General features: G+C 46.6%; 4 protein-coding genes and 1 pseudogene across 4 annotated transcripts in view; 2 read left to right on the top strand and 3 right to left on the bottom strand.

Moving 5' to 3' along the window:
- Nucleotides 1-2863: 2863 nt before the first annotated feature.
- LOC144159803 (uncharacterized) lies at nt 2864-3715 on the bottom strand. The gene has a single exon (XM_077691486.1). The coding sequence runs from the start codon at nt 3713-3715 to the stop codon at nt 2864-2866; it is 852 nt and encodes a 283-aa protein (XP_077547612.1).
- A 916-nt stretch (nt 3716-4631) lies between these two features.
- Nucleotides 4632-5220, bottom strand: LOC144159802 (uncharacterized; annotated as a pseudogene).
- A 25312-nt stretch (nt 5221-30532) lies between these two features.
- Nucleotides 30533-51151, bottom strand: LOC144158407 (inosine triphosphate pyrophosphatase). Its single transcript, XM_077689279.1, has 3 exons — nt 50940-51151; nt 47223-47435; nt 30533-31092 (listed from the first exon to the last, which is right to left on the bottom strand). The coding sequence occupies exons 1-3, from the start codon at nt 51024-51026 to the stop codon at nt 30826-30828; spliced, it is 567 nt and encodes a 188-aa protein (XP_077545405.1). The 5' UTR covers nt 51027-51151; the 3' UTR covers nt 30533-30825.
- A 45-nt stretch (nt 51152-51196) lies between these two features.
- LOC144158406 (N-fatty-acyl-amino acid synthase/hydrolase PM20D1-like) lies at nt 51197-99687 on the top strand. Its single transcript, XM_077689278.1, has 11 exons — nt 51197-51602; nt 53079-53214; nt 58970-59202; nt 65459-65682; nt 69276-69395; nt 75681-75756; nt 81190-81251; nt 85774-85852; nt 88733-88804; nt 93264-93432; nt 96689-99687. The coding sequence occupies exons 1-11, from the start codon at nt 51414-51416 to the stop codon at nt 96913-96915; spliced, it is 1587 nt and encodes a 528-aa protein (XP_077545404.1). The 5' UTR covers nt 51197-51413; the 3' UTR covers nt 96916-99687.
- A 15671-nt stretch (nt 99688-115358) lies between these two features.
- Nucleotides 115359-119161, top strand: part of LOC144159801 (uncharacterized) — a 27864-nt gene continuing 24061 nt past the window's right edge. Inside the window, exon 1 of the mRNA XM_077691484.1 lies at nt 115359-115462. Coding sequence (XP_077547610.1) covers nt 115420-115462 — 43 coding nt within the window. The 5' untranslated portion in view covers nt 115359-115419. The remainder of the gene's footprint in view (nt 115463-119161) is intronic.

Here is a 119161-nt window from a genome sequence, read left to right as displayed (position 1 = left end):
GAACAACTCTTCGCTGTTGCCGGTTATGTTTTCAGACACGATCAACAGTGACGAGCGCTCGCGCAGAGATGTGGGCAAGAAAAACTTGTACAGTGCATTTGTTTCTCTCGCAGGTGAACCATTCGCAAAGGTTGCGGGACCAGCCTCTGCATGTGTGGATTTTGTGCCAGAAAAGCAGGGTCATGCTCACTGCTCATTGCACCTGTATGGCAGGAGCAGGTGACGCCTGTTCTCATGTTGGAGCCTGCCTGCATGCAGTTGAAACAGGTGGGAAGATGAAAAACGCTACAAGCTGCACCTCAAAAACGAACATCTGGCTTCCTGCGTACGTGGAGAAGGTGGAGTTCAAGAGGCTAAAGAACATCGACTTCACTGCGTCGAGAGGGAAGAAGCGAAAACTGGACGACATCATTAACAGAAGCAGTTCAGCAGTGAACGAATCAAAAAAACGAATGGACATCCCACCAGCAACCCAAGATGAGCTTGGCGACCTGTACAGAGCATTTCAGAGCACAGGTGTCACACCTGCAGTATTTTCTATGCTTCCAGAGTATTGCGAAAGCTTTCAGGAGCCTGTAAAAACTCAGCCTGCCTACTTGAGGAAGCTGTATCTCGAAGAGAACTTGGAAGACAACCTCGACGCGCTTTTGAAGAAGGCTGACGACTTTCTTGCCACTTTTTCCATCAGGGACGACACAGTGAAGACAGTTGAGGCTGCAACAAGGCAACAAAGTAACTCGCCAGACTGGTTCCTTTACCGTGCTGGCAGAGTGACTGCGTCAGTGATTAAAAGTGTGTGCCACAAGAGTGTGCAGAGTCCTAGCTTATCACTGGTAAAATCGATTTGCTACCCTGAAAAAAATTCCCTCAGAGTTCCTGCCGTCATGTGGGGCTTAAAACATGAGCAAGATGCTTTCGAGGCTTACAAAGCCAAATAAGCTACAAAGAACCAGAACTTTGAGTGCCACAAGTCTGGACTCCACCTGAGTGCTGCTTTCCCGTTCATCGGTGCAACACTGGATGCCATCACCTCGTGCAGCTGCTGCGTGAGAGGTGTTGTGGAATTTAAGTGCCCATTTTTGCTAAGAGATGCTCAAGATATCACCACCAGCATTTCATGTCTGAGTACACTGGCGGAAAACTTCAGCTTTTGGACAATCATGCGTACTACTACCAAATTCAGACTCAGATGACGGTGTGCCATGTTGACTTTTGCGACTTTGTGGTGTGGGGACCAAATGTGCTGCACATCGAGAGAGTGAGACGCAATGATCAGTTTTGCAGAAACATTTTTTCTTCCGCAAGACAGTTTTTCCGGAACGTCATTCTGCCCGAGTTGCTCAGCCGATACTACACGAGGCAAGACAAGTCGTGAAGAACAGCCAGCAGACACAGTAGAGTACTGCTTCTGTCGTGGACCGGACACAGGCAAGATGGTAGCTTGCGACAACGAGGCGTGCAGCTGCAAGTGGTTTCATTTCTCCTGTGTAGGACTGAAACGGGCACCAAAAGAGAGGAAATGGTTTTGTCCCGAGTGCAAATAAGACAAGGACTAATGTCAGGCTTCCACAGTTTATTTCACCACAGCTGTGCCTGCCAGTGTGAAGCAACAGACTACCTTGATGAAATGTGCTAAAAGAGCACGCTAATGTTTCTTGTAACGGGAATTTAGAACGAGCTTGCAGTCTTAAAATAAAGGACCACGTGGAGCGACAGCGACAATTGTCGCTCAAGTGTAACTGAATGGATTCGGTGGGCTAATACGAGCGACGAGCTGTTGCCGACACCCCTTCATACACTGACTTCTTTATTAAGCCCTCAGTGTCATGTTTCTTTCAAAACGAACACTCTGCACATGACCACCAGACAACATTGAACACACGTAGCATCAGAATACAAAAATGTGTTGAAACTGCATTTTACAATAATTGTATTACTGCCAACCTACAAACAACACCGAAGTAATGAATCTCAAGAAGTCACATCACGTGCAGTGGCAAGGGCAGTTGCACAAATTTGTAAATTAAAAGAGTTGTAAATGTAATGCACGACACACAGAATATGGTACGCCTGAAGCACAGCAGCGCATAAGATCTAAACAAAAAGGTAAATGGTCACCTTGCCACTTTAGAGTTTAGAGTCGGCAAAAGAGCATTCTGCCGAGAATGCTGCTCTACACATTTCGAACAAAACAAACAGCAGAAACAGAACTAAAAAATTCGAGCGTAACCACAGTGTCACTGTAGAAATTCCAGTTTGTGTTGTAGTGTCACAACAAAGTAGTGCAATAATAATATACAGACGAGGTTTCTACAGCTGAAAACTAACTAGTGTCCAACTAATTTTCAAACGCACAATCACGTGGGATATATCTTCCTTTCTTTGACATGAACCATAACTTTGCTGCTGTTTGAAATCATAGTCGGTACAACATGTTTCATTGCATTCAAATTATAAGTGAAATAACTGGAGTAAAAAAAGTTTCCATTGATTATGAAGTCTAACGAGCCGACGCTACGCAGGCGATCAGGCACACCATACTGGAGATCTCCGGATTAATTTTGACCACCTGGGGATCTTTAACGTGCGCCGAAATCTCGTACACACGGACGTTTTCGCTTAAAAAGAATGTTTCCAATCACAGCTGACGATATAATGTCATTCGTCAACGGAAAGCACTTGCTCAATTAGCAGACTGTTTTAGTGGTACTACTATTGAAGGGCAGAGATTAGAAAGGGCACAGCAAACAGTAACAATTTTGTCAAGTGGAGTCAAATTATCTCCAGGTCGGCAAACCACATAGTCGATGGGCAGCGTGGCCTTCAGGATTACATACTTATTTCTGATCAGCCCTATCACCCTCTAGACATGAATCCTGACATTGGTTAGTTTCCTGGTGCTTAGCACGTCTGCTGCCGACAGTTGCTTCTTGCCCTTGGTGAACGCTGGCACGTGAAGTCTCGCACAGTAGAAGCCCACACTTTCAGACACATTGAACCCTCGGTCTGCAAGAACTGCGTCACCCGGAAGTAAGTCGTCCAAAAGACCGCAGTCCTCTGTTATGTGTCTATCGCTAGCACGCCCTCCCCAGCCTTCAGAGATGAAGTTAACAATGCCTTGAGGTGCAATGCCAATCAAATAGTTTGCCGTATTGCTGCCTTTGTACTGAGACCATGTCTCACTTTGGGGCAAATATGATGAAGGCCTTTCTATCTTTATCTCAAAGCAGTCAATGATGACTGCAACATTTTCCCCAAAAGAATCGTAGAAGGCTTGAGGCATTGTGCATTGCAAAACACTTCTAGGCGGCCACAATATCTGAGACTTAAGGCGGCAGTAGGCAGCATGCAGCCATTTGTCGAATATGCGCGACACTGTGGCCTCTGACACGTTAAACCTAAAAGCAAGGTCAATGATGTGCAAATGTAGCTTTAACTTCATCAAGAAAAGCAGGAACTCCTGAAACTTCAGCAAGCTGTTGTTAGCGTTATGCGACACAAACCCCGCTACAACGTTGAACAGTGCGTAAAGGATCTGAAAATTCACCATGCCGGTGTAGTACACAACTTTGGTGTCGCTACATTTCAGGGCTTCTTCAGTCAGCTCCAGCAGCTTGTTTTCATTTCGCGCAGCGTAGAGGCGCTCGTTTAGGGATAAGCACTCCATCTCCAAGGCTTCAATGTCACTCATTGTCAGGTCTGTCTGGACTGCCATCCCTGGAACAAAATTAAGTTGTTGCATGGATGATCAAGCCGCGCGAAAAATTCACTTGAGATGCGGAGAGGAGTTATTGGTGACGGGACTGGCAAATAAGCATGCGGAGATTCAACATCTGAGGTACTGCGCCGGATAAAAAAAAAAACTTTCTCTCCACCTTTGACACGCTCGGTTTCAAACCACGACGACGAAAGTAGAGAACACAGGACTAGCGCTAGTCCTGTGTTATCTAATTTTGTCCCGTTTTTATCGCGCTACTTAACCATGTTTCACAGTTCGAACCAACAAGCCCACATTTACGTGTTGACGAAAAAAAATCACGCCATATCCACGGAATGAATGATGATAAGTGGGGCGAAGCTCGAGAGGGGGAGATCATCGGTAACCGTAACTCTCCCGTGAAAGTTCGCCCATTACATCATTAAGAAAGACGTAAGACTGTGTACGTACATTGTACAAATCAACTTTTATTTTCGGAGTCAATGCTCCCACGCCCAGACCTGGTGAAAGACCCCGCGCCATCGAGGACTACCTCGCACCTCCACCACAATTTGTCACGTAGGATGGGACACAACGGTAAAGAAAGAACTTTTATTTAGGGCGAACTTGTACCCGAACAAGACGAGAGGAAACGAGCAAAGGTTTTTGCGTCTCGTTCGATCTCCGAGAACGACTGCCTGCGTTCGTGGCGTGATCTCTTGCGTGATCTCCCCCTCGCAGTGCACGTGCGCTCGCGCCTCCGTTGGCGAACACAGACAAGCTCGCGCTCCCGGTGCCGAGTTTGCGCTGCCGGTTGCAGCCGGTTCTTGCGCGTGCAACGCGGCCCACTTTGCGACATCTCCGAAAGCATGCGGCGGTCACGTACCACGAGACACAAGGGATGGACAGACCCATGGCTTTAGGAGCTTCGCCCCTAAAAACGCTCACCTGTTTCGTCACTGTTCTCTACCCCGACTCTGTCTTCCGCTGGCGCCGGCGACGACGAAGAAAGGCAGCTGCGTCCGGATGCGTCGTCTGTGTTGTTGCCATTGCCTCGGCTCTACGCTCGGCGTCAGCTGCACGGGCCTGGTTCCGTCGTCTTTTTGCGCGAGCGTGGCGTTCGGGATCTCCCTGTTTCGCGCTGTAGCCGAGTAACAGCGTCGGGGCCCAGTCGGGGTCCGCCTCCTCCAACAGCTGTGACGGTCTGCCTACGGACGCAAGGGCATGTTTAAAAACAAGATTCTCCGTAGTGCTTCCAAGTCTCACAGATAAGTAATTATCGCGCACACGCCGATGACTTACCTTTTACAAAGTGTGCGCCAAAACACGTATGCCAGTCCTCTTGGTGTTGAGATCGGCGCGGTTTATCCACGCCAGCCACAGACTGCGTCATTTCACACATAGCTCTTTCGTGCGGTCGCCCTGATGCTCGATTACCTTCGGAAGGCCAAAAAAGTTTTTGTTGGTTGATTTGGTACAACATGTACGGTTCGAGCGTAGTTAACAATTGCACAGATCACCATTGCGACGCGCTGGCAGTGAACGCACGATCGCTACGGCTGACTGCACCACTGCACCGGCATGGCGGAATGGTATCCCAGGGTTCCTCGCCGTGACGTCAGTGCAAGCCATGTATATTATTTTGCAAGTGGTTTGGCTAGGAAATTTATGGGAATGAAGCACCGCTTCATCATCCATTGAAATCACATACTTAGAATTCTTGCTTCTGTCTATTCCACTATTCTTTCAAAACAATGATGTCATCAGCTTTTTTTATGGTAAGAACAGCGCAGTTAAAGACAGGACGCAAAGTAAGAAAGGCGCAGGACTAGCGCTGGGCCCTTTTCCTTTGTTCCTTTGCGTCCCGTCTCTAACTGCGCTGTTTTTACCATGTTTCACTTCTCCAACGAACTAACCTATATTGAAGCATTGATCAGCTCTTTCTTTTTTCCCCGCCGAAAGGTCAGCTTATTTCCATCGCATTGTGTCCTGTGCTTTCAATCACTGGTTTTGGCACTCATGAGCAAGTGTGATTATGAAGTATGTATCTGTCACGTACCAGTCACACACTCGCAAAGGGTCACACAACTCGCAAAGATGCAAAACGTTTGTATTTATGCGGCAAAGTGCTGATTTTTTATGTTTTTAACGGTTATAGCAACAGCTGCCTCGACCAACCCGGTGCCACCCATAACATACATTATATTACAAATAAATATTATTGAATTTTCTTTGCCTGCAGCATATACGTTGTAAACGAAGCCCTCTGTGGGTGTTCTTTTTTTGTCTATATCACCTTCAGAGCATGGTGACAATGGCGCCACAAAACACACCCACTATATCTTCGAAACGTAGCAAGTAGCTCAGGGCATTGTTCGTTGAATGTGCACATTCCCCACGTGACATCTGCCCCTTCCGTGAAAGCTTTGTGTCGATGCTCACAAAAGCACAGGGAACTCTACAGTGCGCTCATGTGTTCGTTCGAGAGGCATATCTGCGGTGCGAACGATAAAAGTAAGGCGACAAGCCGACAATAATTTTTTTTTTGTTTAAAGGTTCAACGCGCCGAAGCAACATCGGGGCTATGAGGGCGTATGATTAATCTTGACCGCCTTGGAATCTCTAAAAAGTGCTGAAATCTCATCAACGCCTCCATACAACAGTAAACGGCGCGGTTGACCAGCAAGTAACCTACGTTCTAGCTTGACCAGGTGCAAAGGGCCCGCTCAGCCAGCCGCAGCCAGGGGATCCCGGACTAGGGATCCCTCCACCGGGCGGGGTCCCTAAAAACTTCACCTGTTGTCGTCAATAAAGATTTCATTCATTCATTCATTCATTCATTCACTCATTCATTCATTCATTCATTCATTCATTCATTCATTCATTCATTCATCAGTTGAGCATTTTTTTCGTTTCGCCTCCATCTCAGAAGTGGCCATCACCGCTGCCAGGAGTCGAACCTGTGTCCTTGAGCTCAGCAGCACAGTGCTTTAGCCATTGAGCCACAGTGGAGGGTGTCATAAGGACATTCCCAACATTGGGAAGGGGGGTGGGGGGGGCGTGGCGGGTCGAGCCGAAACCATCCACAAAGACTTCGTAGGCTACTTTGGTAACGTGCCCTAGGATTTTGTTAGGTCCAAAGTTTCAGCTCGAAACATGGACGTCGGCCGGATTTTGTCTTGAGGGAGGCAAACTGGTTTCACCGTGGTAGGATTTGGGGAGGGGGGAGGGGGGGTAAATATTAAGCGACATTCCACGACATCAAGATATTATGTAGAAAAGAAGAACGCCATTTCTTCTTCTGTTTTAAGGATTGCAAGTTGCAGTGTTTATTAACGCGCATACATCGCGAGAAACTGCTCCGTTGCATAAGGGTGACATCCGTTGCATAACGGTGGAGCTGGTTTCCTAAACAGTTGTCTTGCGCCGACGAAATGTGGTGTAAAGTTCCACGATGTTGCTAAGCAAGATTACGGATTATTTCTGTATGCTTTTGGCCGCTCCATTGTTACACTCACTCATTCGTAAAAGCACTACGCGGTGTACAAGGGCCAGCATCGTAAAGTAATTGTCTATGTGAACGTTCTTTGCCCCTCCTTTTTTTATTCTTTCATTCTTTAACAATGCAACGAAAGCATACCGCGCCCAGACAGACGGCTTTTAAACATCGTCAATCGAAGCCACGTTGTCAGACGCGTAATCGCACTAAACAAACGCTTGACCGATACTACGTGCTATCGTGGGGAATATGGTGGCCCTTTGGAGAGCTCGACTGATAGTGAGATTGATCCCTTCAGCGAATACACATCTATCGGGTATCCATTCAAGTCCGGCTTTCCAAAGTTCAGCTTCACAGTTGAAGTTATCGAAATGGCGGTATTTGTTGACTGTCTCGAATAGGTTCGCCCTGGAATCATGCTGGTTGTCTCAGTGTCATTGGGTGATGCAATAAAAGTAAAGCTAATGGAGGAGGTGAAGGAGGGGGTCTCCAATTTCTTAAAGACGGTAGTCTTTCTTGGGCTAGTTAAATCCAGAAATTTTGGCCTGTCTGTCTGTTTGTAACTCGATTCAGCCACCCGGTCAAAGTAAAATTGATATTGCGCAATAGTCTTATATACTCACAGCCACATGTAAACGTTTAAGCCCGGTTTATATGTACATACTTGTCAACTTTGTTGAACAAGAACAAGACATTACACAAATATAAGACAGGAAATTAGTACACAAGGGATATTTACAGTTTTCCTTTATTAAAAAATGTATGGATGCTTGGTTTTTTGATAGAAAATGATATTCTACATCTACTGCAGAAAACCGCCGCCTCCTGGCGACATATGAAAAATCACGCGGTAACAGCAACGAAAGGTTGCACTAGCTAGGTACCACGTTCTGCTTGGAACGCACGTGGAGCACGGCCACGCGGCTCTATAAACCTTCTAGTCGGCCGCCTTCATTCACGCGCGTCTCCGCCGTACTGCAGCGCTGGCATCGAGGAACCCGGCCTGTAGCAGTGGAACGCGGTAAATTCAAATCGCCTTGCGCAAACCTTTAGTGTGTTTACCTTGGGATGAGCGCGACGGTACAGGAACAGCATGAGAGGTGAGCGGGAAAGCAAAGGGGGGCATTTTATGGGAAATGTATACAAGGACTATCGTCTTTTGACGACATTTGCAACGAAAGGAGCAGATACGCGGCCAATTTTTTTCCTTTGATGATGGCAGAGAGTACGAGGGATGAAGATGCTACGGTTTTTACGGGGTTACAGAGTGTTTAACGCGCCGACGCAACGCAGGCGATGAGGGGCGCCGTAGTGGAGGGCTCCGGGTTAATGTTGACCACCTGGGGATGTTTAACGTGCGCCGAAATCCCGAACACACGGGCGTTTTTGCTTTTCGCCTCCATCAGAAAAGCGGCCGCCGCGGCCGGGAATCGAATCCGCGACCTCGTGCTCAGTAGCGCAACGCCTTAGCCACTGAGCCACCACGGCGGGTATGTTTAGCCAGTGCATATGTGGCGTTGTCGCGAGTTGTAGCGAGTTGTAGCGACCGCAGTCTGCTGGTAGCGGGGCGGTCGCCGTCTCTCCGTCGAGCCAGGACTAGGGGAGAGCTTAGAGCAAACTCAACGGGTTTATTTACATTTTTACAGTGAGTTGTCGAGATGAAGACAGAAGACAGATCCTGGCGGGCCGCAGCTCGCCCTTTTTGTTGACCCCCGATCCCTAGTTCCCTAGGTTAGGGATCCCCATACAAAACAATGCGGACCAATGGTGATGTGTACGTTCCTCGCTGTGAAGCACCGCCCTCGGGTAGGGACACGCCTTTCAGGTATGTCGGCAGATGCACAGCACACGCACACATACACACCCTTGCCACTCGTCAGGAGCCAGGAGTAGAGGGGAAGAACGGAAGACGCGCGGGCGCCGCGTATCCTTTTGGTGTCTGCCGCGCGCTGCGTTCCCAGGGAGCCTAACAGCACAGATTAACAAGGTTCGGGGAATCACTCCGGGAAGGGTTAATGGCTTGACCATTGCCACTGCCTTCTTCGCTATGCTGCCGCCGCCACTGGGTCCCATTGTCCGGTCGTCGCCGTCTGAGCTTTCACGCGCACACGCGTTCAGTTGCTCAGGCCGGGGGAAGACCGGCGGGTCCCTAATCCCTTTTGGGGCAACAACACTCAACGCCGCTCAAAAGCCGCTGTCAATCAGTGGCCGCCGCGGCATCGTGTCGGCCTCCTTTTGTTTCCGTCGACAAGCGGTGGGGTGGTCGACCGGCGGGCGACTGACCCGCGCAAACATGGCGCCAGTGAGTCATAACAGCTCCTCCGCCGACGGGAAGATCTCGGACGTCGTGTAGTATCAGCTGCTCGACGGGAGAGATCACAGTATCAGCATTCTTCCAGCACCATTGAAACCACAGAGACCAACCTCCCCGAACCAGCCAGCGCCGGCAATGAGTTTTCGGCAACCAGGCTGCTCTTTCAAAGGTGCTACAGTGCACCTACGCTTTTTTTTTACATATGGCAACCACACTAATACTCTTGCTCACAGCTAAAAACTTAGACTGAATTACTTAAAACACTACTCAAAATCACTACAGAAAAACGTTCCTCAACTGAAAACAATAGAGAGCAAAAGCGAAAAAGCTAAAAGGCTCTGCTTAATGTGTCAACATTGGCGTTGGCGGAACCCTTCTTATACTTCACAGTGAAGTTAAGCTCCTGAAGCGCAAGGCTCCAGCGTAGTAGTCGCGGATTCTTTCCCGACATTTGCGACAGCCACGAAAGTGGGCAGTGGTCAGTGACGAAGACAAAAGAAGTTCCGTAAAGGTAGCAGGCCAATTTTTGGGTGGCCCACACAATGCAGGCACATTCTTTTTCTGACGCACTGTAGGCCTCCTCGCGAACTGAGAGTTTCCTGCTGGCGTACAGCACTGGGTGCTCGTTCCCGTTCTCATCCTCCTGGCAGAGTATTACTCCTAAGCCTCTGTTGCTGGCATCGCACTGCACAATAAAGGGACGATCATAGTTCGGTGCATGCAGTACGGGTGAGCTAACAAGAGCCGCTTTGAGGCCTTGGAATGCACACTCCATTTCCGGGCTCCAAACTACCTTTTCTGGGGCCTTCTTGCGCAGTGCATCCGTTAACGGAGCGGCTACTTCCGAGTACTGAGGAATGTAGCGCTGATAATACCCCGTCAGTCCCAAAAAGGAGCAGATAGCAGTCTTGATTTCTGGCTGCGGGAATTCGCTAACCGCCTCTACTTTCAACTCGTCAGGTCGCCTCCTGCCCTGCCCTACCACGTGCCCTAGGTACCGTACTTCAGCGCGAGCTAGCTGGCACTTAGCCGGCTTCGCTGTCAGTCCAGCGTGCGTCAAACGTCTAAGGACATCGTTAAGATGGCACAGGTGGTCTTCCCATGTATTTGAGTAAATAGCAATGTCGTCTAAGTAGGGAACAGCGTATTCTTCAGCCCCCTGCAGAACTCGGTTCATCAGCCTTATCCCGCACTTCTCCAGGAAGCCCGCAGTCAGAACGCTGCTGAACACTGAACCCTGGTAGCACTGTATCTCCTTAGGTAAGGCCACTCTAGAAAAAATAGACAGTAGTGCGTTGACTACTTCTACCGAGCTCTGCTCCTTCATTGGGATCGCCTCTGTAAATTTGGCTGGTGGACAAACAGCGGTAAGCCAATACCGGTAGCCTGATTTTGTCGCTGGGAGTGGTCCCACAACGTCTATTACCAGCCGGCGAAAGGGCCCTGAAATGAGCGGAAGGAGCTCAAGTGGCGCCTTTCCCTTCTCGTGCGGTTTTCCCACTCTCTGACAGGTTTCACACGCTCTTACGTGGTTCTCAACCTCGGTGAAGCATCCTGGCCAATAAAACTCCGTTAGGAGCCTATCTTTGCTCTTCCGAGCTCCTAAATGCCCCAACCGACAAACTCCGTGACAGAGATCAACAATGTAATGCCGATACTTAGTCGGAACTACAATCTGGTCAAACGTGCGACCTTTTGCATCCTGGTAGTGGCGGTACAAGATGCCGTTTTTGACGGGAAAACTGACATTCTTCCTCGCCACCCCTTCCCTGACGGTGTTCCAAATCTCCTTAAGGCTGGGATCGCTTTTCTGCTGCTCGATGAGCTCGTCTCTTGTCACTTTCTCCCGTACATTGTCTAGTGATTTGGATACAGGCAACACGAGCAGCCCCTCTTCCGATTCCCCTTCAGCTATATCAGCGCTAGTCTCCTCCTCTGACCCCTCTCTCTTTTTTTCAGTAGGCGACGGGATAGTAGACTCCGCTGTGCTGACTCCAGCTGGTGTTGCTGTACTACCTGTGAAACTCGGTTCTTTCCGCTCTAGTTCGGCTGCTGGCGTGCGTGCTTTAGCTCTAGTCAAGGCTTGGACTGTTCCCTCCTGAAAACTTTTCCCTTGTTCTCTAAGCAGACGGTCGGTCTGATTCGAGAACAAGTACGAGTACTGCGAGGGCAGCTTGTCTGACACCGCCGCTTCCGTCTCTACTTCTCCGAACAGCCCAGTGATGACTACTCGAGCTACCGGGAGACAAATGCTTCCCTCTTGCAAAACCGGTTTAATCCATGCGCACTTGCCGTTGTAATCTGCTTGTGCCACATAGTCCGGGTGCACCAGATCAATGGTTGCCCCACTGTCTCGTAAGACTCGGCTTGGCTTTCCGTTCACTGTTAGGTTAAAAAGGTATGGACTAAGTAGCTCCTGGATAGTAGCAGAGTCACAAGTATACGAAAGGGCTGGCCTGGGCCTACGACAGCCTATGGCAATGTGACCGACCTCCTTGCATTTGTAGCAGGTAGGTGGTTGCCTAGCGTCAAACGGACTCTTTTTGGGAGAACTCTCCGAAGCCTTTCCCTCCTGTTTGTTTTGTGATCCTTGACTACTTGCAGCGAAGTCCGCCTTTTTCTGTGCCGTCATACCTGCGCCAGCCCCCTGCTTTCCCGTCCAAGGTTTTCCTCTATCTCCCGCTTTTGCTGGAGGAACCTCGTCCCTTTCTCCCCGGCGTGACGCGTACTCATCAGCCAAGTCGGCAGCTGCCTGCACTGTTACTACTCCGGCCCTGTCTTGGATCCAGAGCTTCATTGCCTCGGAAAGCTTAGAAAAGAACTGTTCGAGAGCCACTACTTCATGAGCCTTTTCGAAGTTCCCAAAAGCGCTGGCTCCCTTCATCCATTCTACCAAGTTTACCTTCAACTCATAGGCAAACTCAGAATACGTGCTGCCCTGCTTCTTTGTCAGATTGCGAAACCGCTGCCGGAACGCATCTGACGAAAGTCGGAACCTCTTTAGAAGGCTATCCTTCACTTTGTCGTAATTGTCCGCATCCTCCACCGGAAGCCGCGCGATCACATCCGCTGCTTCACATGGCAGCAAACTTAACAAATTTCGAGCCCATGTGCTACGGCCAAGCTTCGCTTTTTCACAGGTTCTCTCGAAGTTCACAAGAAAGAGGCCCACATCTTGCCCTACTTTGAAGGGTTGCATTAGCTTAGATAAATCACAAAGATTTTGTCTTCCTGCTACCTCTACTCCTTGAACCTCAGCCATCTTCCTCACTTCCACTTCCAGGCGCAGCTGTTCTACTTCCAGTTCTTTTTGCTTTAGCTGGCACTCCTGTTGCTTTAGCTGGCACTCCTGTTGCTCCCGCTTTTGCTCGCGCTCCCGTTCCTGTTGCTTTTGAATCTCATTCCATGTTTCTGTAATATCTTCACTGGTGAGATTCAAGCCCTCGATAGCGCGAACAATTTCGTCCTTCTTCATGCCCGAATCAACTTCTGCTCCCAGCTCCTCCCCCAGAATCAGCAGCTGATTCTTCAGCAAACGCTTCCAATCCATGACAGAGAACTAGTGTGGTGCGGCTCACTCTCTACCCAGAAGTTCCGGAAACAACTGCTTCTGTGGTAGCCTCTACCAGCGAAAAGATTGCACTTCTATCTTATCAGCCTGGCAACCAAAAAACCCAAAGCCAGCACTCACCAGTTCACAGCTGTCAGTCTCTGTGATCTCGGCGTGTTGACAATTCTCCGTCCTCCAGGCTCAGATCCCACCGCTTGCCATCCAGTTGTCGCGAGTTGTAGCGAGTTGTAGCGACCGCAGTCTGCTGGTAGTGGGGCCGGTCGCCGTCTCTCCGTCGAGCCAGGACTAGGGGAGAGCTTAGAGCAAACTCAACGGGTTTATTTACATTTTTACAGTGAGTTGTCGAGATGAAGACAGAAGACAGATCCTGGCGGGCCGCAGCTCGCCCTTTTTGTTGACCCCCGATCCCTAGTTCCCTAGGTTAGGGATCCCCATACAAAACAATGCGGACCAATGGTGATGTGTACGTTCCTCGCTGTGAAGCACCGCCCTCGGGTAGGGACACGCCTTTCAGGTATGTCGGCAGATGCACAGCCCACGCACACACACACACCCTTGCCACTCGTCAGGAGCCAGGAGTAGAGGGGAAGAACGGAAGACGCGCGGGCGCCGCGTATCCTTTTGGTGTCTGCCGCGCGCTGCGTTCCCAGGGAGCCTAACAGCACAGATTAACAAGGTTCGGGGAATCACTCCGGGAAGGGTTAATGGCTTGACCATTGCCACTGCCTTCTTCGCTATGCTGCCGCCGCCACTGGGTCCCATTGTCCGGTCGTCGCCGTCTGGGCTTTCACGCGCACACGCGTTCAGTTGCTCAGGCCGGGGGAAGACCGGCTGCTCCTTAATCCCTTTTGGGGTAACAACACTCAACGCCGCTCAAAAGCCGCTGTCAATCAGTGGCCGCCGCGGCATCGTGTCGGCCTCCTTTCGTTTCCGTCGACAAGCGGTGGGGTGGTCGACCGGCGGGCGACTGACCCGCGCAAACATGGCGCCAGTGAGTCATAACAGCGTACAATGATTCGTTGCCCACTGCCTTCTGGGCCAATTAAACTGCCCTGCTACATCCTCGTTCTCTGAATATAGGTTCCTAAATAATCCATCCGCTTTTATCCTGTGCTCGCTTATTTTTCCCACCATGAGACGCGTGTGCTGCTGCTCATTCAGGCTCTCCATTTGTTTAATTAAAATTTGTTTAATCTACTTTGTCGCTAATTGCGCAGAACAGAACAATTTAAGGTGGTGCATGCTGCATTTTTCCACTGGTACATTCTTCATTTGTAAACCACCTATAGCTACCTGGTGTAAGCCTGGCGGGTCCATCTATTACACAAGATGAGGACTAAAAAAGCAGCTTTCGCTTAAGCAAACCGAAGTATGCTCTAGCGAGTAAAGGGTCGCACACTACAAGCACACTAAATAATTTATCTAATCAGCATTTATATCGCAGGCTAAAAGGCCAACTTCATGGACCATGTCAAAGCCGGGCACACGCAGAAAAAGGGCGTTTGTCCTAAAAGAATAAGAAAAAAGAAACAAAAAAAAACAATGAATTGGGAATGAATCAGTTTCGATTAGTCTTTTGCCCAAAAACTGCGTGCACCTAGTAGTTTTGAATGGCAAAGACCGCAGCCCCGCTACAGGGTGTGGTGAAGTTTACCTGCTAGGGATGATCCGAAGGCAAAGCGGTGTCGAATAACGGGTATTTCAATTGTGCCGGCTGCTCAGGTGCGGTGATGTGGTACAAAATCTCGAGATTCGCGATCATCGCCACCTCGGAGAGCTTTCTATTTTTTATCAAACAAGGCACACCAATAAAATCAGCATCGTGTTTTCCGTTAAGTAAGCGTGTGATGCCCATGTCAGCTTTGACCGCGCATGTCTGAAACAGCTAAACGATGCTCGCGGACGCAACTTAACCTGGAAGGTGCCCTAACCGGAATTTTCTCTCTTTTTTAAAGACGATAGTCTTTCTTGGGCTACTTGAACGGGAAAATTTTGGTCTGCCTCTCTGTATGTTCTTCTGTATGTCTGTCACTCGATTCATCCAGCCGGCCAAAGCAACACGGGTGCTGCGCAAGTCTTATATACTCACCGACAAATCTAAACGTCTAAGTCCGGTGTTAATGTTCATACTTGTCAACATTGTTGAACAAGACAAGAACAATTTTCCGGCACGTGCAATCCAGTATCATCTAACGTTGATGCGTATAACGGTGCCATACCGACGTAATATAAATAGCGATGTGCAAGTTCATACGGATGCGCAACAAACATTTAAACTCTCCTGTGAAGCCACATTTCACTTTCGTGTTTTACCGATTCCTATGAAAGATGCACGAACCACATGTTGAAATAATATTTTTGCTGCACGAACGTTTTCTATGATCAATTCTATGCGTTGTTTTTCGTAGCAATGGTGATTTGTAGCGTCTAGGTCGCTTTAGGTTCGGTGCGCAGTCTGTGCCATGTTTAATCAGCGTTCTCGATCGCGCGAAGGGACATCACACATGTCACGTCGGTGGCGCTGTCCTGCCAAGCCTTTGGAAAAAATACGTGAATGGGACCGGAGGGGAAACGAAGCTTCCTGGTGCGGCTAGAGAACGCCACACGATCTTGGCGCAGGTTAAGCTAGCGGCGTAAGTTTCGGGTGATGAAACTGCGCAGCCACCGCGATCGGCAATGCGCTGCGCATGCAGACAAAACATGGCAGGCTACTTAGTGAATGTGGCCACTATCACCATCAGCTCCTTCGCCGTCGCAGCCGCCAAGCTTGGTAGTCCGTGTTAGTTTTCCTAGTTACACTATGTGGTCATTCGCCCGTGAATGCCGTCACGGTTGTTTCATCTCCTGAATGTATTCCTGCTCTGTACCACCCGTCACTTCTCCTCGATCGCCTTGAAAAATCGTAGATATCCTCCTTTGTAGCTTCATCCGTTCTTTCCTGCCTTCCGGGGTGTTTTGACGCCTTTGGTCCTTTTTGTGATTTACTGCTCTATTCTACTTTTTTTCGCTTTGTACGTCCCATTCTCCAGTAAAACGTTATTTCTCTCTCTGTCTCTCTCTCTTATGATTACGAATCGTGCATTTGCGAGACTGTAGCATATAAGATTAATGGCTCTAAAAGCAATATTTGGCCCATCAATTTCAGCAATATGGTACTGGTAAAGATTAGTAACTATTACTATTCCGGAATAGTTAAACTGCCGATGCAAATTACGAAAAGAAACTCGGGCGTTGATGTACTATGGGCTGGACAACATTCGGCAAGCACTCCAAGGTAATGAACGGACGTTTACTCCTGTAAATATCACTCTTACGTTTCATCGAAGGGTATTAAGACGGATTACTAACTCGCCCAATCCTGCACTTTGCGTAATGAACGGAAGGCTAACTTTGCCGCTAAAGAGGAAGATTTAAAAGCCGTGTGTTTTCTCGGCGACGACTTAATAAACCTGGGGGTCTTACTGAGGCAGGAGGAATAGCAGGAGAGGGAAATACTTTTATTTACAATTCTGAACGGTCCAGGGGGCCCAGGGGAGTGGTTTCTTCGTCACTCCGTGCCGCCTGTGCACTGGCCATTAGCTGAAGCTGGGTAGGCAGAGAGGGGCTGGATAGCAAGATCTCCCACTGCTCTAGTTGGGTAGTTGACGGAAATAGAGTAGGGTGCTCAGGGCACACTCCTGCTCCGATTATGTGGCGGAATGTAACTACTTCTGAGCAAAATTTATATTCAGAGTCGTAGCGATTTTGGTACATTTAGTGAAGACGCGTCTAGAGTGGGAAGGTGTCGGATTGTATTAGCCGTAAAGTAATTTGTCGTTCCCTGGATGGTCAGAGTGGGGCGGGGGTAGGGTCTGCCTCTGAAGGCGATAATGCTGGGTTATGAATGTCAAGAGCTGGTGACTGTCCTCGCGCAGCTCCGTAGCCTGTGGGGTAAAGGCGCCGGCTTCTTGGTGGGCGTATTCGTTGCCCTCCATGGACGCGTGAGCGGGCGTCCAGATGAGCTGGATGGAACCGGTAGAGGAGCGGTTCTTTAGCACACGCAGTGCAGCTCGGGGCACCCACACAGACTGGTGATTCCGGTAGGCTTGTTGGGAATTGGTGACAACCTTCCGAAACCCTGGTTGAGTGAAAGCCAAAGCGATTTCCAGCACATGACGCAAGGGGACTGGAACCGGCTGGAGGCTATTAACAGGGCCGCCATGCGCACTATTAGTGGACTCCCCCGACTAACACCAATTCCACAGCTCCAAGCAGAAGCCCAGTTAAACGGGGCGCCGTCAAAACAGCACACGACGAAAGGGCACGCGACAGAAGAGCCCCGAAATAACAGCACGGCGTCAAAAGGGCACGCGACAAAACAGCACGCGACAAAACAGCACGGCGTCAAAAGCGCACGTGACGGAAGAGCACATTGACAAAACAGCACAGCGTCAAAACAGCACAGCGACAGAAGGGCACGATTTTATGGAACGCTTAACTGGGCAATTGGTTAGATTTTAAAGCGTATACAAACATTATAGAGGGTGGAAGATTCTCAGTACGAGTTTCTCTTCACGTTCCGCTACTATTTCTCGAATAATATGTTCCGGATTTAATTTTTACACTATGTAGGATGTTTGAAATGAAAGCGGCAAAAGCCAGGGCTGTCATTTGGTAAAACTATTCAGACACCGAGAGAAAACAAACTTGTGTAGAACAAAAAAATTCAAAAAGGAAAGACGAAAGGTTGGGCTATATGAAACTCAAAATGGCTTTTGTTTCCTTTGCAACATCAAGGTTTATAGAAACGATCTGCTACACTAATCGTTTTTTAAGTAGCCCGTCAATTTTTTGGGGTAATAACAGAGTATAAAATAATAAAAATAATAATAATAACAAGGTATTGCCTTGAGACCCCCTTACAAAACTTTTTGAAAGTCTCTGCGTATCGCAGTTATTTCGATTCTATTCAAATATTTTCCAGCCTTGCAGTTCCGATTGAATGAAGAGGTGCCACAATATGTGGAAGCTCTCTTCCACCTTATGCGACTCGGCGTTGCCTACAAATTTTTTCTTGTTTTAAAAATGGCGCAGCTTGCACTGCAAGGAAAAAAGCAGAGCTGGCGGTCCGCTCCCTTCGTCGGAGACCAGGCTATTGAATCTCACATTTATTTCCAAACTTGCCGCTGAAAGGTCTCCAAGACTGCCAGGCCCGGATCGCTTCGTCTGCAGGCTTCCACATCTTTCCCAAAGTGGGCCGCCCACGCTAGAACTGGCGGCCGAGTCTAGAGTCAACAACCGCGCTACGAACCCAAAGGAAATGCAGTGCTCCCGGAATGCGATGCTCAATCAGTATCCATAACGCGAGGATCCCAGGTTCGATGCCGACCGCGGGGGCAGAGCCCCTTAGGGGCTGGAGATGTTGGCGTCTCCTGTCATCGTCTTCGTCGTCGACTTCGTCGACGTAATCGTCGTTTTACGTAGTCATGGTGCTCAAACACAGGAAAAGTCGTTTACGCCTCGCGCTAGAACGTAACGCGTAATAAAAAAACCGGGACACTCGTTTACCCCTCGCGCTGGAGCGCTTCGTAACGATTACTAAAAAAACACCGGGACACTAGTTTACGCCCCACGCAAGTGAGCTTTGTTCTTCAAAGACGAGAGACTTGTACAGCAAAGCTGTATTCCTCTACCCCCAGTGGTTTCATCTCCGTGGGCAAAAACGCCAAGTCGCGAAGAATACACTTATACACTGCATGCGTTGCCCCACCTCAGTTTTCACGTTAGTGGAGATGGCCCATGATTTTTTTCTTTCCAATTATTGTTATTGTGTTGTTCACTGCCGCCGCTTCAACCGTGCCACCCTCAGTCCTTTGGGGTGGCACAGTGTTAGGTTTCCGGTTTCATGGCGTTTCTGGTTTGTGGTTTCATGCCCTCCCGAACTACGGTTATTTCTCAGTCGTCGAGGCTTTTTGGTGAGACTGACGGACAAAGCTGGGCCTAACCAGTTCTTCTGTTAAAATGACTGTGAAAATTCACCATCCCGCGCATGCGGAGACCACAAGGAAGATGATTCCAGCGTGTTATTTTAGACGGCGCAATATATTCCAGGCTAAAATGTTAACTGTGGCACAAACAATAGCAGTAGCTAACCATATTATGGTGGGTCCAAAAACTATTAGGTATATGGCCTGACGCTGAACGTCAAAGTAAGGTTGTCCGTGCTTTCAATGCATTCTTTAACTAAACAGGTATCCCTTCCAACTAATGACGGATAGTTTAAGCCTTTCACCGCGAATTCGTGAATACGAACCCAGAAGGACCAACTAAACCTCGGGAACCTTGTGGACGTTTTCGTGTACTTGGGATTTCTTTAATTGGGCCTATGGCCTTTCGTTCAGCGAAATGGAGTAGCCGGGTTTTACTGGCTTCCAACCCTCCCTCTGAATAAACCAGGTAACCCTGCTACCTACATATTTTCTAAGAGACCTAGATGGGTACTTAGGGCAAAAAGCTTTAAACATAGCTTTACTGGGACCAAGGATTCAATACATGGCATGGCTTACACTGCATAAACCTACAGTGTCGAAATATTTACAATATAAACAATACGATGTTCCCTGGAATGTGTACCTTGTAAAAAATTGAAAAATTGAAATTCGCTAGATACCAAGATAAGAAGTTATAGCAACCAACACACAAAGTTTGAACATAATAGTGAACAGTGTTTGCGAAAGAAGAAAAATTCCCGTATCACCCCCGCTGTAGGTATCCATGTAGGTATCCATAGGTATCACACTGTAGGTATCCATGCCGCTCATTTATTTCTTTCCAAACAAATTTATAACTAGGAAGGTCTTAGCTCTTTGGGCTTCTGCGGGATAGTTGGATGCACTTTTTTTAACATGGCAAAAATGTACGCCTTGTTTCAGTTGCAGTCTTTGTTACATTTAAAATATCTATAAGATGCACACTTTTTATATGGTTAAGTAATTTTTGCAAGTTTGTTCTTTCTATTCTTGGGCGTTGAAAACTTTATTGGACCAACTTCCTGCAGTCACGCTGTTATAAAGATGAAATGTGTCAGCTTGTTTTGCCTTAGTCTGCGCGTATGCTTTCGTTGTACAGTCCAGTCCACTTATAATAATATCCAAGTAAATATAAAGACGGAACAGATTTAAAAACATTTTATTCGCCTGCCAGCAAGGTAGTACTACTACTAATTTGAGGAGAAGCCACAAACGGTCACTTTTGTTTGCCGCGTGTGAAACTAGCGCAAATGCTTTCCAAGAGCATATAGGTGCTTCACCTGGCTGAGGTAAATGTCCTTGGCGGAAACAAAGTCCCCGAGGGACTGTGTCACGCATTGGGCCTCCTACGAAGACACTACCTGTGTAGGCTGCGCAACCGCGTCATTAGAGTCGTCACTGCTGCATTCTTGGTTCAGAATATAACCGGATTCAATCGTTATATCCGATATCGTGGCACTCTAGCATTGCAATAAGCGTTTTTTCACAATAGAAAGAATACAAAAGTTGACGGGGCCATAGCTGTTCATTGCTATATCCGATATATTGTTATAAACGGTATCGTTGTAAGTGGACTCGACTGTACCTGCGAAAGTCTCCCTAGGCTTTTATGCCAGGAATGCCGCAGATGAGATGGGGGGAGGGGAGTGCAGTTGGCGGCCGAAGAGCCCGAGAGAAATAATTGAGACGCTATTGTATAGGACACTTTAGACTCGCCAACTTCACGTGCGTGCCTTGGCTCGCGGGGGAAAGGTCGACGAAACCAAATTCCAAGGAAGTAGTTCCGGGCGCCCCGCGGGCCACTGACGGTCGTCATCTTTTGGAGGGGAAAAACCTGATAGGGCGGGAAAACGGGAGTGTAGACAAAGACGTTCACCAGAAAGGCCGGCCGGCTTGAGCCGATAGCTGGCGGGTTGCCATAGAGTAGTTATCGCCTTGCAATATAAAGTTGTAATAAACGAGTGATGGCACAAGCAATCATGATATAATGAGCCGGAGAGTTCAATCTCGTCTGTATCGTCGGTGCAGCCGCAACGAGTCCCAGTGACCCCTCGGGGGTCACGGAATCCGCACAAAAAAAGAACGTGAACGATATGACGCGAGTAAATCAACACAGCCGCTGCTTGAGCTGGCGAACATTGGTATGTCGTGCCCGCTAATTAAAGGGATGAAAATGACTGGAAAAACAAGCAAGAAGGGGGCCCTCCAGCCAGTACCCGGACATTTCGGTGTAGGACATGTCGGTGCAGGACGTTTCGGTGCGGGCATTTCGGTGCACGGACATTGCAGTGGGTGGACCACGAAACATCCCGAACGCCCTTTGCCAGGCTAAGAATCCCCCTCTGAAAATAACCGCGCTATTTGCACTCGTGTTCACCATCCCTCCTCTCAAATAGACACATCCCCCTTTGCCCCCGTCCGTGTAACCTCGACTGCGTCCTCTCCTCAGTGAAAACAAGGAGGGGGGGGGGGGGGGGGGTCGGGTTTTGTTGCACCCAAGAGGAACAAGGGGCAGTACCATCCCTGCGCGGAACTATACAATGGCCTCCCCCCACCCTCCGGCACAACAGCAACAAAGGGATATTACAGGGCGTGCGCGGGGACGTACAATGCGTGCACGTGCTTTCAAAAAGGTCGGTTCTTCCTCAACGACAATATCGCAGTCTTGTCTGGTCTCCGAGGTTTTCCTTGCCACAGCAACTATGCTAACAGCAACTAAGTCCAGGCACGACCAGACTACGCCCCCTTCCTGCTCAGGAATATAGTTTTTGAGTGCTGCCGTGTTCCAGGAAAGCGCACCTGTCGCGAGGAGCCGCCGCGAGGAAGAGAGGTTGGTGGCAGGCAGGGTTCCGAGACGTGGGCATGCCTGATTACGACTAGCTCGCGCACCATCGGCTGGGCCGCTGGTCCAGCGTGGTTATCAGACATTCAGCACCATAGAAAATTTCTTCTAAAGAGGGCCACGAGGGCCAGCTCAAACAAAACAAGTATTGTACCGAAGCGAACCACCTACACTCCCCCCCGCCCTCTCCTTCCTGTTTGATATCACTTTCTAAGGGGCGTCCCAAAAAGGCAAGTCTGGCGGCGTGGTGCATCAACTTGCATCAATCGTTGGCTTTTCATTGAACCATGACAAATGACTGTCTTTGGTTCTCGCACTTTCTGGGATAGCAAAGCCATCAGAAAGACGAGCGAAAACATGTTTTCGTATTTGCGCAAATAAACTGCATATATTTGTGCTCAAATGCAATTACGAACAATAAAGTTTGTTGTTGATGGTGGGTGACCAGTTTCGATGAGCTCGCCTGCTGCCCTTAGCAATTGTTACGCTCCCGCAACACGCCGGCAAAATTAACAAATCATGTTAGCAGCAGTCTTCTAAACCTTGCAGCAAGATATGAGGAAAATTACTAGCAACATTGCATATTTTTATAGAAAAACAAAAGTATCTAAGCTGGAATAGGCAGAATCTGAGCTAGTTGGATCATAATTGATTAAATACTGGTCAGCCTAAATTTAACTGGGGATCTAATCAATCTAAGCTGCAAGCTGCCAAATTATCAAGGTCCAAAATCTTTATGATCGTCGCTTCGCTTGCTCTGAACTGCAGGTATCCAAGCCTTTCAGATGGAGAGCGCCGTAACGAAGCTTAGCTAACGAAATATACTATTCATCGTGTAAAATTCTTCTTTGAAATAGCGATAAATCGGCGAGCGTGATGCACTAGTACAGCTCTGACTGATACAGTTGACTAGTACAGTTGACTAGTACAGTTGACTGATATTAAGCAGTACCGGCCCATGGGCCGGTACTGCTGAAGTATAGAAAATGTGAGTATAGAAAATGTGAGTGCACTCACATTTTCTATACTTCACATAACCTAAATAATACTGCCACTTTAAATAGGCTCCCCGCACAGGCTCAAGTGGGACTCGCTTCACAAGCTTTAACAGAAGAACAATGCCAAGGAAGCACGGGAGAACTCACACTTATGACGACAAATTTATATGCAACATTTAACTCAAATAAATTCAGCCTTAGCAAGTATATTATACAGGGTGATCAAAGTTAAGTCGAAAGGTTTTTTTTTTAATTAGGCGTTTATATTACTTGAAGACAACCTCTACAGTGAGGTTATGCGTCCAGAGGGACACAGAATGAGGTGCTAAATATTGATGTCGGTGGCTTAATTAACTAAAATTGAATAATTAACTTTTTTTGTGGCTGCAGTAAGCAGGCATGTTTGTATTGAGAAGTTACAAGTAGTTTCATTTGGCAGAATTCTTCTAGCGCATCCGTACTCCGAGATATCGAACTGCGAAGTTTAATTACCGTTCGCATGATTACGCATGCCAGACAGTGAAGACCGGTGCAAAGCTCCTCCCCTTTGTTCTGTGTTTCGATAGCAGTTCAAAGTACTGCAGATTGCGATAACGCCAGCCAAGACTGAAAGGCTGCCAGTTATCACTTTTTTCTTATGCCTCCTCCTCGTTATCGAACTAAACACCGTACACAGCAGGCGCGTCACAAAAGGGAGGAGCTTTGCGCTGTTCTTCACTGTCTTGCATGCGTAATAATGCGAACGACAAATAAACTTCACGACTTCACGTTGGACATCTCAGAGCACGAATGAGCTAAAAGAATTCTGGCAAATAGAACTGCGTGGAAACACGATTGCCACTAAATGTTCAATACAAACATGCCTGCTTACTGCAGCCGCTAAAAAGGTAATTAATCAATTTAGGTTAATTAAGCAACGGGCATCTATAGTTACCACCTCACTGTGTGTCCCCCTTGGCGCATAACCTCACTGCAGCGGTGGTCTTCGCGTACATCTAAGCGTCTAATTTTAAAAATAAATGTCGACCTAACTTTGATCACCCTGTATATAGACAGATGCAAAATACATTGTGCACAAATACAGACATATATATATAAATACGTTGACCTCCTCCCTCCTTCTCATAGAGGCGCTCATGCATAGGTGCAGTAGTGGTGGGGCCATTTTTTCCTACTTTGAAGTTGGGACCATTTGTTCCTGGACTATTTGTTCCGGGACCATTAGTTCCGGGGTCATTTGTTCCGGGGCCATTTTTTCTGCGACAGGGCGTGGTGTAGCACCGGTGAACGTATGGTGCGAGAAAACCAACACGGCCGCTGTTTGAGCCGACGCGCGTGCCCCTATCATAACCGTGAATTCAAGTGTTGGAAAAAAAAAAAAAACAAATTGATGAACGCGTGCCTCAAACGACCGCGTAATTCGCGGGGCGAGTGGCAGAGGGCAGCAATCGTTGGATGACAGAGACTAGAGCAGTGCCGGGGCCAGAATTTCTAGGCCCGGCCCGGCCTCGCCTGGTAGAGACATGGCCAAAGCCAGGCCCGAGCCCGACAAAACATTAAGATAATAGCCCGAGCCCGGCCCGACACCGACAGCATTTAATAAAAGAAACCCGAGCCCCCGCAATGTTTTTTAAGCTAAGCCCGCGTCCGCCAGACTCCAAACATGAGCCCTCAAAGTTTGGTCTTTTTAGCCTAAAATAAGCATAGAGGGAGTATATTGAATTTACACTTGTTCAATACTTAGACCTATATCTGTACAACATAAATATCCTGACCCCAAAAAAGGTATCTTTAAAGTTTTGGCAAAACAGGTGCTGCAGCTGCGACAGTCTTCAAACTTAAAGCACAATGAGGATCGCTTTGATGATGCTGAGAAAAGTGGATATTTTTTATGCATTTCTTGGACAGATATTCCACGTTTCGTTATTTCATTCAATTCGTTTCCCAAAGAACTATCTTTCCTACTTGTTTTTGACGCTAGCACACTCTGCCGAGAGGTAGTTTATAACTTGTACTTCTCTCAATTTAATTTGCCAAGGTTCATTGTCGGTTTGCACCAGGTGTCTATCCAAGTAGACTTAAGTTCTTCCATGATCGCAAAGTTTCCTACTGAAAAAGTCGCTTTATGGGCAAAAAGGTATGTGTATAAAAAGCTGTAAGAAAGACCCAAGGGTACGTTAGATAATTTTTGGTGGTATGGTCTGCACAAAGTGCAATGTCCAGGTCACATTTATTCTTTTTTTAGTTTGAAAAACAGAGGAAAGAGACAATTATGTACTCTACTACCAGAGTGCTCTCGTTTTCTGACCCGTTCTCCCCACTATGCTGAAGAAGTCCATACGTTTTCTTTTGTAGCCTTGACGGCTTTCTAAGTGCAATGCGTCATTGTTATTTTTTTAGCGTCACCACAGTGACAGAATGACAGCACTTCGCTTTTTTTTATTTTCATTTCACCCAAGCGATAATGAGCCGAATTTTTGTTGTCAACATTCTAAATTTGCGGACACGACTGCCGGGATTGAGGGTCTGCCCGGGCCGGCTCGGCCCGAAAAGTGTTTTCGTTCAAGTCCAAGCCCCGTCCGGGCCCGAAAAAATGCGTGCTACCCGACCCGAGCACGGCCCACGGGTAGGGCCGAGCCGGGCTCGTCCTTTTGGACCGTCCCGGGCCCGAGCTGTGCCCTAACTAGAGCACTACCCGGTCCGCCACTTCTAGGCCCGGCCCGAACCTGCCCGATAGAGACACGGCCCGGGCCTGGGCCCGGCCCGGGCCTGGCAAACTTCTGAAATGTGGGCCCGAGCGAGACCCGAGCCCGGCAAAATTTGATAAAATAAGCCCGAGCCCGCAAGAATTGTTAAATGCCCTCCCTAGTCCGACAGGCTATGAACATGAACTAGAAGAAGTTTGCTGTTAGCTTAAAAAGCGTAAGCACAAAGCGAACACGACTAATTTGGATTTAAATTTCCATTGAACTTGGACCTAACTTTGTACAACTTCAGTATCCTCACTTAGAAACTGTTCTTTCAGTAGTCGTGAACTCCATTTGCCACTTCGTTTGCCAGTTCTCGAAATCAAGACACACCGAGGATACTTTGCAAGTGGATAATTTTTTGTAATATTGCAATTCTTCAGCAGATACTGCAGCTTTCGCTGTTCCATTACTTGCCGAAATTTGAGCAGATGATGCGTCCGGTTTCACCACTTCATTTTAGTATTTTCCTCTAGTTACGTTAGCAGCAATATTTTATCGGCGCTTCTGTTCATTTTTGCCCCTTTTCATGGATTTGAAAAAATTCTTCCCAGAAGAAATCATGGGCTCTGCTTCAAAAATTGGTCCTTCAAACTCTGCATATAGTCCAAAGTCCACGTCACGTTTGTTCTGTTTTTGTTTGTTTGAAAGGAAAAGGGAAAAGACAATTATGTTGTCCTGTGTGACTAGAGTGCCATCGTTTTCTGGCCCACTCTCTCCCACTATGCTGATGGGTCCCAGGTACTTTTTTTTATTATGTAAAAGCTTCCTAACCGCAATTATCTTTTATCATATCTGTTAACAGCACCGTAATGAATTTACACTTCACTTCCTTTTGTTCTCATTTAACCTGAAAGATCAACAAAAATCTTTTTGTTGTCAACAATTTATACATACCCAGCTTTCTCGCTCAAAATTACAACCTCTCGGGAACCTAGAAAAACCACTTTAGGAAAATGATATTTGGCATAAAGCTAGAAGTCAACGTGAGGATTAAAACGCTAAAAGAACATTTCAGGTTTCTGAATATTTTTTTGTGTAATTCGCTGTCAAATCTAACTCCCCATGCATTTCTATGGGATAGTTCCCATGGCTCAGGAACCCAGCCGCGCAACGTGCGCGACTTGAAACTGTGCACAAAGCAAGTATTCACCTCAAATATTAGCTGTGCAAAAGAACATTTTGATTTCGCTAAAAAATTGCAGAGTAATCATTGTTGAAAGGACTGCCATGAGCAGGAAAGCTGCACATGATTTGTGGCACAGGATTGCCGGACCTCGAATGGCACGGCCCGAAAATTTTGGTTCAAGCCCGAGCCCGGCCCGGGCCCGAGAAAATGCGTGCTACCCGGCCCGAGCCCGCCCCGCCAGTGCACTTCGTCAGACTACATAGCTACGCCACCGCATACAACTGTTTCAGGGCTGTGCCCTTGCGGTGTGCTGTTTTGTCGTGTGCTGTTTTGTCGCCGTGCTATTCTGTCGCGTGCGCTTTTGTCGCTGTGCTGTTTTGTCGCTGTGCTTTTTTGACGTGTGCGTTTTTGACGCTGTGCCCTTCTGACGCTGTGCTGTTCTGTCGCGTGCTGTTTTGTCGCGTGCCCTTTTGACGCCGTGCTGTTATGACGGTGCTCTTCTGTCGCGTGCCCTTTCGTCGCGTGCTGTTCTGTCGGTATACCCAGTTAAACACGCTTGATGAACTCATTCATGAGCGTCGTTCCGCACGCCTGCTGAAACGTGGACTGGTTCCAGAGGCAGCAGCTTTCGCCGCGTACATGGGCCAGTCGCCGAATACGATGCCAGCCTTTTCCGCCGCAAGGCCGCCCTGGCTGTTCCATCAAATGACGGACAACAAGCCTCTGACAAGGCTACACGCCCGTACCTCGGGCCTTCACCAGCCTCCAGATGCCGTCCTTCATGTCCCTGACTGGGCGCCTGAGACGCAACCGCTGGTTGTCCAGGCTTTTGTGGACGCCGGGGCATACGACTGCTTCGTCACCACGGCCTTGACGTGTCCCTCCTACCCTGCCCTAAATCAAAGCTGCGCGTTCGAGTCACTCCGCGCCGAGGGTACCTTGTGACCCCGGCGGAAGGTCTCTCTAGTTGCCTGGGGTAATTACCGCATTACAACATGCACAGACCGGGTGCGTCCTGGTCGGTGGGGTTACCCTCAACGCGGCGTCATTCCTAAGGCGAGAAATGAATAGAGTAAAACCCGCCGCGGCGCTTAGCGAAGTTGCACCTGCCAAGGTACGCAGTGAGGTTCGATTTCGTAACAGGTCTACAGTGCTACCAGTATATACGATGGATATATGTGACGAGGGACTGATGACAAAGGCCGAAATTCCTACGGCGCTGAGCATATTTTCGGCGCGCGTTGTAGGAAATACTTATAGAGGCCGCCCGAGGGTCGATGGCCAGCGCTCGGAGTTGCTATGGGTCGGTTGGTTTTTATTAGTTATTTACTCGTCCTTTGAGGAATATCTTGAAGCTTGAGTTAAAGTTAGCTCTAGAGTGTGGATAAAATATACGTTTCTGTATAAACCTTTGGTTGATCGTGTGTGTTAGTAGCTCCTCCTCACACTCTTTTGGGACAGGTCCATGATGACGTCGTTTTAATGTAATAAAACTTAAGTGCGTGGTGTTTTGGGGGTGGATCTAAAGAAGCTAGAGACGAGAGTCAGTCGACCGAACAAGAGCAAACGAGGGCAGACGTTTTCATAAGCGACGTGTTTGTTAATTTGTTGTTAATTTAACTGGTTTGTTCATCTAAAAGATTTGTTTGTTAATTTGTTAATTGGTAATTTGTTTGTTAGGCTTTGTTAATTTAAAAGATTAAAAGATTTGTTAATTGGTACGACTTGAATTGTAACCAAATTTCGTCGTCTCTAGATTCCAAAAGTGAAGCCCAGGTTTGAAAAGCAGTCAAGGACTCTGGATGTACTGAGCACGCTATCGCAGCGGCTGTGAACAAACGGAAATAAATGAAAAAACAATACGAAAATGTTTTTATAACGTTTCATAAACTGGGTACGTTATTCCGGGGACGGGCTAAATAGGAAAATACGAAACAGGAAGGTTCTTTCGCCCCGGGTTGAAATGGGAAGGAAGAAACGGGAAGGTCGAAATGGGAGCGGGTTCAAACGGGAACGGGCGAAGTGGGAAAGGGCGAAACGGGAAGGTCGTTTTGCGACGGGTTGAAACGGGACGGAACAAGCGGGAAGGGTGAAATAGGAATGGGTTCAAACGGGAACCTCCCCGTGAATGAGCGGCCGACAGTCAGTTGCGCGCAGGCAGAGGTGACGTCACGCGGATGTGGCGGCGGCGTTGGCTGTAGTGGCGCCGCCTTTTTGCCGCTGTTACGCGTACCGGAAGAGTTGCGCGTCTGATTGCCACATGCCGCGGGTTCCAGTTAGACAGGAAAGCCCGCTTTCAGTGCTGCGCACAAGACCCCGTATTTAGTTAGTTCTGCTCCACTGAGCATCGGCGGTTGCGGAAGCGGCGACAGCGGCGAACGCTCAGCTGATAAGCTGCCGACTATCGGGCGCCAGTTTTAGATGCGGAGCATCTTATGTTCGGGGCTGTATCCCTCCCTTCCTTGTCGTCCGCCGTCCGCACTCTACTGCGCATGCGCGTCTCTTCAGCCCCGTCAGCGTTTGGGCTGACGTCAGTGCAGTCCACTATACAAATAGGCGGCACCCGGTTTCGATCCCACGACTCTGGCCGCAACGGGAGGTACGTGGCGCTCTTCCCACTGCGCTACGAACCGAGACGGGAGCATGGGCTACGAACGCGCCTTATGTCCTTCACTCATTCAAACTACGTCAAGAAGCTACCGATACAACGAAGGCACGCGAAGCTGAACGTCAAAGGAAACGACGGACTGAAAACTAATGGGAGCTTGAGTCGACCCCATGGCTGCTTCGCATACTATTCAGGGTTCCCCTACGGGAAGACGGTGTAATTTTTTGTGCGTGCCGCCCCTCGATGCTGCCACCAATAAACCTTTCGTTACTTTTGTCTCGCTACTGAACTCAATTCCTGTGTGCGCGCGCTGCCGCATGTACATGGCGCCTTTCCCTGCTTATTTTACGATTATTCCTGTATGTATAAGTGAAGTGTCGAAATTCATGCACACTCAACGGCAACACTTTATCTAGTGTTTTGCGTATACCACCGACCTTTGTATAATTATCCATACCAATTTCAAGTCGCACTACTGTACTGCCCGAACATTTTGCCTACTCACTTTTAGCGACGGAATAGCACAACATAACTGGCAATCCCCTGCCGCCAGCGCCACAACAAGAACTACTGGTATAAAAGGTTGGCCTGGTTCCTTACGTAGCTGAACTGAGCTCTCAAGTGGCTTTATCCACGGCCGCTGGATGAAAGGCGCGCGTGCGCTCTCATCCAGCGGCCGTGCTTTATCACTGGCATGTCCCGCTGACGAGGCTTCCAGGAGGCCTGGCCCTACTGCAAGCGGCTACTCTGGACTCACCTTGGTGCTTTCGAGGTCCAGTTGATGATGCATGTCCTCCTTCTACAGCCCCAGCCCGACATGCCCCCACCATATGCCTGTCGGAACCTTACAATTAGTGGAGCAGCAAACACCATGGCACCTTTAAAACACAGGCCTTCATCCAGACAGACCACGCGAACTCGAGCGTTGGGTAATGGGACAGTGGCGATTATGCATTTGCATAACTGCACCAAAGGGCTGTGACACACTAAGTCTAAGCACACTTTGCACCCCAGTGCAATAAATTCCATACAAATGGAGTATGAAATCTTTATTTCACTAGTATATGCGTGTTACTATTAATTTAGGCGACAGTTTCTCCATCACCATGCGAGAGCTTCAGCTAGTGTTAGTCCCAATCGCACTGCACTCTTGGAACACAAATGCTGGGCACCACCTCAGCGTCTTGTGGAAAACAGAGTCAGGTTGGACAACAGAAATTCATTACGAATAACTTCAAACCACAAGAACGATATACAACATCAAGATAGAGGGCGCAACAACTGGGCTTACACACAACGAAGCACAGTCACTCTGCCTTCCCTCTTCGCCTCGTGCGCCTTACTCTCGGCGTACAGCCAGTGATAATCAACAATCCGCACTGACAGATGAACATGGCTAAAGGTGAACCCAGCTAGTGACCTCCAGCTAGGAGGAAGCTCCGGAAGGCCTCGACAGCTCGGTACCGGTGCGAAATAGTGTTCTTCTCCTCGGCGCCCATTTCAGCATACGTCCGGTCGTAACCCTCGGGTTGGAAGCACGAATCCCAGCCGAAGTTGTTGCTGCCTCGAGGTGCCACGATGGTTCCACGGGTGCGGCCGTGGAATAGTTTCACGTCGTGACCCGGACCCGAACTGTACGCCAGCGTGCACAGGGCCTCGGCACGCTTGTCCTCGAAGCCCTGTTCGACAAAAGGGAAGAGGCCATGGAAGCAGTGTGAGGGCGGCTAGTTGGTACTTGACATGATGGGTACAATGCAAATAGGCCAGGACAAACATACAGAACATACCACACAGTGCAGACTAACGGTTTGTATTTCCATGAGCATATATACTAATGTATTATTGACACGTGGAAACAAACAGAAAAAACACATTTACGGTAACACGCAAGCAGCTTCCAGCCGGTCAATACCCATCAAGAAATGATTCCTTTACGAGATTAAGAGATCTGAGGTGCTCGGCAAAAACCAGGACCTTCTTACTGAAATAATAGAAGTACCGGAAATCGTGCGGATGGCTTATGTGTGCGTAAGTGTTGCCTCGCTCTCTTTATCTTATAAAGAATGTCATTTCTTGATGGGGCTCGCCGGCTGGAAGCTGCGGGCGCGTTACGGCGTTACGTTGAATGTGATATTTCTGTTCGTTTTGAAGGGGCAGTAATAAATTTGCGCATAAAAAAAATGAACTCAGTTTGGTATTCTTCGCTTTGCTGTGTCTTCTATCGGTTCAGACAATACTTTTCGCGCATTTTACCCATCACGAGGAGGCCAGCCAGCTCTGAACAACTGTGCCCTGCTTGTAGGCCTCCTGCACCGGAGTTTGGCGGACATGCAGCGCCCTCACGTGACCTGCTGCCGTGGGTAGAACAAGAGTTTGCATTAAAGAGCAAACAGGCGGTCGAATTTCATTGATTTATAATGTAGTTAAGAGAGCTTTATCGGTGTAACAATGGTTAAAGTATCACGCCAATTGGCTACACTTATCAAAGCACAAAAGCTCCGGGTTGCTTTTTGCTCGACTAAACGGCACAACGAGCTCCCACGAGCACTGTTGACGTGCGGTTCCGTGGTGGAATGTACATTCGCTCGGTACTTTCAAACCGCTCCTTCTCCATGGAACCCTGCTGTCATCACTCGAGATAGCCGAAAACAGGTGCTTCGGAGGCGTACGATATAACAAGCAGAACTTAATAATACAGAAGCAGCCTAATCGTGGCACAGCTGGCGTTTCTAACCGCATTCGCAAGGAGACCTGAACTATACCGTAATTTTGTGCACTCAGGTCGTAGCTTTAGACGCTGTATTTTTGCTGAGAACACCGTCGTCCAAGTTCAATTTCAGAGACAGTAGAATGCGTGGCGCGCTGTCAGAAGAGCCAAACGGGTCAAATCTCTACTTCGGCATTCGCTTTTACAGCATCAGCTTTTTAAATGCGCACGAACTGCTTTGCGCAGAGCCGCACTCATTAGAGTACTAATCTGCCTCCTTTCTTATAGCAGCCCTCAGAGCCACGCGGTCATGTAAGCCGTAGAAGGGGAAACTTGAGGACTTATATGGATCACTGGATCATCAGCCGTGAAATTTATTCTTTAGAACGATGCATGCCAACTGAAAATCACTGTATACATAAGGCATCAGTGGCTTCAAAACTAAAACAACTATTTCCATCAAACTGTATTTCCATATATGGCCACCGGTGCACCTGCGAGCGAAGGAGCTCAGCAGCTCAACCGCTGCAAAACAATTTGCGCGCGAAATCATATTTCTTTACTTCCAAATGGAGTGCCCAAGTTTACTTTTATTCTGGTGCCAGGCTGGACCCCGTGCCACAAGAATATCGAAAGATCCGCGCTCATGAACATTAACGCGGGGGCATGTGCTACCCAAGGCTACAGTGTACTAGAAGAGAGAGGTGTGTCATTCAGGGCCGATTAGGGGGGGCCCCTTTTGCGATGAAAATTTCTGCTGAGGAACTCCTGTTGTAAGCAGCGCCCCTGGCGGCCGCTGCTTACCAGTTGGTTTCAGCACTTTTGTTTGTTGAATTAATCCTTATCTATCAACCTATATATTTCATTCCTTTGTTTTATGATATAAAGTTTTATAAAAACCGCAAAATAACTGTTTTGTTTTATTTGAACACTTATAGGTGGCGCTGGCTACAATACGAGTTCTCTGGAGAACGCCTGCGCTCTATACAATTTTTTCATCGCAAAAGGGACCCGCGCTCTGCATTGGTTTTCCCCTCCAGATGACACACCTTACCTCCTAGTTCACTGTACCAAGGCCTCCTCTATGCCCCCGCCTGCAGACAGCGCATGAGGCCTGTAGGGGTGACTCCGTCGTTCAAATCAAATGCGGTGATGATGCAAGCCAGACAACGTCAACCCACTCATTAAAAAATGATGTGATAAAAAGGCGGTTACCCGACCTTTCGGTTCACCCTGCCTAAACGTTGAACAAAAGCCTTCAAAAATAACGCTCAAGACGGTTATGAAGAACCTAATAAGGCGACCAAGGTTTTCAGCATCATTATTGAAAGCCACGTCCGCCCTTAACAGTGCACCAGCTGCTCGATTTTAATCAAATTTGAAATGAAGATTTACATGGATACAGCCTCGTGCATTTTTCGTGTGCGCGAGCAAAAACACCTTGTAGCAAACCCAACTTAACTGCAAATGACCACCAGAAAACGGCTGTAGCTCTTGTTTTATCCAAACGTTACCACCAAAAAGAAGACAACAGGCCGTAATCAGACATTTATACTAGTGACAAAATTCCCGCCTTCTGCAATACATGGGCTTCTACAGTAAAAGAACCAACAGCCCGATGTGTGTCTCATAGGCTAAACCTCCGGTCCTTCCAAACTTCATTAAATCCCGAAGCCATGGTCACTACCATTATCAAATGATGAGAAAAACAAACACAAGTACATTCTCTAAATGTGCGTGACGCGTATTTCATACAGCTCTGCTGGTAGTTACCTTCACCGACTCAAATTACTTCTAACTTTTTTTGAGAAATTTTCCTCACTTGGAAATAGTTGGCAATCTTTAAAGAGGCCCTAAACAGGCTTCCGAAGTTAGCCATTTCAATCGCGCAATCGATAGAGGACCCCTTCACGACAATGTATACCGAAAATTACACCTCTGCGTAAAGCAGGGGCCGCACAAACATGCGAAAAAAGATCTTCCTTTATTTTATTTTCTACCTAGTCTCGTAGGCAAAATGGAGAAATAGGGACCACATAAATACAGCCATTAGTCTTCGCGGGCAACCGTTCATCAAGTGGAGTAACTGTAGCAGAGTGCGTGCCGCGTGCACAAATTCGGAATAAATATTCGTCTCCGCCAATCTATAAAGAGTAAAGAGAAGCCGAAACGCAACATTTAGCCTCGTTGCTGCGTCGTTCATCCCCTGTAATGGCGCCGTCGTTGCCATTTCGCGCATATGTCTGTGGACAGTTTTAGATTTCCAAACACAAGTCATTGCAGTCAGTGGGTCTTTTACATGGTGCCACGGGAGATGCTAATTATAAGAAAAGCGCCTAAGGTTAATCAGGCGGCGGGTAATGGCGAGGAGCGGCAAAGTGCGGCGCACAAATGCTTCTCCGTGAGGTTATGTTAGTACGCTCTGTTGCATAGGATTCCGAGAGGTAATAACGGCCAACGAAAGATTTCAAGCGCGTCAACTATAAGACAAATATTAGTGAAAATAGAAAACGTTGATCCATAAGCGTAATGAATTTGTACTATATGTTTAACAGGCGAGGAAAACGCACTAGTTGCTGATGATAACAACCGCAAGTTAAAAATGGTCGCTACAGCTAAGCGTGTTGAAGTTAGCTTTTACCCTCGGTACATAATTGCCTTGTGCACCAAAGCTATGATAATGGTGCAACTGCTGTAAGACCCGGCTGCATCTCCCAGTCCCGATCGTCCCCTGCAGTCCCCTGCACCTCGATCACAGCAGCCGGCTGATACTCCGCGCGGCGCAACAAGTGCCTTTCTGCGAGTATTTCGAAGGTGACACGATGGCGCTTTTGTGATTTCTTGCACTTCGTATACTTTTAAATTCCTGCAGTGGCTGCGAAAAATCTAGGTGAGAAAAAGAGGACGACGCTACGCATTCAAGTGCAATCTCGTTTCAAACGCGCACGAGTTCGTTCACATCAGGGTCCGTCGCTTCGGCAAAGTAATACACTACATGAGCTATTGCCGTTCTTAACTTGTACCCAAGTAGAGCAGTGCGAACTTGAGTTTAGCCTAAGCAACACCGAATTTGGCTTCGCCTAAACTATAGTGTGTTTCCCTATTCTGACACTCACGCAGACGACCGCTTTCCCATTCGATACCCAGCGCACTTCACGTATGTAGCGAACACTAGGAATATACTTAATTTGCGCTAATTTGTGCGAGAACAAATGAGTCGTTCGATTACCCAGCCACCCGTCTCAACTAGGCGACGAGTTGATGGTTCTTTACGAGAAAAAACTATGGTTTTGAAGCTCTACTTACATATAGAATCAAATTGAGCAATAGTCCCTAACGCAAGCAAAGCGCAAAGCTCAAATCGCGGTCACGATCGCTTTCAAGGGTAGAAATTCAGACACCATGCATGGTTGCAATGAATCGTCGCCTCGTGCACAGAACTGCACACTCTACACTTCACCGCACATTTTCTAACAAAACTCTTGTCTGGCAGAAGTGGCCTAGTGGTAACGTACTGTTGCGCAAGTCAGCTCTTTGATCCCTGCTGGTGCTGTCTTTTTTTCTGCGAATCCCTTCCAGCAGTTTGCCAAGTGTCCAGTTGCCCTAGGTTACCAGTTTCCCTAGTGCGAGATGGCCTACACTCTTTAAAAAAAGGTCGGGGCATTCACTAATGGAATATTGACAAGGTATACTTGTCCCAGTATACTCTAGGTACTTAGTAACTGGACGGTAGTAAATGTAGCACTAGACAGTAAGCACCACTAACCCCACTATTAAGTCCTAGCGATAACACTCTTCTGAGCTACATGCGTTTACTAACTGGTCATGCATAACCTAGTAAGCACGATCTTAATCTAGTGGATACTACTTCCTATACTCAGTTAATTTGCTAACCATGCAGTTGTTAGTGGCAGAGCCTGCCTACCGTATCGCGGGCAGTAAGGTTCGTAAGGAGTTAGTAAAGACGACCGTTACTACCCTTTCACGACCTTTTTTATTAAGAGTGTATGACGACTTGCCGTATGTGACGAATTCACCTATGACGAGTTGGCTGTGACGGAGTTCTCCTAGACCCATGATGCACGAAGCCGTGAACAGTATGGCGCCGCTATTGGTCGGCTGCTGTAGACAATCGGCGTTTCCGGCTCTGGGGGAAACGCGAGTGCACGTTTCAGCGCGGTTCCGGAGAGCGGAACTCCAACATGGCGTATCTTTGAAGGAACGAATGTCGATCGTCGCCATCTGTCACACAAGCTTAGCTGAGTTTGTAGATATAGCGCATCGTTTACAAGGTATGAATAACGCTGCAAGACACGTAGAGTCTCTGCCGACGAAACCACCGCTACAAGCGCGACCGTGCCAAGCACCTGCCCGCACAGTCGACAAGGAGTCCACTGTGCACGCTGTATGCACGATTGGGCGTACACCGCAGCAGCTAAAACTTGTCACCGCCCGCCAAAGCAGAATTACTGCCGAAAAATCGGTTTATAAATGCGCGAATGGGGGTGATAGTGCGGTGAAAGATAGCGCTGGTGATCATCGTCAAAGTGGTGACTGGACAGCTGCAGCGACGCTAAGCCTTTTTTGCTTCAGGGCTGCGCCCCGCGAGAGCGCCGCATGCGGAAACGCTAACGGGCTGGTAGTCGTCGGTGGAAATCTTCAATTACTGTCGTGAGAGAGCGTCTTGTGTTTGGAAGCCCCCTATCTGGCCTTCAAACGCTCGTTTCCCCTATTGGCGGCGAGATGTTCGAGTGGCGCCCCCTGGCTCTGACGTCGGCTTAGGCCATGGAGGAAAGAATAGGAAAGGGTCTCTTCGGCGCTCCACGCGTGCCCTTCTTCCTCCGCGTGGAACTGACCTTCCTGGCGGCTTAACCCACCGTGAGGAGGTCACGCTCCGGAGAATTCGCCTGGGCGTTGCACTCACGACTGCTGTTCGTGCAACATGGACTTCTGGCCTTGCGGTTACCTATGCGACCTGCCCCTACTGCCATGTTTCCGCTTCGGAGGCGACATTAGCCCACCTCCTGGGGACGTGTCCAGGACTCCAACGAGCCCGAATCCCGCACATGGCAGCCCCAGGACACCGACCAGGCCGCCCGCCCGATATTCATCGGTGGACGCATGGTCCTCTTTACAGGCAGCTCTTGGACTTTCTCGCTGAAACTGGCCTATACGGCATTCTGTAGTCCATGCAGCCGCTTGCCTCCCGCCACTTTCGGTTTTTTTTTTTTTCCATTCCTCTGATGCCCTGGGGCAAAATGGCGCAATAAAAAAAAAAAGACTCGCGCCGATGTCGTCTGCTAGACTGCTACACTCCGCTTGTGGGGGGAAGCAGTGCCCGTGCAAGAAAATGCCTGTTTGATGCTGCAGTGCATCAAAAAGCGTATTTCTGTTAATTAAGTTATTTTTGCCAGCTTCTGACACATCTCGTGAATAATATCAAGCTGTATCCCGCAGAGGTTTACAACACACGAGGAGAGAGAGAACAACTTTCTTCACAGCATCGGTCAGAATATCGAGTGTAACTCGTCCTTTCTGGCTTATTCGCTAGGTGCAGCGCTCAGAGCTCCTCGATAAGTATTCAACATGCGTAGGCTTTCTTCCCTACCGGACCCAGGCTGGGCTCGCAGGCCTATTGGTATGGGCACACTGCCTTCTGCGGCCCTTGCAGGCTTGGGTCTCCCAGAATATGTATGCTAATAAAGTATTATTATTAATTTTGAGATATGCTTATATGAAGACTCAGCAGTCCAATGCTACGTACCAAGCAGTGGGCCCCTACACTAGCATCGCACCCCAGGAAATAAAGCGGATGTCTCCTATTTGTTTTGTTGTTGTTGACTTGTTCCAGACGAATATTCGTCTGGTACAAAAAAAAAACGTTTTTTTTTTCTGTGTCCAACGCATTAATTTCTCTGCACAGTCACAAACGTCTTATTATTAGGTTTGGGGATGTTTGGGAGGCTCACAAAGATAATGTGGATATTTTCTTCAGGCTGTATGGCATACATTCCCTTCTTCACAAATTGGCTTTCGTTATGGCTGCGTTAAGAAGCTGCACATCCGCTTTCGTTAAGAAGCTGCACATCCGCCGAGTGCGTTGTTTATTCACATGAAATTTCAATGAGATGGCTTGTGCTACGCCACTGTGATCGCGCCCCCAGACAACATTGTCCAGAGAACCCGAAGGCGGCTTTTGGGCTCTGAATGTCTATCGTAACCATAGTTATAACGAACTGGCTCTCAACCCAAACAATTATGACATGATTACGGTGTTGAAAGCTTGATATACTTGCTAGTGAACGCAGTTTACTGCGTTCACTAGCCAGTATATCAAGTATACGTGCATATACTACAAAAATCGAAACCGATGAATATTCCCAAGCAGCTCTTTATTGTTTTCCAACCCTTCCAGGCGTAAAGAACCAATCCTGGACTACTCAGAACAGCGTTCTATGAATTGAAGAAAATTACTCTTACACTCTTGTCGTGGACTGAGGACCCGGTCCACTAATCAGCCCGATTTTACTGTTAAATTAGGTTTTCTCATCCTCCTCATCCTTCTCCTCTTGAGTGCATTTTCCCTACAACGCATATCTGAATATTTGGAAGATATGGCTGTGGGAAATGTACCAAAATATCCCTACAGGTCTGGACAACCAGTGTTACTGTATCTTTACCGTAGACGTAACCTCCATACTGGTTAGAAGTCTGGTATAATCCAGCACGCGCCTATACACACAGTGGGTTATTTGGAATTCAATCTACAGTTTTTGCAACCCATAGTGCAAGTCGGCATACTTTCACGCGATGACAACGTAAAGCGATACAATACAACATTTTCGAACGTTCGGCAAGGTTGCAAAAACTGTTTTACCTTGCATATGATTACCGGGAATCGTAATGCCTTCTGCGAAAGCCAACAGCCCCGAAGGCCTGGAATTCGTTTTGGTCTTGTATTTCCGCTGTTGTCGGTTACTAGCAGCTGGCTGTTCCCTTCGTTTGAAAGATTGCTTAATACAGAAGCTGACGCCTAGCTCCGGCTCTTCGCGCTCCGCACAGGACCGGCTTCGCAAGGAATAGGGCAATGTTTCTTCCAGCAATGTTTCTTCCGTAGCAGTATCCAAAACTCTACTCTAACTCGCGCCTTGAGCTAGTGTATGCAATTTTAAGTCTAATATGATAATAAACAGTTGCGCACACGAAAAATCTGGTGCGGACAAGCATCAGACGTCAACCGAGCGCGAAGAAACAGCGGGGAGAGCGAGCCCGAGTGAAGCAGACGACAAATGCAAGAATCCCTAAGCCGACGTCACGGAGGCGCGCTTTGCAGCGCCGCCCGTGGTCGCGCTCACTGCCAATTCTAAAACTGGCGTACAGACGCGTGCACGGCTGACGCGAGGAGCACGGTGCACGGCAATTGAGCGGGACGACCGCCGACCGGCTCCACTCAGCAGTGGTAGGCGGTGTATGCGCGTGCTGCTATAAAAAAAAAGCGTGACGCACCGCCGAGTGGAGCCAATGGCTGCGCACATCTCTTACCCACACGGGCCTTGTCCTGTTTCTCTAGGTGGCCTTGCCCATGGTCGGTGACGTCATAGCTTCCACAGTGCTTTGGAGGCGCAATGAGAGGGCGAAAGCTCCATGCCTTATTGCCGGGCCTTTTAGGGGCGAAGCTCCTAAAGCCATGGGTCTGTCCATCCCTTGTGTCTCGTGGTACGTGACCGCCGCATGCTTTCGGAGATGTCGCAAAGTGGGCCGCGTTGCACGCGCAAGAACCGGCTGCAACCGGCAGCGCGAACTCGGCACCGGGAGCGCGAGCTTGTCTGTGTTCGCCAACGGAGGCGCGAGCGCACGTGCACTGCGAGGGGGAGATCACGCCACGAACGCAGGCAGTAGTTCTCGGAGATCGAACGAGACGCAAGGACCTTTGCTCGTTTCCTCTCGTCTTGTTCGGGCACAAGTTCGCCCTAAATAAAAGTTCTTTCTTTACCGTTGTGTCCCATCCTACGTGACAAATTGTGGTGAAGGTGCGGGGTAGTCCTCTGGGAGCATTGACTCCGAAAATAAAGTTGATTTGTACAATGTACGCACAGAGTCTTACGTCTTTCTTAATGATGCAATGGGCGAACTTTCACGGGAGAGTTACGGTTACCGATGATCTCCCCCTCTCGAGCTTCGCCCCACTTATCATCATTCATTCCGTGGATATGGCGTGATTTTTTAATGAATGATAACTCAGCTAATACTCAACGCTTCTTAACCACTTTTCTGTAGGACGTTCCTTAGATAGTACTCCGGCGATTGCACTCGTAAAATCGCAACTCTGGAAACCTGTTTAGAACCCCTTTGAGGCACGTTTCTTGCAAAGTTCCTACTCTAAAGACACATGCGTGCATAGTGGGAGCTTTGAAAAATATTATTTAGACACACACACACACAGACACACACAAATCACGCTTTTTTGTGTGTTCTTACGAAATTCCTGGTCTTACAGGAATATTCTGTACCTTTTTTCTGCGCAGGAATTGTCTGTTCTTACGGTTATATATATATATATATATATATATATATATATATATATATATATATATATATATATATATATATATATATATATATAGCGAATCAGAAAATGGAAAATGAGGGGCTCCGTGAAATAAGACAGAAAATAAGGGTTGGCAGTCAAGAAAACCTCGGACAGCAAAGGGGAGGTTGTGGTGGGTCATGAAAGAGATGAATTTTTTGAGTCGAAAAGAAACTGGTGAAAAAATTCCCGCCGGGTGGGATCCGAACCCACGACCTCCAGAATACCGGTCTGGTGCGATAACCACTACGCTACCGGCGTGACTCTTTCCCCACAAGTTTCTCGGGTATTTATGTTAGATATTTTTTGTTTCCTGCACTTGGGGGTGGTAGCCAGCGCCACTAGGACTACTCGGGGTGAAGGGGACCTTCTTTTTAAACCCCGGGCCGTGACTCGAGTGTCTACGACATGTCGAGAGTGGTCGCCCAGCGTTGAACCCTCTTAAGCTCCTTCGGCACCAAGACTGCCAGAACAGAGGCCCTCGCTAAGCATGTAGCGAATCAGAAAATGGAAAATGAGGGGCTCTGTGAAATAAGACAGAAAATAAGGGTTGGCAGTCAAGAAAACCTCGGAAAGCAAAGGGGAGGTTGTGGTGGGTCATATAAAGAGATGAAGAATTTTTTTAGTCGAAAAGAAAGTGGTGAAAAAATGCCCGCCAGGTGGGATCCGAGCCCACGACCTCTAGAATACCGGTCTGGTGCGATAACCACTACGCTACCGGCGGGGCTGTTTCCCCAGCACTTTCTCGGGTATTTATGTTAAGGTATTTTTGTTTCCTGCACTTGGGGGTGGTAGCCAGCGCCACTCGGACTACTCGGGGTGAAGGGGACCTTCTTTTTAAACCCCGGGCCGTGACTCGTCATTCTCTTTCTATGACCCACCACAACCTCCCCTTTGCTTTCCGAGGTTTTCTTGACTGCCAACCCTTATTTTCTCTCTCTCTCTCTCTCTCTCTCTCTCTCTCTCTCTCTCTCTCTATATATATATATATATATATATATATATATATATATATATATATATATATATATATATATATATATATATATATATATATATATATATATATATATATATATATATATATATATATATATATATATATATATATATATATATATATATATATATATATATATATATATATATAAGGTTAGTAGAGACAGAGACAAAAAGACGTAGAAAATAAAAATAAGTTTACTGACGTTTCAGGAAGAGGACTCCCTTTCTTCGGAGTACAGACGTAGAAAATAAAAATAAGTTTACTGACGTTTCAGGGAGAGGACTCCCTTTCTTCAGAATTTTCTACGTCTTTCTCGTTTGTCTCTGTCTCTACTAACCTTATTTTTTTCGCGCTCTGTGTGAGTTTTTATCTTTTCAGACTATATATATATATATATATATATATATATATATATATATATATATATATATATATATATATATATATATATACACAAAAATTGTTTCGACCACGGTAAAAAAAGACAACAGATTTAATAACGTTTCGGCCGAGGGACCGGCCTTCGTCAGATACCCATATACATATCAGATACATACACACACACACACATATATATATATATATATATATATATATATATATATATATATATATATATATATATATATATACATACATATATATATATATATACACACACACGCACACAAAACTCCTCTGCCCTCAGAGACGTGAGTGTATTATCACAGTGATACACTACGACTGCAGTTAGCTGAAGTGATGCAGATTTAAGAATGTCGTTCCTATTTTGTGTTTCACGTTTGTTAAAGGTATGCATTGGTGGTGTTAATGATAGGAAAAGGCCCCTGGAGGCGATCCCAGCCTTTAGTATATTTTGAGTGTAGGCACATGTAGCGCATGGCACACCCGCTTATCAATAGTTTTCCTTAGCTTAAAAAAATTAGGCGTCACGAGCTGATCACGCGTGTTATCTGAAGGAGAGGTGGTTGTAGCATTTGCGTGGCCAGGATGTCGATTCATGCAAATACGACGAGCAGAGTCACAATGTGTTTGGAGATCATACCTTTCGCCGGAAGGGGTGGCAGGATTTTTCTCATTTTCTAAATTGGATTCGAAGTCTTTCGCGATTGGCTGGGGGGGCAGGTGATTGTGAGCTCGTTGAGGTTCGTGTGTTGGTTCCGATTTCCTGGGCTAGGGCTTGATCCCTAGTAGGCTTTCCGACTGGGGTGCGTTTGTGGCTGAGAACCTGGGGTCCGGGTTAGGGGATGCTCAGGTGTGCTGTTTGCTCCGGCAATTGGTTTGGATGTTCGCGGTGCACTAGGTGTTTGGGCTTTTTTGGTGGTAGTCCCAGAAGGAACGCTCCGAGGTGTTTTCCATAGGTTTGTGCGTGGAGTCTGAAGACTCTGCGTCACTGTTTTGGGGGGGTCACTGTTGTCTGTGCACTCCTGGTCGTAAGCGTTCGGTGGGCGTTCGGACGAGCAACCGGGCTGAGCGTCCTTTCTTTACTGTTGCCGGAGTGAAGGTTAAAGCTGAACGCCTGTGCGAAGGAAGGCGTCACTGGCTGCAGCTGGCTGATTGCACTGGGGCATGTGCGGTATGTGCACCTATGTGTTGGCTGATCGTGTAAGGGACGTTCGGACGTGGTGTGTGAGAAAATGATGGCGTAGCCGGCAGTAGGCGGCTGGTGGCACGGGGGAGAGCATAGTCGCTCAAATCCCCGTATGGGGTTTCTGGGTTCGCAACAGTAGGTTGTACATGTTCCAGGAGAGCAATGATACTCCCGCGAAATTTGCGTGCAACCCATCGGTCGCCAGCACCATCCGCGGGCAGGAGTGCTGCATAGAGTAGTACAGGAAGGTAGGCCAGATATCTGGTTGCACAGATCCACGAGCCGGCAGTTTAATATTCGAGCCTCTTTATTCATCATTCCTACTTTTCTCAAGTTGGGCTGGCGTAGTCGCTTGTTAGGGCCCCGGGGCAGCACAAAAGACATGAAGATGGTGGCAATGTCCGATCTCTCGGCCTTGATGTGGTGAAAAAGTGCACGGCACCTTTCTGTTGCGATCTCAGCGCTCGTCCTCGTGATGTCGTTGGTACCCATGGGAAGGATGAGAGAGACACCTCTCGCGGCACCAAGCCCAGCAGTCCCCTGATGTCGTCTATTCGGGCACCAGGTTGCGAGATAAATGCTGGGGAGACCGGGCTTGAAGGGTCGAAATGAGTGTGAAGATGTGTCGTCTGTGAATCACCCACAACGGAACAGGTGGGCACATTCTGGGTAGGGGATGGGTGGGTGATGGGTGCATGCTTGGTCTTGAGAAAGGTTGGCATCTGACCAAAACATCGACAAAAAAAAGCTTTGTTAGAAGCATATACCCCTTGTCGTGGAGCGGCCAGCTCTCGTGGCAGATGAGCTGCCAGGGAACCGAGTCGCGAGACCCAGATTGAATCCCTTTAATGGCGATGACTAAATGGTTTTCGATGACCATGATAGTGTGCGCGTGTGGCGGTATGTGCCAGGAGCTTCATCTTCCAGAATTTGCAACACTTCTTTTACTATACATTCTATATATATATATATATATATATATATATATATATATATATATATATATATATATATATAAAGACAGAAATAAGGGTTGGCAGTCAAGCAAACCTCGGAATGCAAAGGGGAGGATGTGGTAGGTAATTGAAACAGATAAACAATTTGGAAAGAAAGAAAGAAAGTGGAGAAAAAATGGCCGCCAGGTGGGACCCAAACCCACGACCTCCAGAATACCGGTCTGGTGCGATAACCACTACACTACCGGCGGGGCTATATTTCCCCTCCACTTTCTGGGTATTTATGTTAGGTATTTTTGTTTCCTGCGCTTGGGGGTGGTAGCCAGCGCCACTCTGACTACTCGGGGTGAAGGGGACCTTCTTTTTAACCGCCTGGTCGTGACTCGAGTGTCTACGACATGTCGAGAGTGGTCTACCAGCGTTGAACCCTCGCCGGTAGCGTAGTGGTTATCGCACCAGACCGGTATTCTGGAGGTCGTGGGTTCAGATCCCACCTGGGATTTTTTCTCCACTTTCTTTCTTTCTTTCCAAATTCTTTATCTATTTCAATTACCTACCACATCCTCCCCTTTGCATTCCGAGGTTTTCTTGACTGCCAACCCTTATTTTTGTCTTACTTTCAACGAGCCCCTCATTTCCTACTCTGATTCGCTACACGCATGAGGGCCTCGGTTCTGGCAGTCTTGGTGCCATAGGGAGCTTAAGAGGGTTCAACGCTGGTAGACCACTCTTGACATGTCGTAGACACTCGAGTCACGTCCCGGGGGTTAAAAAGAAGATCCCCTTCACCCCGAGTAGTCAGAGTGGCGCTGGCTACCCCCCCCCCCCAAGCGCAGGAAACAAAAATACCTAACATAAATACCGAGAAAGTGGAGGGGAATATAGCCCCGCCGGTAGCGTAGTGGTTATCGCACCAAACCGGTATTCTGGAGGTCGTGGGTTCGGATCCCACCTGGCGGACATTTTTTCTCCACTTTCTTTCCAAATTCTTTATCTGTTTCAACTACCTACCACATCCTCCCCTTTGCATTCCGAGATTTTCTTGACTGCGAACCCTTATTTCTGTCTTACTTTCAACGAGCCCCTCATTTCCTATATTATATATATATATAATCAAGACGGAGTTGAGCAAAAGGCAAGATAAAACTCGGAAGTGAAAAATATACAACTTTGCAGTTAACACTTTTACTAGGAATTAATCCTATAGCGTCGGCAGTGAAACTGCCTTTATCAGGGGTTAAGTATGCGGTAGTTCCAAAGCTCTCATACGTGCCTAAAGTGGCATGCATACAAGGGCAGCTCTTTCCCACACCATCACAAAAATGCGCATTGTGGTATACTCGGGAACAAGTTAATAAGAATGGCAATAGCTCATGTACGGTATCACTCCACCAAAGCGACGGAACCGAATGTCAACAGGCGCACATGTTTTGAAAGGAGATTGCTATGAATGCGCGATATCGTCTGCCTTTTCTCACATAGTTTGTTTGTGGTTGCTGCGGTAGTTTATAAGCAAATTAGGTGCAAGAAATCAGGGAAACGGCTGGTTCCATGATCAAAATATTCCCAGTAACACACTACTTGCACCGCGCAAAGTAACATCTGGCTGCGGTGATGATGCACAGCGGCAACTTCCGTTGCCATTCTTAACTTGTACCGGAGTATAGGAACAAGAAAGTAAATGCTCACACAAAGAAGTAACACATATTTAGAGGAGAGTTAAAAGGAAACTGACTTTTAGGGCCACGGTGGGAGGCAAGCTTTTAGTCAGAACTCGCTGAAATCCCTTTTATGAAACACTGATGGATAAATAGCGCACCCCAGTGGGCCAAATAGTGCGGCAGACTGCTAGCTGGACGTCACCATATGGGCCAAACGTGTGTAGTAGTTTATTAACCGGATTTTTTTCCCAGCAAAGTAGAATCTGATGCCCTCAAGTAGTATTCTGCCCCAAACAAAAACTCACCACTTATATTTGGCATTAGTTTAAGTTTTCTTCCAACTGCCACCAGCAAGGGGCCACCCTACCAAGAGTTCCCACTGTGTTACAAGCAATGCTGCTGACGGCGCCATCGTATAGGCTTGGAAGACAACACGGCCGTAAAATCAGACCGATTCCCACTAAGCCTATATCGAGTAGCCTAGGTGTTTCTGAATCTAGCATGCTCTGGCTTCACCATTCCGGCTGACATTACGTCGTGGCAACGACACCGCCGCGCAATGTATAACCTGTATAACTCTGCAATATTATACCCCTGCTACACTATTGTCCGAATGTCATTTGAACCAAATGTCATTTGACTCAAATGCGACGTTGTGCTGCTCCAGTGGGTTTGGAAATGCCATTCGGCTAAAATGACATTGGAGTCAAATGTGCACCTAGAGAGCCATTTGAGGCTCTCAAATGCCATTTCTAGCACTCTCACGCACAGCGCTCCAAGTCAGCAAAACAAATACATTACTGGCGTACATAAAACAAACAAAATATTCTTAATTGTGGGACTTTGTTTACTTCTCATTCGCTTAAATCATGATATCAAGATGTAATAGTTCCATACTCTCAGCACTAGTGCGAGCAAGCAACAAACCAGTGGCCAGACAGCACAAAGCAGCACAAAAAACCACGATTGCAATTCAGAATTCAGCAAAAACCGTGCTAATGCTTGCGTTATTTACAATTCGGTACCATTTTCATGCCAAAGACTGCTGCTAAATTTGATTGTTGCACTATTGTGTAAAACAGAACTTGACAGCAGCAGCGCCATGCAGCACGGTGGACAATTGTTAAAGCTTTCAAATGCTATCTAAATTGTAGTGGAGCCCAACAGATTATGAATGGCATTCAAAGTTCCCATTTGAGTCAAATGACATTTGCTTCAAATGACATTCAAACCCTAGTGTAGCCAGGGTATAAAACTCAAAACTGAAACCCATTTAATGCAAAATCCAACAGCGGAAGACCCACCGTGAGCATTCTGTGCAGCCCGTCTGAGCCGATGTTGTGGAGGAACCACTTGACATATGGCCCAGGCAGACCACCCAAGGCATCGAATCCCAGCGATGTGTCTTCAATGAGCACGGCTCCGCCAACCTGCTGTGATGCGGCCTCGCACTTGGCTCGACAAATGGCGTCGCTGTCGCCCTGGAGTTCAGGCACGTCCACGGCATGGTTCTCCAACTGCGTTTTGCGAACAGAACACCTCTTCGGTTACCAAAGAAGAACAAACTGGTCTTTAGGGGCCTCAACTGACAAATTGGTTTGCAAGCGTTTCTAGTACCAGCGGTCCCAGAAAAACAAATTTGTGAAGCATCCGATTCCAGAGTGCTTCGAATGAAGTTGATAGGGGAGATCTTCCCACAGCGTCGTGGCATGCTCTCAGCCGGTCGGACAAAATTGGCCCTTCCAGGAAAGAGAGGTGGCGGGTTGATGGTGCAGTCTGGGAATATTCACGTCATAAGAGATTCTTAGCGTGTCTGATTGATTGTGGGATGGAGTGCATATAGCATAAAAATGAGTCTGCCTGTGTTTGCACTGTTCTGGCAGCGGATTCTCTTTGTAGCAGGTACATGTGCAGCTCCGTAGTTCTTCAGCGATTACTCCGTAGTTCTTCAGCGAAATGTAAAGTTATTTTGCACAGCTAACATTGGGGGAGAAAACTTGCTTTGTGCGCAGTTTCAAGTCTCGCACATTGCGCGACTAGGAGCCATGTAAACTGTCCCATAGAAATGCATGGGGAGTAAGATTTGACACAGAATTACACACAAAATATTCAGAATCCTGGAATGTTCTTTTAGTATTTTGATGTACACGTTGACACCTTGCTTTATGCCAAATATCACTTTCATGAAGTGGTTTTGCTAGGTTCCTGAGAGGTCGGAAGTTTGAGCGAGAAGGCTGGGTATGTATCGCAAAACGGTGCCCTTGTTGGATGTTGGTTGTCATAAGCGTGTTCCTCTTTCTTAGTGGTGGTGCAGTGCTCTTGTCACCTGGGGTCGTAGTCATCTGGCAACTCAGCGGGCAAGAATGCCTCGTGTATTCGAGCATCAAGCTGGCATGTTTCCTTGCTCATTCCCATTGGCACCTTGCGACCCCTCAGGTTTGACACTCAGGCTTGGGTGGGCATCTGCTTAGTTGAGTTTATGTAATGCTGCTGCCAATGTGTCACGCTTGTATAGTACATTATAAGTAGTGCTGCTTGGCTGTCTGCACATAGTTATGGTCAAGTGGAAGTGTTCTATTACAGCTTTAACGATCGCTTTTATTTTTGCACAGTTAGCGTAGAAACTCAATTGTGTTACAAAGTTGTGTTTAGTGGGTTAATTGCTGCCCTCACCGCCGTACCACTGATGCAGCTGAAATCGATACATGACGGGTCATATTCTGGGATCTCAATATGGTGCCCTTAGGAATTTCTGCATCCTCCATTTGACTGGCGGTTTGGGGTGTGGATGGCACGCTGCCTCACCTCAACTTGATGGATTTTTCAGTGCAGTTTACACGATAGGCACGGCTGCTGTTTTTTTATTGTTGTTGTTTTTGTTTTTTTTTTACAGTGGCTTCGTCATCTCTAGGGGGCTGTTCTGTACTAAATAGTGTGGCCACGGAGCAAGGATATATAGGAGGCGAAACGGCCCATCGCGATAAGCGCGGGCGAGCGACCCGATAATGTCACAACGAAAACCAAGGCGGACTGCAAAGCTTCGTCGTTGCGACGATGAAGAGAGGGTAGCGGCACCTATTCAACGAAATGATAGCGGCCGCACTTCTTTCCGTGGCTGTACAGTGCAATGCCGAAAGCGGCAGCCCCACAGTTTTAGCACCTGCGGCAGATGCCACTAGCTTAACGTATGACGAGCGCTTGTGACATTACCTGGCCGCGTTAGGAAGCTTGTTTCTCCTCTTATATTGTTCTTGCTCCGTGGGTGTGGGCAAAAAAAAAAAAAAAAAAAAAAACCTAAGTTTTGTGTTCTTGTTCTATCGTTCGACACAGTTTGAATAAAACATCACTCTCTCGTTATTGCACAAAAGTTGGCCGGCAGTATCAGGTGGCAGACACATTCTAGTGCTCGTAGGCATGGACCCAAATTCGCTTGTGTCAGATGACCGTTGTATCTGCTTTAGTTGTAGGCTGTGCCCTGTCTACATTTCTTGTTTATTTTCTTGTCCCCTGTTAACAGTGTCACTTTCTGCCTTGAGTAACTTCTTTAAAATAACATTTATACCACATGTGGCGCTGTACCGACGTTCCGCGTCTCACATCCCAGCCAAATGGAAGTCCTGTGGGTATTCACAAGAAGTTGAGTGGTAGCAATTTCCTTTTTACGTAGATAGTAATGGTCACTGCTGCCAACTGCAATAAACTTCAAAAACTTATAGCACGTTACGTGATGATTGTATCACATGAAGAGGGGCTGCTGCTGAAAATATACATATTGATCATCTCCCTCTCTAAAGTTGTGAGGTTAACTTGCCAAAAAATTCCCGATATGTGAGGCACAAAAAAACTGTATTAGTACTTTATTTAACAGCGCTTCCACTGGCATCACGAGGCGTGAATTCCTTTAAGTGGCCTAAAAATAGCACTTTTGTATTCTTTTTATCGCTTAAATCGACAATTACGGGTCTATTACCATAAAATAGCACTTCAAAGACACAAGCACACGTGACACGATAAATAACTTAGCACAATCTATTGCAACCATGAGTTTTGGTTTAGATCGTGCCAGGCCGGGGGCAATTGAATTCTGTAGTATTCCACTGGCCCACGGGCATGCGTACGTAGGTCAGATGGGACGGTGTTTCAATGTATCCTTCGTAGAACTCGATACCATATGTTACAAGAGCCAACCTTCGCACTCACTGCAAGAAATGTGGCTGTCACCCATGTTCAATTTAGTAGAGACCTTCCCCATCAATCTATAATGTAAGAGTTGCGTCAGCAAGGCCCCTGCCGCTAAAGCATGAAATGGAGCGTGCGTTCAACGTTCGCATAACATATGGTTTGTGGTTTTTGCGTAAATTTTGTGTGTTTCAGTAAATCTCACACCTCAGAGCAAGCGCTTGTTCGTGTTCCTTCTTTGTGTTCTCTCTTACTGAGCGCTTCTCGTTTTCTAGTACGTGCCAACTAGCCCAACTTTCGGTGTTGCTTCACAACCAAAGCCAACTACTTTCGGTCGCACTGACCACTTGCGTAGTGATTTGGTTCGCTTATTATACACAAAAAACAAAACTACCGATAAAATTTTAGTCCGAAACAAGATGCAACACTGACATGATGCAACACTATTTAGGCCATTGCGCCGAGAAATACGTTTAAAGAATCAGGTCTCGCTAAAATGACAAACACACTGCCTTCCGGTCAAGCCCCGCCGCAATTCGCGAGCAGACGACAAAACGCACACCACACACGCCAATTGTCCACAGCGCCCCCCGCTCCCTTCATAAAAAAACTGCCATGTTGCACAACGGAAAACTCGTTGACAGCAGACCGGCAAATTCGTTTACAAACAACATTTCTACTTACTGAGATGATTATCTGATTATCCCTTCAGTCTCCTATCATGCACGCAGGTAAAGAAATGCTCAAAGTTGACTCCAGTGAATGGGGCGGAGCAGAACATTCATGCCGGCACGTGAACCGTGAAAACATGCGTGAACGGGGCGGACGAAAAGGACACTTACTTCGAATCCAGGTATCTTGCCCAAAATCGCCACTACCTCTCGGAGTTTGTTGCTGTTTCCCGTTACAAAAACCACACGAGTTACCATGTTCGCGGTCACTGACTCACTAACAGCCGTAGTACGTGTTGTTTTGCACTGAGGCCCGCACAGACAGCACAGACTTCACACTGATGTTTTTTTGTGTTTTTGTGACAGGCGGCGGCCCCTGACGGAAAACCTGGAAACGACAAAAGTTGCGTCATGGTTGCGTCAAGGCGCGAGTTCGACTGAAAAAAATTGCTCCAGCCGGAGCTTCCGATGACTGAGAATCAGCTGTTATCAGCTGTTTCTGCTCCCCTCATAATGTGGTTCCGGGAGCAGTGTCGACGAGCGCGCTACTCCTAGGCGACGCGCAAGGTCATCAAGTTTCGGAGGGAATGACTGGAGTCGTTGCTGCGCTTTTCCGTCAACTCCCGGGACACCTATCGGACCACTATGGCGAGTCTCAAAGATCCTACGCGCAGCCCAAGAAGGGGAATTTCGTCGCTGCGTTGCAAATGTGTGGCGATTATTTTCTTACTTCTCGTGCTGACGGTTCTGCTGGTTGTGCTGTCGGTGATGGTGGTGCGCGCATTGCTGATCACCACTCCCCAGATGCCTTGCTCTTGGTCGGACGACGAACAGGTATGCTTCGCTCATCACAGCGCCGCGACGACGCCGCGTCTTCTGGTTGTTTTGAGCTTTCTTCGTGTTGGGATGGGAGCGGATCGAGGGTCGAAGGGTAATGCCAAAGGTCGACGCGGGACTGCGAATGACGGTCCCAGCTTTGAACGCGAACGCGCAAATGTGTGTGTGTGCGTGTGGAGGGGGGGAGTCGCGGTATTACTTCGAATACAGCCCATGAACATTTGCTCGGGTGTACGTGAAAATTTCCAGATTGCCATTTAACCAGAATCCGTAAAAAGAGTTTTGGAAAGAACAAGTGGATGGTGTGGTTCTAGAGTTGCTGCGGTAACTGCAGTCACCGGGGTGCAATGTTTCTGTTTATCTAAATTTCAGCCTTGGGGAGTGCGATTCGGGGGGGGGGGGGGGGGGGAGATGGGGGAAGGGGCTGAAGGCATTGAGGAACAAAGACTGCATTCTTTCTGTATCACGCGTGTGTAAGAAACTTGCGTCGAAATGGGACCTGCACGGAAAGCTAGCTGCAGCAAACCCAAAAGCTTGCATGAAGTCATGCGGCTATGTCAAAAGTAGGGGCACCTTTTGGTGTCTTGAAGCGCTTTCCTTTTCAGAATGGAAGGATCTATAGCCACAGAATTGCATGCAAGATTGGCTGGCATTTTGATATTTAAGTTACATGTTAAACGAGGAGACAGCTGCTGTTGGTGGGAGTTCCATATCATTTTTCTAAACACCATAATACCGCTAATACAATTTAACTCTCTGGTACTAGGTCTGATGACTAAGCAAGAAACCAGTAACGAAATCTGCTTGTCTTCTACCCAGATTTAGATGGCGGCAAAGAAACGCTTGGGGTAGGGACTTTGCCTCGCATGAAACTGGTGACGGTAAAAATACAGGCCATTGCTAGATGAACTTAGTGTGGTCACCTGGTTTCACGTGAATAATACTGACCATGTGCCCTTTTGCATACCAACACACAGTGCATACACAATAGTCGTGTCTTCTATTCACCGTGCCACAGGTTCTTGCTTGCTTCCTATCTTTCCAGCTTTTCAGGTAGGCTCAGTCAAAGGGTCTATTTCCGCATGTAATTTATTGATTTATTATTTGTTTTTGTTAACATACCTACATTCGCCCTGAAGCACTTTTGTAGGGTGTTAGATATGAATGAACACAAAAATGTCACCTGAATGGTGTGATTATAGCGGAGCCAGCATATGGCAGTGGAACACTGAGTGAAAACAGTTCATGCTGCGCTCGTGTTGCAAGTGCTGCCAGACCGCGGCGCAAAATATTTCAGTGGGGGCAGTAACAACAGTATTGGGTGTTGGGCGTTCCGCTCTTTGATAGTTTGGCAGAAAAATGACTCTTGGAAGGCAGATGAATGTTCTGAAGATGACCACTTTCTCTGGGCAGAGCAAGTGCCGTCTTTGTTGCTCTGAGCCACTTGGTGACTGGTGCTTATTCCCTCTGCAGGAGCTGGTGATTAGGGAACAAGACCGGAACCTGTCTCAAAGGTTGGCTGCGGCCCTGCAGTTCCCTACAGTGAGCTCAGAAAAGGGCGTGTATAACAGCACAGCCCTGGCGGGTTTCATCGACTACATAGAGAAAGGCAAGAACGTTTTTTTTAATTTCCATCGGGGATTACTTACGTGGCTTCGTGCTGTGTGAGCTGTCAAAATTTTGATTTAGACCTGTTTCGTGGCTGGTACTGGCATTATTAGAGCAAAAGCTTTCGTAGTTGAACTGATGGCGTCTTGTCAAAAAACTCGTGCAGTTTTCCATAGATCGGTTGGTAGTCCGAAAAGTCCTGATGAAGTCTCTGAATACATGGCGCCAGGGATTGATACACCCCCCCCCCCTTCCCCCCCAAACCTTCAAAAAAGATTCACAACCCCAGGCACCCCCCCAGGAATTTATACCCCCCTTAACATCCAACACCCCCCAGGAGAATTTATACACTCCTCCAAAATCGAAATCCTGGATAAACCCTTGCATGGCGCGTGTGAGACCGGGTTTCCATTGAGCCAAAACTATTACGTGAACATCGCGAGAAAGGAATGGTTGTAGAGAAGACCGTACACGCATCAGTTATGAAGAGGGAGTGCAATAGTATACCTCCATCTCATAAACCACGTATTGGTGTGCATTTAGACCGTTCGTAGATGCGTTTGCTGAGTGCGGGGAAAATCGTCGCATGGGTTCGTTTTTCATTTGTGATTTGGGTTGGTGAATTTTTCACGATTGATTGGATTCACTTTCATGCTGAGCACGAAAAACGCGGGTTCAATTCCCGGCTGTGGCGACCGCTTTTCTGATGGAGGCGAAAAGCAAAAATGCCCGTGTGTACGAGATTTCGGTGCACGTTAAAGATCCCCAGGTGGTCCAAATTAATCCGGAGCCCTCCACTATGGCGCGCCTCATCGCCTGCATTGCGTCGGTGCGTTAAATGCTACAATCAATCTGGATTCACTTTCAGCGAAATTTGGCCGCACCTTTAGCTTTCCCACTTTTTCATCTTTCTTTAGGAAGGGATAGTCAATTTTTAATGGCTGCACCTATCAGGCAATCCTATTTGAATGGCTATATGCACTCTGTCTAGACAGCCACCTAAAAGGTACCTCTCCATCCCAGCTTCTCAAAATAGTTTTGTGAAGTAACGAACGCACTCGCATAATGAACGCACCTGTAAGTTTACTCGTCAAAATTAGGTTGCTTTTTTTCCCCCGCAACCCCAACTTCCCAACCCTGCAGTCCGATGAATGGCTTCGCTGTAGCTTTCCCGCTTCACTCGCTCCCACTGATGATGATCGCGCATGAAGCCTAGAGCCATCTCTCGGAGTGAAAAACGAATAAAAACTCCAGCGTGGCGTCGTTGCACAGCTAATCACAACGACCGTCTCAGGCTTACTTTTTTTTGGGATAGCTTTGTTACTTGATTGCTTTGTGCTAGTCTTCCACGTATCCGTCGGCGATGGTCCGAAATGTCAATTACACATCAAGTTTCACGTTAAACGGTGTGGAGTACGCAGTCGAGCATGGTAACCGTGCTGCCGGTAGACATTTTGGAATTGACGAACGGGAGCCTTGACAAACCAAGAGGAGCTTAGTTCAATAAAAGCGCGGTGTGCATGCGAATTGTGCACGTGCATGTTTACTGTGAATGGTAGGTTATCTAATACATTATTTTGTTTAGTGGCGGCCTTCTTTCGTCACTCCTTAAAATTTTTCAGAAAATTACCCCGGGTAATAAACGCACCCTTAACATTGCTTCTGTTTTAGGGAGAAAAAAGTGCGTTCATTATGCGAGTAAATATGAATCCTATTTGAATGGCTATATGCACTCTGTCTAGACAGCGACCTAAAAGGTACCTCCCCATCCCAGCTTCTCAAAATAGTTCTGTGAAGTAAACTGAGTGTTGCTTTTCGTGTTCCTGAAGGTACGGTTACTTTACGAGTCAGGGCCGTGAAGTAACCGTCTGGGTTGCTGTGTTCTAGTTTTATAGCTTGCAATACCTGGTTGGTTTGCGTACTTGTATGCTGCTATTTCATTTCGACTCCTCTAAGTATTACCTCTGCTAGAGTGAAACTTGTAAGGCTATTCATTTCTCTTCACATCTTGCAGAAACAACTTCTTTTTTTTTCTGCTCATCATTTAATTCAATGCCTAATTTCATTGCATTCAATTTTTTAAATTATGAACTAGTGTGGAGCATGCATTGCCAATGCCACTTGACTTTCCAGTTGCTAGCGCTCGCTCACAGCAGCTTTGGCATTGATCCATATCTGTTTGTTTGTTTATTTTTACACCTGATTCACAGCTAAAGTCTGTGCCACACACTCTTTAAAGGCAGGTGTATTGCACAGTATTCTGTGGACCATTGAACTCGTACCAATGTACAGATGCAAACCATCGATGCGCACGTGCGTGAACTGCAGACTGGTGATCTTGTTTTTGCTTGCATTGCTTTCCCTTGCACCTTCAAAGGTGCAAAAAGTTGCTGCTGCACAGTACTAACATAGCCACTCTTCTGATTCCCTGTTGTTTTCGGTTAGTTAAGTGCAAAAAGGCAGTTGGTGTGAAGACTCAAGCCCTTCGCGCAATGTTTGCACTAGTCAGAGGTCACATAACTCTGGCAGATAGCAAGTCTCATGCTCTGCTCCTGACACAGCAGCTAGCAGTTGATTTAAGCAAGTGTCATTGAGCATTGCACGTAGTGCTGGTGAAAAGATTACTGTATCATGGCAGTGTTTGGTAGTACTCTCTCTCTCTCTCTCTCTCTCTCTCTCTCTCTCTCTCTCTCTCTCTCTCTCTCTCTCTCTCTCTCTCTCTCTCTCTCTCTCTCTCTCTCTCTCTCTCTCTCTCTCTCTCTCTCTCCCACCCTTCCTGTTGTAAAAATTGTGATCCGTACAGCCTAGATAAGAGGCTGAGGAGAAATTGTGAATGCCGCAGTGGAGGTGGCAGGAGGAAAGAAAAAGCAACACAGCAATGTGACATAGTTACTGCAAGCACAGATAAACAGACTGTAAGCAGAAAGATAAGGAATCCAGCAACAAACAGTGTAAACTGCTTGCCCAGGCAAGCATTCCGGTATCTTCGGCGACTGCTCGCATTGTTGATAACCTCCACTGCCAACGGCGATGCCTTGGGAGGCCTTATTCGCTTGCGGTAGTGCCTTAGTGGATCGGAAATTTCCTTCGTGCTTATTTTAATTTTACTTCTGATGGCTTTGTGTTGAAATTACAAAAACATGTTTCAGTATATCTAGGCTTAGTACACGTAGTTCAATTTGCATAAACTCAAGTAAATCAGATTACTTCGTTATATCAATAGTTTTGCTGCATTGAAGCTCGCTGTAATGGGGTTTCAGTGTAGCATACCACTGAAATCCTGTGTTCTAGGTTTAAACAAGCCAATCTGGCCTCAAGGAATAAAAATAAAAGGAACTTTTATGACACACATGGATTGCCAGAACTGTATGAGATGTTTTGCTAGGTAATATATTCCTTTTGCATTTCTAAAAAATCAATCTTAAATAATGCTAATACTGATTCTAACCTCTTGTTTTAGTTTGTAAATGATTTGGTTACGAAACTTATGGGACTGAAGCTGTGCTGCATCACCCATTCGAATCACATGCTTAAAGTTCTAGCTCCTATTTTTTCCACTATTCTTCAGAAACATTGATGATATCAGTTTTTTGTTATGTTTTTTCAACGGAAAGCTTATGCCTATTTACTTGGCATGTGCCTTGGTCTTTCTATCATTGGTTTTGACACTTATTAGCACGTGACATTATGGAGTACTATACTGTCACGTTCCAATAAAGGGCAACACAACTCGCAGAGATGCAAGAAGTTTTTATGTACGCGGCAAAGTGCATGGTTATGAAGTGTTGAAGAGATGATTTTTCAGCGGTTAGAACAACAGCTGCCTTGGCCAACCAGGTGCATCCTATAATATATATTATATTATGTTATAATGATATAATAATCTGATATAATAATAATAATATAATATAATATGATATAATATTCTTAGCTTGTAACATATAAGTTGTACACAAAGCGCTGTACAAGATATTTTTTGTCTACGTCATCTTCAGTGCATGGTGCCAACGGTGCCCACTACACTTTCCAAACACAGCCAGTTCGTTAATGTGCAGATCCCAATGCGACATCTGCCCGAGAAAGTTTCTCAGGTTTCTGTTTCTCAGGTTTCTGTTCAAGAGTCCTATCTGGCGTGCGAACAATAAAAATAAGGCGTCATGCAGACAATAATTTTTTTTTATTTATGGGGGTTTAACCCGCGCTATGAGGTGCGGTGCACCGTGGTGGAGGGCTCGGGATTAATTTTGACCACCCGGAGACCTATAACAACTGGTGAAATCTCAACAGACAGTTATTTTTGCCTTTCGCCTCCATCTCAAAAGTGGCCGCCGCGGCCAGAAATCTTGTGCTCAGCAGCACAGCGCTTTAGCCATTGAGAACTTCTTCGTCCACGTCTCTTTTCTGCTAGTAAACTGCAGTCAGATAACCAACTAGCCCAACTTTCTGCCTTAACTGTGAGGAATCAAAGTACAATGTATTCAGTGAAGCAAAACTTTATTCAGGTGCAAAAAAGGCAGGGAGCTTTGGCTGTTTCAAGGTCTTGCTGGGCACAAACCACCCCTGCTCCAATTTAGCGAACCATTGCATGACGCTGCGGTCGCCGCACATAAAAGTGACTGCGGCAGTGGCCACTTTTATAGGGGGCGCGCGGGCGCCACGGAACGCTACGACAGTCTCACACTGGAAAGCGTCGCAAACGCAACGGCTCAAGTTTCAGGTTGTGTTTGCTGAGGTAAAGAAATGATTAACCGCTCATTGTGGGTACAGAGTGCAATCATGAATTCTGACTGGTTTTGCACTAGGGGCTTGGCATGATCACTGAGCCATTTTTTCCCAAGCTGTGCAGCCGTTAAGTTTGCGACACGAGACTTTTTTGCGCTCTATTGCCGATGACACTGCTGAGTCTATGGAAAGAGTGTCGGTGTTCGCGCACCATCTCGTCCACGCCATTGACCAATGTCTAGGAACAAAATTCAGTGGCCCTACCACGCATTTGGCTCGTTTGTTTAAAGTCGGATTGGGCGAATTGAGCTTGACTGGCTCAAGAAAATCGCTGGGGAAACACCAGCTTGTGTTGACCCGCCATGTTGACAGCCTGGCTTGCCACTGTGTCGCCGCGGCTCGGCGACGCCTCCGCTCACCACTTCGCTCTAAGCGGGTCAAGCTCTTCATGTGCTTCGAGTAATGCGGCCAAAAATGCATGTGTCTGGGTTGGCACCAGAAGAAAGTTCGAGTAAAGCTATTTTGCTATAACAAGGGATTACTGTACATGTCTGTACATGGATTACTGTACAGGAAATTGCTCAGTATGACGGCAAAAAGTCTTTCATGGTAGTTATCATCGTCCTCTGGTTCATCCTATAGGGCACCATTTACTTGCATGAGGACGACATGATTTACAAGCTCCTTGGAGCCCTCACATCTGCAGGCACAAACTTCTCAAAAGATTCCAGAGCCTTTGGGGGTTTCTCGGATGCAGGCTCCAGTTCTATCATCTAGGGAGTTTTCAACGGGGCCTTCCATATAAGGCCCCTCTTGCATCATGACTCTTCTAAATAGTACAGAATTTACTCTAGGGACCGAACAATGTTGTCCTTAGTAGCGGAGTGTTGCTTGTGATTATGTCTCATGTATGTGATGTTGCTAACATGGCAAACAGAGGAAAACCACCCAAGCCATTTTCAAATATCTTATAACTGAGCACCTCTTGCAATGAGGCTCTACTATTTATTAATGTGAACATTTCGAACGTACAGCTTTTCCGCAGATCCATTCATCCGAGCTGGTCACGCGCGAAGTGGTGGCCAATCACAGCCTGCTGTTCGAGATACGAGGTTCGGACCCAAACCTGACGGCGTACATGCTGTGCGGCCACTTGGACGTGGTTCCAGCTGTGGCGTCCAGGTGGAAGCAGCCGCCGTTTGGGGGCAAAGTGGTGGACGGCGAGATCTGGGGCCGTGGTGCAATCGATGCCAAGAACATCGTCATGGTGCGGAAGCCTGCTTTGTTGGCTGTCTCTCTTGATCATTGTTGTCATGAGTACAGCTGCGAATGAAGGTTTCAGGGGTGCTCGTGAACAAGGGGCAAGAAAATAGCGTATTTTCCGGTGTATAAGTCGCGGCTTTTTTCTGAAATTTTTGTTGGTGTGTCTTATCCACCGGTGCAACTTATGTATGGAATAAATCCAGTACGTGACGGCAAGCTTCACAGGGTCCGCGCTCGAAAAGGTGTCTGTGTGCTGCGTGATGTCAGCTCACATTAAGAGACACAGCTCTATGGTCTAAATGAATCAATTATTTGTTACCACGTCAAAGGAAGAATGCTTCGATAGTTTTGCCTAAACGCCGTCTGTAAGTACATGCCATCTTTGTGTATCAATAAACCCTTTTTGAGAAGTTCTGTCTAAACTTTGGACGGTAGATGCACGTGTCTAGCACTGCTTACCGGGGGATGTGTTCAGAGGTGGCGGCTGCCGCAACCATGCACTTTCGCCGCACTTTGTAACGAACTGATCCTCTATGAGTTTACCTAATTGACAAGTGTGTTTTGTACACTGGTGCGTCTTATACACCAATGCGACTTGTATACGTTTTTTTTTTTTTTTTTTCGGAAAAACTGACGTTTTAGGGGGGTGCTACTTATAAACCAGAAAATACGGTAAGCAACAAAGAAGTGGTGCAAAGTTGGTAAATTGAATGCGCAACATTTAGTTCCACAATCGTTTAGTCGAATCAGGAGGATGCTCTGAAAGTCGCGTATGGTTAGGTGAACAGGTAACCCAGTGAGTCAGAGTTGTTTTAGGGGCAAGTACCTTAGGGGCTCGGGCTGCTGGCGTCTCCTGTCGTCTGATGTAGTCACGGTACTAAAACACTGAAGCACTCGTTTTCCAGCGCCGCACGCTAGAACATAATGCGTACTAAAAGAACGCACCGCGACAGGCGTTTTGCAACGCGTCGTGCAAGAACATAATACGTACTACAAGAACACACTGGGACACTTGTTTTGCAATGTCTCGCGCTAGAACGTTTCAGCTCCATGGGCAAAAACGCATACTAAAAGAACACACCAGGACACTTGTTTTCCAATGCCTCGCGTTACTTCTTACCATAGTTCTTAGCAGGCTACGGAGTGTGACATGAAGACAACTTATGGCCAGTGTGTCTCAATTAATTGCTTAAGTCCATTTTAACGCAAGAGAGGGTGCCATGATTGCTCCTCACACTGGCCCTTCCCCAGTGCCTGATCAGCGCGCGCCATGTGGCGAGAGGCTTACAGTCTTTGAATATGCTTATACACTGCATGCATCACACACCCACCCACCCCCCTCCCCCCAAGTTTCATGCTAGTGGAGATGGCTTGGGATTTTTTTCTTTGTTTTTTCAGTGTCTCTGCATCAATATGCTCACAACTTTCAGTTGGTGTCTTTTTTTCTTAAATTTGTATGTGGAGCAAGTAATAACTTTCTTGAACCATGAATATTCAAGCTTGTTTCTAGTGTAACAGTAAGGCATCAAACGAAATCAAAACTGAAACCAGGCTTACTGGTGATGCAACAGACAGATTTTTTTACCCTTAACTAGACTTTTTTTAGAGTTTCACCGCACAGCGTCTGACAGAATTTTAGTTAAATGCGTATAAAATACGTATTTAAAACACCAGGTGGCTGTGTGAGCAAGCCACAACCTGATATTAATGGGTGCTTTGTATTGGAAGACAGACAAGTCTCGCAACTGCTTGCCATGTTTTCATTGCAGAAGCCTTACTTGGAATCAAAACGCGACTCTTGAGGCCTTTATTCCGGTATTTGTCTTGCCAAAGGTGGTGAGAATGAAAGCTTAAATCGGGTTTATCACTGGGCACATTCGTTCTTCCAGTGTTTACCAGAACTGCAGCAAGTAAGGTGCCATTCGCTTGCGAAGTGTTGATGTAGCAAAGCATTGTCTCTTCTTTTATATATAACATCACAGAAAAAGAAGGAGGAGAGAGAGAAGCTATTCATACTGTTGGTTATTCACAAGGGTCTGCATTACAACTGAAATCGTCATTTAAATTTGCATTTCTCACTCCTTGCATCTTCATCTATACGTTGAGCTTACTGTGGTAGTAATATCCCACTGCAGTTCTATGCAGTACGGGTAACGTGAGGGGCGAGGAATTTTTGAGAACCAGTCCGGCGTGTTGGTTCACGTTTCAAATGTTTACAGCGCAGACACATGAAGGATGGAGAAGAACATTACACCAGAAGCACTGGCTTTCAACAATTCTTATTGCAAGGAAAAAAGCATATAATCTAGGAAAAATCCAAGAAAACACCTGAGTAAGCTGTGAGCATTAGCAAAGATAATCATGGATGCGTGCAGGGTCCCTGTAGAAACTTCCATTCTTTTTCTGATAGTGCTATGAATGGGGCAGTAACGCAGTGATTTTGCAGCCTGGCGATCTCGGTTGCCCCCATTATTTCCCGAACTACCTTATTGGGGTGTCTAAGAGGATCCTAGTGCGCACGAACTGAGGGGTGGTGCAATCGCAGTCGCGGCAACGGATACCAAGGTGTCCACTTACTGCATTATGGATGTTATCATTGTGTTCGCGAAGCCTATCGTTACAGCATCTGCCTGTTCGACCTACATACTCATTATCGCAACTAGTTAAGGGGATTGTGTAGGCAACACCTTCGCTGCAGTCTAGAAAGCAGTTTCTGTGGTTCTTAAAACAGGCAGATTCCTTCTTTGTGCCATCGTTGACCCGCTTGCACAAGGTCTGCAATTTGTTCGGAGCCGAAAACACAATGTTAACATCCCCTCGGTGACCGATCTTTTTCAGGCGTTGAGACACGTTGTGAATGTAAAGCATAACTACAACCTTTTTGCTGTCTTTCACACTAGGATACTTATTAGTTCGTGCATTAGACAGATGCTTTATTAATCGATCCGCAACTGACACTACCTAATGGGGCCGATGCCCAGCAGCCGACAGGCGGTTTCCTTGCTCGTTGAGGCTAGTGTTCATGGAATGATGGCAAGATTTCTTCAAAGCATGATAAGAATCCTAGTGTGAAAGATAGCAGAAAGGTTGTAGTTATCCCTTACAATAATAACGTCTGTCAACGCCTGAAAAAGATTGGTCGCCAAGGGAACGTTAACGTTGTGTTTTTTGCTCCGAACAAATGCATCAAAAAATGCATCAAATTCTAGCCGTACACAGCCACGCTCGAATTAAGCTATGGGATAAGAGCACGTGCTTTGTGACAATGTGTAAAGAACTTTAGTGGGTCCATCAATAATGGCTGCCGAGCTGGTGTTCCACATAGACTTCGCTGATCTCTTTCACTCTTGGTCAGAACGTAAAGGCACGTTCCCACTTGCAACTTGGGCAAGTCGCGCGACGGCGTGCAAAGCGTGCCGTACGATCAGGCAGTGTTCACACTTGCAGCGAGTGATGATGTGATTTCATTTAGTGCAGCTGTTCTTTTTCTAGTAAAACTTCCTTCGTGCTTCCAGCATTGGCATTTAAAAAAATATATGTTATGCTATCACGACAAGAACACGTAGAACTCATTCTAAAGCATGTGTGACTGACATGGAAACTGCCGTAAACATTGCGGGTTGCGGGAGCAGCTGACAATAATGACACCAAGCAGGCTCTTTTGAACGTTCTCAGAACAATATTACTGCAGACGTAAATACCAGGGGGGTAAAGCGAGCTCCGAGACCGTACAAATCGTGGGCGCTGACATGATACAATTTCCATGGTAACCTGAGCAATTGTATTCAGATCTCCAAAAAGTTGTTCCGTAATTATTTACCTAAAACAAAGAACTGAAACAATAGTTACAAGTAATTGCTTCAGTAATTAAAACTAGCTCTTTAAAAAACTTTTAGTGTAATTAAGCTCTAATTATTAAACAAAGAGTGAATGTGTAGTTCAGTTGTGGTTTCCATTTTCTTTAAGTGCGCTAGGAAGTGGCGAAGCCCTTGCGCCTATATTGCGCAGTGTGTGTGTGCAGTCTCGAGCTAAGGTCTGCGTGCGTGCAAAACATGTGCAACTGGTACAACTCGGATGCACGCGCTGAGCATCTGCCTCCCCAGGCACCTGCGAGGCTGTCATTCGTTTCTTCACGTTAAGCGCCTTATCTATTGCCCCTGAACTGACGCCGGAATAGCGATTCCGATCTGACCTTGACTACCTCAAGTTTACTACAGGCTACGGACTGGCAGCCAGCGATCGTTCCCGTTGGAAAAAGAAATAAAAGCAGCTTTTACAATCGTTTTGTTTAAGTTGCTTTGTTCATGGAACTTCATACAGCTCTCCGTGCTTCGAACTTTCGCACAAACGTTCGCGAAGGTAGAACGAAAAAATGGGTAACGAAATGTGATTTCTTTTTTAATCAGTCACAATACGTCAGTTTTCTCTCCTCGCGCGCTCTGTGCGGTAAATTACTGCCCATTCAATACTGCCCGTTCATTCCCGCAAGCTTTCCCTTTGAAGTGGTGGAAAGCAGCTAGAACTTGGCGAATACAGACAGAAAAAAATAAACGGGACACGCCGCTGACTGTATTTCGCAAATTCCCTTGGCATGCATTCTGCCACTCCGTTGGCCTGCGATCGACCGCACTCTTTCGTTCTTGTGCTTCAAAGGGCCGCGACTCACCGGCAATATCAGCGTTGGCCCATGCGATAACATTTTTGTGTGTGTGTGTGTGTGTGTGTGTGTGTGTGTGTCAATAGAGGTTTCACATTCAGCTAAAGCTACAGTTCACTTCACTTCCTTTGAAAAGCATTGAGCGACTCGCAAATTTTCACAGAAGGGCAAATAAAGCAACATTTTTGTGTGTGTGTGTGTGTGTGTGTGCGTGTGTGTGTGTGTGTGTGTGTCAATAGAGGTTTCACATTCAGCTAAAGCTACAGTTCACTTCACTTCCTTTGAAAAGCATTGAGCGACTCGCAAATTTTCACATAAGGGCAAATAAAGCACCACAGCGCAAAAATGCACCGAGATCATGACGGAGATTCATTTTTCTGTGCGGCCCAGTACGGATCAGCTGATTCCTTGGCGTCCTCGCGCATGCGATCAGTCGCATTTGAGCTTGCGCGCAAGTGTTGCGTGAGCGTTGCCACATATTGCTCAAATAGTCTCAGTACTACATATAAGCCACACGTTAAACCGAAAACGTGTTGGTTACCTACCTACCCACAGGAGATAAACTACGCAATGCTGTCGACGCCGCCCACACAAAATTCGCCTGGCCAGCGGGCCGCCATGTTACAATTAATCCCGGCATGCTTCGCTAGCCGGATGCGGAAGCACCACAGTAGCACGTTGCCAGATTACAACCCATCGCTTTCTCCGTTTTTAGTAAGCAAAAGCTCAGCTGGCAACCTTCAAATCGTTGTATCATGTCTGCCACTGTGTGTCGTACGGTTCCAATGCATTGGCTCAGCGGCGTGCTTTCCCTCTAGAGTCAGTATATTATCTCTATGGTAAATACACACGTTTTCTTTCTCGCCACAGCACTCGCATCACGACCCACTGGGGTAGTCTCCAATAGGGGTACACAAAAGCTGTAAGGCAGCCTACCGTGCTGCTATCCATCTGGCTATCTGCGGAGATTACTTGATTTTAGAATTCAAAAATGTTTCTTCGCACTGGTGGGTCCCATGCTGTTTGTTGATTTGTACTATTGTATGCTAAAGCCACTAACCAAAGAACCGGAGTGCACAGCAGATTGGCTTCTGGCTGTGGCAGAAGATTATGGCTACCCTTTAGTGTAGGCCACACAGGGGGTACTCGTTGCTAGTGGGAGAAATGGATAACTTGAGAAGACTGGCTTCTTGCCGCGAAATTTTTGAACGAGATAATATGGAACCTGTTAGGTTTATGTGATAGGAAGATTATCTGCCTGATTCAGCTGCCAACATTTCACGATGATCTGTCAAGCTTGAAAACCCGTCTTGGCGAATTACAAGTCGGTTCACATGGGTAGAAAAAACATTACCCACAAGTGCCTGCAGGACGCATGGAGTTGCCCTGAGTGAATCACTGGTGTGACACTGGTGCCCGCTAGTGCCTGCAGGGTGCACGAAGTTGCCTTGAGGGTGACACTGATGTGACCCTGGTGCTAATGTGTGCCCACAGGGTGCGCAGATTTTCCCTGAGGAGTGACACTGGTGTGACTGTGGTGCTTACAAGTGCCTGCAGGGTGCGCAAGGATGCTGAGTGTGCCACTGGTGTGCCACTGGTGCAGGGAATTCTGGAGGCCCTGGAGTACCGCCTGGAGCAGGGGGACCGGCCCCGCAGGAGCCTGTTTGTGGCCCTGGGGCATGACGAGGAAGTCGGAGGCACTCACGGAGCGGCGGCAATCAGGCAGGCGCTGCGCGCCCGCAATGTTCAGCAGCTGGAATTCATCTTGGACGAGGGCATGATGGTCCTGGAGAACCTCCTGCCGGGCCTCAAGAGGCCTGTGGCACTGTGAGTGGGGCAGGCTCTCACCCGTTGGGGAACTGTTTTTAGGTGAAGAGAACCAGTATTAGTCGCAACTGCAGAAACATTTAAAGAATTCGAGATTATGTACAGTCGAGTCCAATTGTAACAATATCCAAGTGCCAGGAAAATTTCATTATTATAACTGATGATTGTTGTAAGCGGGTTGCAAGAAAAAAAAAAAGCCGAAACACAGCTCAAAACATTTTATTCGCATGCAAGCAAAATCGTACTACTACTTGTTTTCAGAAAAAGAGTCGTAGCCGGTCAGCTTTGTTTGCTGCTCACGAAGCTGGCACAAATCTTTTTCAAGATCATTAATAGGTGCTTCACGGAGCTGAGCGAAAGATTCTTGGCGGAAACGAAGTCCTTGAGCAACTGTATCATGGTACTCTTGCAATAATCGCTTCTTCAGTGAGGCACTCGGACGTTTCCAAAACATCGGCCTTGACGTCCCTTCCGTAGAAAAACGGAGGCATTTGAAGGGGCACCCAGTCAAATTCAAAGTGGCGCACACGTTGAATGCGCAAGCAAGCGAGCGGGTGCGGGGACAATGCCAAGGCGACGGCACCAGGGCGGGGCTTCGGAAGAAAAACTTTCCTCCTCCTCCCCTCCCTTCTTTGTAAGCGACGCAGTCGGCTCGTTTTTTGAGGGGTGGCAGTCATGCGAGGCACATCGCAGCTCGCGGCACGGAGAGCCAATGGTAGCTCGCATTTTCAGTGCACGGCGTAACCGGATTGCATTGTTATATCCGATATCGCGGCACTGGAGGATTGTAATAAGCGGTATATTTTACCATAGAATGCATACAAAATTGGACAGTGCCATAGTTGTTCATCGTCATGTTTAATATATTGTTATACAGTCTACACCGATTACAGCAGACCTTCTTAATCCAGAAAAAAATGTCCGCTGTATCCTAAGCATGCAGCGTCTGATGGGGTGGTGTATGTGCATAAAGTGAGAACTTTGACCAGTATTGCATATAAATGCTGCAGAGAATTCGTACTTCCTACACGCCTGTGACAAATCTGCACAGTGCTCAGGCAGGGTAAAAAAATTGCATAGGGCTGTTTTCAAAGCTTAGCCAAGACGCTTGGCAAAGGCATAGAACATGCGGCCGAGTGCGTAGAAGGGCACGCTAAGCTGAGCAAATATAGCGGGAATAGAACTAGGAACAGTTATTTTTCAGTTGTAAAAATCGGTCAAAGCCAGCAGAATAATTCAGGCTCTTTTCAAAAAATTAGTGACACAGCTGGTTTACCCGAAACTGTTCGTCAAATGTTTAAGTCACCTGCCGCGGTGGCTCAGTGGCTAAGGCGGTGCACTGCTGAGCACAAGGTCGTGGGTTCGATTCCCGGCTGTGGCGGCCGCTTTTCTGATGGAGGCGAAAAACGCCTGTGTGTACGAGATTTTGGCGCATGTTGAAGATCCCCAGGTGGTCAAAATCAATCCGGAGCCCTCCACTACGACGCACCTCATCGCCTGCGTTGTGTTGGTGCATTAAACCCTACAATCAAATCAATCAATCAAATCAAACGTTTAATTCGGATCGCTGCCTGATGCTCCCCCAAGGCAGCTTCTGCTGTTTTAAGGATCTTAGTCGGATCAGTAAAACAGCTGGTATGAAATTATCTGGTAGTCAGCTGTGAAATCGAAAGTTAGACCAGTTGGACTCCATACGGCCAGTGGCAGGTTGCACGCAGTGGATGGAAACGATCCCCCTGCTTGAGGCATTTCTCACCTTTTTCGTCGAACGGAACGAGAGCGACGCATGCATGGGATTAATGAATGCTGAACTTCTCTGAACCTGAGTTCTTTATTATGGAAAAAAAACTGTCTAGGGCAGACTCAACCACCGGGTGCATGCCTTTGTGTATTCAAAAGCTCTGTTCTTCAATCTCACCGGAGTCGTGTTTTTCGGTAGTGGTCTTATTCTTGGTGGTCGAGCAGACCACCTGCTTAGACGGGAACATACTTCTGGCGATGTCTGCCTGTTTTTCACCATGTTAGACAGCGTTAATTATGCTTAATTTATCCTAGAGTGAAATCAGATACCTTGTCGCACAAAAAAAAAAAGAAAGAATGGCCACTGGCATTGGCTTGGCTTGGCTCCGCCAACGACCCGTTCTACACTAACAGTGTTGCCAGATGTAGCAGTTTCCTCACCAAAATAAACAAAAAAAAAAGCATACCGGGTGCCGGCACCGCGGAAGTTCGCTATAATCATTCAGCCAAAACAATTTCCGCCAAAAATTGTCTGGTGCAGCCGATAGTCTGCTCTAGCCGGGTCCATTATGTGTGAAGTGGACTCCACTTAAAATGCATAGAGACCAAACAAACCAACAGAAATGGTCTATTGTAAACGGGAGTTCATTGTTGCCAGATCCGCTGTAACGAACGAACGGTATTGTCATAAGTACTGCTTGGGTTTTTGTTTGCCGAAAAATGGCCAATTATCTCTAATTATCTTGGGAACTAATTGACCAGCTGAAAAAATACTGGCATATCCGAAATCAGTGGGAGAAAAGCGGCAAGGCTGACAAGTTTCAGAAAGTTTACTTGAAAATTCAAAGAAGTCGTTTCGAGACCAGTGTCCCCCGTTAAAGGAGCCATGAAGACAGAATACAAGTTTGTTTTATTCGAAAAATTTCGGGTTTTATAGTGCCCCCCGCACTTGTCCGGCTGCAAACGATGCCGTATTCACTGAGAAATTGATCAATTTAGGTTAAAATTTTTATTCTCCCGCCAACTCGTGGGTTTTCGTAATGTCAGCAATGACACCAGAAGCGCGTCTATTCAATTCCACTGCATCATTCAGATTTACGGCCTTGCTGTCCGTCAGCCCTCCCAAATGGCGCTGCTATAGTCATCCACCAACCATTGTCCGCCGTTGCTTTGTTTTTGAGCGTATTTGCACCTGGCTTGTTTTTGTTAATGTAAAAAGTGATCGTCTCGTGAAACCTGGGGTATCCTCGACAAACCGGGTCACGTAAGACAACGCCGCTTACGGCAATCGACCAGTGTCCTGTAAAACAACTTCAAAGCGGCAGAGTGCTGTGCAGCTAAAACAAGCATAGTGCGCCCAGTACCAGCAGCAGTGCGCATCGGTACTTCTATGCTTACGTGCGTTTTCGTAACTTTCATTGTTTACCGCACCATTCTTACTGCTGTGAAATGAATATGCATTACGCTTGAGCGCAAATTGTTCGTTCGGAAAGCCTGCAAGCCGTGCCTAATTTGCGTTTGCTTTTTCCGTCCTCAGCCAATCGCACAGCTAAGCTCATGTGACATCACAGGTTCAGTTGCGGGAAATGAGCTAGTGGGTCGCACGGCCATTCCGTTTTTTCCTAGTTATGTAGCTTATTTGAGCGAAGTGTGCGTTAACAGTGGTGTCAGTATGATTCTTTCGAGGCAATCTTTCGAATGAACCGAACTTTTGTTTTGTCCTCATGGCTCCTTTAACGGCCGTAGTGGCAGAAATCTGTGAAATCTACGCTCATTTCGTGCACCTGCCGTGGTTTGCACGGTGCAGCGTTGTAAAACCTGCTTTGCATGACTCCAGCTTCTTGTCACGGCAGTGTGGCGGTGACCGAGAAGGGCATGATCATGGCCCGGGTGTCGGCGCGGGGGACCAGCGGTCACTCGTCGGCCCCGCCGGTCTACAGCGCCATCGTCACCTTGGCACAGGTGCTCACGGGGTGAGCAGCTCTCCCGACACTTTTCCGTTGCACGGCACCGTGACGAGCATGGATCAAACTACATTCACTCAATTGTGACACACCGTCGACAGCAATGCATTCACAATTCTGCGGTCAGAAGGGATAGAAACTGGCGACTAGGCGGCATAACTTCCGGTTGAGCCATTAGGCCCAGTTAACCTTTGGTTACGGGAAGGAATGGTAAATAAGGACATTTTTTTCTGTTTATGGGCCTAATTTACTAAACTCAGAGCTTTTGTGTAGTTTACCGTCATAATAACAAAAATTAATCAGTTTAAGGATATGTTATACGTTGGAGTTGCTAGACTAACTACTTTTTGAACTGTCACCTCCACATTAGGTATAGTTAGGTAGGAAAAAAGACATTTATGTCTTTGTGACCAGAAAGGTGTATTCTGTATGTAAAACGCGAATGCTGGATAGGCACGGCGAGCCTACGGTTTCTTCCAGAGCACACTTCTGCCAAATGATCATGTCAGTGTGACCAGATAGGTATATCCTGTGCAAGGAAGCTGTTAGATTTTCGTTCTATTTTTTTAGGCATTAAACAGAAAGAAAAGTTTCACCTTCATTTTGAAATGAAAACCATTTTTGGTGTCACGGGCTTGGAGATATGGCTCAAAGTGCTCTCAGAAGCGCAGCAGCAGCATATATACAGGATGGGATAGTTATGCCCAAAAAAAGCTGAGCTAATGAGGCAGCACGAGTATCGAGGCATTTCGTTCCTAGTTGCAGGACCCTATATATTTGCAGCAATGACAGTGAGGAAACGTGTACTTGGGTTGAAACTGGCAGTGAGAACCAAAATGGCTGCCACTCGTAGGAGGAGGTGGACCTTTCATGTTTTATGGGCACCCCGCATACCCCAACCTTTGTCGGCACTGCTGCTGCATAGTAACTGATTGCGAGTTGTTTCGAGGTTGTTTTAAATCTAGTTGGTTGTGATGCCATCTTTGAGTGGCATTCAGTCTCCCTAATCACTCTGTGTCTTTACAGAAAGATACAGTACTGTGCTTTGTTTTGCTGCTGTTTGGGCTGCGGTCAGTGTTAGCACTTGTCAGGCCTGGTGACTGTTCAGCGTTTTTTGTGCAGCTCATGTGCACAAGGGTGTGCAAAAGGTCACGCGTTTGATTGGCACCCGCAGAGGCTGCTTTTATGATCGCGGTGAAGATCAAAAACACCCGTGCATGATATTTCAGTACCCATTAAGCACGCCAAGGTGGATTTAAAGTTAAACGGGCGGAGAACTGTGTTGCTAATGGTGTGATTACCCTTCTAGAATGAAGTCTAGAATGTGTAAGCTAAGTTCTGAGTTGTTTCTGGCAAGAAGTGCCATTTCCCTCCCTATATCGTAGAAATAGTGGCATCAGCTCTGGCAACACATTCGCAAGTGTGCCGATAGAAGTCGTAACACTTCTTTGACATACTTATCCTGTATGACCTGCATGGGCGATTCCACGAGAGAACGAACATGCGTGTACACGACCATTTTTTGTTCATTCTTGTTTTTTTATTATATATGCGCGCAATATGGAAACCCCCGAAAATCAAGTTTGTTTTCTCCTGAGGTGCGTAGTTCGGGAGAAAAAAATGTTTGAATGTGCCCGGATCGCAGCGGTGGTTTCGGCAACTGCAGATTTTTCCAAGTTTGCGTCTCTGTGTACGTCAAGGAGTACAAGGGGTGTGTATAAAATGTTTTGGGCCATAAACTAGACCAGAATGCTAATCTTTGTAACGCAAAATCAGCGTCCTGCAGCAAACAAAAAATTTTAAAAAAAATCGTGAAATCGGCCTAGACGACCATTTGTTAGTGTTTTTGACGCCCCCTATCTACATTTCTTCTTTTCTGAAAAACTTGTAAGTCGGCCATTTTATTGGCCATACGTATCTGAACGCATAAGCAAAAGATGGTGTTTGTAGAAAATTTAGAAGTACTAAAAAAAATTGAATAACTTCGGCTCTTTTTCAGAAATTGCGCAAATTCAAAACTCAATATAAAAAAAAACCCATACTCGATTTTCTTCAAAATTGCGAAAATAAGACTCCTTTACTTGGACAACAAAACTGTGGAAAAACATGTTGCATCATTTTGTTGAGAACAAAGTTATAAGGGGCCAAACTTGGGGCTCGCGCGACGCGTCTTGGCGCGCCGCGGTAAGTTCCGGCCGCTGTTGCCGGACGTTGTGCGGGTGTACACGGGCGGTAATTCACATTCCACTGCCACATGCCGGCACGGTGAATCTCTTTCCAGTATTCCCAAACGAAAAAAACTATTCTGGAGATTCTTCTGTTTTTTTTTTTTTTTATTTTTTTTTCCCCGCCTGTTTCCCTAATGTGTTCTTTAACGAGCTAACTTTCTGGCCGATACCAGCTCGAAAGCGCTCCTTTGCGAACGCCACTCTTCTTATAGGGAAAGGAAAGAAGGATTCGAAACAACAGGAAAAGTTTTTCCGGTGGTTATATCGGGTAGAAGTGGTAGGAGTGGTCGAAATTTTCTATTATTATGGCGCTTCGGTCACAGCACGAGTAAATTACTGAAGGGATTTCAGTTTTTTTCGCAAGAATTCAAGCAAAAAGACACAAGTTTGGAAATTGGCTGTCAGACTATCGTGATTAATTATTTACAGTCAGGAACACAGCAAAAGGCATACGTGTGGGAATACAACTCAAGTAAAATATTTATAATATCTGCACCACAGCTTCCTCGGGCGCTCATACAGTCAAGCACAGCCACTTCGCAGACGTGTAGTTTGCTCTGGAACGTTCGTACAGCTGATATTTCTTCTTGAAATGGCTGGCTGCACCGTCACTAACGTAAACAACGTAGCTGTACACAGGGGCACTTTCTTCCAGGCATTCGTGCACCTTGTGGAGCGAGCGCATAGCATGCACGTGCGGTATCGTGTTGCATGTATTCGCTAACTACTGCGAAGCTCTGAACTGATTTTCTTGTAGTTACAACGCATGTAAACAGTGAAACCTGTGTTTTGTGCCAGTGGTACGACTGGACTTCATTTGGCAGAATAACTGTCCAATTTTCAGAGAAGTCGAAGTGCAGTACAATGCTTGATCGCCGTTCGCATCTTTTTGCTTCGTTTATGGCAATGGCCTGGGTCCGCCTAATAGAGTCATGGGAAATCCACTTGGTGACCCATTTTCTTAGTTTCTTCACGAATGCAGCTGGCGGTACAGTCTTTTTTATCAGAGAACCAATTTCCCATACAGCGTATGTGACGTCTTCTTCGTCCGAAACGCCCAAAGCGGACATGGTAAGGTTGTCGGCCATTGGGAATTGCCGGCACGCGCCCAAGAAACACTGCGTCGATGGTGAGGTGCAAAGACAAAGCTCCTTTAAGTTGCTCATTCTTCGGTCAACCCCTGTAACATTTTGCAGGGCCAAAGCAGACAGGTTGGCATTCGCACAATAAACGCAGACGCACACTTCATGCTGGGGTGAGTGCAAGACTTGGGCGGGAATGAACTGTGGGTGGGTGAACGGGTCACACTTTTTTTTTTCAGAACAACATCCGCTAGGCTTCCCCTGCCACATCTATCAGGATAAGATTGTGCGGGTAGTCGAGCAAGCAAACACGCGCACAAATGCACGTGCAAACACTTAGGCACAAACGAAAGCATCCACCCATGAAAAAAAAAAAAAACCTTTTAAGGGGAGGAGTCAAAAGCAAACAAAAATATGGCAAGAGTAAAGCAAAGGGAAGCATCCGTTGAGAGCCCATCAACCATTTAGTTGAAGGACAGAAAAGGACGGGGCAGTAGCCTCCCCTTACTGCAATTTTCGTACGCAAGCGTATCAAAATCGCTAGTAATACTGTAATGTACGCTTCGCCTTTGTGATATGTGACTAAACAATAGATATACGGCAATAATATGACAACAGACCGGAATTTAATAATACGTCAAGAAGCCAGGTACCCGACCGCACCTGATTCTCATTCCAGTAAAATAGATTCACGTGAACGTGGCGTCTCCGAAAAGCCTCCTACGGCCTCGTAAGCCGTGGTGCAGGTGTTTGATTCCTGGTTAGTTATTTTTAAGGTCGTTCTTTCATGTTTGCCTCAAAGAAAGCGGTGCGATACCCTGTACTGACGCCAGCGCACCATGCACCACCAGCGGAAATGCGCCCGTCGTGGTGGGGAACTGATTAGGGTCTGAAGGTCAATCCATTCCCCCCCTTGTAACTGCCCGAGCGCCATCTGTTTCAGTTGCCTGCGCATCGGAGGAACCTTTGTTTTTTTGTTTTGCATCCCGCAAAACACTGGCGCCGCAAAGGAGCGCTTTCGAGCTGATATCGGCCAGAAAGTTAGCTCGTTAAAGAACACATTAGGGAAACAGGCGGGGGAAAAAAAATTAAAAAAAAAAAAAACAGAAGAATCTCCAGAATAGTTTTTTTCGTTTGGGAATACTGGAAAGAGATTCACCGTGCCGGCATGTGGCAGTGGAATGTGAATTACCGCCCGTGTACACCCGCGCAACGTCCGGCAACAGCGGCCGGAACTTACCGCGGCGCGCCAAGACGCGTCGCGCGAGCCCCAAGTTTGGCCCCTTATAACTTTGTTCTCAACAAAATGATGCAACATGTTTTTCCACAGTTTTGTTGTCCAAGTAAAGGAGTCTTATTTTCGCAATTTTGAAGAAAATCGAGTATGGGGTTTTTTTTATATTGAGTTTTGAATTTGCGCAATTTCTGAAAAAGAGCCGAAGTTATTCAATTTTTTTTAGTACTTCTAAATTTTCTACAAACACCATCTTTTGCTTATGCATTTAGATACGTATTGCCAATAAAATGGCCGACTTCCAAGTTTTTAAGAAAAGAAGAAATGTAGATAGGGAGCGTCAAAAACAGTAACAAATTATCGTCTGGGCCGATTTCACGATTTTTTTTTTTAATTTTTTGTTCGCTGCAGGATGCTGATTTTGCGTTACACGGATTAGCATTCTGGTCTAGTTTATGGCCCAAAACATTTTATACACACCCCTTGTACTCCTCGACGTACACAGAGACGCAAACTTGGAAAAATCTGCAGTTGCCGAAATCAGCGCGGCGCTCCGGGCACATTCAAACATTTTTTTCTCCCGAACTACGCACCTCAGGAGAAAACAAACTTGATTTTCGGGGGTTTCCATATTGTGCGCATATATAATAAAAAAACAAGAATGAACAAAAAATGGTCGTGTACACGCATGTTCGTTCTCTCGTGGAATCGCCCGCATATATACGCTGGAGTGGATACTCGCTGTGAAGTGTGCACCATGATTTAGCAGTCGCGTGCATTTGGGGTCTGCAGTTATGGGCTAAGAAAAATTTTTCTGTGCAGAATCTGTTCCATGGTGCAAGCTAAGGTTAGAGTTAAAAAAAACGCAGGCTCTGGTTTCTGCTCTGCTTAAAAGCGGAGCCTTTTTAGTTCACACAATTTGGGGGGGGGGGGTTAGTGCATGTGTTGACAGTGGTGTGTTGAGGATTGTGCTGAGAGCCTTGTGCCTTAACAGGGGGACACTGCTCTTAAAACAGCTTCCGTTAATTGTTAATTAAACTCCGTGAAACTTGCCCCTCCCGCTGCTTTTTTCCCACTGATTTCAAATGTGCCATTATTTTTTGAGTCAGTCAAGTATGTAGTTACCAGGATAATTAGAGATGATTGGTCATTGTTGGAGGAACAATGGACAAGACAGTGTTAGGTAGTCATAAAACTGTAATCTTTACATCTTCCAATACTATGAACCGTGGTGAGTTCAATAAGAGAATCGGTTTTTTGATGCACCGCTTGGAACTAATTTGACAGCTCATTAAACCTTTGTGACTCCAGTAACAAATAACCATTTCGAATGCCCATTTCAAACACAAAAGTTTAATGAGATGTCAAATTAGTTCCGAGTGGTGCATCAAAAAACCGATTCTCTTATTGAACTCACCACGGTTCATAGTATTGGAAGATGTAAAGATTACAGTTTTATGACTAACACTGTCTTGTCCATTGTTCCTCCAACAATGACCAATCATCTCTAATTATCCTGGTAACTACATACTTGACTGACTCAAAAAATAATGGCACATTTGAAAGCAGTGGGAAAAAAGCAGCGGGAGGGGCAAGTTTCACGGAGTTTAATTAACAATTAACGGAAGCTGTTTTAAGAGCAGTGTCCCCCCCCCCCTTAAGCTTGACCATCCAGTGTTCGACATTTTCCGAAATTGTGCGCCCGTGTATGTGCTTGAGCTGTGCAACTTTCTTTCCCATTTCCCGCTAGGTTCCATGGCCAGTGCCACCCGGCACAGCTTGGAGGGTCGGTAGCAGCTGAGATGCTCACCGCGCTGGCGCCTGAGGTGAGAGAGCTGGTGGGGGATGCATGAAGAAAGCGAATGCATTCGAAACACTGTCAACCTCCTTCGGAGACCGAAGTTCCCTTAGTTCCAACAGAAAGTGGTGTAGGTGTTTGCAGCTGGCTGGCATGCCTTGCACTTGGAAGTAAGAGAAAATGGGACAGCCAAGCTTGGCATGGACAGGAGAAATGAGATTGTTGTTCAGGGCATCATCATCATCGACATCGCCATCCAAGTAACAGCCGGAGTTCTTCAGTGCACACAAGCTGCGGAACTCAGTTTCACAATCCGGGCTGTACAAGCACCCCTACTTCGTTGAAGCTCAGGGACAAGCGTACTGGCACTGCACCGAGGGCACAAAAAACTGAACTTTGCTAAACATTTACCTAATAGCACAACCTAGTAACACCTAATAACAAATGTGCACAATAAACTTTCGTGAATACAGTGGCACAAATTAAGGGCTGAACTCATTAGTAGCATGAACTTATAACTCTGAAGCTATACAAGATAGCTACAAATTGATTTATGTTTTGCCATTCTGACAGTTCACTCTACTTGTGCACCAAGTTTAGTTACAATCAGTGCGTAAATAAAAAGTTAGTGTTGATTGCCACGTCCCATTTAAAAGGACCCAGAAAAGCTTTGTGAAGGTGGCAATCAAATGCATTCAGGTGATAGAACACACAACGGGGGATTTTTGAGCCAAGTGCGAGCCCCATGCATTGTACAGATAATTTGTAAACAATTTTTTAAGATCGCCTTTCTCAGCCGATGAGCACGCCGCCGCTGCGAGCCGAACGCGGCTGATGAAACGCCGACCACGGCTGACGCAACGGCGAGGCGCCCCCCTGATTCGGCCGATCGTCGGTCGCCGGCAACGTCAATGCCATTAGCTTCTGGTTGCTCTTCCTCCTTCCTGCGCGATCCCAAGGCAAAGGCGAGTCTGCAGCGACTGACGCGTGCCTAGACGCAGGTACAGTGGCTAGAATATTCTAGCCACTGTAGCGCAGGTATGTAGCTAGCGGAGAACGGAAGTCGAGCGTTGCGACGTCACATGGCTATTCCCAGTGTTTCCAGCTGCTTTGAAAGAAGCAGGGAGGGAGGAGGAATCGATCGGCAAGGGGGGAGAGGTGCACTTACCGTATTTACCCGATTCTAACACGCCCCCGATTCTAACGCGCACCCGATTTTCCTGGCAAAAAAAACGAAAAAGACTTGCACCTCCGGTTGTAATGCGCACGGGAATTCGTGACCCAGACAAACGAATGCGAGAGAAACGGGCGATTTATTTCCCGAAGTAATCTCACTCATCTCGCTCCTCGTCGATCTCCGCTGACCACAACATCTCGGCCTCGGTGCCTTCAAGCGCGTTCGCGATGCCACACTTCTGAACGAAGGTTCAACCATGGTCGATGGGATCGTGGCCCACGCCTCGCACGTCCATCCCGAGAGCTTCTCCAGAGTTGCACGCTTCAGCCGACCGCTCGTTTTGAATGCGTGGGAGCTGCTGCTGCCATTGCTGTTATCAAGCGCACAAGTGAAACGACTTGACGATTTGTGTGAATGCCGATAGAAAAGCCTAGGCGCCTAGGCTTGCTGCGTCCGAAAAATCGTTGCTAAAAGCTTTGGCGCCATCTTGCGATGGCGATGGCGATGGGTGGGACGAAATTTCCGCTGTATCGGCAGTTTCGGTTTTGTATCCGATTCTAACGCGCATGCGATTTTTCGACCTATTTTTTTCGGAAAAAAGGTGCGCGTTAGAATCGGGTAAATACGGTAATTGCTTCTGGCGCAGCTAATACTGAATGTAGATCAATAATTCCAACGGCATTGCATCGCTATATTGGTACTACGCGACAATAAAGGCCTTTTGTAACTTTTACAAAAGGCTTTTCTGGGTCCCTTTAAAGCTCAAAAAAAGCTTCAACGCTTCGCTTTGGTCTACGTACAGTGACACACTTCCTGTGACAACTTGAAGAATGGTGCAGCGTTGTTAGGAAAGCATGCCTGATGACATCCTATCACAGTATATTACATTGTACGTGGCATGGTTTGGCATCAAGCCACACACTGCTGATTTACTTTTTTTTTTTTGTCAATAGTTTTTTTTCAGGTACATAAATGCGGAAATTTCGGCCTGTCTGTCTTTCTGTCTGTGAACTTCTAAATCTGGTAGCAGTGTTCATAGTTGTGAAAATTGTTGACTAAAAGGAAAACATTAGGCATATTTGACACAAAACATAAGTGATATCTGCATTGTTCCTTTAATAAAAAATACATAGCCGCCTGATTAAATGAAAAAATGTACTCATAAAAATCCGAAGCACAGCCTCCCAAAACACTAGCCCTCCTGGCAGCATTCCAAAAAGTCAATTGAAAACTAACTAATGGTCACACTAGATGGCGTGTGGAAAACACGTGCTATGTCTGGTGTAATGTTCATACTTGTTAACATTGTTGAAGAAGAACAAGACATTACGCAAATATGAGACAACAAATCAATACAGAAGTGATATTTGCAGTGTTCCTTTATAAAAAAATCAAACATGCATGACTTTTGCGAAATTAAATACTTCATCAACTCCAGAAAAAAGAATTCACACCGCCGTCGCCTGCTGTCGCCCGCGCCACTACAGCTTCTGGCGCCATTTTAGGAAATCAACCGGCAACATTACGAAAGGTTCCACTAGATAGGTTCCGCGTTCTGCTTGCAACGCACGTGGAGTAGGGAAACGCGGTTCTCTAAACGTTGAAGGGGGGCGCCTCGATTAACGCGCGTCTTTGCCGTACGGCAGCGTTCGCATCGAGACACCCGGTTTGGAGCAGTGGAACGCGGGAAATTTAAAATGATTTAAGCAAACCTTTGGCGTCTTTACCTTGGGGGGAGCGCGACGCATGAGGAACAACATGAGAGGTACAACAACAAGGGAGGCATTTACGTTGCAAAAGCCGACAAAGACTATCGTCTTTTGACGGCATTTGCAACGAAAGCAGCAGATACGCAGCCTTTTTTTTTTTTTTTTTCCTGACCTTTTCTCGTGCCTGGCCAAATTGGAAAGAGAGCGTGTGAGCAAACGTACAAGGAGAAATGGGAAAACCACTCTGCTGTTGCATACTTTTTGTTTTTGCGGTAGAATGCCCATTGGCATTAAAGTAACCTATTTTCAGGTAGAGTTGGGCACCCATCTTTCTCTCGGAGGAAGGCAAGAAGGGAGCAATGGTGGGGTCCGCAGAGCCACCGCTACAGGTCGGGGGGTATTCCAGGGTGGAGGCCTGTGCCTCTCAGGTGTCGCTTTCGGGCTGAGTCCAGTGAAGGGCACGCCCTTATTAGATGGTCCGCATCAGCTTGTTCGGCAGGAGCTGCGCTGTTGCATACTTGAAGGACAGAATACAAGTTCGGTTCATTTGGAAGATTTCTTTGTACTGATCACAGTGACACCAATTTTATTCCAAACCTCGAATAAATAACAGAGGTAAACAACTAATTAAGTTGTGGTGACGCCCTGGGCACTTTGAAGCGAGTTCACTATGGCGTGACGGACTCTCGTTTGTGCGATTTGCGGCCGCTGACCTACGCCACCACGAATAAACCTGACTAAGCGATTTAGGGGCGCCCTTAGTTCCATCTGATCATATTGCTTGAAAGCTGATGTGCACTTGACACCATGATAATTACGCCTTTAGTGGTGTTCTGTACTGCATCGCTTCTGCTCATGTTACTATCACTGCAGCATGGAGTTTAAAAGTTTCTCTTGCTTTTTTTTTTCCAGTTAAAAAGCGCCTTATGTGGCTAAAATGAAGCTGTGTAAGGTACCAAAGGCTAGTTTTTTGAAACTGAACATAGCTGCCTTTTGTCGTCATGGCCCCCATAATCGGCCCTGGATAGGCGAAGGGCAGATATAAGCACTCTGCAGGTGTAATTTAAAATATAATTAAAAGAAAAAAACCACACGAGACTGGCAGTGAGCTTAAAGCCAATTTGTATTCTGCAATGGAAGAATTTTTTTATAAAATCATGAAATCGTTCTGCATGCCAGATTCTTGCTTACATTTGTGCCCTACCCCCCCCCCCCCCCCCCTCCCCTCCTTCTGACTTCGTATCTGCAGTAGCGAGCAACTTTCATGTGATAGGTATTGTGGACCGTGCAGTTCTAAACACACCTCTAAAAGATGGCTTATCTAGGAAAATTTAAATATACGAAAAAGGTAATAGGTATAAACTAGTTTCACGCTTTTTTTGAAGATCATGAATTTAAAAATCATAACACAAAAAAAGGCCACTATCAGTTTTGTTCAATGTTGGGCAAAACGTGACTCCCCGAGCAGGACGACAACACTGTGGAAAGACATGTTGCAATGTTTACACCATACCAAATTTGTGAGTGGCTGAACTGTACATCATCTTTCAACAAATTGCAGTGATGCGTGCAGATATGTGGCCATTTTTTTTTTTTTAACTTTGCGTGTTTATTAAAGAGTGCGTGTTCACATTCTGCATCCGCGGCTACACTAAGGGACGTTCAACCTTTTACGGCCTTCTCCAACAAAAAGCCGCAATTTTTTTATTTTTTTTTATTTGCTATGTTCTTGCTACGCTCATAGCCAGGAGTCAGAACCTGGCATAAAGAATGCCTTTCCAGGTGCGACTTCTTTTTTTAAACGGAAAGACAGAAAGAGCAGGGTGCAAAAAAAAGTAACCGGGTGCAAAAGTAACACGGTTCAAAACAAAAAGTAACAGGGTGCAAAAACAGGGTGCAACAGGGTGCAAAAAAAGAAAAGTAACAGGGTGCAAAAAAAGTAACCAAGAGTTGACGTGCCACCATGGTCGCTGCATTCATGGATGAAAACTGCCCCTGCCACTGAGGCAGCCCCTGCCACTGAGGCAGGGGCAACTGATTTCAAGCTACCGAGTACAGATAAACAGCAAGTGCTAGTTTATCTGATGTTTTTATGTGTGTCCTTTGAACGCCAACCCTCATGGCAAAGGTTGTGAATATTTACTTCACTTTACACAGGGACAAAAGTCTAACTCCCAAACACACAAAGCTAAACAACCAGGCACACGCACACCGCAATGCGGACTACTACTAGCAATAAACCTTACCATGTTATGAATTTGTGACAGCTGTACCTAGTTTTTTGGAACTCGTTACAAATATACGAGGGGGGTGGGTATGTACGGAAATCACTGCATTGAGGGCAAACAGTGGCTGTATTCGGGATCAATAAGGAATACAAGGATGAGGGGGGTGAGGAGCGACCGTCATGGATTGGATGAGGGAACACGGAGATGAAGGGGACAAGAGGAAAGAGCACACTGCATCGTCCTCAGAGCATGTTGAGTGATGAGAGCGCTGCCTAACCCACGGTGCTGCAGCACGCCTTTCTTGGCCGACTTTCTCCTAAGCTTGTCTCGTGTGCTTCCCTGTGCAGGTGCCCTTCCATCTTCGCATGGCGCTGGCCAACTTGTGGATCATGGAGCCTGCCGTCAGCTGGTGAGTGGCTGCAGATGTCTGTCCGTTTGTTTTTAAAGACGATTGTCTTTCTTGGGCTACTTAAACACAGAAATTTTGGTCTGTCTGTCTGCCTGTCTGTCTGTGACTCGATTCAGTGTCCCGGCCAAAGTGAAACAAGCTGCGCAATAATCTTTTTTACCCACAGCCAAATCAAAACGTCTAAGTCCTGTTTATATGTTCATACTTGTCAACATTGTTGAACAAGAACGGGATATTACGCAAATATTAGGCAGGAAATCAATACATAAGTGACATTTGCAGTGGTCCTTTATTAAAAAATTCCCAAATGCTCAGTTTTGGCGATAGTAAATGAAATACACCAACTGCAGAAAACACACCTACTGTTGCCCACGCTACTATAGCTTCTGGCGGCACTTAAAAAATCAAATGGCAACAGCAACAAAATGTTCCTCTTCCTCTTGTTCCACGTTCCTCTTGGAACGCACGTGGAGTAGGGCAACGTGGTTCTATAAACATTGTAGTAAGGCGACTCAATTCGCACACGTCTCGGCCTTATGGCAGCACTGGCATCGAGGCACCCAGCCTGGAGCAGTGGAACATGGTAAATTTAAATTGACTTGAGCAAACTTTTAGTTTCGGAAGAGCGTGACGGTAGAGGAACAGTATGAGGTGTGAGCAGGAAAGCAAAGGCGTTTACTTGGCAAATGTCGAGGAAAGACTATCATCTTTCATCGACAGTTGCAACGAAAAGAGCAGATACACAGCCTTTTTTTTGTTTTTGTTTTTGTTTTTTAAATAAACACTTTATCATCTCTTCGTAAATAAAGTTGCGAGCAGTGCCAAAGCCTCGTCCAATCCAAGAAAAGTGCATTCAGTCGATCGTCAAGCCTTCAAAGTCCTTTATAAAAAACGAAGGACGAACCCGTGGAAGATTTTTTTGCACAATAAGTAAATGCATCTACAAATGATCTAAACCAATACCGTTACATGGTTTATGAGAAAAAGGGACACCATTGTACTCCTTCTTCATCATTGATGTGTGTATTGCCTCATCTATGACCGTTCTTTTTTCACAATTTTCAAGTAACTGTTTTGAGATGATCGAAGCCTGGCTTCACGCACGCACCGTGTGTCCAGAGATCTTATCAGAGCATTTCGGCCAACCAAGCTGTCTTTGAGGAAATGCAGTGGTTTTTTTGCAGAACACCATTTGTCCCAGTGAGAAAGCTTTCACTTTAAAAATTGGGAGGTTCTAACGCACTGAAGGTCTGTGAGGCGTGCCGTAGTGCGGGGCTCTGGATTAATTTCGACCCTCTAAGGTGCGCCAGAATGTCGACACACGGGCGTTTTCGCTTTTCGCCTCCATGAAAAAAGCAGCCACCACGGCCAAGATCGAACCCACGTCTTTGGGCTCAGCAGCACAACGACATAGCCACTGAGCCACCTCAGTGGGACATATTTTTCATTTCATCATCTTTCTTTTTTTCTTTTTCTTTTTTTTTCAAATGTACATGAAGAGAAAGCATAACATTGTTTCCTCTGCAATAACTAGCTCTTGGTGACTCCCTCAGCTCCATTCCAGCCACGAAAGACGTTTGCAAGTATTTAAAAAACTCGGGATTTCGCGCCGTGTGATGTCAAGAGGGATTGCTATAGAGGAACGCATTTATCACTGTGTTAGCTGTACACTACCGTTCAAGTGACACGATCGAGTGTCACTAGAGGCCCCACTGCAGTCACCCAGCCATGTTACTTGATGGTGGATTTTGTTGAAGGCCGCCAACCTCGCAAACAAGATTCTCTGGTGCCATAGAGAAATCACCAGTAAGCATGGCTGGGGAGTCACCACTGCTGCACCTGTTTACCTGACATCTTCATTGGTTATTTAACTCTTTCGGGACCGCCGGAAAAAGGGATGACAAAGGGAGGTCTCGGTACAAATTTTTCACTACATAAAGCAAAGGCACCATCCTGCCTTAGCATATACCAAAATGCAGCTAATTATATGTTCTTTGACATACAATACCAAGGTTTACTTCAACACTGACGATAGAACCATGAAAAAATCTGAAAGTAAGAACTTCGTTAAAAACTAAAGAAAAATATAGAAAAAAGTGTAAATATAAAAGTATTAAAAAGTAATAAAATTATTTCAGGATATACAAAATTTAACACAATGCTTTGTTTCTTCATCATGAAAGTTTGATGCGGCTAGGTGTAACTGGTTTTTTGTTTTGTGTGTGATCTCTTTGGCACTAGGGCCATGGCTACGTCGTCGCCCAGGTACACGCTGGGCTCTCATCTCGGCGAAAACTTGATCTGTTTCTGCGCTGGTGGCAGGAGATCACCACCATAGGTAGTTAACACCCTAGCGAACAAATATAAACCAGCCAGAACATATTTCGAGCGCACATACCTACTCCATAGCCAATTGAAACCAAAACCAACACCCACCTTTGAGCGCGATTTGATGTTCCAGACACCTGAATCCTCACTCGAGCTGAAATCCGATCTCTAAAGCCGCATTCCGACTCTTCACTGCCACTCTCATCGTTAAAATCCACAGTAGAAGGCGAAGATATGAGAGACGAGACGAGGCAGATTTCTTATCGCGCTCGCGCGTGTATGAGGCCATGTTTGTTTACATTCGAAACCACTGCCCGTCAGAATAAAATATCTGATGCGTTGCCGCCTGGCGATAAAAAAAGAAACTTCATAAAAGAGAAAACTCCAGTTTTCAAACTATCTCCTAGATGTCGCTAGGTGTTCCATCGAGCGAAAATTTGTATTCTGCAGGCTCGCGAAACCATCGATCATATGTGATCGATGGCCTATGGAGCGGTCCCGAAAGAGTTAAAGGTTGCGATAAAGTTGGTGGCACTGTTATCGGGACGATGCTGCTACAGGGGTGGAACAGCCGCACCATCGTGCACCAAACTATCCTCTTTGCGCCAACCTCAATTATCAGAGCCGTGTCCTGTGCCACGGCACCTGAATCGACCAGCAAGATACAACCGCCATGATGCTCCGTGCCGGAAACTTGGCTGAAACATTGCCTTTTCAGTTTCATCACGGCGGTTATGGTTTCGGTTTCATCAATGCTGTGAACGGCTATGGAAGTTGGCTTTGGCTTAGCCGTAAGGCCGCAGGCACTACGTGCCTTCTCCATCTTCTCTTTGGGTTTCTTTATGTCGCATTTGCACGATTTCATTTGCCGGTGTCGGCTGCTGCTCCACAATCGATGGAAAATGAGCAGAAGTAAAATTCTTGTGTCTCATCGCAAGAACGTAAGAGTATTCGCATGAAAGGTTGTAGTTTACTGGAGGTAAACAGCAATCTAGTCGCCCATTTTTGCCAATCCTAGCTTTGCTGACTGCAACTTTCCGTAGCTGCACGCCTGCTAGGCCCCAGCCAACATTAATCATGCTTCCTAACGCGCTGTAGTAAAGTAGTGTACGGCATATGTTCCCCGACACTCGCAACTGTGTGACCGCGACGGAGACAAAGCTATGTTCAACTTTGCTCGCACTAAAACCGCCGTTTCATCGAAAAAAATTAAAGCGAACACCTTGTTCTATGCAAGGCTGCCGTGACTCCACTTAAACACTGACTATTGTGAAGCAACACCTGTTACTTGATTCGTTTCGACTCTGCAAGCGAGATTTGACCTTTAAATGTTGATAACACAGCATATTTGATGGGGCCGCAGGTTGTAAACCTCCTGACATAGTGCGAAAAATGTGTTTACTGGTTTGAAGTAGGTTCTAGTGCACGGCAGAGTGCCTGATATATAGTGGGTAGATAAAGCGTAAATGGTAGGGGGCTCGCACAGCGGCCTTATGGAGTCACCATCATGCTGTGAAAGGGTGTTACATCTGCTCCAAGTGGCATTTCTGGCTGCTCCAAACCTGCTCCAAAAGGCACTTTTGCCTGCTCCCGGAAGTGCTCCCAAACCCATGTACCCTGTTCCACCCCTGAATGTAGTTTTTTTGATGAACTAAACTTGCATTTTGTCTTCATGGCCCCCTTAAGGAGCGAAATATGCACGTAAACGATTGTCTTGTCCAAGTCTGTGCTCATGTGTGTAGTGTGTATGTGCAGGTGTATGCATTCACACACGAATGTGTACTTATGTTTCGAATTCAAGAAAATGTGCTGGTGGGCTAGTTTACCAGGTACATACTGAATGGGAGGCTTAGTGCAAAAAAGACGAGGACGCCTGTCGTGTCTGCCACCGTCCTCATCTTTTTGCGCTAAGCCTCCCATTCTCTTTCGAATTCTTTTTTTTTTTTATGAAGCCTAACAACATTGTGCTAGACTGCAAGCATGTTGTCAACATGATTCGCAGATACAAGCAGTTTCCACGGTAGTCTCGCTTATCAACATTCTCGTCAATAGCCTCATTTTGCTTCAACCATTCTGTTCTTGCAATCTGTTAGCCCTGCTGCCTTGGCCAGATGATAGCGTGTGAGCTCTTGTTCGTGCTGGAATGCTCCCTGCCTTCCCTGTGGTGATGTCTTTTGGTTGTCGAATGCCGCAGGTACATGTCTCGGTCACCGCAGATGGACCCCCTCATTCGCACCACCACCGCCGTCACCAGGATCAAGGGGGGCATCAAGGTCAGTGACCCTCGACCCCTGTCTCACTTTCTGAGGGGGAAAAAAAAACAGTTGAAAGATTCAGTAGTGAGGGTATCACACATTTCGTAACACCTGACAGCTGGAGAAGTTTGCTTGAGAACTGCTTTTATTTTCTGGCTCCTTTGCGATTGGGGGCAAAAACAGGAAATGTGCACCAAACAAAGTAATACCTTTATTACGTGGCGAATGTAATGGCATTTACAACAAATTAGATTATCTGTGAGTGGCATTTCTTTGGTACTACAGTCAAACCCCGCGATAACGAAATCCCGCGCGTACGAAATTCCCGCGGCAACGAAATATTTTCGCATCCCCGGCGAACGTCCATAGACGCCCATGTATTTTATATCTCGCGGCAACGAAACGTTTTTGGAAACTGATCCCGCGCTAACGAAATTCTCTGCAAGCTGGGTCGGCATTTCACCTACCCTCTGAAGGTTAACTGTGTCCAAAAAGTGCTCAAATATATTTCTTTCGGACTCAAAGTGCGTAAACTTCTGCCACAGCACTTTTGCATGGCCGCCGCCATAATTGTTTACAAAAGACCGCGCAGCCGGCGGCCGTGGAGGCAGCCTCGCAGCGGCACCACCAGGGGGCGACACATGGTGACTCAAGTCGCGGCTTTGGCTTGGGCTACGTAGCCCGCTACCGCTAAACAGCGCGCGTGCGTTTGTTGTGTGTGCGGCGATCGGCGTGTTTGCTCACGGTAAGATGCTTTCGCCAGCCCAAAAGTGGAAGTTTTTATCGCTACGAGATAAAGCAGCCACCATCGTCGAAGTCAGTGGCCCAAGTGGAGGAAGGGAGTATAAAGGGAGGATAGCGCCGACGAGTTTGGAAACGCCTGCAGCTCGCTGAACCATTCCAGTTCTCACGTGCGCAAAACAAAACAGCGACGGCTGTGGCCTTTCTGGACGTCAACAAAGCGGTGCTCACTTAGTTTTCTAAACAGTATTGCTGCAACGAGGTGCCACTGTTTCTGGCAAAGTTCGTAAACAGAAGAAGCTGGGCTTCACTTGCATGATCGGACATACTCGATGCTGAGGGCCAGGGCGAAAAATGTGCAGAGAAGGTGAACCCACGAAGTGTTTTGGATGCGTTTGACACAATCTCGTCGTTCTTAGGCGCGCGCGACGACTAGTAATGAACCACTTGTACAGTGAGACCTGAACTGTGACGTTGGCTGCAAGGTAAGGCTCACGAAGCACTATAACCGACTTAAGGAAATAAATTTTTGGTTTGTAGCCGATTTTCCGATCATTTATGTTTCATTCTCGCGGCAACGAAATTCCCGCAAAAGCGAATTTTCTGGCTTTCCCCGGCGGTTTCGTTATTGCGGGGTTCGACTGTACATCAAAATACTGAATGATATTCGAAGCAAATGGCATTCAGTGAGTGAATAAGTTCGGGGAACACATTCGTATTAGCTTCTGAACTAAATGAGTAGCTTCAACAGCAGTTGCCCGTCACTAAACAAGGAAGTTTAAAACAAACTGAAGGACACTTCATCAAAAAACTATCAGCAAATCAGTATGCTTCCCTGAAGGATGTTTTACACCTTCGTAAATATCCACATTGTTGCTGCTACGCAAATATGGATTCATTGCTAACTTGTCTCAGCTTTTGATGTCTAGTTTTGTCACCAAAAACAGTGATGCTCTGCTTTTTTCTTCAAATAAAAAAGAAGTCTTTTTTTTTTTTTCCAAGTTATCAAAGGAGTATTGACACAAAATATTGAAGGCAATATAACTTCGGAGATACATTGGTGTGAACACACATACATCGTCTGCAAAATATCAGCGGCCAATACAGCCTAGACCATATTTACAATCAATTTTAAAGTGTGCGAAATGCAACTGAGCAGCCGGCGGAGGACCTCGCGCAATCGACATTCCCTGGATGTAAAGTAAATAAACAACATCCAAACACGTCACGAGTTTGTGCTGGCCGCTTCCGCACTGCCGGCATTTCTCACCGACTTGCCGCTCCGATCGGAGGTCGGTGCTCTTTTGCTCTTGCTGTTTTGCTCTTTTGCTCTTTTGCTCTTTTGCTCGATGCTCTTTTGCTCTTGAGCAAGGAACGATCCGATCGTTGGTGGCGGAGGCGCTGGGATTTCGTTGGCTTATCGGGCAGCTGGCTGCGACCTAAGTTCTACAGTGATTCCAGGCACTCTATTTTTATTGCTTTTTATTACACTGGACACGAAAACGCGCCGGGGACACCGGACACAAAAAGTGCACTGAGGGAGTCGCACGGTCGCTGTGCAGGCGGCGGCCACGGCCGCGAAGAAACTAAGAAATTCAGTGCCCTTCCACTCTGTAAAGAAGGATGACCAGCAAAGCTGGGCTCAGTCCAAGGAGTGCATGAAACAAAGCGCATTTGTTTGTAATTTGCGATGGAGCACACCTCCTTCCTACCTAATTGGCTGAATGAAACTTTGACCGACCAGGCTTTTATTCTGGCAGACAAACCTGGGGCTGTACATTTCCCCCATGTCGTAGGCATCTCACTGTCTGTGCAACACCCCAACCCAAACCACTCGAGGACAGCCGTCAGGTCGCACAACTGGCATGTCGTCAGCGAGTGCGTGAAGCCTGGCTGTGCATGCACACATAATGGCGCGGCCGGTGATGTGCACGTGCTTAGGTGGGCAAGACACCAGCCAAAACGTCGCTCCAGGCCTTCAAGAACACAATACAAAATTCTAGCTGTGAAGATCAAAAATTTCCGTTCCGCGCCAGTTTCTTCACACACACTGTATGGGGAAACACGTTTTGTGCTCAAGGGCACACATCACTCGAGGCATGTTGTGCAGGCCTTTGGGTGTGTGAGATAAGCGATCCAGTTTTCCCGTCCTCGCAGGACAACGTGGTTCCGGCAGAGGCGCACGCCATGATCAACCACAGGGTGAATCCCTCCCAGACAGTGGCTGAGGTGAGTGCAGTTGGCGGTGCTCTCTGGACCTCTCCCCGGCAGCCACTTGTTGGAGAAATCTGATTCGGCTAAACAGAGTGAACACGACAATGCTGGCATCGCCCGGCCTACGCTGTTCTCATGTCTGCATCTTTTTAAATGCTGCTTCAAATGTCTTCAGGTTATGAACCAACTAGGCCCAATTTCCAACATGACTACCTATTGGCACGCATCTCTCAGGTTGAGCTGTGTGATTTTTAGCGTAGACTATGAACCAAAAAGCGCTGTCGGTCAGTACTATGTATGTCCATACAATGTCCATAGGTACGTGTGCCAGGTCTGGGATGTTGCAGCAGTGTTTTCAGATCAAGGGGTGACTTGAAATGCCGTGATTGTGTCATCGTCAGTCTACATGAGAGAGGCATCAGTGCTCTTGCCATCAAGCGTGGAGTCCCATAATGTGACCAGCTGCATGCAGTCCGTAGCAAAGGACAAAGCCGATCAACTGTCCCAGTTTTGTGACAGAGGATGTTTGTGGGGGTACTTTTCTATGGCATGCAGCTTGTTGGTGAACAATGGAAATTCTGTTATAGCAATCATCATGTAGCCAACGAACTCCAGCTTAGACTGGCGGAACTGCCTCTTTGTGGTGTTAATGACTGCACCTCGACTAAGGAACCACATGAAGACTGGTTGCTGGTGTTCTGCACGCACTCCCTTGGAGCAGGAGCTTACCTCATGGAGGCCTGTGTCTGTGGGAGCAAAGAACAGACGAACAGTAGGCCATGTGCTACAAGGACAGTGAAATGAGAAGACTGGCCAGTGCTGCAAATACTATGTGGCCTCCTAAGAAACTTGGACAGGACAGAGGCCAAAGGGCAGTCTTTCAGATATTCTTATTCGCAACAGGTATAGCTGGTGATAAGTGCGAACAAGGTCAGCCTTAAATAAGATCATCGCACCACAAAAAGCTGTGATGATTGCTCAGTACGTAACAATGTTCTTGGTTGTTTATATCACCACGTGGCCTCTAGTTCCCACTCTTAATGAGGTCAGCCTTAAATAAGATCATCGCACCAGAAAAAGTTGCGATGATTGCTCAGTACATAACAACGGTCTTGGTTGTTTATATCACCACGTGGCCTCTAGTTCCCACTCTTAGTTACAAACCATGTAGATGCATGTGCTCAAAGTCTGTGTGTTCTGGCTCTAGGCAAGCATTGAGCTTTTCGGGAGCCATCCAGCATTGTCAGAAAAGGACAAGTGGGGCGGTAGTGTTGACAGTGCATTGTTCCACTTGCTTCCAGTTACGTGGTCGGACAGTGCTCAAGAACTCATGCAGAAATTGTGTGAATGGACGCTGGAGAACTTAGCTGGTGTTGCTTGAATAAGCAGCTCCTTGAATGGAAAGATGTGTTTTCAAGTGACCGTGGTGGTCGAGGTGCAGTTCTTGTTAATGATGGCATGGGGCGCATAAACAGCACGGAAAACCTTTTTTGAAGAACGTCTCCTGTTGATGTTCAGCGGGAGAGACTGTGAGTAATGCACAGGAACAAGTAAGCACTGGGAACCACTTAGTTAAAAGCAACAGGTGGGTGTGCTCTCTCTTGTGAGTGGAGTGGGGATGGCCATGTTTACTCAATTCTGATTGCGTACCTATTTTCAAGGCATACGCCTTAGTTTAGATTCTAAGCTGATACTTTCTTTTAACGAGTGGAATGTGAAATTCAGGGGTTGGCTTACATTGGAGGGCTTATGTCATTTTATTTCATTTATGAGACCCTCAAATGCAGTCGCATTGCATGGTCGTGGGGAAGGGAACTACAAAAAATTGAAGCCTTGATACAAAACTATGAACCTATAGGATGAGAGTACAATCTGTGGCAGGTTCTTGCCAAACAAAGCTATGGTAGACAGCATCAACAATACAGTATCTAAATAAACACGAAAGCGAAACAGGAGAAAAGCAGCATAATAATTGTACAATCTAGAAATCCTAGTGAAGAACAAATACAGTTGAACCCCGCAATAACGAAACCGTGGGGGAAAGCCAAAAAATTTGCTTTTGCGGGAATTTTGTTGCCGTCAGAATGAAACATGAATGACAGGAAAATTATCGGAAAGAATTTGGTTTAGGAAGTCAGTTTTATCACTTTTCGAACCTTACCTTGCAGCAACTTCACAGCTCAGCTCTCACAGAACTAGAAGTGGTTCATTGCTAGGCGTCTTGCGGGCTTAAGAACGACCGAATCGTGTCATTTGCATCCGAAACATCCTGCGGGTTCGCCTTTTCTGCACGTTTTTCGCCCTGGTCCTCGGCACCGAGTATGTCCGAGCATGCAAGCAAAGTCCAGCTTCCTTCTTCTGTTGACAAACTTTTCCAGGCACATCGCTGTTCCAATGCTGTCCAGAAAGCTAAGTGGGCACTGCTTTGTTGATGTCCAGAAAGGCCACAGCAGCCATCACTGTTTTGTTTTGGGAACATCCGTTATAGGAGTGGCATCCGTGCTTTTTAAAATGGTAGAGCATGCTGCAGGCAGTTCCAAACTGGTCAGCACTGTCCTAAATTCTTGCACTTCGCCACTCGCTTGGGAAATAATGCCTGCTTTATCCTGTACCAATAAAAACTTCCACTTTCGGGCTAGCGGAGGTATCTTATTGGGAACAAACGTGCTAATCGACACGCACACAACGAACGCAGGCAAGCTTGCGTGCTGTTCAGCGGTAGCCGGCTAGCATAGCCATTGGCCGAGCCCAAGCCAAAGCCACGAATCACCATGTGTCGCCCCCTGATAATGTTGCTGCGAAGCTCCCTCCGTGGCCACCTGCTGCAGTCTTTTTTGTCAACAAACATGGCGGTGGCCATGCAATCGTGCTATGCCAGTTTACGCACTTTCAGTCTGAAAAAAATGCACTTGAGCACTTTTTGGACACTGTTAGCCTCAGTTGAGTAGATAAAATGCCGACCGGACGTGCAGCGAACTTCGTTAATGCGGGATTGCTTTCCAAAAACATTTCGTTACCAGGAGATATGAAATGCATGGGCTTCTATGGATGTTCACCGTGGATCTGAACTTATTTCGGTGCCACGAGAATTTTGTACTTATGTAATTTCATTATCACGGGGTTTGACTGTAAAACATCGCTCAAGCAGGATAAAACTATAATCTACACAACCTGGCGGAGAACACAATCCGACAGCTCAGCGGGAAGTAATTCTTTATTCACCATCATCATCATCAGCCTATCTACGCCCACTGCAGGGCAAAGGCCTCTCCCAATGACCTCCAATTACCCTGGTCCTGTGCTAACTGCGACCATTTTATCCCCGCAAACTTCTTGGTCTCATCTGCCTATCTATCTTTCTGCCGCCCCCTGCCACACTTGCCTTCTCTAGCGATCCACTCTGTTACCCTTAATGAGCAACGGTTATCTTGCCTTCGCATTACATGCCCTTCCCACATCAATTTCTTCTTCTTAATTTCTTCTAATATGTCCTCAACACGCGTTTCTTCCCTAACCCACTCCGCTCTCTTCTTGCAACTCGATGTTACGCCATGCATCTTCTGTTCCACTGCCCGACTAGTCATCCTCAATTTAAGTTGAACCCTCTTAGTGAGCCTCCAAGTTTATGCCCCGTAGGTGAGTACTGGGTAAGATGCAGCTGTCTTACACTTTCTTTTTCAGGGACAATGTTAGGCTGCCATTCATTATCTGCAAACGTCTGCCGTATGCACTCCACGCCACTCTTATCCTTCTCATTCTTTCTTAGCTAATTCTAATTCTTAATTCTAATTATAATTCTAATTCTTTATTAGCTACTGCTATTGCATCTGAAGGGAGGCGATTCCACTTGGATGCAGTACGTCGTATGAAAGCATGAAAAAATTAATCATGATGACAGGTGGTCACATAGATTTTGCAGCAATAACCGAGGCAAATTTATATTAAAATGGGCAGAGTACTTGTCAAACCCCAAAAAAGTAAGGCAGATATCGGCGCTCGAAGCTCTGCTAGAGAGTACTTTTGCACGCACTAGTACTATATCTGATGCCATAGTCAAACCAAGTGCAAGCAAGCGGCAAGCTGCCATTTCGGTCACACTCACTCAGTGTTCCGTTTTAGCTTGACAGCACAAGTTTGCTTGTTGGGTGCTGTTATGTTGGTAACAATCATGGGAATAGCCAGGAGGGGGTGCTTTGTTTCGGTGTTACAGTGCCCCCCCCCCAAAAAAAAAAAATTAAGTTGTGCACCCCCCTTCCCCTCACTCCTCCTTATCGCCTTTTTTCCGCCTGTGCTTTTCACAGACTTCATCCATAAATTTAAATGTAAAAACGAGAATAAGCTAATAAAATGAACATAAGATATTGCTTGGGCACAGGCTATCTTTTTTAAATTTCTTTACCGGCGGGGTTTAACGTTGAAAGCCTCGTCGGAATCTGCCACCCCTCCCTTCCCTCTCTCCCTCTCTTCCCGCCAGGTGTTGGCCCGAGACCGTGAGCTGCTGGGGGGCCGGCCCAACGTGACCCTGGAGGTGATCCGCTCCATGGAGGCCCACCCGGTCTCACCGCACAGTCACCAGGACCTGGGGTTCAATGCCATTGCCTGCTCAGTCCGCAGGATCTTCCCCGACGCGCTGCCCGTGCCCGGTCCGTTCCCCACAGCCCTTCTTTTTAAAGGGTCATGAAGGCAACGTACAAGCTTACTTCACTAAAAGGCTGCTTTGGCCTGATAACAGCGACACCAATTCTGTCGGAAACTTCATGCAAATGCAGTGAAGCCTCATTACAAGGGACCCGCCGCGGTGGCTCAGTGGCTAAGGCGTTGCGCTGCTGAGCACGAGGTCGCGGGTTCGATTCCCGGCCGCGGCGGCCGCTTTTCTGATGGAGGCGAAAAGCAAAAACGCCCGTGTGTGCGAGATTTCGGCGCATGATAAAGATCCCCAGGTGGTCAAAATTAACCCGGAGCCCTCCACTACGGCGCGCCTCATCGCCTGCGTTGCGTCGGCGCGTTAAACCCCACAATCAATCAATCAGTCATTACAAGGGACACTCAAGGGACCCAGAAAACGTGTCTCTTGTAACCAAGGTCTCTGTGTAACTTGACGAACATAGAAAGACCAACCAAACGACGTTCATTCAAATGTCTCTCACAACCAAGTGTCTCTTGGGACACAGTGTCTCTTGTAATGAGGTTTTAGGGTTGTCCAGATACCAGGCAAAACAGGCGAAGCAGTAGCGTCCACTCACCAGCCCCTTTCCAGCAATTTCTCTATGACGTCGTAGGGTAATGTTCATGCGATTGGTACGGCCAGCCTAAGCCCACCGCCAAAAAAAATGGCTGGACTGTTGTAGTGGGGCCTCTGTTTCCGTTTCATCACATCAGTGCTGCTATTACACTGAGAACTACGTTTTTAGTGCTGTTGTAATGCAGAATTTGAAAGTTCCTCAATATTTCTTGAGCTTTTTCAGTTAAAAAAAAAAGTGCATTTCGTGGCTAAAATGGAGCTTAGGGAGTTACCAAGGGCTTGTTTTTTCTAGTTGAATGAGGTTGTATTTTGTGTGCATGGCTCCTTTGAGGCGAAAGCCTTATACGGCTAATGTCGCAAAAAGCCACCATCCGGCGTAGGTGTTTTGAACAGAACAACGGCTCCTAACAGAACAACGGCGCCGCTTTCACGCGGCAGTAGCAAGAGGGTATCACCTATGATTTGAAAGTTCGATTTGGCTTCGAATCAAACAGCACTATACTTGAAAATTTCAAATAAATTTGCGAGTATTTCTGAGTTTCAAAACATCTACTATGTTCTCCGCTTGCAGTGACGATCTTTCGCGCACTGCTTCGGTGACGTGCAGCCGAACGTCAAGAGCGATGCATTTTCGGGGGTCCTCTTTGGCCTTGGGCCAAGTCCAGCCTCGTGTTTCCTCTCATAGAGGAAGACAAAATTTGACCCTAATGAAAAGAAAAGAAACCTCGCAGGTTTAAAAAAAAAACTTCAGCTGACCGGAGTTCATGTTAGTACACAGCGGAGCTTTCTTATCGAAAGGGTGTTGGGTAGGCCAGCTGGAGCGCAACCAGGTTATCAGGATGCAAAGAAAAAGTCTTTCTTTCTCTATGCTTCCCTTTATTTTAGTGGCGTATGCCGTGGTGTACGTTTACTGATGCGTGTTATTATGTGAGCTTGATTTATTGTCAGCTTGCTGCATGTTAAACTGGCCCACTCAATGCCAGCAAAGAAGCAGCATTACTTGCTGCTGAACTGATGACGTTTCACAACGGTGGGAATCCACTATTTCTCATACGTGTCTTTTTTCGCAAAACACTTGCAGACAAGGCAGAAGTGGAATTCAGCCTTGCCAGGTCTTTAGTGCGTTGTGTGAAAGGCCATAGCTGCCCACTTTCTGTTTGACAGGATTCACTGGAGAAACGGGGAATTTTCAAAAACTGTAGCTCATATACTATTCCATGTAGTTTAATGTGGTTTGGAGTTAGTTTGTATCTTATCTGTGACAAAGGAAATGTTCTATACCTGTACATAGTTCCAGCAAGAAACTTGTCCTTTGCATTTTTAGGTTGTGCACCCACTTTTTTTTTTTTTTCACAAATCAGTACTAGGGTACCTGAAAACAATAAAAAACAGCCTTCGAGCTCTGGTGCACAAAACCATCAGAATTTATCGGCAGAGCTGGGGCTGGTTTTACTGACCGAGTCCACAAGAATGCCTCGTTTTTTATCAAACGTTAAGTTTATCACAAATTGCATAAAAGAGTCATCCAACTGATTTCTGTGGATTGCACGCTCTCTTAGGGATCCTAAATAAAAAGGCATCACTTGAAACACCTTGAACCGAAATTGTTCTCCTGATAGGGCCCGGGAACATTTGAAAGCGGAATTTTTAGACCTGCCAGCAGTGACATTGAGCCGTGAGAGTGAGCCGTGCTGTAACATACTTCTGACCGTGTGTGAGGTGGAAAGAGGTATATTTGAAAACTTGTGCCCAGATAAGCAGCAATAAAGTGCAGTCTTTCCAATTCCTTTTTGGATCGCACCATTGAAATCGACGGAGCTGTGTTTTCAAATGAATGGTAGTGTCACATTCAGACACCACGTGGTGCCACCATTCAGGTTTCAGAAAGTTTAGTGCTAAATGAAAATTATTTCCGCCAGTTTATTTAGGAATTTCTTGTAGTTACCCCACTGTATAAAACACTGGCTTTTGTAAGAGCTAGAGGACATGAACTTCGCAAAAAGCAGTTGGTTGTCCCTCTAAAATTAGGGAAATATTGGACGAGAGAGCTTAAAGGAGCACTGACACGAAAATTTTATGTTACACTTTTATTGCTTTTAAAGTTTTATCGATGCTTAATGGTCTGGCCAACCTGAAACAGCACTTCGAATACTTCAGCACGCGAGAGTTAATTACATTGAACGGCCTGAAAATCGTTTGTTTCAAATTCCCGCGCTTTCATCCCGAACGGCGCATATGACAGACTCCCTGCCTGACCTCACCGCTTTGTGCGGAAGTCACCGGCACCCGCTTGAGATGGTGTTGCGCCCGCTCGCCGCTCGTGGGGCCACTCGCGTGAAGTGACGTCACGAGTTTTTGACGAGCGCTGTCGCGTCACTTCTTTTTCCTCTCCTGGAGTGATGTCACGCTGATGTCCATTTGCTGAGTACCGCTCCGCGCGCTGCTCTGTCGGCGCGATAAATGAGATCCACTTGAACTAAGTTCTTCGCGTCGCAGGCCGCTCATATTTCAGCCAGGGTATTCTGTTGAGTGAAGGAAGCGAACTGTGCAATAATATTAACGCCAAAAATTGGTGTCAGTGCTCCTTTAAGGAAATGTCTGTCTCAGCTATCGTAGCCCTTTGTTTTTGTACTCAAAAAGCGTCGTTTCCCGTGCAGCCCTGTCGATCGGCAACACCGACACGCGCCACTACCTGGACCTGACGCGCAACGTGTACCGCTTCTCCCCGACGCTGCTCACACCGCAGGAGGCCTTTCGACGCTTCCACGGCGACAACGAGCGCATCTCGGTGGAGAACTACGAGCAGCTCGTCAACTTCTACCGGCTGGTCATGCGCTCCGCCGACCGCTGCGTCAACGCCGCCAAGTCGCGAGACGAGCTTTAGCAGGAAGCAGGAGGCTGTCTAAAGGCCATCTCAACCATTAACTTTCTGTACACTACTGGTACTGTACCGCAGTGGTAGTGTGCAGTACCGGTAATGCACTGTACAATCAGTGTGCAGTATCAGTAATATGCACAACCGGTATTGTATGTTACCGATAGTATACACTACCAGTAATGCACTGTACAATCAGTGTGCAGTATCAGTAATGTGCAGTACCATTACTCTATGTTACTGGTAGTGGACTGTATGTTACCGGTAGTGGGCACAACCGTTAACATACAGTACTGGTAGTGTACATTACTGATACTGCATTACCGGTACTGTACTGTACACTATTGTGCTGTATTGCATTGTACTGTACTATACAGTACAGTACAATTGTATTGTACTATATCGTACTGTACTGTATTATACTGTACTGCACACTACCGGTGCAGTACAGTATCAGTGGTGTATGCTGTCAATACGGTACACTACTGGTATTGTGCATTACCAGTACTGCACTCTAGAGGTACTGTACACTACCGGCATGTTGTACAAACAGTATTGTTGTGGGGTACGGATAGGCTGCGCCGGTCTTAGATGGAAAGGATGATGGTGTGTTGGAGATAAAGCTACATGTTTGCCTTAAATTCGGAAACAGTACATGAGTGGACTTGGAGGCTAGAGGTTGCCATCCCATCCGTCCAGAGGGGCAGAATATGTATGTGCCTCAATCGACATCGAAAGTTGGGCGAGTTGGTAAATCATCTTGAACGCTTGTGTTGTACATCCCTCCGTCTTTCGTCCTGTTGTTTTGCGCGCTGTGTGTGTTTCGTTCAATCTACATGCTGTGGAAAGTGCTTACTGGCCACAGATGTGTGTGAGAACTAGCGTTTGTGTTACACTGGTTGGCTTACATACATTAACTGCTCAAGGTAGGCTTAGACTTATTTGGTCACACGTGCAGAGTTACCACTGAAGCTGTCTTTAGCCATTTTCATCTCCCTAAAATTGGTGAGAAAAATGGAACGGCTTATCGCAGTTCGAACCAATCGAGGAACCCGTTGTAGTTTAAATTTACTCTCTTACAGTCCCCTGCTGTGAAACGAAGCCTCAGAAAAAAAAAGATTCTCTGCCTTGTAATGCCTTCAGAGGCTGCCGCAAGGGAAAGTGTTAATTTTACCAGAGTACCTGAGTCACAAATGCCTTTTTTTTTTCCTAGTAAAAACCTGGCGAGGCCACATAACACAACAGTTCATCAATTATGTCACAATGCCTCAAGAATCTTAACATCATAGAACCTGAACGATGTGATGTATGATACAGTGTTGTCTTCATCAATATTCCTGTAAATGTCTCCGTTTGGGCTGACACATTCACGCCTACTTTGGCGGATGGTCACAGTTTGTTTGCGTTTTCCTCTCATTATTTCTGATTGCAGTGTTACAAGCACTGGCAATAATTGACGTTGGGCTTTTGGGCTCAGTGTTTGTGACTGTTGTGACCCAAGATGCCGCATTTATCTGTTCCAAGATTGGGACGAGTGACAAAAAGCATGAATGTGGGAAATGCCTATGTAAAAACCTTTGGGAAAAGGGTGACATTTCTGTATTCTTTTTTGCTTTTCTCTTTTTATTTCCAGGGGCGGGGGCAGCATGGGAGATTTTTAGGGGTGGGATGAGATGGTAACGCAGGCTGCCTCTCTTGCGTGTTATGAGAAGTTGCAGTGGTTTAAAATATGCATTACATGTCAATAAGGTAGCGGACCTTGATTGCCAGGTTTGGGGGTTGGAATGTAGGAATTTTTTTGTCGCACTCCTTTTTAGGGGAACAGTCATTGCAGAAATTGTGTGAAGCTTTTTCTTCGTACGAAATTGCAACTTTTAAAAGTGACCACATCAGTGATCATTTCTACTGGGATAGAAAGATAGTTTATTGTATATTTGTTTGCCTACAGTGCTCGCGGAAAAAAAAAAAAGGCATTTGGAAAAGAATGTCACGCACAACATTCTTCACACACTTAAATTACATTTTTTCCCACCGAGGATTTCAAGATTTTTTAGTCTGCAGCATTTTAGGCCTAAAAAGTACTGAGGCAGAGTACTCCTTTTGGAAAAAGTACGGGTGACTAGTGTTTAAAAAGAAAGAAGTGCAGCACAATAAATTGCAAGGATATTAGCTGAGCTAGGCTCGAAACTTGTGGCTAGTACTTGTAAAATTGAAAGTGTACGTGAAAGTCAGCGATACATGCATGGAGGCAGAGGCAGCAAGAATCTATTCAGGTTGTTGCCATAGGCATCCGAGGGGATAGTGCAATGCTTTGTTGCCCCTTCACTTAACAGTGGGCACTCGGCTCTAGTGTTCTAACGCCGGCTCATAAGTTATAAAGAGCTATGTTTTTGTCTTTTTTTTCTTGAAGTACCTTTTTTTTAACAAAATGGCTAAACAAAAGGCTAAAATTTTTGTACCTCACTCGCATTAGGTACTTTATAGCTCTGTCGAGCATTTTACAGAGGCCACATTTAAATACATATAGGTAGATTTTGTTGCATATCGCACTGTATACTGTGTATTTACAACAGCCCAAATGCAAATGAAGAAATGTGCAATCGCTTTTATCTTTTGATTCTCTGTTAGTGCGCCCAAGTCGGAGTGCAAGTGTAATTTTTATGTGACAAGACTGTAACCGTTGAAGCAGAGGCTCAGTCACTATTCTTAAGGGGGGAGGCTGGTCTTAGACAAAACTTTTTTATTTTTCAAGCTATTGAGATGAAAACTTCCAAACAGATGTATTTCAGATTTCAAATATCAATTTAGATTTTGGATATCACAAGTAGTTCTAATTTCTTACAGATTTCATTGTTAAAAGCCTATCCCCAATTTAAAAAAAAATCTGCTTTAATGATGCTTCTAAACTGCACTTCATTGCATTGCGTAGCAACCAGAGAGTGCAATAAAAGTATTCCCATGCTTGTAGCCTTCCTACAACCAATTGTATGAGGGTTCAAACTTCGTTGTTTGAACAAACTTCGTTGTATGAGGGTTCAAACTTTGTAGTTTGAACCCTCATACAATTGGTTGTAGGAAGGCTAGAAGCATGGGAATACTTTTATTGCACTCCCTGGTTGCTAAGCAATGCAATGAAGTGCAGTTTAGAAGCATCATTAAAGCAGATTTTTTTTTAAATTGGGGATAGGCTTTTAACAATGAAATCTGTAAGAAATTAGAACTACTTGTGATATCCAAAATCTAAATTGATATTTGAAATCTGAAATACATCTGTTTGGAAGTTTTCATCTCAATAGCTTGAAAAATAAAAAAGTTTGTCTAAGACCAGCCTCCCCCCCTTAAGATGCTCCATCTCAAATGTGTCCGAGAGTGATCTTGCTTATCTCCCATCTTATTCTAATACTAACGTGTGACTGACCTACTGAGTGAAGCATGTCCTACACCATTCCAAAAGAGCCTTGTATGACTCTAGTGCGTGCAATAATACCCATAGCCATACTAGGCTGCAGTGAGTTTGTGTGGTGATGAGTGAGTCTATGATTTTATATGTTTTCTTGTTAACAAAATTCCTTCGTTCCATGTGCCAAAAGACATCCATAGTGCAGTGGTAGGTGCAGTCATTTTCAGAATTTTTAGGCCTCACCAAAGGTTTCTAGGCCACAAAAGGAATTAACAAAAGCTTAACGCCTTTGAGCAAATTTTTTTATGACAGCAAGAAAGAATGGTGTTTCCTTTAGCTTTCTGACATAAGACATTTCAGCCTCGGTCGAGAGGTAAGCTTGTACTTTGAATTTTTTTGTGGCCACTTTTTGCATGCCATTGAAAATTTTGACAAGGACTGTACATGGGTACAGCGGTGAGTGTGATTATGACAAACACCGGTGCTATCAAAACAGCCTACCGCCATCCTTGCAAAGCATCGTGCAGTGCGTTTTGAGCAGTGCTGTGATTGCACCATGCACATTGCGTCTTCAGAGCGTCTTTGTGATGTCTGCTAACTACATCGCTTGTGGTGCCAGAGTTTTCAACCGGTGTATGAATGTGCAGAAACTGGAAGCGGCGAGAAAATGTTGCTTGGTGAGCGGTAATCCGTACACTAGCTCCGGTGGAATGTAAGGAGTTTGTGACAGCACCGTAATGAGCCAGCTTTCTGTAGCCAGGCTTCTATCAAAAAGGTCAGGCAGATTGTAAGAGCAGTTTAGTTTGGTTAAGTATGAGCAAAAGGGCTTTTGAATACACACAGAAGCTTTTATCATGCGCTTCAGGGTTTCCAATGCATACTTGGAGGGGACGTAAGACAGTGATTGTTTGTTCTCAGTCATGTGTCATTTCTTCATTCACAGCAGACTACTTTCATACTGGTTGGTAGCAACTCGAACAAATGCCTTATTGCCTCTGAGAGGTTCCTATTCATCTCTGATTTCTGTCACAGATACATAGTCTATGCTCCTTGAATGGCAGTGTAGTAGGCACAGACACGAGGAAATGATGATGACAAGACGACGCTGTACTCGCAACTAATTTTATTGAAACCACAACACAAGCGTAAGTACTACGGCCAAACTCGCGTGCTTCAAATCGGGACACACAGCTAGATTATCAGTAGCTCATCATTAACACACAGACCGATCCAAAAACGAGAATTCATTTTTCATGCAGTGTTATCAACGACTCGCTAATGCACAAATCGCCGCTTTTTCTTGTATGTAATGCCTGAATGGTTTCCCTAGTGAGCTGATTGCCGTGAACTGAAAGGATGGCGGTATCATGAAGAGATGAAAAGCTCTTGTCTTCAGAGCAATGCCTAGAAACATGTGAATATGTCTTGTGTTTGAGCGAGTTTTTGTGTTGTAATAATCTTGCGTTTATGCACCGACTGTTTTGCCCAATGGGTTCGTCCAAATGTGGCCGGCCGTTTTGGCGTAAAGGTTGTTTTTTGAGCCCCAATGAGGTTGGTAAAATATGTGGTCATATAGAACGAAAAGCGGCACAATGTGATCTTGGGAGTTCAAAAGAAAAGCTGTACTGTTAAGCACAGGTCCCCATTTGCCAAGTACCCACTGGGGTCGCTCAGTGGCTAAGGCGTTGCGCTGCTGAGCACGAGGTTGCGGGTTCAATTCCCGGCCGCGGCGGCCGCTTTTCTGATGGAGGCGAAAAGCAAAAACGCCCGTGTGTACGAGATTTCGGCGCACGATAAAGATCCCCAGGTGGTCAAAATTAATCCGGAGCCCTCCACTACGGCGCGCCTCACCGCCTGCGTTGTGTCGGCACGTTAAACCCTACAATCAATCAATCAGCCATTTGTCAATTGTAAAACGGGCTATATATCAAATTCCTTTTGATTGTGGATACGCGTACTATATCAGACAAACCGGTCAATTGACGAATGATTGTCAGGCACTCAGTTTTTACACAAGCGAAATCACTTTTGTGATTGCCACTGAAATGGAAGGAATGCATATGCACAGTGTTTATCATACATATCATACATACATGGAGCAGTGGAAGGGAGCTCAAGCACAATTACCTTGATCCATGTTGTGGCAGAAAACGTTGTAATGTTTCAGCATTGCGGTACCTTGCATTCAAACCTCAAAAAAAATTATTGGCAGACAACATGAAACACAACAAGGGCTTCGATTGCATGATGCAGACTCTGAAAGCGTAGTGCCACTCAACATGCACTGCGCACGTGCGATGCTTTGCAAAACCCGCAACGGGCTGCTTTAAAACTATCAGCGGCCATGCAATCCTGTGTTCACCATAAGCACTCTCACCACTGTACATCTGCATGCTTTGAATACTCTTTCTGGCAAAAAGTTTGGTTTGTGCGCTGGCCATGCGGGTAGCTCAGACATTTTGTGTTTTCAGAGTTGAAGCGATTCCATTTCAGAGGGGGATTAGTAATGCTCGTTAAGGGTACATTTCAAATGGCGATAAACCGTGGCCAGCCACATTCTCTTTTGGTTTCCTATTGCAGTAATGTGTATAAATAAGGCCTGGTGCGTTTTGCATAAATGGAGTTGCTATTGCAACAATGCCCACTTAATAGTTTCACATTTCTGTTCATTTTTTTTTACAAGCTGCAAACTTTCTTTCCTTGTTCCCCCCTGAAATTCTGAGTGCCTGATTTACGAGAAATTTATGTCTTCCTTTCCTTCATATTTTGTTGCCGCGTGAAACATGTGAGTTTCCAAACTTCCGAAAGAATTGTGGACTACATAACCAGTATTTTATGTCGAAAAAAAAAGGAATTCTCGCAACGGTGCACATAACTCAATAGTCCCTCAAACAGAATGGGCAAACACATAGAAGCACTTTCGATTCAACCATTAACATTTATTAATAACAGCAAGAACTTTTATCCGAGTACTAGTCCACAATTGCCACTTTATACAAAACAGGTGAACATGATATAATTGAGATGAAGCAGTAAGACAGGGACTAGTGAAATTTTTGAGTAAGAGGTGATGTTTAAGGAAAACCACAGTTTATAAATGAAATTCGTTCAATAATTTGTAAGATACAGCACTTGGGCAGCCGGTAATAGCGTTAAAAATGTATAGAAAGCTAAGAGAGGCTATTTTTGGGAACACTCACATCTTATTTTGTACAAAGGCCATGCTGCAATATGTATTTGTGCCACAATTTATTGCCTAATAAAAGTATCTACACCTCCGTGATTTCGTTGTTTTGATTTGAATCCGTTTACCTGCTTAGGCATGTGAGATCAGAATAAAAGACTGTAGTCGGGAAAAAGGTGAACTTCCTACAACGACAGCAGAGCTTTCTACGGGGACCATTCACTGTTCATCTAATTCATCCTCTTCAGTTACCGGTCCCGTATTTGTGTGTACTAAATACTTTTCATAATCTTTTTGGCAAGTAGTGAGTTCAGTTTGGTATTACAGTAGAAGCGCAATATAGTGAAGTGACGTGGGCTGTAAAAGTTTACTATATCAGTGTCTTCACTACAAGTATGTGCTCTTTTCCCACGAATACTCCAAAGGAAATGCCTTCTACTTAAAAATAGTCGGTTTTCACTCAAACCGCAACACAGAACCATTTTATTAAGGGTGGGATCAGTAGTTTAAAGTGCTGCAGAATCAATGTTTGCACAAGATGCTCGATCAGGCACTCTTAATAGTAGTGTCTCAATGTTTATGAAGGCTTAATAGTCAGCCTGTCGTGAGACTCGTGTGTGCTGCGCTGTTCTGATGTTCCCAAGGGCCGATATGACCCGAGCTCTACTAGGAGGCATCTTCACCTGTTGATCATCAGAAGTTTTGTCAGGAGTGGTACTTGGTGTGGAAATCTCATATAGGGTGGCGTTTCATACTGTATTTACACGATTGTAAGTCGACTTGAATGTAGGTCGACCCCCCCAAAATTGCATCTCTCAAAAAGAAAAAAAATTGCGAGTGCCGCCTAGAAAATCGTACCACAAAGACAAGCTCTTCCGTCAACTACCAATACCCCAATATGGCGGCTCTTCCATCAATGATCGATGCTCCCACAAGAACTGTGTGCTCATGGTGCGTGCAGTAAATGTTAAAAAAGGAAAGCTTTCGTATAAGCACGTGGAATAACCATGCGCTGTGGGTTGAGCGGGAAGAACACATTCGCTGCGAGATGACAACCATCGAAGCAACCAGCAGCGGCCACTGCATTGCGATTTGCTTTTATTGTGAGTACATTACTCACATTCAAGAAGCGTTTTGTTCGTCTGTAATATACAAAATGAGTATTAGCAAATCCCTTGATTCAATGCACGGTGCTAACGTAGCAACAATCATATCACATTATTCAGTACACATCCGAATGTGATGGTGGGAGGTTAGTCGCTCTAAGTACAGTGAACAAAGGGCACAGATCGGGAACGGCAACTTTCAAAGTCGGCATCACATTTATGGACACCAGAATGTATGCAATGGTAAATTAATAAGCTACGCTTAGATCATAACCATGGAAACGAAACGAGGCTGCAAAGCTGTCCCCTCCTTGTAGCACTGCTAATTTCTGATTTCTCTTGCCGTTACAAGCGGTATGTGGATCCATTTCGATTCTAAGTCGACACCCCAACATGGGATTGTCAAATTTGAAAAAAAAAGGTATGACCTACGGTCGTGTAAATACGGTATTTCATCGTCTGTCAAGACACCGGAGGTTGATGCTTCGCTGCCACCCGCCACGGTGGCTCAGTGGTCAAGGCATTGTGCTGCTGAGCCCAAGAACGCGGGTTTGATTCCCGGCCGCGGCGACTGCTTTTCTGGTGGAACTGAAAAGCAAAGACGCCCTTGTGCAGGAGATTTCGGTGCACGGTAAAGAAGCCCAGGTGGTTAAAATGAATCCGGAACCCTCCACTACGGCATGCCTCATCGCCTGTGTAGCGTCGGCGCGTTAAACCTCAATCAATCAACGCCTCGCTGTCACATTGCACAAACACTTCAACACTGCAGCGGTTCTCGAGGCTTAGCCTATCATGTGGCCACTGCAATTCTTGTGCATATCCCGCACCAGCTTCACGGGCGCAGTTCATGGGCATGAAAAGTGAAGATTGTGGGGCTTTTTGGCGGGAACAGGGAAGCGCTCCTCGCTGCGGGACCAGAAAATGCCTGGTGCCGATTGTCAGACAAAGCTGTGTGCCGTCCAACCCTTGTTTAGCGGGGACACCACGTCTGAATTTCTTACCTCAATATAGTGAACTGTTGATTTTTTATCATTTTATTACTATCTGTTTCTTCACTATATTTGTCTTCACTATATAGAGGAAAAAATGCGCAGAGGGGTGAATGTAAAATTGGGATCTTGATTTGCTTTCACTATATGCGAGTTCACTATATCGAGGCTCTTCTGTACCACACATACCATTAAATGTATGTGATTCTGGCTTTAAGATGACATCATGGTTCAAAGGTTGCAGTTGAAGTTCAGTGCTTATTTTTTGCAGATAACCGGAAAATGGATCTTCTTATTTTGTGCGGCACGGCTATAAAAGAAGTTGTGACTCATTTTTTATTGTTCAAACTAGATTGAATGGCCACATTTATTCTCATATTTTCACAAATGAGAATAAAAGTATGTGTTCTACTCGATCGAATGTTATAAGTTTCAGAGTGAATGTGCGCCAAGTTGACATAGTTGTCAAACTAAATTCTACAAATATTTTGGTATCGGGCAAACTTCCAATGGCTTTTGACCCAAGTGCAGTTCAAAAGAATTCCTTCGGTGTGCATTTTGTTAGTTGTGACAATTGCCATTCTAACGTGATTGAATGGAATCAGAGATGACATCAATTTACTTGCATAATTGTGGCTATTTGTGGCCGATTGTGTCAAAGGCTGCAATAACAAACTATAGTTGCTCTCATGTTGTGGAGGCACTGTGAGAAACGGCTTGTGCATCGTCATTGTTTTGCCGGTTGTCCTTATTTTCTAGCTGACTTGTTTCGTATCTGCATTAAAATTAACAAAGTTGTTATTTCGTTCTGTTGTCATTTTCTAGCTCAATTTCTTCACATTCACATTAAAACTCAGAATTTTTGTTTTGTCTCTTGTCTTTATTACCTAGCTGAATCTCATCACATTGGCATTGAAATTCACGAAGTTGTTCTTTTGTATCCTGCCTAGCTGAACTGCTTGACATTCGCATTAGTCGTATACCTAGCAGTGGTTGAAACGAACCAAACTTGCATTGCTTTAAATTTAGCGTATTTTCGCCCGTATAACCCACCCCAAAAATGTGAAAATTTCCGCGGCAAATTAAGGGTGCAGATAATACGCGGGGTTTTTCCTTTATTGCAGTTTCATGGCAATTCGCGTTGGGCCGTGAAGCTTCTCCACCGTAACACTGACAGCCTTACATGGCCGCGATTGCGCAAAACATTCGAGGGAGAAAAAACAAGGACGAGCGCACTCTAGCAACTGAATTTTATTAGTGAAGTGGGACTTCCGCCCTGGAGTCAGTGTATGCTACTTGCTTAATATACGCTTTTTCTGTCTACATAGTATGTGATGTGTTGCTTAATCAGTATAGCTTTGGTGCAGCTAGCCTTTCCTGTATCAAATGTGCGGGCAATACACGAGGATTTTTTTTTCTTTTCCGGCGGGCTGAAAGTGGGGCTGCGGATTATACGGAGGGGCGGGTTATACGCGCGAAAATACGGTATGCTCTGTTTAACGTTTCCCATGGCCGTTTTCTCCTCTTAATCCTCTAAACACCGAGTCATGCCAATCCCATTGTCATAAAATTGAGCGGCTGGAGGGACAATTCTGCGATGGATATGGCAAAGCGCGCCCCCTTCCTCAGGCATGTACGTGCCAAGGCCGCAAATGAGCGCATGTAAACGGACGTCATATACCACATGCATCTATCAGCTAGCGCTCCACGTCGGCTGGAGGAACGAGCGCTTAAGGCTGCGTGACGTCAGCATATAACGTGAAGTGTGCGCCTCTCTCAGCTGTTCTTGCATGCCTCCTCCGCAGTTTGCATTGCTGGCTTATTAGCAGCGAGCTTTGTCGCAAGGCGAGTTTCTGCAGCTGGCATCGTCATAACATCGCAGCGGTCGCTGCGCGGTATATAATACCATCAGAATAAGCAGCGAAGTTTCATGTGGAAATAATATTTATCGATTTTGAAAGAAACTCAGGAGTGCTGAGCCGTAGACAGGCATGACACCTTGGAAGAACAGAATCTCTGAAATTCCTTGACACAGTAGGGTTGGCGCATCCCGCACATCGCAACAGCCTTTTTTTTTTTTTTGGCCTTCATTCGCAAAGCGTGTTTCATGAGATTGATTGATTAATTCATTGGGTAGGTGATTAAATGCGTGTTCCCGAGCACGCATTTAATCACCTACCCAATGCGTTAGTGACGCGCACTAACTGAGACTCGCGTACCGCGCAACGCGAGTGGATGAAAAAGGCATTTAACCGAAGGAAAAATAGAAAACTGTACGGAAATTTTCAGAAGTGTTTACTAACGTGTACTCATTCTTTCAAGCCGCCCTGCTGCTATACACAGAGTTTCTTTAAAGTCGGCTTCACACCATACAATAGTGCACTGCTAGGGAGACAATGTACCAGGGGCAATGTATACGTAATACAGTGAAAGCTCGTTGATTCGAACTTCTACATTTCGCATTTATGGATAATTCGGACTGTGCGTATTGTTCCAGCCAAGCTTCACAGAAGTCAGGTAAAAGAAACCTGTCAATTCAAACGCAAGTGGGCTCCGCCGCGGATTATCTGAGCTGGACGCCACCGACGCCGTTGGCTGACGCCTGGCATACGGCCACAGAAAGTTTGCTGCTTGGGAGAAAGTGACAGCGGTTACAACACCAAATACCAATCTCTACTTCGGTTTCGGCATGCACGCTCTACAAGGAATCTAGCCACGTACGTGTCATCAAAGTCTGCGTAACCTATGACGGACGTTTTGGAAGACGCCTGCTTTGCCACTACGCCGCCGTGGACGCAGACAATGATTTCCTTACACACCCGGCCCTAGGGAGTGTGTGTAGACCTCTGCTAGTTTTTCTGGACACTCCCCTCGAATCTCAAAATTTTACCCATGTCAATTCTTGGCACTTTGGTCGAGCCCCACCCAATAAAAGGTGGAGTGAAATATTGTGCATGTTATTTCATTCATTCGGGGCCAATTTTTGTTAACAACTCTGATCTTTGAAAGAGCTCTTTCAACGTCTACATTTAAAATTGGCAATTTGACGAGGCGAAGGGCTACGAAAGCTAATCTTTGCGTTTTAATTAAATCTCATCGTTAGCGCTGGCAACAAGCTTGAAAATGTCCTTATACGTTGAAAAATTATCAGACATTTAAAAACCAACACACCTTTTTCGGTAAAAACTGAATTTCGAAAAAATATGTCTTTTTAAACAAGTTTATGTAAAAAACACCGCGCCCCAGTTGTATAGAGAAAAAGGGAAACATATGTCATGGGGATGTGCATTTACTTAATGGATGTCTATAATAACTAGTGGACCAAAAAAGGAACAGTTTGTATAGTTTATCTAGCATCCTGCATCCTACCCCCCCCCCCCCCTCCCCTTGATTCGATTCCCGGGAAACCTGTGGATGCAGGTGAGTTGCGCTGACCGAAGAGGGCACCATTTCTCAGGTCAGAAGCGCGTGATACGTCTCTGGCAGTGACGACGACGGAAGGGGGGGGGGGGGAAAGAAGCACCAGTGCCGTCCACGGCTGCGGAAGTCATGGCCGGATTGAATGTCGCCCGTCTCTCCTTCAGTTTTGAACAAAGTCAAGACATTCTGCCACATTCGCTCGTTCAACAGTGGCTGGCTGTCCCCTTCAAGCACGGAAGGCAGACGGCAGTAATTATAACTATACAGTCGAGTCCACTTATAACAATACCGGTTTTAAGAATATATCGGATATAACAATGGACAGCCGCGGCACCGTGAGCTTTTCAGTGTATTCTATGGCAAAATAAACCGCTTATAGCAATGCTGTCATGGTGCAATATCGGTTATAACAATTAAATGTGGGCACTGGAACCAACCCTGAACGAAACAAAAATGCAAAAACGCTGCGACAATGCCACCCCAACCCCGCCTATTACGCAAAAGGGCATGAGAGCATACGCGCGGCGGCCAGGCGATAGCGCACTTGGCCTCGCACGCGGCGAGTGCGCGCCGAAGAGGCTCGCATGCCACCGCTGCTTTCGCCTGCCGCGGCGACGCGGAGGAGGAGGAGGAGGACCGGATGGGCGCCTCTACGGGCAGTCCATTCTGAGGGTGCGCCGCCTGTAGAAAAAGCACCGGGGCGCCTAAGCCGCCGCAGCAGCAGCGCTGTGTGCACTGTGCCGACCTCCCATTCTTCGCTAATTTGGCCACGTCTCCAGCTCCGCCGTTTGCACGTGTTCCGAGTCTGGTGCTTACCAGCGCCGTTTTCCTTGCCTGTTGTCACTGTTCCTGTTCTGTGGTTACTGTCGCCTCGATCCTCCTGTCCCCGCACGCGCGGACATCGTTGCGCGCGTTTTTTTGCGCGTTTTTGCGCTTGTTTGTCACGTTTTCTTTGTTATTTTCGGCATAACCCGCTTATAACAATAATCGGTTATAACAATAATATTTTCATGGCACCTCAATATTGTTATATGGACTCGACTGTAATTATAATCAAGCATCAAACTGTGGATATGCCCAATTCTGCTTCGCCATCGCTGTCTTATCATGACTTTCGTTACTTCGGACTTTCATGAATTCGAACTAAGACGCCTTCCCCTTGCGATTCGACTCAATGAGCTTTTGCTGTATCAATGTATGAAAACCTTGTGTGGAAAGAAAACACGCAGACGTCACTAAAACCTAATAAACCCTTGGGGATATCCAATACCTAAGGCCGGCATATTTGACTTCGTGCATGGGGAAACTAATGGAGCACATCTTGCCCGACTGGCTGACCCGTCACAAGCAAGAATGGGAAACAAAGGGATGGAAATTAGGAACGGGCACCGTGCGGGCTCCGCCAAAACTTGTCTGCTCAACGCGTTCTGCTGCAAATCAATTGGAAGCGGTCATCGAGAGCTTAAATTGCAACTCGCAAAAAAACGCTATTCTTTTTAGGGAATTTTAAATGCAGAGCATTTCTTAGCCTCGCCTCTTCCTGCGTCGGACGGTGTCAACAGTTTCGCGTCCGCAGCAGGTGCGCCTCTCCTTCCCTCCTCTCTCTCAACAGCAGCTGGCGCGCGCATGCGTCGTAGTCAGCCCGTTCGCTCCGTCGCGGTCTCGGCGTAACAGGTGCGTGATAGCAGCGCGGTGGGTCGTGGAAGGGCGCGCGCTGCTTGCGCATGCGCGCTCTCCCCCCCGTACTGCTCTCCCTCTACTGCGCGCGCTGCAAATATAGCGGCTAGCGGTCGCTCGTGTTTCAGTCACTGCGTTGCTCCTTCCTTCCTTGGTTGACGCTCGTGCCCACGTTTACTCGTGTCTGCTACACCAGCATCACGGAAGAAGCGATGTAAGCAACACTGCCTTCAATCAGTACTGAGGCCCCAATGCTCTGCATTTACTCGTGTTCCCCTCGCGGGAAGGCGCGGGAATTTTTTGACAACGCGTCGGACGCCGTCATACTTGAATCTCCGAGGACTACGCAATGCGCAGAGATATTCTATGCACGGAAAGGGTGGTATTACGAAAATTGTGGAGCGGCAAATTCTAGGCCACCGCGAACGGCACTCCTCAAGGCTCGGTCATTTCATCTTTACTCTTCAATTTGGCGATGATGATAAAAGTTAAATGCTATACCCGGTCTTAGGCACGCCATGTTGAAGTACCTTGTTGACCTCCAAAGGGCCGACAAGCAAAGACCAGGACGCCCTACAGGAAGCTGTCGAATGCATGGAAGCAATGTACCTTTAAAAAATTTGGCCTTCAAAATGCCCCTGAAAAGTTCGAACTTGTGGTGCCCAGGAGGTTGACCTCTAGCGGAGATCCCCGACAATGCGGTGACGCCTCAAGGCGCTTTCATTTTAAAGGTCGAGACATTCCGAGATTCAGTGACTTGTCAAAAAGAATCCACCTAATCAAGAGGGTGGAGGGAAAAAAATTCAGAGAAGCTTGCGCTCACGCGCAAGACTTCATGGCGAAGCTGTTGTATTAGCACATTGCCGGACACATGGTTACGTTACAGTATCATTGTTTATTCGCAGAGTTGCGGTGGTAGTAATAGTCGTCACATGCGTCGAAGAGGTCGTCGTCTTCGATTCGCTGCGAATGGTGGATGCAAAGTCATCCTCACTCTCAGCATTCTAGGATAGCTCGACTGGCGAAGCTTGCACCGAGTCGCGCAGGGCTTGAACCATAGCGAAGCTGCAAGATTTCTTTGTACGTGCACCACTGAAGTACACACCACCGCGCATTTCTACAAGTTTGAAATTGTTTATTTACATTTTTTATCATTACTTTGCACTGTGCTAGTAGTAGTTATCGCCATATGCAGCGATATCGTGTTCAGCATGCCGAGCATTATGCGCGATAGCGCTTGACAAAAGAGCTGAAGGTCATTTTATTTTATTTTATTTTCCTGCTAAAGCCACTACGCTAGCCGAAGACTCGGCGGTCGCCGCGAAGCACGCGTTCACAAACGCTCCGAAATTTCTTGGCATTTTTTTCCTGCAACACCGAACTTATTTATGGCTTGTACTACAGCTAGGCTGTTGAAACACGGTCTCAAAGAAAAGGACATCATTTTAATGATACATGCCCTGATATTAATTGCAAAATCACTTATGGCACCTCATTCCTGCGCCGCCGCTAAAATCGGTGAAATAAGGAAGCTTCACATACGAATCAGGAAAACTCATAAATTAGCACTGGTGCAACCAGACTCTACCAAAAAACTTCTCCACAAAGTATGGGAGTGCGGACTATAAACCCCAGGCCTACCCTTCAACCCTTCCCCCTCTTACGAGAAGTGAGGGGCCTGCCTTTAAAGTCCGGAGCCTGGGACCCGGCGCATACTGGTGATGAGGGCCTGGAGCTGTCAGCCAAGGCCAGGGCATCCCGGACTAAGGGTTTCAACCCTGACAGGAACCCTACCGTCTATCACGCGTCCATCCCCATACACAGCAGAGGCATAGTAGACCACTACGAACTCTCACGAAGAAAATGCCCGCGACCCTATCTGAAGAGAAGCATTACAGCTCCGAAGACTGCAAACTAATTCCCACATACATGGTACATCCCACACTCTTCGTCGCGCAACAAAATTTCAGAACTATAGTGCTTAAATTTTGTTGCGCGACGCCCAATACCTTGTGCCACATTTTATGAGGGTATAGGGGCGTCAGGCGAACTGCCAGAGGTTCTAGTACCGACAGCGCTTCAGTAGGAGGTCCTGCTGACCAGCCGGGTCTATAGAGCACCAGCGCGGCCAATAGTGACCCGGGAGCGGACTTCAGGATAATGAGGCCACTTAAGATCGACAACCTTTCCCTCTCTGAGCAATAAACATTTGTACCTCCTCCTTTTTACCCTCCATAGCTGCAGTATTTGTGTTATCGACTATTTTATTTTGTGCACATCTGCCCCCTCACCGCCAGGCAGACCTTCAACTAAAGGACTCGTACGGCATGGGGAAAGTTAGTACTGCTGTTTTGCCTAGAAATAAAGTTGACTGACTGACTGACTGACTGACTGACTGACTGACTAACTGACTGACTGATTGATTGATTGATTGATTGATTGATTGATTGATTGATTGATTGATTGATTGATTGATTGATTGATTGATTGATTGATTGATTGATTGATTGATTGATTGATTGATTGATTGAGTTATTCATTCATCCAATTCATTGACATTTGTTTAAACGAATGCCACCATCTGGACTGGCCAGAGAAGCCTTCCACTACTCGATAGAGGGGTTGGAGGGAGGTCTGCAGTTTGCTGACACTCCCACAGATTATACCGGGTTGAAGATGCCAGAGTGATGAACATTGAGAGTCGAAAATTAGATTAGGGCGATTTGAGTGCGGGTAGGCGCTCGTCTGCAGTCTTCTAAGCTCAGTAGATTCTCCTTTCGTGAGACGCGTATGTGGGTGCGGGAATTTTCGACGTGGTGTGCTACAAGCTCTGCAGTGTGCATTTAGGACAGTGGCTCTCAAAGTGGGGTGCGCGGAGCACCTGTTTTTGGGGTCCGCGAAGCCCTTTTCCAAAACTCCCTCCCACCCTCCACCCCTTAATTCTTCTATCCTTTTTGCCAAGCCTTGCTGGCAATGCCAAAAGTGGGTTTGCTGGGTGGCTTCTACGTTTATTTCTTCCCCAAGTAACACACGCTTTATTGTTGGCTTTTTGCACAGCACGCAAGCAATGCAAAAAAGCCAGACACACGAAAGCCAGTAAGTGTTTGGGTTACCCTTATACTGATTTATTGTGGAATTTAAAGCGCCGAAGCGCGCCGTAGTGGGGACTCCGGATTAATTTTGACCACCTGAGGATCTTCAAGGTGCGCTGAAATCTCGACAAACGGGCTTGGGTAGCTTTTAGCTACTAGAACAAATTGTTTGACAGTATGACACGCTTCAGCATTAAGGTCAGATACGAAAGGCGACCATTGAATAATCATGCGGGCGACTTTGGCTGCAAGTGAAAATTGGTGAACATTATGACACGATCAACATAAATCATCATCACTTTCGAAAGGCCGCGATTGCAATTGGCTCCCTGCACATCATAGTTAAAAACTACGGTGTACCGCCCACAGTAGCTCGCTGTGCGAGACGCAGCATGAACACCTTCATTGCCTCAGATTGCCTGGTATCCAAAGGATAAAAATTTCGGGGTATATACCTTCGGTGTTCGGATTGCGAGTCTGTGAAATAGTTTTGTTGTTCGTCGTGGCTCCAACGGGTAAGGCGATCGCTCAGCACTGTCACGGCGCCGCTGACTGCGTTTTTAAATTCAATTTAGTTTCAATTCATTTTGCATAATAGGCGTTACACACACCAGGCAATCAAGAAAAAAATCTCGCAACAGCTTGGATTGCCCTGGGTCATCAGCTTTGGCAGAAAGGGAAGCGGACACGTGGAATAATGCGCAATGAACTTCAAAAATGTGAAAATAAAACAAAGAGCAGATGCAACAGAAATATTTACATTTCCATTTGAACAAAACTTCGGCGCTAGTTTTCGAAAGAATGTTTGAAAACGGCAACTGAGTGCGTGCGTAGGCACAAAAATAAATAAGTAAATAAATTGGCTTGTTCATACAAAAAGTGTTAAGATGTGAACAATTAAGCGCAAGCCAACGGTTAACACACACACACACACACGCACACAAAGAGAAACTTCTATTCGTGCCAATCGCGTTCAAATAACGAGTCGGCAACACTTGGAACGGGCCGCAGTGAACGTAGAAGGCTGATTTGCGCCGAGGGGACTGGCTCCGTTCATTTTCACCTTTTTGCCCCAACTCCACGCGTGCTGCGCCCTGCCACACAGGGACGCACGTTTGCTGCACTGCTTCTCAGTTTCCCTTCCCCCCTCTCTCTTTCTCTGAATGCGTTTCCACCGTTTCTGTTCGCCTGGAGCAAGGATACGTGCGGGAGCCCTTTTTGTGTCGGGAAGGAAAGAAAAAGCGAAAAAAAAAAAAATGACCTCTCTGCCACGGGTGGCGGGAGAGGGCATCGAAAGAGAAAGATAAACGAAGATGGGGACGAACGCGACCCTGTCCGAAAGCCTCAACGGCCGGTGACCTCGCTGCAAATCAGGAGAGCGGGACCGGTTCTCCCCCCACGCAGCTGCTTTGCACCGGGGAGGGCGGGATTAGTAGAGAAAGAGAAGAGCCCCGAAGCACGGTACAAAGTACAAAGCAGTTGCAAGCCCTGCTGGGGGAGGCCCGGGCGTTTTCAACGGCACAACAACGCGCGCGCCGGCGGGAGCGGGCAGCAGCGCGCCGATCTCTCCCCGTTTGCGGTCCACGCTGACTTGTCGCCATCAACAAGGAGGCGCAAGCACCGTCGTCGCGTCCTTCGGCGAGCCATGGGCCCTGGACCGAGCAAGGGCGCTAAGTCCCCCGATAAGGGTGAGTGCGACGCCATTTGACCATTCGGCGGAGTCTTTCTTTTGCTAGCGCGAGTGAATCGGGTGGCGGTAAAGGCGGCAAAGCACGAGCATAGCGCTCGTTTCCGTGTTGCCATCGGAGCTTTGCGCTTTATTCAACGGTTCGCAGAGAATCTGAGTTCGCTCAGAATGCGGTCATTTGCGGCTGGGTTAGTTGGTGTTTATAACCTCGGGGGTTGTTGGCCGCTCGCGCGGGAGGGGTGATTAGAGACAAAAACGGCGCGAAGCCGCCGGAGGACAGTTGACGAACGTCGCCCTTTGTGTGTCCTGCATCTGCTTCGCTCGGTTATTGGAGCTTCCTACTCGCCGCCCTGCGGGACGCGGTCCTTTTCTTTTTGCGTGCGGTGGATGAGTTTCAGGCGCTATATTTGTGAGCTTAATTCAGCTGAATATTATAGAAGCGAGGCCGACTCCCGCCATGCTCTTTGTGCTTTTGTTTGGGATCGTATTTGGTGCACTTTCACAAACGTGGGCGCTAGTCAAGCCTGGTGCACATTTGCAGGGAGTGGTGCGCATAACCGCCGCTCTGACGTCATTTAAATGCTGTGACATCAAACTGATGCACGCCAAAATAACCTCATTGCGGGGTCCGGACAGTTTAAATAGTTTATCGCACGCCGCTTAATAGAACACGCTTCCTTGGAAGCTGTTTTATCGAACCTGCTTTAACAAAGGCGATGTGCTTGACGGGCACGTTTTAACAGAAGCTGCTTCACAGAGGCAGCATTATTTAGCTGTCAGTTATAATCTTTTTAACCCCTGCTTCTCTGTGAAGAATTTTCCTTTTTATGCTGATTCTAAAGAAAACAGCAGTTGGCGCAAACTACACTTGCGGCGTACGTGACCTGCGTAATTAAGAATATTCGTCTTTATATAAATGTTTCTTTGTTTACTACGGGCGTCCAGCGTGCAGGCTTCCATTTATTGTTGCTCCCGCGTTTTCTTTTTCGCGTGCAAAAACGATTTCTTTCCCAAATCGGGCACTTATTTGGTACATATTTGTCGTAATTAAATTTTTTAGATTGGTGTTGCTGATTTGGAATAGAATATTGCGCAGCCAAGAAGGCCTCCCGAGACGTTCACACTCTGTCAGAATAGTATTCCTGAATTTCCGCTGAACGGGACAATCATTTAAAAGGTCGCTTTTAAAAGCGCTAATCCTTTCTTTTCTTGGCTATCTAAACGAGCAAATTCGTTTGTGTGTCTGTAACTACATTCAGAGGCGTAGACGAAAAGGGGGGGGGGGGGGGGCGCTGTGTTCAACGTCACAACGCCCCGAAATTTTCTGGGCGTTCTTTTGTTACTTTTTGTGCGTTAGCATGCCAAGGTGAACGGACAGCTGGTACAAAAACGCAGACGCTACATGTATTGCCGAGGGCATATTTTGTAAGTATTCGTCTTGTTTCTTTTTTTCCCCCGGCGGTTGGAGTTAAATCTCAAACAGTGGCCTTCATTTTGAAGTTTCAGTAATTACTCAGGAATCGTCTGTTACATTCGCGCTCTTTTTCGTGCGAATTATTATTATTATTGTTTTTTTTTTGCGAAGGGGATGGGGATAAATGTTTTTGAATGAAGCCCTCGGAATTCGGCGCTATCTCGTGTCTTTCAGCATACATATTACAGCGAATGAAGCAATTAACCCTTAGGCTTTATTAAACCAGAAAAAAATGAATAAATTATAGCATGGGTACAGGCTCTCTCTCTCTCTCTCTCTCTCTCTCTCTCTCTCTCTCTCTCTCTCTCTCTCTCTCTCTCTCTCTTTTGGCGGCGTAAAGGACTCCCCTAAAATACTTCTTGCTACAATACTGGCCCCCTTTAACTTCTGGTCGATCAGCTAAAATTGGCCAGGTATTTTTTGCTTTGCTGAAACTGACCTGCTGGCATGACTCATTTGTACGCATCATTTTGCTCATGGGAAGAATCAGGTATGTTTAAGACAAAGTATAAGTACATAAACGACGATACTATCGCTCTTTTGATGATAAAGGCACATCGGGTGGTTTGTGTGGTAGCAAATACGAAAAAAAAACAGGAACATAGTTAAAAATGGTGTTGAAGAGAGAGGAGATGCCCGCTCCCAACTCATGGCGCGCGAGCATTGTGAACGCTGGAAAATGGCTCTACCCCGTTTATGGCAAGAGTAAGTGAGAGGGGAAGGGCTTAAGAAGGGGAGAGGGAGTTTTTAGGCGACATTTGCAGCGAGGCTAGCAGATAGACACTTGGCCTTTTTTTTTTAGTGCGGGTTGTTTTCTTTTGTGCGATTACGGAGTTTTACATGCACACGCCCACACAGAGATAGAGAAACACTCAGTTGAACCGGCATGCGGACACATTTGGGAGGTTGATGATTGCCGCCCTTACAGTAATGTTCAGGTTATAGCCGAGTGGGAGAGCGGTGTTGTCCTACCAAAGTGCTCCCTACTAGTCGACGTAACTTTGAAGAAAGCCTAGAGAGCACAAAAGAGCTCGCGAATCCTACCTTAAGACAATAATGTTGTAACATATACTTCACAGTAAATTGACTATTTAGGACAAGTGAAGGAAACCCCGGCTTACTGGCCGTGTAATTGTTCTTGGGAAAGTTTCTCTAAAACGGGAAACTTTCGTGATACCGTAGTCCTCTCGTAGATGTCTGTGTATCGACAACAGACGCGAATTCTGTAGTGGTCACAACTTCGCTGTTAACTAATGAAGGCGAGTAAATACAACTTTTCGGAATGATAGAGTCGTCGTATCGGCCAATTTCAGTATAGCTATTCCTGGGAAAGTTGCGCCGAAACGAGAGTTACAACCGTTTCCTGCTGCGCTCTCGCAATAAAGTTGGCTTTGCCACAAGGTGGTTTTGCCGCCCCAGATTTTATCGAAGGACTCCGAAAATCTTCTGTCACCTACGGGGCAAAAACTTGGAGGCTCACTAAGAGGGTTCAACTTAAATTGAGAACGTCTCAGCGGGCAATGGAGCGGAAGATGATAGCTGTGACATTAAGGGACAGGAAGAGAGCGGAGTGGGTGCGGGAACAAACGCGTGTTAAGGACATATTAGTAGAAATTTAGAAGCAGAAGTGGACGTGGGCAGGGCATGTAATGCGAAGGAAAGATAACCGTTGGTCATTACGGGTAACAGAATGGATTCCTAGAGAAGGCAAGCGTTTTGCAGGGGGCGGCAGAAAGTTAGATGGGCAGATGAGAGCAAGAAGTTTGCGGGGACGAATTGGTCGCAGTTAGCACAGGACCGTTATAATAATTGGAGATCTACGGGAGAGGCCTTTGCCCTGCAGTGGGCGTACATAGGCCGATGATGATGATGATTACGCCACTGCTACAGTGTTCTGTTTAATATTTTGTTTCTTTTTTGAAGTGTATGGCCAAATATAAACTTTACAGCAAAAAATTTAAATGTTTAAATTTCTACTAGCTAATTTTTTTTCGTACGCTCTGGTGGGATCTGCTATGTTGGGGTCGAGCTATATTGGTAATTTTCTATGGTGTTGAACCATAAAGACGTGGCGCTATCTCCACGTCACAGACTAAAAGCAAACATGATTGGTGGGCAGAGAATGTGACGTTTCATTATAGCGTGGCTACGCCAATCATGGCGCAGTTTCTAGTGCGCCGCACAGGTGGCCGCTGAAGAGCGCGCGGCATTGCGCAATGTCAGGGA

Source organism: Haemaphysalis longicornis, unplaced genomic scaffold (assembly GCF_048455015.1).
Source record: "Haemaphysalis longicornis isolate Haplotype H1 unplaced genomic scaffold, Haemaphysalis longicornis Haplotype H1 scaffold_10, whole genome shotgun sequence".
NCBI classification, from domain to species: domain Eukaryota; kingdom Metazoa; phylum Arthropoda; class Arachnida; order Ixodida; family Ixodidae; genus Haemaphysalis; species Haemaphysalis longicornis.
The sequence above is the reverse complement of the archived record's forward strand: the minus strand, read 5'-3'. Positions and strand labels throughout refer to the sequence as shown.

Excerpts from the sequence above, each read along its gene's own strand:
- LOC144159803 (XM_077691486.1), bottom strand. The coding sequence starts at position 3,715 with ATGGCAGTCCAGACAGACCTGACAATGAGTGACATTGAAGCCTTGGAG.
- LOC144158407 (XM_077689279.1), bottom strand. The coding sequence starts at position 51,026 with ATGGTAACTCGTGTGGTTTTTGTAACGGGAAACAGCAACAAACTCCGA. Across the intron at positions 47,436-50,939 it reads GCAAGATACCTGGATTCGAA|TTGGAGAACCATGCCGTGGA; the intron begins GTAAGTGTCCTT and ends CGCAAAACGCAG. Across the intron at positions 31,093-47,222 it reads GGCTGCACAGAATGCTCACG|GGCTTCGAGGACAAGCGTGC; the intron begins GTGGGTCTTCCG and ends TTTGTCGAACAG.
- LOC144158406 (XM_077689278.1), top strand. The coding sequence starts at position 51,414 with ATGGCGAGTCTCAAAGATCCTACGCGCAGCCCAAGAAGGGGAATTTCG. Across the intron at positions 65,683-69,275 it reads CTCAAGAGGCCTGTGGCACT|TGTGGCGGTGACCGAGAAGG; the intron begins GTGAGTGGGGCA and ends TTGTCACGGCAG. Across the intron at positions 93,433-96,688 it reads CGACGCGCTGCCCGTGCCCG|CCCTGTCGATCGGCAACACC; the intron begins GTCCGTTCCCCA and ends TTTCCCGTGCAG.